Raw genomic sequence first — 144,179 nt, 5'->3', positions numbered from 1 at the left:
TGGGGATGTAAAGTACAGTATAGGAAAGAGAGTAGCCAAAGAACTTGCACGCATGGCCCGTGAACCTAAACAAGGATGAGGAGATTGCCTGAGGGAGTGGCAGGGGGAGCGCTGGGTGGAGAGGAGTAAAGGGGGAGGAAAAATCAGGTCTACTGTAATAGCATAATTAATAAAATATAATTTTTTTAAAAAGAAGTAAGCAATCATTTTTTAGTTCTGAGGTTAAGTCATAAAAGACAGTGTAGCTTCTATGTACCCCCCCTTACATAATTTATCTAAAGGAAAGATAATTTCTCTGTTACATAATTTACTCCCAGGTAAATGAGCTGCCATGTCACTAGCAACCCCATGGAGAGGCCTATCTAGTAAGTAAACGAGGCCTCCTGATAATAGTTGCATGTGTCAGCTGAGAAGCTGCGCTCCTGTTAAATTAAGCCTTCAGATGGCTGCAGCCTAGCTGACAACTTACCTCCCTGAGACCCTGAGTCAGAACCACCCAGCTAAGCTCCTCCTGGATTCCTCTGTGTGATGATAAACATTTGGTGTTTTAAGCTACTAAACTTTGGAGTAATTTACCTCTGTTATGGAGCAACAGATAACATACAGTAGAGGATAAGAGAACTGGGAGAAAAAAAAGTAAAGATCCCAGACTTATGCAAGCAACATTGTAAGCTTTACTAGAAAACATAGACCTGATGAAATTCTCTAATTCCTAGTTTGCCTTGGGCTTTCCATCCTATTAATTTCTTCCTCTCCATAAGTTTTCAACACATTTGACTAGCAGATTTCATTCTCCTGTGGAAACATATTTCTAATTGCATAATGGAAGCCCATAGAAAATTGAGGTTTACTTTAAGTTGGTCATGATTTTACCCTATAAATATTAATGTTCTATTTTAAATATTAGATACATTTTTCTTGTAACTACCATGAAATTCCTTATATGAGAAACAAGGTTTTACATCTAGAAGATGTAAAAATTTAATCTCATTATCAATAAGGTACTTGCAGTTTTTGTGCTTTAAGAACAAAAAGTTTCACACCAAAAGTAAATTCAAAAGTTAAATCTAGAAGAGAACAGTTGACAAATTGTAAGACTATTTTCCATCATTGCATTTTCTTACTTATAATTTTGACAATAGACAATTTTCCAGTTGAGACACCAAAGCAAGTGCTTGTAAAGGATGGTTTCACCTTTGTAGATAGAGACTCAAAAACCTATGAAGATGTTGCAACCTGCTGTCAGATAAAATTAACTCACTCTTAAAGCTATTCTTATTAAAAGAAAAAAAAGAACTTTCTTTCTTTTACTGGTTTAACAGTGACAGTTTCTTACAGTAAATATCTCCAAATAAAAATGAGTGTGATGAGAATGTGATGGTATTTATAGGTTGTCTCCCCGTCCCTCTTTTCCGCCCCATCACTTACAAGGCTATAGGGCGACTCCCACCAAACATGTGCATCAAACATCACCCCTTAACTTTACTTGATTGAAGGTGAACATCTACTAATCTTGGAAATCTGAAATGGTGAATGAGGTAGACAGATGAGGAAGGAATAGAATTGGTTTAGTTTTTCTCAGGATGGCTGGACCTGTGACATATCAACTTGGGTTGCTGTCTGTAGCCATGATTTTTTGTTTGTTTAATTGAATCTATTGGGGTGACATTGGTTAATCAAATTATATAGGTTTCAGGGGTACAACTCTATAATATATCATCTGTTTATTGTATTACGTGTTTACCACCCTACTGTGGCCATGCTTTTATTTAGGTAGTGTGAAGCACAAGAAGATTGTTAGGTGAGAGGGAGGTAATGAATCAGAAATGCAGAGACTGGTATACAAAGGAGTCAAGAGAATGTTTCCAGCCCTGGCCAGGTGGCTCAGTTGGTTGAAGCCTCATCCTGTATGCCGAAACTGTGGTTAGGGCACATATCCAGGCTGTGGCTTCAGTCCCCAGTTGGGGTGCATACAGGCGGCAACCGATCAATGTTTGTCTCTCACATCAATGTTTCTCTCTCCCTCCCTCCCTCCCTCCCTTCCTCTTGCTCTAATATCAACAAACATATCTTCAGGTGAGGATTTTTTAAAAACTTAGTCTAAAAGAAATAGAATGATTCCAGCCATATCCTTGTCTTTGGAGTCCTCAAGATACTCCTGTGTTCCTATAACATATTCCTCTTTTTGTTAAACTCAGATGGGTTTCTGTTACTGGAAAATAAGGGTTCTAATACAAACATATATAGTGATATAGTTTAATTAAGGAAATTGGGAAAGATTTAACTAAACAGTTATTAATCATAGCATGGAAAACACTAAAATTTAATATATAACATCTATACTGTACTCACTATAAGTCATGTTGTAGGGTAATATTTGGGTAGGATTATATGTTTATGGTACATGTTAATAAAAACAAGCAAGTTTTGGATATGGCCTATGTGATCACATTGTTGTTTTTAATTATCCATATATAGGCATACAAAAAATTATGGCATCATATAAATGAAAATGTCAATAGTGTTTCTCTCTGGATGATGATATTGTTAAAAAAAAAATTTAATCTCATTATCAATAAGGAACTTGCAGTTCTTGTGCTTTAAGAACAAAAAGTTTCACACCAAAAGTAAATCTAAAATATTATGTGGAATGTTTGTCAGTCCACAAGTTGAGTAAGTAAAACTCAAATCTGCAAAACTTTAAAAAAAAGACAACTCAGCAGTAGCTAACATCAATTGAAACGAGATAATATGATAGTCACAAGAATCAAAGTAGGAAACAGAACCTTCTGCAAATGAATTACATTTTGATAGTCACTGTTATATTTTGGAGATAAACAACAGGTTTATAATAACTAAGTGAATAAATAGTATGTGATTTACAAGGCTCACTCATTCTCTGTGGGCAACTAGCCACTGTTTCAGATTTCACTCACACAGTTAACTATTTGATCCAAAAGTGTAAGTCCGACAGATAACATTCCCTAGAGGGATATTGTATGCTAAAATCTAAGCATGCTGTGATAAATTGTCATTTAGGTTTAAAGCAGATGGTTTAAAAGGACCAAAAACAATATTCAGTGGAAAAGTAGAGAATGATCAGATTGCATATTGAAAACATTTTTTACAGAAACAAATTGTCTAAGCCATGACTTATTCCAATATAAAACATCAAAATAAAACTCTCTAAATACCTGCTTGGCATCTTACCTCTTCTAACCTGTTTTATACCAAAGAACTCCAATCACATGATAGGGTTGGCAGTATTTCAGAAAGATTTTCAACTGTACAGAAACCTTTTTTTAGAAACTAGGATTAGCGTAACACTAATATGGGTATGTAAAAGTAGGCACTGAGTTATGCAATATTTATTCAAGCGGAATACTTCCAATATTTTCTGAAAGAAAGGTCTTTTCAATAATGCCGTTCTGTAGACCAACATGTTAGGTATAGTGCTTATGAGTATTCATGCTTTTTTTTAAAATGAGTGTTCTTAAGAATAAAAAGGCATTAAATGTGAGAGTGAGATAAATCTCAGCTTTTTTATGTGATTAATGACTGATTTCAATAAAGATTATTTAAAAATAAAATAATCTCAGGATTTTTTTTTATACAGAGGTTGTCTCCACTACTTTTTTCCAATGTTTTCAATCCTAGGGAAAATTTATGCTACTTGGATCTACAAGCTTCTAACTCCTCTCCTTCTGTTCATTCATAGCAAGCTTGTTGTGTGTCAGGAGTGAACTATCCCCATACGCTATCTGTACAGTAAGCCACCTACATTATCTTTTCACTGCACATTATCTATTTTAACCTTAAGCCTCCATCTTTTCACTGCACATTATCTATTTTAACCTTAAGCCTTTACAGCCTGGCCTCAGACGTTCTGGTAGAATTGCACGGTATTGTCTTTCCACTCATCCACCATTACACAAAGCCCTAAACTCTTCTCTTTTCCTGAGTGCCCAATAGCTTTCTTTCCTTTTTCTTCTTGACCCCTGAAATCTCATAATTAGCTGAAATTCAGTCTGTAGCCCATTGGACATCTTTTCATAAAGTCTTCTTTTAAAGAACTCATTTACTCTCAAGATTTCAACTTGCACTTGATTCCTAAAGCTTAGTCCCAACTGCTGTTGGGCATTAACATTAAGTTAGGAACTCATGTAAAACAAAACCCATCATCTTGCCCTCCAAGATGACTGTTCCCATTCTTCTGTGTTTTTTTTACGAAGTTTTACCAAGTCTTTTATAAAATCTGTGAAATCCATCTCTTGGTTTCTTTGCAACTCCCTTTCTTTGGGTATGGCCTGATTGTTACATTGATTTCTCCCTGCCTCATGTCTAATATTGGTTGTCTCAAAGGAAGAGCTAAGACATAGGCTTGCATACTGATGGGAAGTGATCCCAAGAAGCACAATTGAGAGCCCAGGGGAGTGGGACAGAGAAAGAGGGAGAGCTGGTTCAAAGATAACATTGAACTGGCTAACACTATGAGTAGTGTAGTCAACTCATTACATTGAGTGTAAGGTGCCAGGTCCCACCTGGATCTTTTAATTGGCCTTATAAAATTCACCTCTGAAAATCCACGTTGAAATAAAAGGAGAAACTATTTACTTATAAGTTTCTGCCCCCACCGATTAAAGATGGCTCTCCTGGTAATAACTCCCTTGCACTTCTTGATCGCACATGTATGAAACTGCTGGCCTCCACTATGGCATGAGAGAAGCCCTGGGCAAGAAGTAGTAGGAGACATTGTTTTTTAAAAAGAAAAAGAAAAAAAGAAAGAAAAGAAAAAGAAGAAAATAGTAGGTAAATGTTTTGAGCTTCAGTAAATTTTGTTCAGTTGTATCTATAAGACATGGCACAAGGAAGAGTGGGTGGCTAACAAAAGGCATGATATATCTTAATTCACTCACTATGTGTGTCTCTTGTCTCTTAATGAGACTTTAAATGTGTCAGTGGTATATATCCATTTAGTTGAAAGTTTTACCATCAACGACTACCACTCCTCCCTGGTTCTGCCCTCAATATTGTTGTCAAAGCACTCCCCACCCACCATTTTTTAAAGCTTGTATTTCGAATTCTTTTCTCGTGATGATACTGTATTTCTGTTATCAGGTTTCCTTAACACCAAGGCACCGCTATGTAGGAAGGTTGATAAGTTTAGCAACATAGCTACTGGCTAAAGAAAGTGAGTAGATCATCTAAAGTTGAAACATTGCACTCATTAGCTCTCACCTTCCAGCCAACTAACCTAAAGGTACAGGCTGTGTTTTGAAATTTTTTATCCCTGGATGAAGATCAAGATTTTCTAGTAACTTAAGGTTGGTTTTCATTACCCTTACTTATCTTTACATCCTACAGTTTAGACAAATAATTTTTGCATTCTCTTCTCTAACCTATTCCACTTGGTTGAAGACTTTAGCACTTGTGAATTAAATCCAAGTTATGATTACACTACGTTTATGTCCTACACACTAGTAGTGTTCATTTACAGAATTTTCTAAAAGTGAGAAGGAAAACAAATTTACCTTTTTTATCCTTTGGGTACAATACAACATCCATAGAATTTATCAAGCACTTTATATATTTGTCAGTGGTTTCCAAATGCTGAAGAAAAAGTTAGAAGGATACCCCCATATAGGAAATTATAGGGGTTCTTTTGAGCTGAAATAAATATCCTTAATGCTTTTAAAGAAGAATTTGAGAATTTGAAAAGTGTACTCATTCACTTAAGAAATATTCATCGAGCATGCTATTGTGAAAAAGCCCTGTAAAATCTTGTTCATCACTTTAAAAAACTAGTGCTTGTTTTTCCCCTTACAAAACTTTAAGTGTACTCTATGCAAAAACAAACAAACAAACAAAAAAAACCCAACAACAACAAAGTAAAAATGTAAAAGCATAAAACTACCTGTAATCACATCACAAAATCACACATCACATTAGCCTCTGATAGATGTCTCTATAGCTTCTTTGGTGGACTCCTTTCAAAAATGCTTTCTTTGGAACAAATTGGAGGTTAAAAATATTCAGGAGTTTCTATTCAGGTATATTCCACAATTTTCAGGTCCTGGGATTATGTCTTACTCTTTGAGGTATCTACCCCAAGGGTGGACACATATTGTGTGCTAATAAAAACTTTAGTGGGCAGTTTCTGCGTCTCATTAAAAATCAAACCAAACAAAATATATTAATTTGCTCAATTTCCCACTGTAGCCTGTTACTAAGTGAGACTCTTAGAATGCCTAGTCACATTAGCTTTTTCTGATCATAAAGGGATGTTCACCAACCTTGACTAGAGTTTTTCTGTGTTCATCGCAAGATGATAACCTCTGGTGTTTAATTAGGAATGGAATTTGGTGGCACAAGCAGGGGAAAAAGTCTATACTTACATGATTATTGAAAATCAGGAAGTAGGCTGCGACACAATGAGGAGCCACAATCCACTTGGAAGCGCACAAGGGGGGAGTTTCCCAGTGCTGTGTGAGGACTAACAATGCCGCCAAGCAGCAGCCAATGACATATGTCTGTGAAGAATGTCACTGAGAAAATGAAATAAAATCCAGGGATCCCATCAGATGCAGAGAATGTGAATAAAGAATAATGTACAAGAAAAGGTTTTTGATGTTGGATGAAACATGGAATATAGAGGAATACCTTTGTTTGTATTTGGATTTGCTGTTATGATGTATAGCTTTTGATTAGTGTATTTATCATTATGAATACAACTATATACACACAATTGCATTTTAAAAACCATATGGCATTTAGGTATCTATTAATAGTTTATATAAAGAAATTATTTTTTTGTTCAAAAAAGAAGAAAATGAGGAATGTGGTATCATTTGGAGAACATAGGATGATGGCATCAAATTCTCCATACTCCCCCATCTTGCCTCAACCTGAGGTAAGGTGAAGACTAATTGATCATGTCAGTGACTAGTTTTTCACATTTGATGAAGGTAATACTGGTAAAATGATATTTTAGTCTTTCTGCCAGAAGACTCAAGTGATTAGAAAAACTAACCAGAAAAAAAAGTGAGAAAAAAGCCCATTAATTTTGTTGTTGTTTTTTAGGAATTATGTAGTACTGTCTTTCAGTCAGAAAAAAGATATGTTTTCCAGCAGTTATTTGTATGCTGGATATGAACAATTAGCCTTTTTTTAATATAGGATATTTTCCCTCTCATTCTTAGATTAAAAAGGAGATTCTAATAAATCTGTGGGGAAGAAGAATTTTCCTCCTCCCCATCTTTGCACTCTCAGAAAATAAAACAAATATTTCCAATCTCCTCAAGTGTAGAGATGGGTTCATGTTTATAAAATTAATTCCTTAACAAACTTTTATGTTGCCAGTGATTTCTGCTATAGTTTTAATATGTAATAAATCCATATTATGAGAGAAGAGAGCAGATCTTTTGGGCTGAGAAATAAAGAAGTAATAGGTCTGCCATGGAGGCCTAGGGAGGGGGTGTGGATAGTGGAACCATTTAATGAAATGGGGAAGGCAGAGAAGCAAGCTTGAGGGAGCTGGAGAATCAACAATTGTGTTGTTACTTTATGCCTGTGATGACAGACATCAACGCTGGTCCTGAGTTCCCAGCACTGGTTTGTGTCGCTGAATTTCTGCCTCAGTCCTACGCCAGTACTCCATGAGAAATAAAAACCCTGCTAGCCTGTGCCATGTTCCCTGACTGGGACTGGGCATCATCCCTCCCCTTGAAAGGCAGGTCGGTAGGGTGAACTTTGTTTAGGGACCGGCTGTCCAGGTGTTACTTTTAGTCTGCCTTCCAAGGCCAGGGAGCTGCTTTACCTAGAATCCATGTTGAGTAGCTTTTATATGAAACCCTCTGTACTAAAATGATGGCTCATTGGTCCTTTAGAAGTCAGGTCTTTTCCTGACTTCCCTGTCTTGTAAACAGTTGGCTTTGTCCCAGTGAGTTCTGAAAGGCTCAGTTGTTCAGGTAAGAGGACAGGTTTTCAGACTATTCATCTGTTAGCTGGAGAAAATGAGCTGCTATGGGATAAATGGACAATAGTATAATATGAGGAATTAAGACTCATCATCAGGATCTTTAAGATCTCATCAGGCAGGAAAATATATGCTAAGTAGCTCAAACACTAATTAGTAGTTTTCAGTAAGAGGCAGCTCTGTATCTCAAACCTGGACAAAGGCCACTTTTTCAAAATAAGCCTTAAAATTATGAAGAGTGGAGTTAGAGTTATCGTTATTTGAATTACACAGTTAACCAATGGGATAATTCAGCCTAACTGACTCCATAACCCCTCAATTATCTTGGTAATTTAGAAAAATCAGTGCTTCCTATCCTGAATTATCCAAGTAATTACGGTTGTAGACCTGACTTATTGTCTTTTTATTGTAAATGATGCTCTGATTTGGGTGGCGATCTTTTAAGTGACATATTAGGGTTCAAATTCCTTCTTAGGAAACAGAGAAAATGTAAAAAAGAGGCCTTCTAGAACGCCTGTATTATAACAGATGCCAATAAACCAGGAACAAATTCAACATTCACAAAGCCCAAGTCTAAAGTTGATGTTTATTCCGACACATCATAGTCACAATTCTAGTTTTCTAGTATGAAAAGACATAGTCAGATGACAATATAACTGGTTTCAAGAAAAGTTAATGGTTGGCTTAATTGAAAATGTTGAAATTATTTGATAATAATCATTATTAATAAGGCTGCCAACCTAGTTCTTTCTTATGTATTTTGGCAGGGCTGTTTGGTCAACTAAATGAACGTTGACTTTATTTTATTCGAGCCTATTATAGAATCAGTGAGATAGTCTTAGCTCTAAAATTCACTCCCCCTGGTGGTCCAACAAATTGTAAACTTACTGGCCTTCAGGCAACAGCATTAAATTTATTTACCTCTTGGCAACTTGCATATAAAATGGAATAATACTTCCATGTCAAATGACCAACTCAAAGTGTCTTTAAAGTGAGTTTTTATAAGATATAGTATATATTTTTAGAATCTAGTAGATAATTCTATTAAAATATATAACAATTATTTGATACCATAATAAATAAAACATTTATTAACAAATAAAATAGCAATTACCAATTTAAAGTAGTGAATTAATAAGCCTGTTTATACTCTATCATATTTGTAAAAGAACACCTAAGATAATTTTTATATGAGTAATGCTTTCCCTAGCAAGGTAAACCAAATATCTATCTGGCAAATTTAGGCAGCAGGAGATAACTACAATTCATCTTGTTTCAAGCAAATCTGAAGTGAAATTATATATCTCCTGCAAGCAATATAGCCTAATTTCTAAGTCCTCTGACCTAGCCTAAATGTGTTAGGATTTTGCTCACTCCAGCCAAGGGGACCTTGTTTCCATGACATTATCAAATGGCAAAAAAAGATAATATCCATTGATAAGATTCATGTTTCCCACTAACCTATAGTGATCCAGTAAACTTTAAGCATTTATAAACAACTGATAGCATGAGAGGATTACATAAACAAAAGTATCACTTTTCTGTTTCTCCTCTGAGGGGAAAGAAGTGAAATGAGATGAAGAGGATATAGATTTAAACGAATAAAACCAAAAAACAAAACACCCAAATATCCCAAGTGACATTCCAAAGCATCTATGGAAAGCCAGGAAGAAGTTAGGAAAGAGAAACAGGTCTTAGCAGATGTTAGTTTTCTTCACTCACCCAAACTGTTTTGGAAAATTGCAATGAATTCTAAGGCAAATTTAACAATCAGGAAAAAAACCTGGTTTTGAAAAGTTTGGTTTAGAGTTTAATTAAATATAAGCAAGAAGTAATGAATTAGCAACTATATAAGAAATGCTGGAGATTCAAGATGGTGGGAGAGTAGGTAGAAGCTACACACATCTCCTCCCAGGACCAAACTGGAATTACAGCTAAATTATAGAACAGTCATCCTGAATAACCAACGGAAGCCTAGCTAAAAAGAAGTCATAACCAACGATTTATAAAAGAAGCCACACCAAGAGTGGTTGAAAAGGGCTGGCCCCACTCCCATGTGCAGCAGCTGAGGTTTCTGAGGAATATCTCAGTTGCGGGAGTGCGTTCCCCTTGAGAAGTGCGGGGTCTAAACCCCAAGCTGGGTTCCCCAGCCCAGAGCACCAGAACAGGGAAGAGGCACATCTGAAACATCTGGTTTGTGAAAAGCAGCGAGGTTTCTGTTGTCCAGCGAGAGACGGAGACCACCAGAGACACAGATGGCCTCTTAAAAGGCCAACACACAAAATTTCATGCATGGCCACTCAAACTGGGCTCTGGCAGAGGGATGGCAAAGCAGAGTCGAGTCATGTGAGGAGAGTCTGGGGTTTGCGGCTCTGGAGAGAGAGCTTAAGGGACAACTTCCAGGATCCTGGTGCTGGGTCATTCTTCCACACTGCAAATGCTATCTTTCTTGGGTGGAGCACTCCCCTCCTGCCTGGGGGAAAGCAATAGTCCCACCCTCTGGACTCTCTCACACCCCAGCCTGTGGAGCTTCCGCTCTACTGAGGAGTCACTTGCCTTGGTCAGGGTGTGGAGGGCTGGGCAGACTTGGAGAGTGTCAGTGACTGAGGTGTGTGGCTTTGGGGCGGGTGCCATTCCCCCCATTTTCCCATAAACCTGACTTGCAATTCCCCATCAAAGGAGATCAGCTCAAATCACACTCCAGGCTTCTGGCAAACGCACCCTCCAGGCTCCAACTCCAGAGGCCCCACGTACACAACTCCTAGGGGCTCTGCCATGCAGAGATTGGGGCTAAATCCAGGACAGACCCAGTAGTGTGGCTCTGGGGCAGGGGCCATACCCCCCACCTTTTCTGAAGCCAAATGGGCACCTCCCTCTCACCAGAGATCTACTAGCCCTATCCTTTCGACTCCTGGCAGACCCACCATGCTGAGCTCCATCTGCTTCCGGCAGAATCGGGGACAGACTGACCTATGTGGATCCAGAACATGGGTCATTTTTTCCTCACATACCCAAGCAGAACAGAGCCCTCCGTTCACACAACCAAGTCTTGGTATGTTTGGGCCTAATAAACTCTGCTGGCCTCACCATGATGAGTCCCTGTGACCCTGCCCCAACACAAAGGTGTGCAATCACCCACAGGTGGCAGCTAGACTTGGTTTACCCAGGGACATTTGCTTAGTAGCCTTGGACCCAGCATTGATGACAAGTTTGAACCTGTATGAATCTGGTGAACACCATTAGCCCCTACCTGGTGACTCACTGTGAGCCTACTTCATGTAACTGAGCCTAACAGGCAGCCAGCAGGCAGGAGCAGATCTCAAAGGGCCTTAAGACTTTTGCTGACCTGCCCCTAGGCCTGGTGCTGGTAAAAGCCGGCTTTGGTGCACAGCTTGGTCCTTCCCATGCACACCCAGGCCCAGCAGAGATAGCCACAAACTGTAAATTGCTTGCGGCTCCAATGAGGTTGTCAAAGGCCAGGGCCAGACAGCATCTGACTTTGTCCAGCACCAGAGTCCTTCCTTCCTAAGAGGCACAGAACCAAAGTACCTAAGAGATAACATAGACAACTTCAGGGCAGGATCCAATAGGCCTCACAAGCAGCATATCTAAAGAGTGGTCTTGGCAGGCACCAAACCCTGCTGAGGCAAATTCCTCTTTCTGTAATCAACACCTGCATAGCAGCTTATATGGCATGGTCAGGGTTGAGTCTCAGTCAGCCACCCTGAGGGTTGATCCCACACATGAATGGGCCAATAATAATCAAGACTCAATTAAAACAGGAAGGTCCACATAACCCACACAGGAACATTCCTGGAGCACCAGCTCAGGTGATCAAGGAGACTGCACCATTGGGCCCCACAGGACACCCACTACATAAGGGCACCCCACAAAGACCGGGGGTCATAGCAGATCTAATACATAGAAACAAACACAAAAATACAGCCAAAATGGGGAGACAAATACACACCCTAAATGAAAGACTAGAAATCTTCAGAAAAAGAGCTAAATGAAATGAAGGGGAACAATTTATCAGATACAGAGTTCAAAGTAATGACTATAAGGAAGTTCAACAGCATGAAAAAGGACATAGAAACCATAAAAAAGGACCAGTAGGAAGTAAAGAATACACTGGAAGGAATAAATGGTAGGTTGGATAAAGCAGATCGAATCAGCAATTTAAAAGACAAAGTAGAAACAAACAATCAGAGCAGCAAAAAGAAAAAAGAATTTTGTAAATTGAGCAGTTTAAGACACCTTTGGGACAACATGAAGCATGACAAGATCTACAACATAGGCATGCTAAGAGTATAAGAGAAAGAACAAGGAATCAAAAAACTATTTGAACAAATAATGACTGAAAATTCCCTGACTTAGTAAAAAGAAAAAAGAAAAGAAACACAAGTCCAGGAAGCACAGAAAGTCCCAAACAAGATGGATGCAAAGAGGCCCACTCCAAGACACATCATAGTTAAAATGGCAAAGGTTAAAAACAAAAAGTAAGATCTTAAAAGCAGCAAGAGAAAGACAGTTAATTACAAAGGAGTTCCCATAAGATTGCCAGCTGATTTTCCAACAGAAACCTTTTTGGGCCAGAAGGAATTGGTATGAAATATTCAAAGTGATGAAAAGAAAGGACATACAAACAAGGTTACTTTACCCAGCAAAGCTATCATTTAAAATTGAAGGAGAAATAAAGAGCTTTCCAGACAAGAAAAAGGTAAAGGGTCTTAGAAGAAGAAGGAGGAGGTGGAGGAGAATCAGAAAACAGAGGAACATAGTTATAAAGAATAAAATGGCAATCAATACATACATATCAATAATAACTTTAAATGTAAATGGTTATAATTCTCCAATCAAGAGACATAGGGTAGGTGAATGGATAAGAAAACAAGCCCCATGTATATGCTGTCTATAAGATATCCACTTCAGAATGAGTGATACACAGACTAAAAGTAAAGGAATGGAAGGAGATATTTCATGCAAGTGGAAAGGGAAAAAGCCTGGGGTAACAACACTTACATCTGACAAAACAGACATTAAAACAAAGGCCATAACAAGAGACAAAGAAGGACACTACATAATGATAAAGGGAGCAATCCAACAAAAAGATATGACCATTGAAAAGATTTATGAATCGAACAACATAAAAGCACCTAAATACATACAGCAAATCTTGACAGATGCAAAGTGAGAGATTGACAGAAATCCTATCATATTACAGGATTTTAATACCCCATTGACATCAATGGATAGACCTTACAGACAAAAAAACCAACAAGGAAATGACACACTAGATCAGAGGGATTTAATTGATATCTTCAGAGCATTTCTCCCCCAAGCAGCAGAATATACATACTTTTCAAGTGCACATGGAATGTTTTCTAGGATAAACAACATGCTGGACACAAAACAAGTCTTAATAAATTTAAGAAGGTTGAAATCATATCAAGCATCTTCTCTGACCATAATGCTATGAAACTAGAAATCAACCACAAGAAAAAAACTGAAAAACACACAAAGACATAAAGGCCAAATAACATGTTACTAAACAATGAATGGGTTCACAATGAGATCAAGAAAGAAATAAAAAAGATACCTTGAAACAAATGAAAAGGAGAACCCAACAACCCAAAATCTATGGGACACAGTGAAAGTCATCCTAAGAAGGAAATCATAGCATTACCTGTTTATATCAAGAAATTAGAACAATATCAAACAAACAATCTGATTTTTCTCTTTAAGGAACTTGAGAAAGAATAGCAAATAAGGGAGGAAATAGTAAAGGTCAGAGAAGAAATAAATGAAATAGTGTCTAAAAAAATACAAAAGATCAATGAATCAACCAATGAATGCATAAATAAGTAGACCAAGAAATTGATGTTTCTGTCCCTCTCTCTCTCTCTGAAATTAATAAATAAAAATTTTTAAAGATCAATAAAAACCAAGAGCTGGTTCTTTGACAAGATACATAAGATTGACAAGCCTTTAATGAGACTCATCAAGAAAATGAGAGAGAATGACAACAAATTCACAACTACCAACAATTGAACCTAAAAAAAATAAATAAATAAATAAAAACCCAAAGAAAAACTAAGCAAACTAGAACAGGAACAGAATCATAGAAATGGATATCATCTGGGGAGGGGGAGGGGGCATAATGAAGGAAAAGGTACAGGGGATAAGAAGCATAATTGGTAGGTACAAAATAAACAGGGGGAGGTTTATAGGGGAATAGTATAGGAAATGGAGAAGCCAAAGAACTTCTATGTATGACCCATGGGCAGGAACTAAGGGGAAGAGGAGAATGCTGGTGGAAGAGAGGGTGCAGGGCAGAGGGGGATAAAGAGGAGAAAAATGGGACAATTGTAATAGCATAATCAATAAAATATATTTTTCAAAGAGAAAATAAATAAAATCAGAAATTAAAGAGAAGTAACAACTGACATCAAGGAAGTACAAAGGATTGTGAGAAAATATTATGAACAGCTATATGCCAACAAGTTTGACTATCTCAAAGAAATAGATAAATTCCTAGAAACATACAATCTTCCAAAAGTAAATCAAGGGGAAAAAAAGAGAATATGAATAGATAGATTGCAAGTGAAATTGAAGTGTTAATCAGAAAATTCCCGACAAACAAAAGTTCAGGACCAGTTCTCTTCACAGGTGAATATTACCAAACATTCAGAGAAGAACTAACACCTATCCTTCTCAAAATACTCCAAAAAACTCAAGAGGTGGTACGATTCTGAAGCTCATTTTACAAGGCCAGCATTATCCTAATTCCAAACCCAGATGAAGACACCACAGAGAAAATTATAGGCCATATCCCTGATGAACATAGATTCTATAATCCTCAACAAAATACTTGCAAACCAGATTCAACAATATGTTAAGAAGATCATACACCATGATCAAGTGGAATTTATTCCTGGGATGTAAGGTTGCTACAATATCTGCAAATCAATAAAGGTGATACCCCAACTGACCAAAATTAAAGATAAAAACCATACGACCATATCAATAGATGCAGAAAAAAGCATTTAATAAAATCCAACACCCATTTATGATAAAAACTCTCAGCAAAGTGGGAATAGAGGGATCAGACCTCAACATACATATTGAGGCCATATATGACAAACCCATAGCCAACATCATACTTAATGGGTAAAAACTACAAGTGTTTTCCTTAAAATTGGGAAAAAGACAGGAATGTTCACTTTCACTACTCTTATTCAACATAGTGATGGAAGTCCTAGCCATAGCAATCAAACAAGAATACAAATTCCAGAAATAAACCAATGTCTTTATGGTCAATATTTAACAAAGGAGGCAAAAACATACAATGGGGTTAAGATAGTATATTCAATAAATGGTGTTCAGAAAAGTGGACAGATAAATGCAAAAAAATGAAACTAGTCCACCTTCTTATACCATATACGAGAATAAACTCAAAATAAATTAAAGACTTAAATGTTAGACTTGAAACCATAAAAATCCTAGAGAAAACATAGGCAGTAAAATCTCAGACATATCTTGGACTACATCAAACTAAGAAGTTTTCGCACAGCAAAGGAAACCATCAACAAAAGGAAAAGACAACCCAATGAATGGGAGAACATATTCACCAATGATACATCTGATAAGGGATTAATATCCAAAACTATAAAATCTTATCAAATCTAACACCAAAAATAACAATCCAATTTAAAAATGGGCCATGGACCTAAATAGATACTTCTCCAAAGAGGACATACAGATAGCCAATAGGCATATGAAAAGATGCTTAATGTCACTAATCATTAGAGAAATGCTAATTAAAACCACAATGAGATATCACCTCACGACTATCAGAATGGCCATCTTCAGTAAAGCAACAAACAAGTGTTGGCGAGGTTTTGGAGAAAAGGTAACTCTCATGCACTGTTGGTGGGAATGAAGCTTAGTACCGTCAGTGTAGAAAGCTGTATGGAGATACTCAAAAAATTAAAAATGGAACTGCTTTATGACGTAATGATTTCACTTATCAGAATTTATCTGAAAAAATCCCAAACACTAATCTGAAATAATATATGCAATTCTATGTACATTGTCATGTTATTTATGATAACCAAGATTGGAAGAAGACTAAGTGTCCATCCGTAGATGAGTCGATAAGAAAGCTGTGGTACATTTACACAATGGAATACTAGTCAGCTGTAAAAAAAGAAAGAAATCTTACCCTTTGTGACAGCATGGATGAACCTGGAGCACATTATGCTAATTTAAATAAGCAGTCAGAGAAAGGCAAGTACCATATGATTTCCCTCATATGTGGAATCTAATGAGCAAAATGAACTAACAAGGAAAACAGAGGCAGACTCATAGAGGGAGAGCAGGCTGACAGCTATTGCAGAGATGGGGGATAGCTGGGGTGGTGGAGGGATTGAGCAAAAAACAAAAACTCATGACAGGGACAACAGTGTGGTGTTTTGGGGGGTGGGGGGAGGTAGAGGAAGGTATAGAAGAGGTAAATGGTGATGGAAGGAGATTTGACTGGGGTGGTGATCACAATGCAATGTACAGATGATGTTTTGTGGAATTGTGCACCTGAAACCTGTATAGTTTTGTTAACCAGTGTCAATTCCATATATAGATATAGAGGATATAGATTATAGATATAGATATAGATAGGTATATGTGCATATATATATATATATACATACACATACATACACACACACACACACACACACACACGCTAATCAAGAATTAAGTAGACTGGCTTAATTCCACAGTATCTATTCTATTACATGGGTCAATATTAGAATTATAAACTACCATAATTTTCCCATGTAGTACTAGTCAAGACAGAAGGGGTAATTTTCAATCAATAACAATAGCAAATATTTGGGGGATGCTATGCTAACAGCCTTACCAGATCCACCTCAATTACTCTCACAGCAGCCTGTGGGTACCCACTCAGACCCCCAGAGTTGGTATGAAGATTATTTTAAACTAAAAACAATTGAGATATAATAGGTACAGCAAGAACAGTTTTTGAAATTTCTCTTATATAACTAATGCAGAAACTTCTAGAAGTGAAACTGCCATAAATTGCCTCCCAGGTGAGTTTTATTGGCCAAAGATGGAGAAGACTACTTGCACCGCATAAACAAACATTATCACAAACTTTATCTTCCACTGTTTCCCAGAAACCCATCTGTTCTTCTCAGAAGCCTTTTCTCCCCACTCCTTACCTTTTTAAGTTAGGTATATACAGGCATACTTTGGAGATACTGTAGTTCAGTTCCAGACCTTCATATCGCCCTAAAGTGAGTAGTAATATTTTACCTGCTGAAGGGTCTTGTCTCAATTTGCAAAAAAACAACACTTGTGAAGTCCAATAACGCTAAGTGCAATAAAACCCCTGTCTTTAGCTGTTTTGAGTGTCACCTTTTTTTTTTTTGTATGCTCCCATTAACTACATTGGTGAATAAAACCTGTCATTTCTTTGGCTAATTTGTCCTCTGTGGGTTATTTTTGCATATCCCCAGGGCAGAGGAAAAACTTTTCCTCCTATAAACCCCATTATGGAGGTAAATCTCATCCTCACTGTAGACTAGAGAACACTTAAGTGTATGAAAATTAGGAAACTTGCCCAAATTCACTTAAACAAAGGAGTCAAGACCAATACCAATCCTATGTTGTTCCAGAATATGTATTCTAGTATCAAGTGATTACATTGTTTATATTGGGTCTAGAGGCTCTACCACCCCATGTGCAGTCAAATATTAAAAGCAATTCTTCCAAGATCCTACTACTGATGTCTTAATTCTGAATGTTTTGGTATTTACCAGGATGAATATTATTTGGGTGACTGCAAGGTTTACCTGAATTATTTGTTAAAAGCAAAAACAAATGAAGCATTTACTTTATTTTGTTTCTTTCAAACTTGTTTCTAAGGTTAGCATTGTAAACCAAAATTAAGTTTTACATTGTAATAAAAAATAGTAAGCACTTATTTGAGCAAGAGGAGCTGTAGCCTGGGAGACACAGATTCAGGTAGCAGTCTAAATTGTGTCCCTCCAAGACAAAGGGGAGACCATTTTTTTATAGGGTAAGTTCTGCCCAGGTTCTCAATCATGTTCATTTTATGTAAATGAGCCATTCAAAGTATGTACTTCGGATTGGACGGAGCAGATCTCTGTTGATAGAAAGGGGAAACCAGGGTTTCCCTGCAGTGGTTGACTCAGACAGTGCAAATAGGCCAGGCATCGTGCAGGAAGCTGAGGATTCACTCTGGTGTTCTTTCCAATACACAGAGTACTGAGGAGCCCCTGTCAGAAAATGGCTGCTAGACTCTTCTTATTCATAAAATGTGGGCCCTCTGTTGACTCTGGGGAGTCCACCTCAGCACATAAATTATTTCTTGGGGTATTATCAAATGAATCTTACTCCTTGGGGTCCACATTATGTTTAATTCATTGGAATAAATTTCTTACATATAATTGGAAAAGTGATTCAAGGTGAAAAATCCAGCATGAGTAAGATTTGCATTTTTCACATGTCATAATGAGGTAGGAGATAGAATGGGAATGAGGAAGTCCTGAAATACCACAGCTGTCGTCAGTCAGCATCTTGATTTCTGAGAATCACCTTGTGACACTTGGCAAGGAACCATGCTCGTGCACCAGAGCTTCAGTGCATCTTTGCCTCATTAATAAATTAGCATAGCGGCTTCCTCCCCAAGTGGGCAATTGAGGAGGATTGTAGGAAATCAAATGCACAGAAGCTTAAGTAATAACCCTATAACACCTGTAAATACTCAATAGAAGGGTGCCATTCTCTGGTCAGAGATAGCCTCTACCCACCCATGTGCACTGTCAAATCCTGTAGTTTGGGCTTAATAAACCTCACTTGCTTCACTTCACTTTTCTTCGTGTAGTCCATTAAATTCTTTGTTTGCGACCACCAAGAACCTGGACCCTGTCTCCACCTACAACAATATTGAGGAAATTGAGCAGATAATACAGAGGACCTAGACCAGTCAGAGACCAGTATCTCTAAACTCCTAGACATGCTCCAACTTTGTAGCTGAAGAACCAGCCCTAGAACAGCCATTAGTAGCAGCTGTGAAGGAAGGCAGCATCAATGTAAAAAATGTTGAAACCTGTAGATAATTTGTATGAGTTTATTTGAGCCAAACTGATGGCATATGCTGGGAGCAAGCTCTCAAATTCTCCACAGAACAACCATTTTTTCAGTTTTTTATGCATTTGAGTTATGTAAGGAACATTACATGGAGGTGGGAGACAGCAAGGCAAGGATTGGACTATAAGATAGTAATATGCTCTCTCGAGGGTGGTTATCATTTTTTCGTAGGCATGTTAACCTAGGTGCTCAGGTTAACAATGGACAGGGCTTATTTAAGGCAAAGATAAACATTTTACTAGAAAGTTACATATCTGGGGTATGACTATCTACTATGTCCTGCCCAGTTAGGCATTTATGATTAGATCACCATGAGAGGTTATGTTATAGGTACAAGATTCATGTGCCTGATGTTTCAAAAGTAAGGCCAGTATTCAAGACATCAGAGATTTGGAGTAAGGAAAGTTTTATTAATCAAGAAGGCTCATGAAGATGGAAGACACACCATATTTTGCCATGTACAATGCACGTTTTTTGCCCAAATTTTTGAGGGAAAAATAAGGATGTTAAGGATGTGCATTATACATGAGTAGTGCCTGAAATAACTTGTTTCTGTTCTTGTGTTTTGTAGTTATTTGTTACATAAAATTTCTTGTACCATATGTTCAAAAATAAATGCTGAAATTCCTTTATCATACAAAAACAAGTATCTAAATATAAATAAAAACTGAATTAAAAATGAAAACAAAAGATTTTTTCCCTGAAAATTTGAGCCAAAAATGTGGGTGTGCATTATACACAGCAAAAAAAAAAAAAAAAAAAAAAAAAAGCAAATACAGTAATTCTCAAATCCATTTTAAGAGAGCTCAAAGTTCAGGCTTCTTACATCTCAATGGAAGGGAAAATGTGTGAGGTGAAGAGGTGTATGTGTACTGTAAAAAAGCACCGAAAAGCAGTCATCCAAGGAAAAACATGAAATTTCTAAATCCCATTATAGTCCTGATCAATGCCCCCAGATCTGAGTCCATTTCTGGAGTCATTACTTTGTGCATATTTCCCCACACCCTTCTCTAACCAATGAGCTGCTCATGCAAAATTTGTCTAGCTAATTAGCATATCTATAGCGAGAACTATTAGCCCAAAGGCCAAAAAAGGAAGCATTTCACTCCTTCACTTAGTTACTTTCTATAGATCTCCCTTTTTTTATTTCCATCCACAGCAGCTAGCCAGAGTCATGGAGAATCCACTACAGCTCAGAGGATGAGAACTAAAGGAAGAGTGGTCTGGGGATAGGGGAGGAAAGGAAAGGGATGGAGGTGCAAAAGCAGAAAAAAATGTCCTGTGATCAACACAGGAAAGCAAGCAGCATGTAAAGAACTGGAGTGTTAGCACACAAAACCCATTGTATAATAAAAAGCCAGGATTAACATTACTACCTCCCTCTAGTGAAAACAATTGGGATGAACTAACATGGAAAAATTTCCAGGACATTTAAGATAAAAAAATCAAATTATATAAAAATATGTATAACACCATTTTTGCTTTTAAAAATCCATAAAGTGGTATGTTTTCCCAAGGATATAGATACATTTCCATCTATAAATGCATAGTAAAAATAACTGGAAGGATACTGTGGAAATCAACAAAGACTACCAAGTAAGCACACTCAAGTTACTTATTTAGGGATTGCTATAGCCAGGGAATGCAGGGGAGGAGATATTTTCCTCTACCCTAGAAGTTCTTTTTGTCTGGTCTAATAATGAAATAGACATAACACAGATTAGCAAGACAAAATAGCCAAATTTAATAATCATATATGGAAACCCCACATAGGTGAGTCAGAGATCCCACTTGCACGGGAGGTTCAGAGACAGAAAAGGAACTTGAGCATATAAAACATTCTGAGCTAGGGATGAGCAAAGGTTCCTTGGGGGCTTCAAAGTGTCCAAAAAAGTCCAAAAAAGGTTATCTTTGATAGTTTCACATTATGGGCAAGGCACCTAATTCAAGTTCTTGCAGGTAGTCAAAGAACAAGCAGAAGTTTCTCCTGAGCCCACATCTCAAGTTGCCCTTAGTTCAAAACAATCTGCATTCCACAGAAGCACATCTTCGAGGTTGAGACAGCTTAGGAAATGCCAAATGGCCAGAAGGGACACCAGATGTCAAAACCACTGTTCTGTAATCACAGTTGATCATGGTTTGATCTCTCTGACCTTCCTGGGGTGGTGGTAAGGAGCAGTCCCTCATCTTGGCCGTCACAGGGCAGGCAGGAAGGTTGTTACTAAGCAACCAGACAGGAGAAAATAGCTCCACACAAACTGGAAAATTCTGAAAGCCCGCCTTTTTCAAAAAGCCCTCCTTTTCTTGAAAGCCCACTTTGTTCCCAGCTTATAAAAGCAGACAAGCAGAGCCAGTCCCAAATCAGTTCTGAGAACCTTTCTTTCTTCTGTGCTGCCTCCCTTGTGCTTGAGCATAAGCTTAATAAAACCTGTCTGGAAATTTCTCCAGGGTTTTCTCTTGAGTTCTATCTTGGGGAACTCAAGAACCCCAATGCAAGTAACTGGGTGTCTAGCTGCGAACCCTCATAAGAGTCAGCCATCATCACCAATGTTTGGCAGAGACTCAAAGACAGGCAGAAGAGTGGTGAAAAGAAGTGTTATAATGAAAAAAATGGAAAGCTTTGGGTATGCTGTGATTAGAAACTGCATGGGAAACTAAAGACAGGTTAACTAGAAGTAAGACATTTTGTGTAATTGGTTTGGGAAGCATGTTTGACTTTTTGTTTGCTACTGAGATGAAAGCTGACAGTCATTGATTAAGCTGTGCACTTCTGGACCATTGCAGCAGAGCTTGTGTGTCAGAGTTCTATCGACATGTATAGTCTGGCCCTTGTTCACTTTCTCAATATGCACCAAACTGATATTAGTGGTTACCATAGCAAAGTAGGAAGGGGTATGGTCATCAAAGGCTAACTACCTTATCTAATTTTTTATTATTTTATAAGGAGAATACATTTACTCATTTTTCACTCGTATAATTTCTTAAATTCTGAAGCAAAATGACAGAAGGATGTTAGTTGTCATTCCTAATCCTTATGACACTACAAGATGAGTCTCATTTTAGAGTTGAGGATACTAAGGCACTGTACTAAGAAGTTAACCTGACCGAGGCCACAGAGTTGATAAATAGCAGACAATTTAATTCCAGGTTTAGCCAATTCTAAAAGTTACTTTTCATTTTGCCATACTGTTGCTTACAAAAAAATAGCTATTCTAACATTAAAAGAGAGAATGGTCATTGTACCACTTACAAAGGGTAAGCACAGGCATGCTGGATTAGAATAATACTAATATCTATTGATACCATATTAGAACCTACCTACAAATGAGATATTAGAACTCAGAAATGGTGGCTGCCCTTTTCAACTGAGTTTATAAAACTATGATATAACAGTCATAGATGAATTATTACAATTGTGATCCTTTATATTTCCGGAAGGATAGCTTTGGTTTTTGAAAAAGTGATATTAAAAATGCAGTTATAACTAATGAGAAATTAGGGTAGTTTGGAAACTTTTTGTTTCTTTCAGAGAATTCTTTGCAGAACAAAAGGTATCGTCTATGTTACTGATGGACTAGTGGGTGCCAATTTCTCTTTTAGGAGATGGTAATGAATCCATTTCCTGTGGTTTCAAAGCTGGATGTGAATAGTTTACTGTTTTTCATGTGCAAATGTAGCTAACTTAACTTTATCTTGTTGAGTCTATGGCCATACCACCACCTAATCTCATCTGATTATCTTGTTGAGCTTATAAAAGTGTCACATTTACCTCTGACTTATGGAGTGCAAATCAACACTTGAATACTTGAAGGCCTGAACACTTCTTTTTTTTAAATCTTTAACTGGAATCACAGGTTGTAATGACCTGTGAATTTTTGAAAAAATTAAATTTTATATTGGGTAAACAGCACTCACAAGAGACAACAGATTAATATCTATAAATATTTTTGCCATTTTTCTACCCTGAATATTACCTAAATGATTTACACAATAATCTGTTAGCAGACAAACAGCACCAGAATGTTACTGATGGAGTTAGACCTTGGTTCAGCAACTACAGTACTTGAGCTCTGGCTAAGAAAGAATTCAAAGTCAAGACTCAAATACAAGCAAAAATTTGTTTAGAAAGTCACAGAGGGTGCACTCTCCTTCCTGGGAGCATGCTCATGCCTTTCGGGTATTTCAAAGATGTGTTAACCTAGATGCACAAGAATGATGAACAGAGTTGGCTTAAAACTTCACTAAGAAAGTTATATGCCTGAGGCATGACTAACCACTGTGACCTGCCCAGTTAGGAATTTATAATCAGATGATTCCATGAGGTTACTTTCCATAGAACTCCCCTTTATTTTCATCCATAATGCATGCTAAGTCACCATTCATTCAGCGATGATCTTAAATTTACTCGGTAAATTTTTGCTCTTTAACATTCTATAGAATGAGCTTAAGCTACTTCATGGCAGTTTGAAAGAGGATTCTATTGCTTGCCACCAAAAGCCATGGAATAGCTTATTCCTCCTTCCTATTTCCCAATCATGGTTTTAAAATCACATTTTTTGTGTGTGACATATAACATACAGAAAAGTGCATAAAATAGTATGAGTAACTACCATTCAACTTAAGAAATATAATTTTATTAGCAACCCAGAGGCCCACTTGTGTTGCCTTCTAATCATTAATTTCTGTGTACCCACTGAAGGTAACCACTGTTTTGATTTTTATGGTAATCAGTTCCTTACATTTCCTTAGAGGTTTACCACTAAAGTATACATGCCTAAAACATAAAATTTTACTTTTTAAAAAATTTTATATGTTGCGAATTAAATAGTGCTGTGTTTGGCTTTTCTCAACATTATACTTGTGAGATCCATCTGTGTTCTTGAATGCAGCAAGAATGCAGCATGCAGCTGTAGCTCATTTTCATTGCGATGTAATATTTTATTGCATAAATATGTAGCAAGTTATTTATTCATTCTACTTTTAATAAACATATAAGTGGTTTCCACTTTTTGGCTATTATAAATAATACTGCTGTGGACTTGCTGGTACATCTCATTGTACACGCATGCAGTTGTGGTAGGTAGTGAGACAGACGTGAGCAGAGCAAAGACAATGAGCCAGGCAGAGAAGGCCACCAGGGCAGAAAGCCCCATGTGTCTAGCAATGGGCAAAACTGGGAAAACAAAGGCCTTGCTCATAGGGTGACATTTCCTTCCAAAGATCATTTTTGAATGTGCAGTTTGAACACTCCTCTGATCTTTCCTCTCCTGGCATGTTGCTAGTCACCCAGGTCAGACACCCCACCAATCCCTGCTAAAGGGGGAACAAACTAAGGTGTGGGAGAATAGCCCTCAAGCATTAAGACCCCACGACAATATGGCCAAGACCCTGAAAGGACATACCTGGAAAGCTCATGAATATTCTATTGAGATCCTCCCCGGGACCTCCTCTAAAATCCCCATCCTTAAAAGCCCTTAGGACAGAGAACTCAGCTCCCTCTCCCTCTCAGGAGCACACACATATCTTTCCCATCCCTCTCCTCTTCCCTCCCCATGTTCATTACCTTTACCCTTCTCTCTCCTAAGCTCCAAGGGCCCTTTATCGTGCCTCTGTAACTTGTTTCCTAAGCCCATTTCTTCTAGAGCTCACTTATTCTACTTCTGTGACTTTCTAAATGAACTTTCTCTTATAATTTGAGTCTTAGCTCTGAATTCTTTCTTAGCCAGGACTCAAGTACCAAGGTTGCTGAACTGAGCTCTGAGTCTAACACCTGGTGCCATTTTTCTTACTGCCAACACAAGCATTTGTGTTGGGTACATACCTAGCAGTAGAATCACAGATTACAGAATGTAAATATAGTCAATGTTAATAAATACTGTCAGAATGATCTCCAAAGTATGTATAACAATCTACATTCATTACAGCAGTGGAAAAGAGTTCCTTTGCTCTCCTTTCTCACCAAGACTTATAGGCTAAGAGTAATAGGCTATAGGTGTGTAGCAAGTTATACTATCTAGCTTTGTATAAGTGAATATATGATGTTTGCATAATGATAAAATTGCCTAATGATGCATTTCTCAGAACTTTTCTCTGTTAAACAGCATGACTGTCATGAGTGGACTATTCTTTTTCCACTATATGACATTATTTTGGAAATTAAGGTCACGTGTGTGTGGGTTTCTGGGATCTCTATTTCATAGGTCTATTATGTGTCAATACATCATGGTCTTCATTACAATGGCTTTCTAGTAAGTCAAAATATCTATTCAAATGACTCCTTCTACCTTGTTCTTCATGTGTATTTTGGCTATTCTTAACCTTTTGTGTTTCTGTGTATAATTTAGAATCAGTTTGCCATTTGTGTTGTTCCCCAGAGCCTCCCCTAAAACACAGCTGGTTAGGATTCTTATTAGAATTATATTGAATAAATAGACCAATTCAGGAAGAACTATCTTCTTTATAACAGTGCAGTCTTCTACTCTATGGACATAGTACATCCTTCTGTTTCTTCAGGTCTTTAATGTTCCTTATTAAAATGGTGGTTTTCTGCACGGGGAGCCTGCGTACCTTTGTTTAGGTCTAGTCCATGGTATTTTTAATGCTGTTTTAAATGGTATCATTAAAAAAAATTATTTTCCTGATTTTTGCCAGTATTTAAAAATGCAATTGATTTTTGCATTTGTGTATCTAGCAAACCTGCCTAATAATATATCTGTAGATCTTGCATTTCCTACCATCATATTCATATGGACTATGAACAATGGCAGTTTTAATTCTTTCTTTAAAATACTTATTCATTCAGTCAATTTATGGTTTTACATCATTGGCTAGGATTTCTGACAGAATGTTAAATAAAACCAGTAAAATTCTTATTTCCTATCTCAAAAGAAAAGCTTTCATTATTGAAGCATTAGCTATTTTAAGTATAATGTTTAATGTAGGCTTTCTACAATGTTTTATCATGTGGAAGAAGTTTCTTCTATTTTTAATTTATAAAGTTTTCTACTCACAGTTATTAAACTTCATCACTTTTCTGCATCTATTGAGATTATACAATTATTTTCCTTTATTCTGTTAATGTGTTGAGTTTTATAAATTGTTCCTAATATTAACTCAATGTCTAATTCATGAAATACACCCCATTTGGTCATCATGCATAATCTTTGGCATTAATATTGCTATATTATGCATGTGTGAGATGGGCTTTTAATTTCTTTTCTCATTATGTCCTTGTCAGGTATAAATATCAAGATTATTCTGGCCTCAGAAAGCAAGTTGATGTCTCTTTTCTCTTCTCTGAAAAGAGCTTATGTAAAATTGATATATTATATCCTGAAATGTTTGGTAAAAGTCTGGCCCTAAAGTTTTCCCATTGAAGGAGTTAGTGATCTATACGTGTCCATTAAGTCACTTGCTAATCTTGTTCACATTTCCTATACTCTTGCTGATTCTATAGACATACACATTTTTAAATTTGCTTGTTCTGTTATTAAGAGAGATGTTAAAATCTTGTACTATAATTTTGAATTAAATTCTTTAGTTACTTCATGTTTTATATATTTTGATGCTACATAGACATAAATAAAAATTTTATATCTTCATGGTGGATTAAAATTTTTACTACTATAAAGCATACATTTATTTCTAATGACTTTTACCTTAAAGTTTGCTTTCTCCGATATTAATGTCACTACCTTAACATCCCTTCAGTGTTTGCATTTGTTATATCTTTTTACTTATCCTCACAATGTAAATTTAATGCTTGTAAACAGCACAAGGTTGAGTTTGCCTGTTAATGAAGCCCTTAGTTCTTTTATATTTAACATAATTACTACTACATTTATGTTTAAATCAACCATTTTATGAAGAGCTACTTATTTATCTTATCTTTCAACTTTCTTTTCATTGCATCTTGTCCTCTGTATTAAGTTGGAAAATATATAGTATTTACTATCTTTTAATACTTTTCTAAAGATTAGAACACTTACCATTAACTTATCAAAGCCTAATATTAGTCATAGATTCACCCTCTTCCCAGACAAGACAAAGTCTTTAGAAAACCTTAACTCACTTAATACCTTTCTGATTTATATTACATTCTTGTCAGTTTATTTAATTCTTTATATATTTAAAGCTACAATATTATCATTATTGCTTTATACTGTCAATATTCTTTTATATTATCACCACCCCCATATTTACCACTTTCATTGTTTTTCTTTCCTTCCTACATCTTCAGCCTCCTGAGACAATTTTTTATTTGTCTAAACAGCACCCTTTAGTATTTTCTTTGGCTTAGGTTTAATAGTGATGAACTCTCTTTATTATTTGTCTGAAAATGTCAATTTGAAAGGATATTTTTACTGGAGATACAGTTTGACAGTTATTTTCCATTAGCATTTTGAAAATGGCATTATATTGTTTTCTGGCTATTTTTATTATAAAGTTAGGTCTTGGAAAACAGCTGAATATAGAATTACCTTATAATAAGCATAGAATTATCACATGATCCAGCATTTCCACTCCTAGCTATATACTCACAGTATTGAAAAGAGGTTCAAACAGATCTTGCACACCAATGTTCAGAGTAACATAATTCATAATAGTCAAAAGATGAAAACAAGCTAAGTATCCATCAAAAGATGAAGAAACAAAATGTGGTATATAGATACAATGAAATATTAGTCAGCCATAAAAGTAAATAAAGATCTGATACATACAATAACATGAGTGGACCTTGAAAATATTGAGTGAAATAAGCCAGTCACAAAAGGAAAAATATAGTATGAGTCCATTTAAAGGAAATATCTATAATAGGCAAATTCATAAGACAGAGAGTAGAATATACGTTACCAGAGGTAGGGGGAGGAGACAATGGAAAGTTATTGTTTAATGAGTCCAGTTTTGGTTTGGGATGATGAAAGGTCTAGAAACAGGGGTGATGGTTGCGTAACATTGTGAGTATAATTACTGCCACTGAATTGAACACTTAAAAATGGTTAAAATGGTAAATTGCATGTTAGGTATAATTTGCCACAATGAAAACAAAATCAGCTCTCAGATCAATTTTTGCACTTTTGTGCATTACTTTTGTTTTCTCCTGGCTGCTCTAAAATTTTCTTGTTTTGGGGTTTTCATCATTTATACTTTTTAAAAAATTTGATGCAGGTCTATTTGTTTATCTTTCTAATAGTTTCAAGGCACCTTGAAATTGGGGCTTTATGTTTTTATTGACTTTGGAAGGTTCTTGGTCATTATCTCTTCAAATACTTTTGTCCTACTCTTCCTTCTCCTTGATTTCTCAATCTCTCCAAGAACCTTAGATCGTCTCAGTAGATTTTGTAAGTCCATTACACTTTCTTACCTATTTCCTATCTTTTTATTTAAGCTTTACTTTGAATATTTTCTTCAATTCTACTATTTTTTTTATTCAACTGTTTTCCATGCTTCATTCTATTTTGTGACCTAAATCTCACTTTACAAATTCTCTCCATGATGAATCTTTCCATTCAGTTCTTAATTTCAGTTCTATTTTCAATTCTAGAATTTCTGCTTGCTTCTTATTCCATTTTAATTTACTGCCCTGGCTGGTGTGGATCAGTGGATTGAGTGTTGGCCTGCGAACAGAAGGGCTACCAGTTCAATTCCCAGTCAGGGCACATGCCTGGGTTGCAGGCCAGGTCCCCAGTTGGGGTGTGCGAGAGGCAATCGATTGATGTCTCTCTCACACATCAATGTTTCTCTCCCTCCCTCCCTTCCCTCTAAAAACAAATAAAATCTTTAAAAATAAATAAATTTTAATTTTCATCTTTTACTTCCCTGAAAAATAGTAAGTACAATCTGATAAATATATGCCTGATAGCTCCATTATGTAAAGCTCCAATGTGTCTCTTGCTACTGTTTCCATTCCTTTTTTGCAATTCATTATATATATGTGTGTGTGTATGTGCATATACATACATATATCTATATATATAGATATATATGTCCATGCTGTCTTGCCTCATCATGTTTGTAGAAATCATTTGAAGCTTAGGATGCTATCATCTTCCTGAAGAGAGGATTTAGAATTACTCCAGGTTCCTGGAAGTACTATACTAACAATTCAGGATCACCTCAAAGCAATCACAGACAAATGATTTAAAATTGGCAGTAGTCCCTAAAAATGTCTATCTCCACCTGGTTCTCTTTTTCTAACCCTTGGGGTCCCAGCTTTGTTAGACAGAGTGGGCCCTGGATTCTCTTTGCTATACCTCTAACTTATTCTAGGCCTGAAAACCATGGACCAGCCTCTTCATTTCTGTCCCCAGGAGAAAAGCAGCCCGTATACCTCTAGGTCTCTACCTTCCTCCTGACCCTCACCTGGAAATTCTTATTTTGTGAACTTTGAGATGCTCTCATCCTTGTTTTTTTTCTTTTTTGAAAGTGATTTTTGAGTTCTTCTAGACAACTTAATTAAATTGTCCAATATATCAATACTGGATGACCAACCTGGACCCAATGTTTAATGTTGTATGAGAATTTTGGTTCATGCAGAACTTAAAAAAGCTTACATGCAGTAAAAGTTTTTAGAGTTATCAAATGAATCAGAGCTATCTGGCCCACAGATCCACTGATTTCCAAGAGTGAGAGGATGAAAATTTTCTAGAAAATCCACTCAGGAAGATACAATTTTTTCTTTTTCTCTCATTCATTTTGCAGATAGTCACACTTTATGTCCAAGCAGACATGCAGCAGCTCATGCTTCATTCTATTATCAGCCATGAGACAAGCATGTGGGAAGAGCAAGACATAACAATTTTAAGGAAAGTTCTGAGGAACCTGCTGGTGAAGCAGAGTATCCACTTTATCCCATGCTCTGCATCAGGGCCTATCAGGGCTCTACATCAGCAGCCCATGGCCCGTGGGTCAGATCCAGCCCACGACTGTTCTGGTATAGCCTGCAAGGTAAGAATGATTTTTATATTTTTAAATGGTCACCTCCCTCCCTCCAAAAAAAAAAATCAATAAGGATATGTTACAGAGATCGTATATTGTCTATCTAGCTCTTCACTGATCCCTATTCTATATCATCTTGTCAAGCAAGACCTGTGAAGGGCCTAAGAATTTTACCCTACCTGCAAGCTAACCAGTTAGCCTGCTATATTTTCATAGATGCTGGCAGAAGACACGATACTCCAGGGTCAGAAACAAAGGACGTTTTTACTCACAGACATAGCAGTTAGCAGAATATCAGCATTAGCAGCAGTTTCCTAAACCCCAGTTCCCACAGGGCAATGTGAGGAGGGCCAGGTAACACCTCCACACACTGTGGCTGTTTACAAGAGTTTAGAAAATCTGAGTTTAGGGAACCTGAACCTTCTATAATGGGCAGTAAGCATAACTGCTCTTTGCTTCCAGGGAGACATCTCAATCTTCCAAGGCTGTTTGCCTTACAAACATTTAAGAAAGATAGTCTGGAACAAAGCTGATTTAAGCCAAGGAAGTGTTAAAATATTTTCGGTCTTCTTTAAAGAGTAAAGAATGAAGTTGCAGTACCTCATAAATATTTCTAAAGGCAATTTAAAATCCTAACTTTTAAAAAACTACTTTTCATCTATTTGAAATTTCTGCTACTCAGAAGGGGTTTTTTTAAGGGTCCAGGAAAACTGACAACTTATTCTTTATATATCTTCTAATCACATTTTCTTTAGTGAAGGTATAACATTATACCATGTTCAATACAACTCTTAATGCTATAGTTCAAATGTTTTTAAGTTATCCTAGAATTTAGCGAGAAATACACATTTTAGAGACAAATTTAAACATTTTAAGGACATCTTTTAATGTATGATCTAACTGGTATTATAGTTTTATTTAATTTCTAGAAGTAGAGCTAGCTAAGCTTTTTCACAAAATTATGAACTTGACAGTTTATGTAAAAATTAAAACAGTTGAGTTTTTTAAAAAGTCAGATAAGTTTACAAGGCTGTAAGCTAAATATCATTTAAAAACTTAAAAGCTGTGTTTTATTGAAAACAATAAGCTTTGTGAAATTGGGAATCTTTTAGAAAATCCAGATCATCTTTAAACATCAGGTATGAGATAATTAGTAGAATTTCCTCAGTCCAATATGAAATCATTTTAACCCTGAAAACCAAAAGCCTAAAGTTCAGTCTGAACTGGGCTCTTGCTATTAGATAGGCCTGAGGGGAAGAAACCTGGAGAAAGTAAGAGTAGTTGGGGGACAATGTGAAATTTCATGTTTCCAACGAGGCAATGTATGGTGGCTTTGAGTTCCTAGCCTACTAACAAAAGCTAAAGATTAGATTTAATGTTAGACTAGCTAATTTTAGTCAATAATATGTAAACAGCTTCAAAACACAGAAGAAACAGATATAAACTAAAAAAATCTTGCATGACTGGTTGCTCTCCACTATTTCTAAGTGTTACTATTTATACTTATCAAGGCTTTTAAAATTGGGGTTAAACAAGAAGTCACTTTAGCTGAGAAATAAGTATAAGCTATGTTCACATGGATTATTTTTATATGTTCAAATACTAACTCATTTTGATGTCCTCAAGGGTCTTGATAATCTTTGTATATCTATCATGTTTTAACTACTTTATTAAAATATCTATTGTAGGTTTTCTATGGCAAATATAGACTATAGAAGAAGTCCATATAAATTAATTTCATTTCATTTATGACGAGTCAAAATTTAACCAGAGATAAATTGTTATGAGAGATTCTGGAACTTCTGACAGCCTTGGATACAGTGTTTTGGGTGAAGTGAGGACCTGTAGTTTGAAGAAAGGTTAGAGAGATGATAGCTTCTACCTTCTTGGAGAACATACTTTGTTTGGTAAAATAATGTTTTTTACTAATAACACTTTCCCACCCATTGACTTTTAGGTTGACTGAAGGAAGAAGGAAGTAGTAGTCATTTAAATGTTAAATACACTTTAGTTTTGATAACAAAAACTCATTAGATTCATCATATTCATCTAACTACAGTCCTTCCTTCTAGGAATCTTCTCACAGGCTTCTTTGCCAAAAAAAGAGAAAAAAAAACGGCTGAGCTATATGTGAACTAAATTTAGCTGTCTTTATAGATTTAGAAAGCAAAAGGTAACACATGAAAGAGGCTTCTAAGCAATTTGAAAGTTATGTACAACCTGAAAATCATAAAAAATGATGAAAACTTATACACAAAAGTCAAGCAAAAATATTTGCAGCACATAATAGACAATAAGTTAATTTATAATGTTTTATAAATCACTAAGAAAAATAATTCAATTAGCCAATAAAAAATAGAAAAGACAGTTGGCAGAAAAAGAAATGGAAATCATGCTTAATTCAACTCATAATTAAATAAATGCAAACGAGAACACATTATATATTTCAACTATCAGAACAGCAAACATAAAATACTCTGATAATATGCAATATTAACAAATACTTGATGAAAATGTAAACTGACACAAGTTTTTGGAGGGCAATTTTGAATATCTACCAAAATTAAAATGTTTGTAAACTCTGAACTATAATTCTACTAATAGGAATTTATGAAATGAATAAAATCTCAAAGACTATGATACATGTTCCAATGTATTTACTGATCTGTCATTAGTAATAATAAAAACGTGGAGATGACCTAAATAAACATCAATTAGTATGATTGGTTAAATAATTATATACTGAATCAAGTCAGTATTAGTTAGCCTTGCAAAGAAAGACTTATACATGCTGTTAAAAGAATAGAATTATACTTGCTGTTAACTAAGTGAAAAAATATCACGCGCATTATGATCTTTTTATGTATATGGAGAAACATACTTTTATTTCAAGAAGCATACAAAAACTTTTACTTTGGCAGTCATTTAAGGCAGAAATTTATGGAGAGAAATGAACAGAGACTTTGTTTTTTGCTTTATACCTTTTTGCCTGATATAAAATTTTATTTAACATATACTTACCAATGTTATATATATTATAAATTTGTATATTACATAGTTGATATATCTATATTTGTTACACATACTTCTATTTATATAACATTTTATAAATATATCTTTAATAATGTTTACATAAACATTATACATATAACTATTATCTATAATTTATAATATATCATATATTACATAATTTAAAATAATTATTTTACTATATATGTAATATATTTTATATATTATGTTATCTACATTGAGATACATTTTTAAATCAATAACTGGAAAAGAACAGGTTTTTATCCTTTCTAGATGGTATTTTAAAATTTATTTTATAATAAAATACAATAAAATAATATGCCAAGTTTGTTTTCCTCTTTCAAGAGACCTTTAGCAAGTATTTGAAGATGTGGTAAAGAAAATTAAAAATGGTACCATTCCTCACAACCACTTGAAAAACAGATTGTCATCTATGGTTTGTCATCTTCTATAGATGGTTCTCTACCATCTATCCAAGGTAAAGAACATATCCTATGAACCAGCAATATGCTCCTAAATATAGACCCTTAGAGAAACTTACACATATTCCTATGAAGTGTGCTGAAATGTTCACAACAGCCATATTTACAATAGCAAAAATAAAAAAATAGCATGGGAACCAGAATACTCATTAACAGTAAAATGGCCCTATCAATGGTGATACTATGCTGTGAAAAGAACTGGACTACAATAGATGATCAAATGCACAAACATATGCTGAAAAGAGGCAAGACATAAAAGAAACTTGCAGTGTGAATCCATTTATATTATGTTTAGGGACACACACACACACACACACACACACACACACACACACAGAGTAAAACCAAGGAAGTGGTTTCAACTATCTGGGAGTGAGAGAAAAGGGTTGTGAGCTGGGAGGGGCATACTGGCCAGGGGCTACTAGGGCCCGGCTATGTTATGTTTCATGACCTAGATGCTGATTTATACAGATATTTACTTTGTAATTTTCATCAAAATGTACATGTTTTAAACATTTCACTGAGTGTATGTTATGCATCATCATAAAAACCACAAAAATAAAAGAAAGCTCCCATTACCATTGTGCATCAAAAACCTGGTTCACACAGACTAATTCTTTGATTCCAAAGGATATGTTAAGCAGGTTTCCAAGGGGTCATCCTTAGGCTTGCAGGATGAAGTGTAAGATTTGGCACTCATAGCCACAAAGTAATGTATAGAGAGACTGAATACGGAACTGTGTCTTAACCATCCCAATAAAACCACTATCAGTACTGAGAGTAGATTCTATAGTTAGAGGAGAAGATAGAACTTTGATACCTTCTTCATTATTTGATATTTAATATTCATTCCTGAATCAGATATAGGCCATTCCTTTTCAGGAATATTACATTTCTTGATTAATTTACTTCATAAACTGCAAATTGTCTTAAACAATTATATTACTGTATCTTCCCTATCATTATTACTTATATTCATGTAACCTGCACAGAAAGAGTCTGAGAGCTGAACAAAAGTATATGAAGCAAGCATGTCAAGAAGCTTAAAATCATCTAGTTAAAAGAAGAATCTCTTCTCACCTCATGCTTCACATCCAAATATATGGTGGTGGCAATGGTGGAGAGAACTCTGAATTGCTTTGGTACACACACACACACACACACACACACACGCACTTATACAGTGTAAGAGAAAAACACTTGAAATGCAAGCTATGTATTAATTTTCACATAATATTTATAGGTTCATTTTCAGTTTCATGTTTAACATAATTAACATTTTAATGCTAGTAAAAGAATGTTTTATAACCCTTTAAAATTCAGGTTTCTACCCGCTGGCAGGACTAATCATCAGAGGGAATTCTGGAACCCCATGGATTTGGGCTGTCCACATAACTGTCCAGTAAAAAATTTTATTTTCCAACCTGCTACACATCGCCAAGTGCCTAAGTTTTGGCCAGTAAGATGCAAGTGCTGTGTACCTATGGTTTTAAGTTGCCTTTTTCCACCCTGTATTTCCTCCTTCCCACCCTGTATTTCCTCCTTCCCACTGACGAGAACACAGCAGGACCTGAAGCAAATGCCTCTGGCCCAGAAATGAGAGCCTCCTGGTGAGAACAGCAGAGCTGCGGGCCGGCTTGAGTCATATCATTTCTCGATTGTTGTCTGAGTAAAAGATAAATGTCTATCTTATTTGAGCATTGAAATTGGAGTATACTGTTAAAGTAGATTTTAACAGAAATGCTTAAATACTCAGTTAAATTATTTGAAGAAAATTGTTAAATCATTGCCTTATACCAAAGCAAAAATAAATGGTATAACAGAGAATTCAAAATAAAACCTTATACTATTAGTTTCATGTACATGACCTTGCAATGGCAAAGGTCCCTAAGCATTATAAAAAAGATAAAAATCGAAAAGAAAAAGGTTGAAATGCTTGATGGCAATACAGTTTTTAAATAATTGAATGTGAATACTATGATGAAAAAACAATGGAATTGACAGACTGAAGAGAACCAATTTAGTTTACATTTTAAATCTGTGATACAGAAAAGCTCAAAAATGGTAAGTAACAGACATCAGAAAAATTGCAAAGAACATTGTATTAATATTAATCCCTGGTTGCAAGCCATAGGAACCAACTGACAACTTCAGAGTGAATTACTGGAGAACATGGGAAAGCTAAAAGGGAGATCTGGGTGCAGGAAGGCAACAGAAGCAGTTCCAGAAGGTGCTGGTAGCAGAAACTACTCATTGGGTTGGCCAAAAAGTTTGTTTAGTTTTTCCATACGATGGCTCTAGTAGTGCTTAAGTTGTCTTTAACATCATTCAAAACACTTTTGTTAGATTATTATTGTGACAGCTGTCATATAGCATGCATTAAAAAAAATCAGAATTGGTGAAGTTTTGTGCAACCATTTTAATACTGAAGATGGAAGAAGATATGCAACATTTTGGGCATTATTATCCTTTATTTTTTCAAAAAAGGTAAAAACTCAACTGAAACACAAAAAAAAGATTTGTGCACAGTATGGAGAAGGTGCTGTGACTAATTGAACATGTCAAAAGTGGTGTGAGAAGTTTCTTGGTACTATTGTCATTTTGGCCAAATGATTCTTTGTTGTGACCCTGTCTTATGCATTGGAAGACGTTTAGCAGCACCCCTGGCTTCTACCCACTAGAAGCCAATAGCAAGAGATAGCCAACATACTCAAAATATCCAAATCAATAAAGTTATTGGTGAAAATGAAAAATATGTCTTGTATTTTACAGAAAAAACCTAAATGGACTTTTTGGCCAACCCAATACTTTAGAGTTTTCCTTGGGTGCTGCCACTGGAATAAAAGTACAGTTCCTTAGAAACAGACTGAGGGGGAGGATGTCTTAAGTTTGCTGGGGAGTGCTCTCAGGAGATACACCTATAAGGAAATGAAGAAGGCAGGCTTGTGCAGAGGGAGAACGAGACCCACAACCCACAAGGAAGATGCAGCTGAAGCCTCTGCTAATCCTACAGGAGCTGTCCCAAATAGAGGCGAACACTTTGTATTGTCCCTTTAGCCAGTTGCCTTGGGTTGCCTCAGGCAAGGCAATTCTCTATTGAGGGAGGTGGCAAGGTATGAGAAGATAATGGTCTCAGCAACTGGACTTAATTTTCTTTCTTTGCATTGCACCACTCAAAATTCAAAACTCTTGAGAGCGCCAGAGTGGCACACTGGTCCTGTGTTCACAATTGGGCTCAGGCAGGCCAGGTCTTCTAATACTTCCAAAACTGCACAAAGAGATCAGTCATTTACCACCCCCACGACCAAAAAAAAAAATACACCACCACCAAGCCTAGTTGTATGCTATTACCAAAATGAAGTACAATGGAAACCAGACCTCCAGGATACAGCAAATATCTACCATAGTTATCAACAAGCAATTCAGAAACAACAATATATTGAAGATCAATAAACTTTAAAAAGTTCACTTTCAGTCAATGATCTGAAAATAAAACATAATTTGCTAATCAGATTGACAAAGATAAAAGGTCTTTCTCAGAATTTGTAAGGGTAGTGTAAGACAGGCATTCAAATACAATGCTGACAGAATAAAACACTGACATAATCTTTCTGAAAATTTTGCAATGTGTGTCAAAAGTTTTAAAAATATACATACCCTGCATTCTCACTTTTAGGACTTTATCCTAAGGAAATAATTAATCATGAAGAAAGATATATGCACAAAAATATTCAATGTAGCATTGCCTGCTTTAATTATAAAGGAAGGAAAAAAATATTCAAAGATAGGAGATAGGGGCTGGGTGAAAAAAGTGGAGGGATTAAACAGAAAAGAAGGAAGGAAGAAAGGGAGGGAGGGAGGGAAATAGGGAGGGAGGGAGAAAGAAGAGAACCTCATAGACGCAGACATGGGCATGGTGGTTACCAGAGGGAAAGAGGAGTGGGGGGAGGTAGAAGAGGGTAAAGGAGGATAAATGGTGATGGAAGGACATTGGACTTGGGGTGAACATACAATATATAGATGATATAATATAAAATTGTACACCTAATACATATAATTTTATTAACCAATGTCACCAGAATAAATTCAGTAAAAATTTTAAAAAGGTGATAGATTCAGTAAATTATGATAAATCCAAATGATGCAATATTATGAAGCCATTAGAAATCATGCAGTTTCAAGATATTTATACAAAAAGATGTTGGTTATTGGTAAGTTTTAAAAATTAAAAAAACATACAATAAATAATTTTGTATTATCATAAGCCAAAAAGTAAATGTTATTTTAGGGTGATGGCATTGTAAGTATCATTTTCCTTTCAGTTTTCCTATGATCTTTCTATTATAAATGTATTACATTTATAATGAGATTATAAATATCAAATTAATTCTATTCGTATAAATATGAAATCTTTGGTTTCTATTCTAGAATTTTATGTCTTTAGAAATTGGTTAAAATAGAGGTAGACTTTTAGTTCAAATTCCTTTAAAAAACAAAAAGGTTTTTTGTCTAAGTAGAAGAGATACCAAGGGCCATAGACTAAGTCAGATGTGGTACCTCAGTTTTAGGTTAAAACAATTACTTATACTGTAAAAAAGATAATGTATAAATGTCTTTACATTTATAATCATCAGTTGTTAGGGTTTTTTTGCTGGAATATTTATTGAACCTAATAGTTTTGGCCCACATTTAAAGGGAGAATAAATTACTTGGAAAGAGCCCAAAGGAAAGTAATAAAAATAATTATGTACTTAGAAAGTGGGTTGTATAATGACATGCAAGAGGAAATCATTTAAAAAAATAAAACCAAAAGTAACTTTACATTTTATGGGTTACCATAACCTCTCATGAATAGAACAAAAAGCAAAAAAAATTGAATTGTTAGAGGAATAATTTTGTTTAGCTATTAGAAAGACTATCTTGTTCTTTAAGTGTATTAATGTCCAATACTATGGCTGTACTGACTTGTAACCATTAGTGTATGTTAAAGAAAAAAATGCTTTGTTTTTCTTTAAGTGTCAAAGGTAGAAGAGTTACTCTATTCTTTAAAGTAGGGATTTACTACATAATCTTGTAGTATCACTTCCATGTTTATAGCTTTTTGAATTTCAGGCATCTTAAACAATTACAAGACGACTTCTCAACTATGCAATACTTACAGCTTTTTGAGGGTGAAAACATGGAGGAGAATAGTTTTCTGACAGCATAGGTAAACACAGCTTGCCTACTCACACAACCACATCAAAATTACAGCTAAGTTATAGAACAACAATCATTCAGAACTGTCAGAAATCAAGTCGAATGGAAGTCCAACAACTACAGAATTAAAGGAACCACATCCATCCAGACTGGTAGGAGGGGCAGAGATATAGAACAGGCTGGTCTCACATTCACGTGTGATAAAAGATAAAAACTTGGGAGGGACATCTCAGGAGTGAGGGTTCCGGCCCCACACCAAGACACCAGCCCAGGGTTCCAGTGCCAGGAAGTCCCCATAACTTCTAGCTGCAAAAAGCAACAGGTTGAGTCAGTGGAAGAAACTTCTGGAGTCCCAAGCAATTCCTTTTAAAGAACCCACACATGGACTTAGACTCACTCCCTCTGAGCTCCAGTACTGGGGTAGCAGCTGAAAGGCACCAGTGGTATACAGGAACTGAAGTGTCTGGCATCAAAGCGAGAGCTGGGGACAGCTTTCTCCCAGACGGAAAGGCGAGCAGAAGCCATTGGCCCATTTCTGAACCCTCCCTGAAAGAGCCACAGAGCAGGCAGAATGCCGTATCTGAGACTCCATCAATCTGGCTAACACTGCTTGCTCTACCCTGGAGATTCCCTGAGGCTCAGTCCCATCCAATTTACAGCTGTTAATAGAGGCTTTTCCATAAGAAAGGTTGGTCTTGGCTCATGCTTCACAACTTCCTAAATCTCTTCAAATAAACAAAAGCCAGCCTCAGTGAGCCCCCAACCCCCATTGCTCTTGCTAAGTGGCCCCTGACACAGCATTAGCAGCAGCCAGCCTAGATTCACAGCTTGACTTTGAGAATCTCCAGCCCAAGCAGCAGCTATCTCAGATTGCTTTATAGCTCAGGCAGGGTGGCCTCCCCTGCAAAACCCAGGTAGAGGCTGACCTTGGCCTGCACTACCTGGGAAACCCTAGGACCTGTGCACCCAGTGGACAGCTACAGACCATGTTGGAGCACCTCCATCCTGCCCCTGCACAGCTGATCCTCCACAGAGGGCAGAGTTTGGTGGTCAGTGGTCATAGCCAGGGCTTGTAGCTGACCGGCCTAGGTAAATCCCTCCCATTGATTTGCCAACAGCAACCAAGGCTCACCTACAAGAGGAGGGTATACCTAGCCCACATGAAGAATGCACCTCAAGTAACCCAGCTTGGGTCATAGGGGACGCTGTGTCGCTGGATCCGACAGGACACCTAGTACATTAGGACATGCTACCAAGACAGAGTCATAGCAGTTCTACCTAACACATAGAAACAAACATAGGGAGGCTGCCAAAATGAGGAGACAAAGGAACATGGTCCAAATGAAAGAACAGATCAAAACTCCACAAAGGGAACGAAACAAAATGGAAATAAGCAATCTGTTAGATACAGAGTTCAAAAGACTGGTTATAAGAATGCTCAATGAGCCCTGGCTGGTGTGGCTCAGTGGTTTGACCATCAGCTTGTGAACTGAAAGGTTGCAGATTCAATTCCCAGCCAGGGCACATGCCTGGGTTGTGGCCAGGTCCCTGGTTGAGGGCATGCGAGAGGCAACCAGTCAGCATTTCTCTCACACAGCAATGTTTCCCTTCCTCTCTTTCTCCCTTCCCTCTCTCTAAAAATAAATAAAAATTAACAAAAAAAAGTTTAAAAAAAAAGAATGCACAATGAACTTAGTGAGAACTTCAACAGCGTAAAAAAGATCCAGCCAGAAATGAAGGATACGCTAATTGAAACAAAGGACAATTGAAAGGGAAGTAACAGTAGAGTAAATGAAGCTGAGAATCAAATCAATGATTTGGAACATAAGGAAGCAAAAAAAAACAACCAATCAGAACAAGAATAAGAAAAAAGAATACAAAAAAAATGAGGATAATGTAAGCACTGGAACAACTTCAAGCATTCCAACATTTGCATCATAGGGGTGCCAGAAGAAGAGAAAGAGCAAGAAATTGGAAATCTATTTGAAAAAGTGAGAGAAAATTTCCCTAATTTGGTGAAGTAAAGACATGCAAGTCCAGACAAGATGGATGCAAAGCGGTCCACTTCAGGACACATCGTTATCAAAATGCCAAAGGTTAAACATAAAGAGGGAATCTTAAAACCAGTAAGAGAAAAGTAGCTAGTTACCTATAGGGGAGTTCCCATAAGACAGTCAACTGATTTCTCAAAAGAAATTTTGCAGGCTAGAAGGGATTGGCAAGTAATATTCCAAGTCATGGCCCTGGCTGGTGTGGCTCAGTGGACTAAATGGCAGACTGCGGACCAAAAGGTCATCAGTTTGACTCCCAATCAGGGCACATACCTGGGTTGCAGGCCAGGTCCCTGGTTGGGGGCTTGCACGAAGCAACCAATGGTATTTCTCGCACATCATTCTTTCTCTCCCTCTCTTTCTCCCTTCCTTCTCCTCTCTCAGTAAATAAATACAATAAAAAAAGAAATATTAAGTCACTAAAAGCAGGGCGCTACAGCCAAGATTGCTCAACCCAGCAGTTATTATTTAGAATTGAAGGGCAGGTAAAGAGCTTCCCAGACAAGAAAAAAACTAAAGGAGTTCACGATCATCAGATCATTATTATATGAAATGTTAAAGGGACTTAAGAAAAAGAAGAAAATCAAAACTATGAAAATAAAATGGCAATAAAACATACCTATCAACAACTGAATTCAAAAAACAAACTTAGCAAACAAGAATAGAGACAAGTGGAAGGGGCAGTGTAGGGGAAGGGGTGAAGTGGTGAGGGGAGGGGACTAAGGACAAACAAGTAGTGGCAGAACAGCCATGGGGTGTAAAGTACAGTATTGGAAATGGAGCAGCCAAAGAACCTACACACATGACCCATGGACATGAACAAAGGGGTGGGGACTGCCTGAGGGAGAGGGGGTGCTGGGTAGATTGGGACAAATGTCATGGCATAATCAATAAAATTAAAACAAAGAAAAAAAGTGTAAACATGGATTGTTAAGAAATGGAATAGAGGATAAAAAATTAGGTATTTTTCATTAACAGTCAGGTAAATATAAGTATATAATTCAGTTATGGGATACACTACAATATTTGACTCCATAAAGGTAGCAATGAAACTATTAAGGTATGTGTGTTTCATAAGTGTTGGTGTGTGTTTTAAACTTCTATTTTTTGGGAAGTAAAATGCAATACAGAGTATGCAGACAGAACATTCCTACAGCATACTTTAGTATGTAACATACATTTAGTATGTAATTGTTTTAGCAAAAAAATCATTAGTTTAGAAGAAAACAATGAATTTAAGGTGAATATGAAAGAAGTCCTCAGTCTAGGCTGTTGTTCTATCTATCAAATAGGCGGCAGCAAAACGATATTAACAACTAATTTAAAAATCCAAAATCTCTGCCCTGGCTATGTAGCTCAGTTGGATAGAGCATTGTTGTGATGTGCCAAGGTTCTGGGTTTGATCTCTGGTCACAGCACATACAAGAAGCAAATGATGAATGCATATGTAACAAACCTGCGTTTTTCCTCTAAAAGAAATAAGAAATTTTAAAAAATCCAAAATCTGTAACTGAAAAAAATAGCTTAGCTAGTATTCAAAAATTCACTTAAATGCCTTTCAAAAACAAAGCAAAAAGCAAAATTTAAAATCTAAACAGGAGTCACAAAAAAGGTAACAGTTTTAAAGGTTTGTCTTAGAACTATTTCTTATTTTGAATAAAATATTAAAAGTTTTAAACACTTAATGTTTATATACATTAGGCCTTACCCGTTTTTCAGGCACTGTCCTAAGCACCTTACAGGTAGTAATTCACGTACTCCTCTAGAACTCTATGAGGTAGTACCATTATTATCACTATTTTTCAGATGAGGAAACTGAGGCATAGAGGTCACATTAGCTTAAGTTCACATGACCACTAACTAGTGGAACTGAGGTTCAAATCCAGGCAGTCTGGCTATGGATACCATGACTGTAACTACTCAGCTATTTTGTAAAAGTGTTTACTCCATATATTAATATTTGATAACAATTTTGAAGTTTGCAAATGTTCACAGCCTGCAAAGTTATAAGTAGAAAAGTAAATCAGTGGAGATGGAAGATAACTTTTCCAATATAAATCTGAGTGGAAGAGATTCCTTTGAGCACACTGAAACATATGTTGCCAGAGGCTTACTTTTTGGCAAAAGAAAGGAAGATGACGAAATGACCTAGGTACTTCATCATGGCACTGACAGTGAGTCTGTTCTCCTCAAGGTTAGTCTCTAAATTGATATATGGTGAAACTAGAAGCCACACGTTTGCTGACAGTGAACTAAAAGACCTCTTCTGAGTGTTTCTATGAGTTTCACACGCGTATTTTGATTTTATCTCCTGGAACACTTACTCTCCCTCCCAGGACCCTCTTATCATATTGGCTAATACATGTTACTAAATTCAATGATATATTCACCTCTTATCTTTTTCCACTTCTTCGTCCAATTTAACACAGCTAATCCTACTTCGAAAATGCCTTCATCTGGATGTCTTCTCATCCCTCAGGCCATTTCTCCTTTTATCTAGTTATTAAGTGCTGGACTTATACCACACTGGGCCCTAGGCCTTCTATTGAACTCTATACCTATGCTGCTCAATTTGATAGTCACTAGCCTATGGGGCAATTTAATAAACTTAAAATAATAACATTAATTAAACTAAACATTCATTTTCTTGATTGCACTAAGCATTTCAGGTGGCTTGTGGCTATCATATAGGGCAGGACCATGATAGAACATTTCCACCATCGCATCAAGTTCTATTGTGTGGTGCTGCTCTGTACCATCCCCAAGTGGTTGTCCGGATGCGAAGAGGAGTTCGATGGAAAGTAACCTCACAGGGTGATCTGATCATGAATTCCTAACTGGGCAGGTCACAGTGGGTAGTCACTACCTCAGGCATGTTAACTTTTTAGTAAAAGGTTTGTCTTTGCCTTAAGCAAACCCTGTCCCTGGTTTCTGTGCATCTAGGTTACCATATCTTTGAAATACACCACCCTCAAGAGAGCATGTGTTAACTTATCTTAACTATCCTGTAATCCAATCCCTCCTTTCTCCCACCTGTATGTCCTGTTTCTTACACATCTCTAATTCAACGGCATAAAAGAAGCTGCAAGCTTTTATTCTGTGGAGTATTTGAGATCTTGTTCCCTGGCATATGTCATCAGTTTGGCTCTTAAACAAATTTATAAAAAAAATTCCCCACAGGTTTGGACTTTTCTTACATTGACACGTCCATGGTGTCAGTCACCACCTGACTGACTTTATTATCCAAACTTCTACTTTGAGCACAAAACCCAGGTAGCCAAGTACTTTCTTTACTTTTCCACTTGGCTGTCTCAAGGTTCCCTCAAGCCTAATATGCCCAAGAACAAAATTCACATATTTGTCTCCAAACCTACTGTTAGAATGTTTTCTTTCTCACTCATGTCGCCACCATCTAACCCCAGGTAATTAAATTACAAAACTCATTTACACCTTATTCTCTCTCATTCCTTCAATCCATTCCTAAGTTCTTTGAGTTCTCTCTCAAATTTTTCTCCTTCGTCTCCCCTGCAGCCTCTATAATCCAAATTCTTATAGCTTGATAAGTGGAGAGGTCACCCTGGATTCGAATCTTGGTTGTTTCATTTTTTTTTTTACTGGAGAGGAAGATATATTTGTCATTAGTTAGGTCACATTCTCCCAGGCGGGAAGATAGGGAAGGGAATCACTCAGGTGGCCCAGAGCAGTGTCATAGGGACAGCTCCGACCTCTGTATGGAAGGAGCTGGAGTCACTGCCTTCTTCTCAGTGGCCACCACAGCTGAGCTCTCTGCTGGCTTTGCCTGACACCATTGCCTTCTGGGAGGACATGATGCCCAAGGACAGCATGGCTTCCAGGCGGCTGTCACACGTGCAGTAGTAATTGTTAGAGACCTTGTGGCCGGGGCCCACAGGGATTTTGGAAGGAGGAGGAATTTGCCTGGCGATCTCCTGGGAATGCAGCTGCAGCTTCATCTGCAAGTCTCACCCAGAGGCCCAGTTCTATGGCCTCTGTATGAACTGGGTAGTGGATGCTATCTTCCTCAAACAAGTCACTCAACCTTTTTTTCTTAACCAAGTTTTTCATCTGTAAATTGGAAGAAATAACATGACTTTCTCCACAGTGTCCTAAGAATAAAAGAAGACGATGAATGTAGAGTGTTGCACAGTATCCAGGACATTAAGTACCCTATAAATGTTAGTTTATACTATCATCTCATGCCTAGATTACTGAAATTGTATCCTGTCTTTCCATGCTTATTCTTGCTCCTCTCCAATCTTCTCCCCACAAAATAACTAGAGACTTTTAATAAATATAAATCTGATCACATGCCTCTCCATCTCCCTGGAAGCCCATTAATGGTTTTATAGGGCTTTTAGAATAGACAGACTCACCCTGTTGTGGCTCAATGGATTGAGTGCTAGCCTGTGAATTGAAAGGTTGCTAGTTTGAGTCCTGGTCGGGGTACGTGCCTGGGTTGTGGGCTATGTCCCGTTGAGGGCGTGTAAGAGGCAACAGATTGATGTTTCTCTCTCACATCGATGTCTCTCTCCTTCTCTTTCTCTCTCCCTTCACCTCCCTCTAAGAATAAATAAAATCTTAAAAAAAACAACTCATTCATTTCTTATCTAATCACTATGCTTTAACCAAACTGCCTTCAAGCTCCTTAGACAGGTTATGTTTACTCCAAGAGGGCTTATGCCCATAATGTTTCCCTTTTTTTGAAAATCACCTGCAAGTTAATAGTTTAATCCTAATCAACCTACAAACTTAAGCTGAAAAGTCACTTCTTCCCGAAGTCTGGTCCCTTTATTCTACACTCTCATTGTACCATGTTTCCCTCTGTCCTACAACTTCTCAGTTTGCACTTACACATTTTTATGAATGACTACTATTTATTATTACTATACATTTTTTTTATTTTCCCCAACTGACATCTGATATTCCTGCCACCCAAGGTTGTTCCATTCACCATCTCCTTATCTAAGAAAACTGCAATACCATTCTTCTAGTTGTTCAGGCCAAAACCCTTGGATTCTCATTCATACTCCATACCCATCAGAAAATTCTATTGCCTCCTCAGAATTCAATCATTTTCCAAACATTTCAACTGCTACCCATCATGGTCGAAGCCACATCATTACTTCCTGAATTTTTGTATTACCTCTTAACCTCCTTGCTTCCTCCTTTGTCCCCATCACCTATCCCTTTGTATATTTACAAGATATCTAGACTAATCATTTAAATATATGTCAAATCATGTCATACCTCTACTCAGAACCCTCCATAATTTGTCATCTGCTAGGGACAGAATGGTGTCCCTCCACAAATCGATATATCAAAGCCCTAAACTATGTGACTACATTGAAGATAGTGTTTTTAAGGAGGCCCTGTATTTTGCCATGTATAATGCACATCCATGCTTTTGGCCCAAACTTTCAGGAAAAAAAAAATCACTCGTTTTAATTTTTTAATTCAATTTTTTTACTTATTTACATTTAGATATTTGTTTTTTGTATTATAAAGGAATTTTAGCATTTATTTTTTTACATGTTAGGGTACAAAAAAATTTATGTAACAAGTAATTATCAAACACAAGAACAAACACAAGGTATTTCAGGCACTACCCATTATAATGTGCATCCTTATTTTTCCAAAAACTTGGGCAAAAGTGTGCACTGTATACGGAAAATATGGTAATCGATTTAATGAGGTCACAAGCGTGAAGCCCTGATCTGACAGAACAGGTGCCCTTATAAGAAGAGACACCGGAGTTCTGTCTTCAACATGTGACTACATAATGAGGAGGTGGCATTCTGCAACCTGTCACCAAAACTGGGCCATACTGGAGCCCTGATCTCACTTTCCAGCCTCTAGAACTGTAAGAAAATAAATTTTTTTTTCAGTCACCCAGTCTATGGTATTTTGTTAGAGCAGCCCAAGTTGACTAATATATTATCCCATTCCAATAGAAGTCAAAGTCCTTCCAATAGCCTAAGAAGTCCTGCACGATTTGGTTTTTCATATCCCCAATCCATAAGCTCTCTGACCTGTCTTTGATTTTCCCCATCCCTTAAGCAGCTTCAGCCACACTGGCCTACATGAAATTCCATGAACATGTCATACGTGCTCTCACCTTTGTACTTTTGTTTTTCCTCTGCTTGGATTATTCTTTTCCCAAGTATTTCTATCACCCACTTCCTCACTGAAAAGTCACCTTCCCAGTGGGGCCATCCCATGAAAAATTTTACCACCTCTGTCTCACATACATATCCTATTTCCTTTTCCTTAGCACTCCAAGCATGCTCTATATTTCTAGGTATTTCTATCTTCCTACAGCATGCTAAATATTTTATCTATTTATCGTTTATTGCCCGCCCCCCTCTCCCTAGACAATATGCTCCAAGAGAGAAGACACTGTCTGTTTTGCTCACTGGTTTATCCCCAGAACACAGCGCACCTCATAGTAGGTGCTTACCATTTGTGCAGTCCAATGGATGTTGAATTCCAACAGCTATCTAATTAGCTTTGGAGCTAAGAGGCACCACACAGATCAGCTACCAAGGCACAAATTCCCTAGTGGAAACAACATTGCCTCAAGGACCACCTTATTTTTCTGGCCTCTTCTGGTTTTCTGCTAATATTACTAACGCTCAAAAAGGGATTTAAAAACTGGCTAATTATCCAAGGGCGGTTCCTTCCTCTCTCCATCTTTACTATAGAGATAATAAAATGAAATGAAAAGTTGTGCAAGTCAAATAAAACCATGGTTATGACAATTTTTTGAAAACTACCTGGTTGCCATTTTCTTAACAGCATTGTATTTGCAAAAAGTTCTGCAAACTCTGATCACACTTCAAAGGTTCAGCAAAGGACGGTGTTTATCCCCACAAATAAAACATAAAAATACATAGAAATACAGGCAAGTGATCAAAGAAGCCATTCATTGTTATGTTTTCACGTAGGGCTGTGGGTAGAATTTAGGTTAAAAATGGATTCTGCTAAGGACGTTGCAAAATAATTATTATCCCCTATATTTTACATTAGAGAAAACAGACCTGCAGAGGAGTACCTTTCTGTTTTAATTAAAACAGAGGAATTCTTCACAACCTACACCATTATGAAAGTTCCCGGTTAATTACTGCTCTCATATTCATTTCTGAGGTTCCTACCATTTTTGGAAATGCCTCAAGTTAAAAATCGTCATGAAACAATAAGGTATCACAACTAAACTCCCTGCTCACCTCCAAACATCACAGCTTTTAAAATAAAGGTGTCCTCGGAAGTGTGGACACACCCACTGCATCAAGACTGGGATTAGTCTCTCGTTATGCAAATCTAACGCTGCCAGGCGGGCGAGTTCACAGCCTCAAAGGCGGCACAGAGGAAATCCTGCCTTCCCCGAGGCTGAGGCCTGGAGTGTGTGCGAGAGCCACGGCGGCAGGAGCCCCCAGCAGGCCTCGAAAGGGGCGCACCTCGCTCGCAACTCCGGAAGCACCTGCGGGCGGGACAGGAAAGCCTCCAGCATCACCCGGAGGAGCCCGAGGCAGCCGGCGACTCCAGAACCACCGCGGGTACCACGCGCCTGAGGGGGAAGCGGCCCTGTAGCCCTGTAGCATCTCGCGAGATCTCGCCGGCTCAGCTTAAGTGCTGCGAGCTCAGAACTTGGAGGAGGAAAAAAAAAAAAAAAAAAAGCCAGCGGTCTAGATCCTCTAGAGCTGCCGCTGTGGTTGCAGCTGCCGCGGGAGCATCAGCAATCCGCGTGCGCCAAAGCAGAGCCCGCGCCGCCTACTCCAACCGTGCCGGGCGCCGTCCGCAGCCAGGTCTGCCGTGGCTCGGGCTACCGTCCAGTAGACGCGCGGCCCTAGGGGCGGGGAAAGAAGGAGGTAGCCGGGGGGCCTGCTCCTTGTCTCCGCAGAGCCGGGCGGGGGAAGGAGGTGGAGGGGTGGGAGGAGGGCGACGGAAGAGGAGGTAGCGGCGCGGAGATCTTCCCGGCGACAGCAGCCAGACGGTGCGCTGCTGCTTCCCGGTCGCGCGGCTCGTACTCCCAGAAGACCGGCGCAGACTGGCTGGACACGGTCCCTACGTGGGCCACTCTCGCGCGGGGTCGCGCAGTACCCCAGGAGGGCCGAGGCGCCGAGGAGAGTCCGCCGAGCGTCACTGCGGGACCGCGGGTGGGCGGGCTAAGGGGTGGAGGAGCCACGGGCCCCGCCCTCCGCGTGCTGCAGCTAGAGCCGCCACTGCCGTGGCCCCGCCGAGGCTTTAAACAGCGGGGCCCGCCCCGCGCCGGCTGCACTCTCGCGCTGACTCGGCTGCCGGCGGCGGAGAGCCGGCGACTAGGAGAGCGACTCCCTCATCTGGCGTTGCGACCGTGGAGGGCGTGCAGCCCGCGACGTCTGCCAGGCTTTCCGAGTCCACTGAGGGTCGGGCGGCGATGGAGCCGAGGCCTACGGCGCCCTCCTCCGGCGCCTCTAGGCTGGCCGGGGTCGGAGAAACGCCGCCAGCCGCCGCGCTACCAACCCCCGCGATGGACCTGCCCGGCGCGGCCGTGCCCTCGGTGTCGGAGGATGCTGCGGCCGCTAGCCGGGGCGGTGGCGGGGTCCGCGGCGAGGGCTCCGCGGCGGCCGGGGACGGACTGGGCAGACCCCTGGGGCCCACCCCGAGCCAGAGCCGCTTTCAGGTGGACTTAGTTTCCGAGAACGCGGGGCGAGCCGCGGCGGCGGCGGCGGCGGCTGGTGTTGGGGCGGGGAGCAAGGAGACCACCGTGGACGGGAAAGCAGTCGGTGAAAGCGGGCCGGCGAAAGGCAGTGAGGAAGCCAAGGGCCGGTTCCGTGTGAACTTCGTGGACCCAGCTGCCTCTTCTTCAGCAGAGGAGAGTCTGTCGGATGCGGCTGGGGTCGGAGGCGACGGGCCGAACGTGAGCTTCCAGAACGGTGGGGACACAGTGCTGAGCGAGGGCAGCAGCCTGCACTCGGGCGGCGGTGGCGGCAGTGGGCACCACCAGCATTACTACTATGACACCCACACCAACACCTACTACCTGCGCACCTTCGGCCACAACACCATGGACGCCGTGCCCAGGATCGACCACTACCGGCACACAGTAGCGCAGCTGGGCGAGAAGTTGCTCCGGCCCAGTCTAGCGGAGCTTCACGATGAGCTGGAAAAGGTGAGCTCTCCTGGCCCTTCCTCCCTCCCCAACCACTGGTCCGCGCCGACCGCGGGATGTGGCCGCTGGCTCTCCACCCGTGAGGTGGAGGGAATGGATGTGCACGACTTGCTGGCATCTCTATATTCAGCTGTCAAGGGTGGAATTGCAGAGGAATGTAACTCAATCTCCTAAAAGTTTGCAGCGGGTTTAGGCTAGTTACATGATACAGGAGAGCCTTCATTAAACAACCTTCCCCATCCAGTTACATTGCTCGTCTACGCCGCTTTCACATCCGAGCTTAGCAATTACCATCCCTCTGAATGAGTTCGCTTGTGGACCCCGGAAAGGGAATGTGCAGGAAGTATAGGTGAGGACGCCTGTCGGTAGAGAGTGAGGAGCACACCTCCATTTGTGTCCTTTTTAAAGGTTGTATTGTAGGGCTTCTGTACACCCATTAAGGCTCCCAAGAGTGGGAACTTTAGTGTTTGAAGGAAAAATCTTAACAGAGTGTGTTTGTGGTCCATGAATTATTAAAACTCAATTCCTGCAGTCTTGAATATGCAAAGATCATAAATCTTGGGACATGCTGTTCCTGATAATGGCATAAATCCATTTTTAATGTAAACCTTTTGGGAGAGGACTATTAAAAAAGGCGGAGGAGGGGGCACAGAGGGGAGAGAGAGGTTGAGAGAGAATGAGGGAGTGTTTTTTTTCTGTGGAGGAAGTCCAGAAAGACTTTCTGGGGTCTTGCATAAGTAAACACTTTGTGAACAGAAAATCATCCCTATACTGTTTCTGTAATTCTATTTTATGTCCATATAGGACTTTTATTTCTTTATGGTACAAATTGTTATTTCGAGACAACATTGATGCCTTTGAAATTCCGTTAATATTTAACTCTTTTATGAGTTGGGATTACTTGAAGTTTGCTTTTACAATGTGTAATGACCGCATTGATGGAATTTGGTGAATGTAGAGTTGGTACTGTGCAGGTTGAGAAGATCACAGTGTGGACAAGTTTAAATACAGAAGTATGAAATTTCTTCTTGATATGATTATTTGCTCTCATACAGGCATTTCATACAAGAATGTATTTGTACCAATGTTTGATAATGTAACATTTATACAGTTTGAAATAATTACAGAGATCTAACCCTTACAGCTTATTGATTAGAAGTCTGACATCATTTAGCTTTGGATAATACTACTCTTGTTATTCTATTGTATTTTGCCATATTAGAAGAAAAACATTTTTCATAAGACTTATACTCGGGTAGTTCCTCTCAAATCTATTATTTTTTCTTTTTAAAACTCAAAATCTTTATACAGTTAACATGTACCTGGTAATTTTCTTTCTTTTTTTTTTGAGAGAACTTTTATTATTGAAAATATCAGGTTTATTTCACCAAAGCTGAGTAGCTTAGTGGTAAAGCACTTTATATTCACCCATAAGTTTACATTAAAGGATGTTCTATTTCTTGAACTTGTATGCTTCCTACGAAAGTTTTGTTATTTTAAATTAAATTCTCTCAGTAACAAAGCATTTAAAGTTATCCAAAACTTCAGAGTTGTTTGTTTGTTTGTTTGTTTGTTTTGGCATTATTGGGTCAGTTTATAGTGTCTAAGAAAGAACACCTGTATTGTAAGTTGTATAGAAGTTGAAGTCACCCAGCTTTTCAGCCTCAGCTTTTTCAGCTTTCAGGGTTATGTAAAGATTGGGGGAAAAAATGCACATAAAGGCTCATGTTCAGTGCTTGAAAAATAATGGCTAGTGTAGTTATAATTTTGATCTTATACTGGCCCTTCAGAGAGTATCTAAACTCCATGATTCCAATTTTAAATCCTCTTAATTCCTACGTTATTAGATGAATGTAGTCTGTAAAATGTTCTGTTCAGAGTTTCATTGATGCAACAAATGGTATAATGAATTTTTTGTAGTATTTTGTATTCTACCACTCGGGTCCTTTCTGGCCAAAAAACCCTGCAAAAATGTTTATTAGGTTAACTAAGCATGGAATATAATGTTGAAGATAATTTTTCTTAGAATTTAGCCAACAGGTTAAAGAAATGTTTTGTGCTAAGGAGTACAAATCTGGCTACACAGCTGCTGAAGGAGGGCAGGAGAGGGGTGATAGCACAGGTTGGGCAGATCCTAAAAGTTGTTTCTTCCCCTGTTTAGATTTAAACAGATACTCAATTTAAAAACTCTTCTAGTGCGTCTAGCCCTCAGTGAACCATGATATTTAGAATTTTATAACATTTAATTCTAACAGTTTATTGATTATCATGTAGTATAATACTTTGGTTACTAAATACTTAAGCATCTACCATGGATCTGACTCTGCTAGGAACTATAGAAAAACAGAAGAAGTGAAAAGACAAGCACATCAAACTTAGGGATCTTGTCCTCCTTCTACTTGAATCCCTTTCATTGCCTAGCACTGTGATTTTTTAAAGTATTTTGCCTAAAATTGCAACTGAAGGGGAATAGTTAAATATCCATGGTGTATCTTGCTGTGTTAGGGAGCCATTCTAGGACCAGGACTCATGAGTTCTCTGTTTATCAGATATTTATTGATGAGATGAGTTTCTGAGGTGTTGGACACATGGATGTGACAGTGTGGAATTATGCAGTGCTTAGGGAAACAGATACTCTGTTTAGACATACATTAACCAAATAGTGGTACACGTAACATCGTTACAAACTTTTTATTTTCAATGCTAGGGAAGAAAAGTATAAGCTGTTAGTGAGGATATAATAGCATCTAATTTCAGTTGTGGTTGGGGAGGCCTTTTTCAAGATGTGTGACAGTAAAGCTGAAACCTGAAGGGGTAAGTTGCTCATAGGGTAGGAAAAGGAGCAGTATATATAAAGGTAATAAGGCGAGAGAGTGATAAATCCAAAGAAGTATAAGGAGGCCAGTGTTAAGATTTTACTATAAATGTAGTTAGAAGTGATTGAAGTAGTTTATGTGAGATAGCAACATGATCAGTTTTGTTTTAACACCTCTGGCTGCTGGGTGGAGAATGAATTGGCAGGGGCAAGAATGGAAGCAGGGAGACCCAAGCTATTACTGTGGTCTGGGTTACAGATAATAAGGCTTGGTGGTAGATTGAATTGGCTATAGGTAGATTGGATATGGGAATGAAAAAGAAGTCGATTCCCAGGTTTTGGACTTGAGCAACTGAATAGATGACAATACGGTTGCCTGAGGTGGGAAAGACTAGAGAAGGAGTAGATTTGAGGGATGGGGAGAAAGAATACTGTTTGAGTAGTCTGTAAGACATCTTGATCCAAGAGTCATGAGGGAGGGGGGCAGAAATGTGTGTGTATAGTGTGTATGTGTTTGTGTATATGTGTATAGAGTGTCTAAGGTTGTGGATGAAAGTGCTTAAGGAGAATGAGTAAATAAGAGAACAGGTAGGTATAGGTGTGGGAATGAGCCCAGAGAATGTCTAAAGGTCTGTTAAGATTGAGGAGACAGTAGGAAAGGGAATTAAGGAGGAGCTGGTGGGCTGGTCCAAAAGAGCTAGCCAGGAGAGCAGTGTCAGGGAAAATGAAGAAAAGTTTTAAAGAAAGCAGAAACTCTTCAAAGCTGATGCCAGGAAGTTTTTTTTTAAATACTTAAAAAAAAAAAAATACCCAAAGTACTGATTCCTGCCCCTACAAGAAAAAACAATGTGGAGGAAGAGTAAACAAAGATGTATTTGATAGACAACTTCATGTACGATGGAATGCATGATTATCAAATGTGGAAAAGTATGGTGTGTAGACAGTCAATCCATAATAGCTCCTACTGGGTTTAAAGCATCATTAAAACAGTTTTAAAAGTAGCATTACCGCCCTAGCTGGTGCGGCTCAGAGAATTGAGTGCCTGCTTGTGAGCCAAGGGTCTTCCATTCAATTCCCAGGGTAGGGCACATGCCTGGGTTGCATACCAAGTCCCCAGTAGGGGGCGCATGAGATGCAACCTCACATTGATGTTTCTCTTCCTTTCTTTCTCCCTCCCTTTCTCTAAAAATAAATAAAATAAAATAAAATCTTAAAAAACAAAAACAAAAACAGTAGCATTACCTTAGCACAATTGTCTTTGGCCAAAGCTTGGGAGGATTTTGCTGGTGGTACGTCGTTTTTTTATGTGGCCTATTTTTAGCCTTTTTCATTAATAAAAAGGGAGTTAAAGAGAGCAACTACATCAAGTGTCTTTTATGTCTTATGAGCTTGTTGAATTTTTAAATTTATTTCCTAAGATATAGGTCCTATACACATTTTACTCATGATAAAGTGGGTACATAGAAGCTGAAGAAATCGCTAATTGTCACTCTCACACAAATTGCTGCAGGCAGGCTCCCAGTGGAGCATGTCCACACCTTTCTTCCCCCTTTCTATCTCAGAGCCTGTACCTCTGCTCTCTTTCTCCTAAGTTCTAACAGTCCCTGCGAGACTTGCAACCAGAGGGGACAGTGGGCAGCAGCAGCTTGTCTTGGGCCAGGCCCTGAACATGCTTCCAAGGCCCCTTTTGCTCACTTTTCCCTGCCTTGGCTCCCTTCTGTCACTGTGACTTTGACTTCTCAGTGAGTCCATGCGGCCCAGGATGGCTCACTTTTTTCCTAATGTTTCTTCTATCCTAAGCCCTTCCTTTGTTTCACTGTCCCCAGCTTTAATAAACATACTCTCAAAATAAAAAATAAAAAGAAGGCAAGAAAGTTGTACAGAGGAAATTCATGCCCAGGTTTTTCTGATTCTAAGGACATAGTAATTACTCTTTCTTACTACCTTTTCTTCCTGCCTACCCCCCACACTTTACCTGTGATTGCAGGGATGGTGAGGGGGGCACGTTGGGAATTACCACCGTCGCCTCTCTACCATGACCTCCCGAGAGTGTAATGATTACAGAAGAGAGAAAGGAGGAGGAATTCTTGAGATGATGTATGGCATGACTGTCTCTTTCACTAGGATCTGAACCTGTGTCTCATTCATCTCCATACAGAGAATAGATACTTAATAAAGATTTATTCATTGTGAATGTATCAAGGTGGACAATTCCTTCCACTTAACAAGGACTTTCTGTAAAACGTAAACAAGTATTTTTATCTCCTCTGACTCCTGTAGCTGCTTCTGACTGGGCTGTGTTGATTCTTGGGCAAGAAATTCCACACATGACTAATTAGTTCAGTATTTAGTTCCTGAAGGTCTTGAGTTCTTGAAGGTCACCCTGGAGGAACAAGAATGGGCCACATCCCTGGGATTAGGAAGTAGCTGTAGTACCAGGATTGAGTAAAGGTGGGACCCTGATAAGAAATGCTTGCAAGTCACACTTTCTCAGTTTTGCCAGAGGCTTCACCCTGTGAAACCCCTGCCGCCAGAGGTTAAGTCTGTTTTATCCATAATACTGTATGCATTCCCTAAATGTGGAAAATAACCTGTACACTGCTGTCATAATTGATGTCTTCTCTATGTGTATTTATGTTCATACCCATATCTTCAATCCTGTGCAATTGGTGTCTAAAGGGCCAAAATAATGTTTCTTGGCTATGTATTGAGTGTGTTTGTTTTCATTAATTTTTAATTACACATTTCACATGTGTGTTTGGAAAGTCTGTAGTTCTAGTCAAATTGGTTCCATTTAATTGTTTTAATTGAAATGAAATGAATATGACTTTGGTTATTCAACAAATCCTTATTGAGTACAAACAGCACTATTCTAAGTGCTGGGGATAGAACAGCGAACACAACAGAATTATGGGGCTTTCATTTAATGGTAGTAGGCAATAAACAAAAAGGTCACATGTAATTGGGAAGAAAATTGAAGGTGGATAGTTGGTGATGGCTGGGGTGGGGCTGTTTTAGAGTAGTCAGAGGGAGCCTCTCTGATAGGTGAGCAGCCACTAGAAGGGAATAAGGGATCACCCCATGCAAAATATCTAGGGGGCAGAACACTCTAGGCAGAGGAACCACAAACACCAAGACCCTGAGATGGGAGTGTGCTTGGTGTAATCAAGAAACAAGGAGCCCAGCAGGGCTGGAGTGACAAGCGGGAGAGTGACAGGAGAGGAGGTGAAAGCAGTAATGAGAAACAGATATTGTAGAACCATGTAGATCATGATAAAAACTTTGGATTTTACTCCGAGTGATGTAGGGAGTCATTGAGTGTTTTGAGCATAGCCTTGACATCACTCTGCTAGCTCTGTGGAGAATGTACTATAAGGAAGGGGGTAATGGTAGAAGTCTATTGCAGTATTTCAGTCAAGGTGATAGGACTTTTACTGAGGTAATAGTGTGTGATACAGTGAGAGGTGTTCACATACTGGATATGTTTAATAGGTAGAATTGTTGGGATTTGCCGATGGTTTGGATGAGAGGGTGTATAGAAAGATTAATGCCAGGTTTTTCTGCTTTTTAGAGTGGAGTCTATAGACATGGAGATAGGGAAGACTGCGGGGAGAGCAAGTTTGGGAGGGGGACTCAAGAGTTAGATTTCATTTTACAAATTAGTTCTACAGTGGGGTAAAAACTTATAAAATTGCAGCGACTGGTTAGTGAAATAAAAGAACTTAAGAAAATGGGATTTAAATAATTGTATAAAAATGTGCTTTTATGCTTCAAATTTAGGTAAAGCCTTGAAAATCAGTTTTCAAAGGGATGGGGAACTAATGGATCGATTCCACAAAATGAAAGTGTTGAGGGATGGACAACGAGGAAAACTATTTAAAATACTGAAGATAAAAACATATCAATGGCTTTCTATTTAAAATATGAAAGCTGTCATCTGACAATGGCTTTATTATTCTAACGTTTTTCACTAGAACCAGTACCAGTGCTGTCTTAAAGCCATTGTGTAAACTATGAACCTGGTAAAAGAACTTGGGGATTTCTAATTAGAAGAAGGGGAAAATCTGAAAAGCAAAAATAGTTTAGCAGAGTGTAGTGTATCTGCATAAGCTAATTTAGGGGTTAGTGTGTTTGTATTACCCTTGGACTCAGAAATTTCCCTGTTTTAAATGTTCACTCTGCTGTTCCTGAACATCCACAAATTAGGTATTCATTTAGGTTAAAAAACACTGGCATGATTCTTGGGTTGGTGTGAATAAGTTCCTTTATCAGTGTAGCTTTGAGTTTAGTATGCAAATCATTTTGGAGGGTAGGTGGCTTGGTAGGGCAGGCTTGATTACTCCATTGGAGGAAGACTTAAGGAGGATCCACGACCCTCTGCTGTAATATGACTTCTACCCCATCATTTTACCTAAATAATTCTTGTTAAAGCCACCAGTCACCTCCATCCTTACCACCAATACAAGGACACTTTTTTCCCCCAGCAACATTCAACCTTCCAGCAGCATTTGGTGTTCTTTTCAAGTCTTCTTATGATCCTTGGCTTCCATAATACCACTTTGTCTTTTCATTTTTCTTCTTCCTGTCTGGTTCTTTCAACCTAGGGTCTTTTGCAGTTTTCTTTATCTTTAAATTTAGCCAGCCTCAAAGTTTCATTCTGGGTTTTCTTCTTCCTCTGGCTTCTTCCTTCTCCTCCTCTGTATTATCTGTCTGTAGGCTGATGACTCCCAACATTCTGTGTCCCATACATGCACACCCCTCTTCTGAATTCCAAGCATCCAATGCCTGCTGAACATTTTTGCTTTGTATCTCAAAGGCACCCCAGACTCACAAATTTATGATTTCTTCCCTCCCCCTTCAGAAACAAAACAACCCAGGCCTTTCAGTGGGTTCTGTCCGTGAACGGTACCACTGTTCATCATATTGCACAAGTGAGAAACCTATGAGTCATTCTTCACACTTCCTTTCATTCCTCCATATCCAATTCATCACCAAGTTCTATCACCTTTATTTCCAAAATATTCCTTTAATCTTCAGTTGTGGCCTGTCCCTCCTACAGTAATCTTTTAACTGGGTTCCCTGCATTCATTGTGCCCTCCTATCACTATTGTACCCAGAATGATCTTTTCAAAACAGAATTGGTTATGGCATCCTTTGGCTTAAAATTAGTCCTTCATTGTCTAGCTCTGGCCTACTTATTCTTCAGTGTTAAAATTACTCAGTGGCACAATACCTTTGGCCATAGGCACTATTTGTGATGCTATCCACAAACTCTTCCTCCCTGCCACCTCATACACACCATTAACTTCCCAGTTTATGTATTTCACTTTAATCCTTATTTCCTGAGAGAGGAAGCCTTACTGTTCTCCAGTCTAGAACAAACCCCTTTTTCCTTAAAACTCTTATTTCATGTAGTGGCAGTATATTAGTGTGGTTATTTGAGTCAACTGGAGTTGACATCAAGCCCCATGAAAAGCAGACTGTGTATGTGGCTGTTTATCATTATGTTTGTCGTATCCTGTATATAGACCTGACATAGTTGACTCTCAAGCAATGTATGTTGAATAATAGAACTAGTTTTTTTTTTAAATAAATAAATTAATGTAGTCTTAAACAAAAGAATCTTAAACTCTTTTATATGTCTTATATTTGTTATCTTTAATCTATGTAGTTTGTTCAACAGGCAGATTGCCCCAATATGCACAGTTGGAGTTTAAGGCACAAAAGAGCTAAGTAACCAGTACAGAATTAAAAGGCCTGTACCTTTTAATTAAAAGGCAGAACCAGGGTTGTAACTTCTAGCAAACATTCTTACTTCCAGTTGGTGTTACTTCCAAAAATCTGGACTCCTCAGTTTCACTGTATAAATATATCTTTTCCTAGTAGAAAAGTCTTCAAAAGAAATATAAGAAAGTTTCTTAAAAATGGAGTCTTGCTAAATTTTTTCTTCCATTTCCTCTGCCTTTCCCTATCTATGTCTCCCAAAAGTGTGACCTAAATTTTCAAATGTTCTAGGGTTGTGTTTTTTAATACTGTAACCAATAGTCACATGTGGCTCTTGAACTCAGTTTAAATTAAAAGTAAAGATTCAGTTTAGTTAGTTGAGTCACATTGTAAGCGCTCAATACCATACATGGCTGACAGGTGTTGTATTGAACAGTGGAAATATAGAAATTTCCGTCATCACAGAGGTTACTATTACACAGTACTATCGAATTTGCCTTTCCTCATTCCTCCTTTTTCTTCTTTTCATCCACATTAGATACTACCAGTTTAAAATTATTAACATTCAAATTTTCTTCTAATTTTGCATGAGATTCTTCCTTAAATGTTTCTAGAACATATTAGGCCCTCAATGAAGTGTTTGTTTATTCAGTGGAATTGTCTTTTTCTATCTGATAATTGAGATCTGGTCTTTAATTGGAAAGGCTGTGTTGAATTTCTTAATATGGTATAAATTGTTAGGGCTTCCAAAGCACTCTTAAGCTACATATCTGTATTTGGTCTTCAAATCTATCTTTGGAGGAGGTGGATTTTCAGAAGGTCTTGGAGTAGCAGTCTGGTTTTTCAAGGTTGTGATTTGCCTAAGGCCACGTAACTAATAGTAAAGCTGAAAAAATTTTTTTTAAATGTTTATTTATTTTTAGAGAGAGGGAGAAGGGAGGGAGGAAGAGAGGGAGAGAAACATCTATGTGCAAGAGAAACACTGATCAGTTGCCTCTCACCCTCCCCCAGCCTGGGACCTAGCAACCCAGGCATGTACCCTGACTGGGAGTTGAACTGGCAGCCTTTCCGTTTGTGGGATGATGCCCAAACCACTGAGCCATATCAGTCAGGGCTATGAAGCTGAACTTTTTGAAATTAGGTCTTTGCCTCCCTATCCCTTTCTTCTGGGCCAGTGATTCCCAAATTTGTAAAAGAATCTCTTGGAGAAAAATTAGACTTCTCTCTTCCAAAGAATATATAGGTAGCTTTTAAAAAGCTTTCTGGTGATTCCCAGAAAGTCACACTTGAGAACCAGTATCACAGACCATGTTGAGTGTCTTACACTTTGGTTGTCGCTATGACAGTTGTACATAGTTATTTTCTTTACTTAACTTTGAAATACCCCTGTATAGACAAGTGCTAACAATCAAAGATCTGGTTTTAACTATTAGACAACTGTGTACTGAATAGTATTAAGTTGGTCCATTATTGAGCATCTGCCATGTTTCAGGTGCTCTCTGTTGTCTGGGCACAATAACCTTCCAAACCAGGTAGTTTATAGACAGACAAGCTAAGACGCTAATGGCAACTTGCCCACGTCTCACAGCCAGTAAGTGTTAGGTGCTGGAGTTAAACCTAGGCATGTTAATGAAAGCTTGCATGTGAGGCATTAGGACAAACATATATGTTGCTTATTAAGTGGCCTGTTAAGATCCTATAGGGAATTTAGACATAGAAGTACTGTTAAGTTTGAATCCTGATTAGTTCATGTGGAATAATTGGGCCTAGCTATTATCTCTTTTTATAGAACCTAATGGTTTCAAACATAAACAATCAAGCTTTACTAATTTTGAAATTTAGCTTTATGGTTATTCTCAGTACTGGCCTACCTACACATTTCTAGAAATAATAGATTTGGATTGGAGAAATTACTATACTGTCCTACTTATTTCAATCTCAGTCATTTGCCAGATTTGCTAATCAGAAACAAAGCTGACCCAGTAATTAAATTAAGCAAAACAACAACAATGACAACAAAAAGGATTTTATGTAAAAGGGATTCACCACACCTGCTCTTGGGGACTGTATAGTTGCACTTTATACACAGTTATAAAAAATACAGCTCTCTGGTTTCCAGAGCCAAGGCAGGTTAGAATGGAAAATGAACACTGGGAAAGGTGGATCCAGAGATAGCCAGCATATTGTAGAGACAGAAGATAAGAAAAGCAGAAACAGAATTCTCAGAAAATAGCAGCCTAGAAGAGCCCTCTAGTGTAGATCCAAAGATAGAACCTGAGTTTTGATTATTGCAGCATCTCCATCTAACATCCTTCTGGCACAAAGTAACAACAGTGTTTATAACCTGTTTTGGTGTGTGTGTGTGTGTGTGTTTTAAGATTTTTAGAGAGTGGAGAAGGAAGGGAGAGAGGGAGAGAAGCATCGATTGGTTGCCTCTCATATGTGCCCTGACCCAGGACTGAACCCACAACCCAGACATATGCCCTGACCAGAATTGAACCAGCAACCTTTTGCTTGCGGGACAGTGCCCAACCAACTGAGTCATACTGGTTAGGAACAGTGTTTATAATCTTGATATAAAATAGAGTCAACAAACTACATATATTTGGAAAATTTCAGTTTCGAATCATCCTGCAGTATCAAATTGTAAAAGGCTGAGGATTAATCTTTTTCAAAACCAACACTTTTAAGAATTTACTCCAAGGGATTTACTGTGCTTTGTTTATTTAAAATGTTTTATTGTTTTATTATGAAAAGAAAATAATATAGAAGGGTTGGAAAATAAAGTAAAATCCTCTAACTTTTTAACATTTTTGCATTTTTATGTATATCTTAAACTATAATTTTATATCCTACTCATCTCATCTGGCATCAGATAACTTATTAGTAAATAAGTAATCAAAAGTAATCTCCTATGTCATCCATAGTACTCTTCTATTTAAGTGAATGTTTGTATATACAAACCATGTAATATGTGTACCATAACTTCCATTTTCTGTTTGTAGACTGTTTAGTTCACTTACATTTGGTTGTAAGTAGGCCTGGTATTTTGCTATGTGTTTTGTATTGTTTTTCGTTCCTCTAAATTTTATTAGTATTCCATTTTAATGTTTGTATATACAAACCATGTAATATGTGTACCATAACTTCCATTTTCTCTTTGTAGACTGTTTAGTCCACTTACATTTGGTTGTAAGTAGGCCTGGTATTTTGCTATGTGTTTTGTTTTCTGTTTTTCGTTCCTCTAAATTTTATTAGTATTCCATTTTAATTCTTCTGTTGACTCTCTAGTTACATGTCTTTTTGCATTGTATTTTTAGTGCTTACTTGACTTAAAATTTTGAATTTCTTCAGCTAATATATGGGAACTTTAGAACAGATTCTTTTTCTTTCCTTAGTGCTCTACTTGTCATATAAATTATAAACCCAACGATCCAAAGTCGTATTTTGCTTTCGACAGTCATATGGCTTTAAAAGAGAAAATAAAAAGAAAAATACATACTATATGGGATTTATTTTTATTTTTCCTTTCCTCTTGTAGACCTGTGCTGCCATCTGATACTGTTCCTTCCATGAGTACTTCTTCCATGATTACTTCTTGTAGTGGAGGTCAACTGGCAACAAAATTCTTTCAGTTTTTGGTTATCTGAAGATGTCTTTATTTCACTTCACTTTCAAAAGATAATTTTGCTGGATGTACACTTCTTAGTTGACAGGGTTTTCTTCTTTCAGCTCTGATAAGCACTCCCAGTATCTTCTGGCCACCATTATTTCTAATAAGGAGAAAGTTCATCTCTGTATACATTGCTTTTCTCTGGTTGTTTTTAAGATTTTTCTTTACCTTGGCTTTCAGCAGTTTGACTTGCAAAAGGATGTTTCTCTTAGTGTGTGTTCTTTTCCAGTCTGTTAAGTTTCTTGAGTTTGCAAGTTACTGCTTTTCACTGCTTCCTCCTTCTGTCATCTCCATTCTGCTGTTGAGTCCATCTGGTGAATTTTTCATTTTAATTATCGTAATTTTCAGGTCTAGAATTTCTGATTTTTAAGTAGAGCTTCCATTTCTCTGTTGAGATTACCTCTCTGTTATTCCCTGGTAGCATATTTACCTTTACATTTTGAACATGTTTATTGTACTTAAGTCTGAAGTCATCGTCTCCTAAATCTAACATCTGGGCCTCCTTGGAGTTAATTTCTAATATTTTTCCTTCTGAGTATGGGTTATATTCTCCTGTTCAGTAATATTTTGGGATGAAAACTGGAAATGTAGATAATACATTGTAATGGCTTTAGGTTGTGATTGTTGTTTATATTCTTCTCAGGATTATTGCTTTCTGTTGTAAAAAGTACTTAACTTCCCTAAGTTCAAACTTCAGACTGGCTCCTCCTCAACTTATTCAGTAGCTGATGCCTCTGTTCCACTTTATGGTTTCCAGCTATCTTTTTTTTTTAGCCTGGCTCCTTGGGGAAGGAAGTTGGTTTTATTTATACCAGATCTCAGTTGTCAGCTGAGATTTGGGGCCTACTCTTGCTATCATTCCATTTCTTCCTAGAGATTCTCACTTAATTTCCAATACTTGTGCTGGCTTTTGGACTATCTTCTCTGGTGGTTCAAGCTAAGAAGGCTTCACTTACAGCCATCCAAATTATACACATTTGGGGAATGCTATCAGTTTAAAACGGCAGCGAACTCAGGAACCTTACCCAAAGCAGCTCTGTCTATCAAGAGTACATGTATTTCATTTCTGGTCTCTGCTTTTTGTCAATTTGCCCTAGGTTCATCCCCATACATATGTAGTTAAGCTGTTAGTCATGGGTTTGAACCTTGGTCTTTTCACTTAATACTTGTGTTACCTTCAGAAAAAGGACTTGCCATCTCTGATGTTCAGTTTCCTTCTATAGAAAGTGATACTTCATAGTGACAAATAATTATATGTTCATGTGAGATATACATGAAATACCAAGTGCCTGTCATGCACTAAATATAATTTTTGTTATTACATGTTTCTCCATGTATATTTGTTTTTTTTCTTTAAAGATTTTATTCATTTTTTGAGAGAAGGGAAGGGAAGGAGAAAGAGTGAGAGAAACATGGATGTGCAAGAGATACATAGATTTGTTGCCTCCCCCATACCCTGAACTGGGGACCTGGCCCACAACCTAGGCATATGCCGTGACTGGGAATCAAACCAGTGACCTGTCAGTTCGCAGGCTGTCGCTTGATCCACTGAGCCACACCAGCCAGGGCAAGAAGACAGACAGGGAGAAAAACATCAGTGTGTGGTTGTCTCTCCTGCCCCCGTAACTGGGGATGTGGCCTGCAACCCAGGCATGTGCCCTGACTGGGAATTGAACCAGCGACCCTTGGGTTTGCAGGCCAGCACTCAGTCCACTGAGCCACAGCAGCCAGGACTTGTTTTTATAATATTTTGCCTGTGTATGATGCCACTAGTCGTGTATTTATATTCTTGACAACTTTTGTTTCTTATTTAAAAAAATAAAATAATTTTCAGTGTAACTCACATCGTTACACTATTAATACTGGAAGGTACAAATTTTCTGGTAATTTGAATTCAAATGTTTTCAAGTTACTAGTTGACATTAGTAAACCGTATGGGATTTGAAATGATACATAATTATGCTATTATTAATGCATTCTGTTGTAACTCAGTCTTGAATGATCAGTAAAGAACATGATGGGGTACGGAGAGGACTGAATTCTTCGACTGCAGTCAGCAGTTCTGACGTCGTTCATTGTAAAGTCACATGGGCTCACCGTCCACTTTTATCTGAGGCACTTGAGTTTGAGCTTTGCATTAATGCCACTGGAAATTAATAGACCATTGTTAACCCGAGCAGATTGGATTCCTGTAAAACAATACTTTGTTTTGAGAGAGTAGTCTTTATGGGGAGCATTACACTGAATACACCAATCACCGACAGCACGGATAGGAAATGTTGATAATTTGGGGGTGAAATAATGGCTAGTACTTGATGAAAAAATTGTTACAATAAACCCAGTCACTTTGGCATCTAAATTTGCATATATATGCATCATTTTTAGTTACTCATTTGACTGTGTTTCATGATACTAATTTAACACTTTGGCTTACCTTAGTATTAAGCAGATGCTATTAAGCTATATTAGAAATTTTTACCTTTAGAGTATCTTTATTAAACTTTAGTTCAGAGGTTTGTTTATAGGATTTAAATAGCATTTTTTGGTGAACTTTAACATTTTTGAAGTGCAATTTTGGGTTTAAATCAATAATAAGATGTTTGTAAACAAAACAATAAATTTTTGTATATTAACAGTGCCCTGAAATAAAGATCCCCACTCCTTTGGCTGTCATTAACAGATTTAATTTGCTTAATTAAAGCTGGGCCCAGAAGTTTAGCTTCTATTCTCAGACTATGCAATTCACCATGAACCTAGGCTAGCCTAGCTGTAAAGTGTTTCTCATGTGCCACTAAAGGAAATAGGGAAGGGAGGAAGCTTTCATTTACTAAGCATGTTTTTAGTTATAGAGAAGTTGCAGAACATTTCTAGTAGTGTGATCTGTGATCATCAAAGCCACATTCTTTACACTATACTCAGTTGACTTGCCAGTGGTATAGGTGATAACTCCTTTCTCACCAGGCAGAATGGTGAGGCCATGTTTGTATGTAAAGGTCATTGTTTTTTTATTCTTCCAGAGGTACTCTTAAGCTTTGCCAATATCGAATTATTAGAAGCTATGTAGTAGAGTCTAAATGAGTGATGTTTTGCCATATATATTTTTATGTATTTGTTCAACATCCAGTTATGTAAACTCATGACATGGGCAGTTACAATAATAGATCACTTATTTTTTGTTTATAGTAATAGCCAACATTTATTTAGCACTTAGTCTGTTAATGTCAGGCAGTATACCAAGCACCTAACACATTTTTTTGTTACTCAAGTCTTTTCATTGTGGAATATAGCAGAGGGAAAAAAAACATAAATGTATAACCTAATTAAATGATCGCCATCCAGAGCAAGAACTGGAGCACTGCTGGCACGCCCAGCTATCCTCAGTGCACTCTGTTGTGATCCCTCTACCAAAGTAGCTGCTGCATGACCTAGGGTGGTAATTTCCTTGGGCCTTTGTCTTGATTCCCAACCCTCCCAAAATGGCTTTTACTACCTTTATGTATTCCTGAATAACATTACAGTTGATCCTTGAACAAGATGTTTTGAACCGTGCTGGTCTACTTATATGTGGATTTTTTTCAATAAATGCTGTACCTGTATTTTCTCTTCTTATGATTTTCTTAATATTCTATTCTCTTGCTTCCTTTATTGTAAGAACATAGTATATCATGCATATAACATACAAAATATCTTTTAATCGACTTAGTTTGTGTTGTTCTTAAGGTTCCTGGTCAATAGTAGGCCATTAGTAGTTAAGTTTTGGGGGAGTCAGAAGTTTTATGTGTATTTTCAACTGCTTAGTTATATGTGTAATCTCTGAATTGTTCAAGGGCCAACTGTAGTGTAGTTTTGTCTGCTTTAAAATTTTATATAAATGAAATTATACAGGACATTTTTATCTGCCATCTTTTGCTCACTGCGTGTATTTATAATTCATTCATTTTCATTGCTATTTCATTTTTATTCCATTGTTTGAGATGCTACAATTTATTTATTCTTCATGGGAGGAAACTATATGTTGGGTGGATTGGGAAAGAGGAGGCTACTTTTAACCTAAGACCTAAAGGATAAAAAGGAGCCCAGCCACATTCATAGTGTGTTATAGGCGGAGGGAACAGCAAGCGACAAGTCTCCTGGGAGAAAATACTTAAAAACCAGTATTTCAACAATAAAGCAATATTATTATCTAATTAAATACTTTAGTTGGAGCTCTTTTAGTAATTTTCTAATTTAAAGAATAGGAGTTTGAGGGTGTATAAAAAACTTAAATGAAAATTAATAGAAACAGGAAAGTGGTCTATGGAAAAATATAGAAAATTCACTCCAAAAACAGACTAATATTTTCCTTTATTTTAATCATGTGAAATCTTACTGTGTGGTAACAAAACATTGAGGACAAATCTCAAGAATTCTTTGTGGATAATTTTATTTTTCAAGCCTTCCTGAAAGGGTGTGGATGTATATGTGGGCCCAGAGGTTAAGAGGTTGCATTGTAAAGCATATAAGGGAAGAGAAGAACCTAGTATGACCCAGAACATTTGACTAAAAGAATTGCTAGCTTGAGCAGCTAGTATGGGTTTTTTAATAGGAGGAAAAAAAATCCTAGGTAACAGAAACTGTGAATGATTGGCCTGTTTACCTACCCTCTCTATCACAGTACCCTCTAAATAAACTTCCATATTTACATAACACACATAATTCTATCTAGTACATGATTTTACATTTAAACATTTGACATGCCTTCTAGGTGGATTCTGCATGGACACTAGTCTCCATAGATGATCCGATGTGGCTGGCTGTGACAATCCTGTAGGGCAGAGTGTCATAGACACTGTAGACCCTGGAGAAATTTCTGCAAAGCACAGAGATTTTTAAAAAGTTCTCTCTGGTGCCATCCAGTGCAGAACTTATGTCTTTTTTATGAGGACCATGTCAGAAACCCATAGGTTTGGAAGCAGAGGAAGAAGGGAAAGATGAAGCAAAGTGAAGAGTGAAAATAGCTGAGGAATTGGCAGTGTTGAGCAGGACCATTTCCTGAGTTGGGCAATTTGACTATCTTTTGTCGCCTTGCCCAAAAGAGATCCCTACAGTAATTTTCCTTGGCTCACTGTGACATGTGTAATTCTACCATTTGGAAGATTCTCTGCACTACTACATTGATACATGATTTGCAGTAAGTTAACCTCTCAAAAGACTGTTTCCTCATTTGTTAAGGGAGGATGACAGTACTTACCTCTCAAAGATGTGCCAATTCAGGAAAATAGGACACCAAGCATCAGGGAAATGTCTGACACACAGTAGGCTTTTTCAGTAAATAGTAGTTCTTATTAAAGTAAGCCAGACAGATTATGGGGGTATCCCATACAAAGAACTCTGTTTAGTGCTTGGGAATGAGTAACCAAACCTAGATGATATACAGCCAGATTTTAAAAGAAACTCTTGTTTCTTGATGACAGAAAAACTACTATTTTGTTGTATCTTGCAATATTACTTAGGGAAAAAAAAAATCTGGTGTATATCACAGTAAACTTGAATTGGGTTGGATTCTAGGCTAGGTTTCACTTACTCCTAAATACACAAAACCAAATTATTTCCTAATCTACAAACCAGTTCTTACTCAGAATTGAACTAGGATGTTCAGTTGACATAAGAAAAAAAATCATCCCTTTTCCCTGTTGTATTTTCCAAGCGTTTGTGTCGTTACAAGAAGTTGTGAGGGGGTTGCTCAGAAATACATAGAAGTAAAGTGTATTTAAATACTAAATATGCATTTCCATATTGGTTTTCATTTAGTGCATCCTAAATGAAAAGTGCAAGTGTTAATTTGGAGTCGAATTTAAAGCCTAATTTCTGGAAGGAATTTTTATATTGGTTTTATTTTGTGATCTTCCTTAATGTTGGACTTGTGACTTTTTGGTGGTTGTAGTTACCAGAATATTTTAATATTTAAATGATGTGATCTACCAAAGTAATTTGAAGTTGGATAGCTTGAATTAGGGTAAACATTTTTATATGTTTTTAAATTTCTAAATGCTCTACCATAGCGTCTACCTTGTACACAGTACTTTTTCTTAATAAGCAGTTGTTAAATGCATTAAAACTATAGCTATATGTCTTCACATTTTTTCCTATTAATGTTGTTTTTTTCCCCTATCACTTTATATTACTTAGTAAGGTTGCTTTACTGTGTAAAAAGGTACATGAATTGTGATTGGGATCTAAATTTTATTTCCCAGATCAGGATGCTACGCACAGTATAGTTTTCTAGTCTTCATTTGACAGGGTTAGTCATTGTTTGACCCATAATTTGTACAGCATGAAAATGATTAGTCAATATATATAACTTTGTCTTAAAAACTAAAATAGTCTCATATTTTTTCTTTCTTCGTGGTTTTCATCTTCAGTAAGTGTAATCATCCTTGTTTTTTATTTTTTGTAAACAAACACCTTATCTTACACAATTTTTATATCAACTATGTAAGTTATTGTTATCATTTTAAGAACCACTTCCTACTTGCAGGGGTACTAAAAAAATTTTGTTCCTCAACCCATGGACATGGACAGCAGAGTGGGAATTGACTGCGGGAGCGGGGGGCGGGGTGGGATGGGTGAAGGAGGGGGCAAAGGGGAAAAAATGGAGAGAACTGTAATAGAATAAACATGATTTAAAAATAAAAAATCTTTAAAAAATAAAAAATTTTGTTCCTGTAAACAAATGGACGTTTACACAGAAGCGCAGACTCAACAATGGGTCCATAAAACGTGATCAAGAGTTAATGCAATACGTATTTCAGAGACGCAGTGAAAGGACAGGAGGAAGATCCCTAGTTGCAAGAGTTGGTAAGGGCTTTAATCCTCCCGTAATGTGATAGGTCTGAGCTTCTCAGCAGATGCCACCAGAGCAGCATCTGCGGAGACTAGGCACTGAGAATACAGAGTCCCAGGGAAACTGCTCTCCTTGCTCTGATAGGGTCAACTGAGTGTATAATGTTGTTCTGGTTGAAAATAAACAGGCATTTAGTAGTTCCTAATAATTCTTTTGAAATACCTAAGTCACCCACATTCTCACATTTCTAATGTGGCACTGGCAACTAAGTTTAAATTGCTATATTATAATCAAATTGCATCATGCTAGGAGCCTCAGCTGCTTTTTGGGGCTGTCGTATCACAAATTGATGTTTGTTTAGAGAGCCTCAAGACTCCAAAGGATGGTTCTAGAGGCCAGGATTATCATCTCCACTTTAGAGATTAGGAGACTGATTTTCACAGAGAGGCTGACTTGAAAAGAGTGTCACTGAAAAGACACCTAACCTTCTTTTGACTGGTTAAGCATTCAATTTAATAGATGCTAATTGGTATAATGGAAAATGCCCTGGATTAAAGTTAGAAGATCTATCTTTCATCTCTAGTCTCTACTGTAAAAATAACAACTCTGGAAGGGCTGGGAAGTACTTAGTATGGTGCTTGATAAAATAGATTAATAAGTATTTAATGAATTAGTGGAAGGACGTAATTGTGGTTTATGCCCAGAAACATTTTTTATTTTTTTAAAATTCCAAATCTGCGAATAATATCACATTGGTAGTTACTTTGGACTTTTTAATACATTAAATACAGTTAAGGCAATGGAACATATTCCTCTTTAAAGAATGTTCATATTTCAACATCCTGAAATCTACCTGGAAACAATATTGCAGCAGCCTGAAGACCTAAGAGACACTTTGGTACAGCTTTGCTTAATTGTTCTTTAAAACAATAGTAAAACAAAACAGACTCAAACATTTCTGCCCTTTCCAAATTAAAAAAAAAAGTAGGTTATTGTCTTTTGCCAACTATGGCATGAAATTGCTGAGCAAAAAAGACCATTTTGCCCAGCCTTTGCTAGTTAAACTGTAAAAATAGAATAAATTCAGATGAAAAATTAATAGATTGTTAATAAACATTGCCAGAAATGTATGTTATTAGTATTTTAACTGTTATTTAGAAGTTGCATTGTTTAAATGATTATGATTTTTCTTTGCACAGTGATAAACAGCTTCACTGACTTTCTTTGGGGAAAAAAATATGATCATACATCACTTGACTACTGCACAGTCATCTTTCATGGGTTTATTAGGTCCTTGGCCAGTGAGATTGCAGAGATCACCTATGCTATGCTACACTGTATACTTGGGATAAAATTTTTGTGAACTTAGAAACTAGGATGTTCAAAGAAAGATAAAAAACTGGTATTTTAATGTAATGTAATGTGTGCTTAAAGCATTTAACAATGAGATTGGTGTGCATGTTTGAAACTGTTAAGGATGTAACAGTATACACAGAACACAATCCTGCAATGTAGGTTGCGGAGCTAGTTAAAGCAGTGTTAAGGTTTTTGATTTTAAGTTTTTTAAAAACTTGGATAGGTATTGATGTTTGTTATTTTTAAAAGAAATCTGATTTCATCAGAGGTTGTCACCCGAATAGTGAAGAAAATTCTGATGTTAGGGAAGAAACAATAACTTGATTTTATAAGAATTTTTTTACTGAAAAATCATCATTAAATGAAAGCAGTGTGTTATGAGCAGTAGTCTTCTCTTAAGTCAAGCAGAACTGAAATATGACCTTTCCTATGTAAAAGATCATTTAAATTGGTGAGTTAAATGACAAGTTAATTTTTGGATATTGGAAACTGAGAAAATTTTGTAAATACTTAAGACATGCAATAGGAATAAATCTAAAATACATTTTACATTATACAGGATTTTAATTATTAAGAACTTACTATTCCTGTCAAATTCTTTTTTGATAGTTAAGTATCAGGAAATAAAAACTAATCAAAAAAGAGAAAATGTTTTATTTAGAGAAAAGCTGTTCATTGCACATTGACAACTTCTTATTCCCACTTGCTAAGAATTAGAATAGTAAACATAATGTAACATCTAAGTGGCAATATCAATATTTACACACAAGTCTGAAATTCAGAGGAGAGGTCTGATCTGGACATGAACGGGGCTGTCATTTATTGTTTCTCACATTTAGTTGGAGATGGGTCTGGGACTAAGTGTTGAAGGGACTCTTCCTATTTAATTTCTGGGTAGAAGAGGCTGGGAGAAGGTATGGTATTTCAAGAAATGTTTCAAGAAAGAGGGAGTGGTTAATAGTATCATACATTGTTTCAGAAGTCCAGTGAGACAGGGACTGAAAATGTACATTAGATTTGGCAGCAGAGAGGTCATTGGACATCTTACAAAACTAGTTCAGTGTTGTGGTGGGGTAAAGCTAGGTTGGTGTGCATTGACGAATGTACAGTAGTATTTCAGCAAGTTTGGCTGGGCATTTGGTGACAGGTAGAGGAGTGGTGTTAACGATCAAGTTGAGGTGGAAAGTTGAATGCACAAAGGAGAAGACAATATCTATCTACAGTGTAAAAATTCTCCTTTTCTCTACTCCATAAAAAGAAATAATGACCATGGGGACCAGAGTTCCCTTTCATTTTTGTATTTTCTGTATCCCAACTGAAATGTTCACTTCCTCATGATTTCTCTCTGTAAGTTTCTCTTTTCAGTCTGTTTCCACAGCTTCACCCACTGGCTCTTTATCCTGGCCCCTCTCCTAAGTTCCAGTCATGAATTTTTTAACTGCCTGGTAGAACTCTTTAATTGTCTCATGGCTCCTCAAATTCAGCAGGTCCAACTGAATTAATCATTCCCTTTTCATAATTTACTATTTCTCTATTTCTTTCATTAAGAAATTTTAGGCCCCAGCTGGTGTGGCTCAGTGGATTGAATGCCAGCCTACAAACCAAAAGGTCCCCAGTTCAAATCCCAGTCACTGCACATGCCTGGGTTGTGGTCCAGATCCTCAGTTGGGGGCGGCAGAGAGGCAGTGGATTGATGTTTCTCTCCCTCTCTTTCTCCGTCTCTTCCCCTGTCTAAAAATAAACAAAAATGTTAAAAAAAGAAAAATTCTAGTTACTGAGGGTCTTCCTATCTAGATCTTCCGTTATCTACTGTCTTTTCCTTGTTTCCCTGTTCTGCTCTCACCTCACTTGCCCTCAATCCCTGATTGGTTGATTAAGAATCACAGTGCTCCTTTTTGAAGGGTTATTTTCCTAAATAAGTCCAAATTAATTTGTCCCACCTCATTTAATATTATGTTATCCATAAAATCATTTATGTTGCTATTTTTGACATTTTACCTATTATGTGAAAAACAGTAGGTTGAAGATTTTATTGATATACCTTTATATCAGCATAATTTATAGTTCATAATTGTAAATATGAAACTTTCCTGCTTGCAAGGTTTTTTTGCAGTTTTTAGTGTATAGTCCAAATGCCCTACACAATAATTTACTTATTTCTCTAAAACGTGGTGTATCTCTCTGAAACAGGTATCCCCCACTTTTTGAAACTTTGCTTTATGCCACTTTTCTTTTACAAAAGACCTGCATTCGTACCTGGTTTTGCTAACTGAAAAAAACCCAAAGAGGATTCTTGCATTTATGGAAAAAAAGGCAAAAAATGAAAACAGCATTTGGCATTTGTTTTGCAGGGCGCCATTGTAGAGGCAGGGCACACAGTGAGAGTGGCTCCACCAACCTGCTTCTCTGGGAGCTACACTCAGCATCTTGGCATCAAGCCACCCTAAGTTTTGAACTATGAGCATCTGTGCTTTGTCTCAGTTTATTTTGTATGTTTGCTAATAAGATGTTTCTTAAAGTAATTGCTTCTTCACTTTATGCCATTTCAGCTTAGGAAAGTTTTCACAGTCATTCTCTACTTTTGGATAGTGAGTAAAACCTGTATATGTATTCTACTTTGGTTTCCTGGTACTTCAGGAAATGAATACAATCATAAACCCAATTTCATTATATTTAAATATATTGATTGAACTATAAATAATAATGTTTTTAGAATTTTTTAATTGTATATTAGAGATTATTAAATACTTTTTGAAATAAAGCTATTGGAACGTGATGAAGAAGATAAATTTTCATTTTATGTGGATCCATTTTTATTTTAAAATACTATTTCATACAGTATAGAGAATCTTACTTTGTTTTTTAATATAGTTGTTCTTAGTATAGTGGAAACTAGCATAATTACTACTAAATCTTGGACTTTGAAGTGGAATTCTGATAAACACCCACAACAAAAATTTTAAGATGCCTGCATACTTTTTGCATTGTTAAAAAGACACCCACATCAATACTCAGTCTTAGAAAAAGTATGCTTATTATGTATATGTACGCACATCTTTTCTTTAAACGGACATGGGAAGAGATTTCTTTTTGTGTATATAATACATTATATTTTTTGGTAATATTTGGAGGTTTTGCAATATTTTAAAGTCTTTCATAAGTTAACAGTATTAAATATCCTAGAATGAAAACTAAGGAGTTGCTGTCTACTTTAAAGTTAATTGAATTAAGAAGAGAACATTTTTGCTCTGGCTTTTATTTGAATAATTGAACAGTTAAGTCATCAGTCCTCATGAGGAATGTTTTTAATTTGGGATCCTCATTGATGCTTGACCATCTAAAATACATCTACAGTGGAAGTAATCAAAAGTGGGTTGCTCTTGTGATGGAGCTACACAGACTCCTAGTCATAGTTTCATAGTTCTCTTTTCTATTTATACGTATTTCAAACAATGTTCAATGGTTACTGGATTCCATGTGTATACCAGAGTCTAAGTGAAGGAGAGGGAGAACAATAGGCAGCACGTTGACTGAAACGAGGAGTGACAGTCCGCTGTCTGATATAAGAGATGAGAAAAATGACCAGAAGTAGTCGTTCCAAAAAGCACTCATGACCCAGAAATTCCATTCGTATGTATATACCCAAGGTAAATAAAAGCGGATGTCCACACAAAAACTCTTAGACAGATGTTCACAGCGGCATTATTCATAATAGCCAAATGTGGGATTAGCCCAAATGATGATCAGTTGATGGAGAGAAAAACAAAATAGGGTAAATCTCATAAATGGAATATTATTTGGCAATAAAAAGGAGTGAAATACTGATGCATACTATAACATAGAAAAACCTTGAAAACATTATGCTAACTGAAAGAAGCCACCCACAAAGGCTGCCTATTGTCTGATTTCATTATTCTGTTTGTATGAAATTTCAGAATAGCAAATCCATAGAGACAGAGATGGTAAGTGATTGCTAGGAGCTGGAGGAAAGGGGACATGGGGAGTGACCGCTAACGGTATGGAGCTTTCTGGGGGGATCATGAAAATGTTGACCATGGTGATAATTCTACAACTCTGTGACTATTCTAAAAATCATTGATTTGTGTATTGGAAGTGGGCGAGTTGTATGGTTTGTAAATTGTATCTTAAAATTTCTTTTTTAAAAAGTAGAGCAGATTGGGGTAATTAATAATAAATTTGTGGGAGTGAGTAGTTTTATGTGTCATAAACCTGAGGCATCCTTTATAGTATAGTACAGTAATATTGATACAGTAGATAATTTTGAAAAGGAGTTATTAATTCCTCTTAGTATCTGTTTTAAAATTTGTGAACTATCAGAAGTGGTTAACATTAAAATTCACTTTTAGGTTCTTAGTGATCTTCGAATGACTTATTTTCTATATATTTCACATAGCTAAAGTTACAGCTCTGTCTATTAATGCAAACGTGGGGATTAGTTGAAAATTTGATTACTTTTCTCTTAACATCATTAAAAAGCCTAGGTAAAATTACTCAAAAGATACATTTAACATAGTTGCATGAAACTTACTATAATGTTTCTTCTGTTGCTTAAAAATCTAAATATTAGCAGTAGTTAAGAGATACAAGTTGAAATCTAAGAGCTAATTTAGGTTGGTAGTACTTTGAAAAGTATATAATACGTTAAACAGAATTAAAGACGCTACGTGCTAACAGATACTGGTCAGGGAAAATAAGGAAGTTTGGATTATGACATAGATTTTGCTCTGTGGTAATAGAATCTGCTACAGCTCATTTCTGTGAAAAATATTTCTATTCTGTATTCACTAGAGGTTATCAACCACTGAAAACTTTTTAAATGTGCTATAGGAAATGTAGATCATGGTTCTCTGGATTAAATGATAATTTAGTTGGCTCTTTTGCATTTAAAGAATGATGTTTGTAACACAGCTGTTTTGTTCCCTGCTGTTGAGAATATGGGTAGAGGAACAACTATAGGGATAGTGTTAGGGACGTGATTCTAGATCTAGACCATTTTCTATCCCCCAACACCTCCCTCTACCCTTTATGACCTGTTTAGGCACTGTTACTGGTTCAGAAATTTGTCATGACTTGGGTGTATTGAGACTGAATAAATGCTGAGAACCCTGGAGAGAGAGAAAATAGAAAACGAACCCTGACTGGTGTGAGTCAGTGGATTGAATGCCAACCTGTGTTTGATTCCCAGTCAGGACCCATGCCTGGGTTGCGGGCCAGGTCTCCAGGAGAGGGCATGTGAGAGGCAACCACACATTGATATTTCTCTCTCTCTCTCGCTCTCCCCCTCCCCCTTCCCCCCTCTCTAGAAATAAATAAAACCTTTAAAACAAAAAGAAAATAGAGAACAAAAACTAAGAATTATAGAAGCAGACATGAAATATAAAAATCTAAGAAGGAAACGCTACATTATGGAAATGCATTGTGTCAACCAATTCATGTCTGAATCTGAGACAAATTACAAAGGAAAAAATGAACAGCACTGAGTGACTGAATGCAGATACGGAGTAAAGGGAGGAGTTGTGAGTGAATGTTGGGGTACTTGGGAAAACTGCTGTCACAGGTTATAAAGAGAAAACTGTGTTCATTGGTGATGAAAAGGAGTTCTTGATTGTTAATGTTGAAATTTCAGATGTGGGAGAGATGCCAACTAGGTGATGTGAAGTTGTGGCTGGAGAGACAAGGTCTGAACTGAATGACTTAGCTGGCCTATACTAAGTACATAGAATTTACTGTGTTCAGACACTGCCAAAGTGTAATTAAAATTCAAAATTATTAAAATGGGTTTGCTGTCATATGATTTAAATTTTTAAAACTCAAAAATTGTTTTCTTTCAATTCATTGCTTTATATTTTCCTCAGGTAAAATATTCAGAAACACTTCATTCTTGGAAATCAGTACTGTGTCTTTCTAAACATGGTTAAGTGTATTTAATGATGTTTGTTTTTAATCAGATGGTTTTCTATTTTAAATAATTCTTAAGCATTAATTCACATTTTTCCTTTTATAACCAGGAACCATTTGAGGATGGCTTTGCAAATGGGGAAGAAAGTACTCCAACCAGAGATGCTGTGGTCACATATACTGCGGAGAGTAAAGGAGTTGTGAAGTTTGGTTGGATCAAGGGTGTATTAGTATGTACATATAGACTTAATTTTAAAGTTAAAACATTTCTATTTATTATAAAACCTTACTAATATTCTCATCAGTTCTCAAGAGAACTCCTTTTTCTCTTTAAACTTTCTGATCTATCGCTTCTTGGCCTTTTGGCTAAGATCAAGTGTAAACTTTTTGGTCTGAGTGTTATAAAAGACAATTAATAACTTAAACCTCCTTTTCTTGTGCCTATTAAATTCAGTAAAGGACTATATTTTTAATTTAATAAAATTGTACTTGATTACCTCTACATTTTTGTATTTTATTGCCTCTTGTAAATTTTACATAGGATCCAGTAGTTAAGTATGAAGCTGTTAAATTGATAGGAGCAGCAGACCCAAGAAAGCCGAACAGGCAATAGAGCTGAAATATGCATGTTTCCTTTTCTGCTACCCCATTATCTTTTTATGAGAAATGTATAGAGGTAACTGGGAACAGAAAGGGAAAATCCTTTTCTTATGTGTTGCAGTCACTTCAATAGACAGTTTTAGGTGATTAGGGTTCAGATTCACCTCTGTTTTTCTCTGTTTGAATAGGCATTGAGGATCCATCTGACTAGAATGGACAGGTTAAGATGACCTCTCATAGGGACTTTGAAAGCACTTAATTGGAGTTGTATTAACGTTTAGGGGAGAAGTAGAGGGAAAACCTGTTCTAGTAGTGATTTTATTGCCTAGTCAATAGAGTAAGTGTGAAGCTCTAGATAGTTTAGTTTGCCTGTTCTTGGGTTTTAGTATTTTAGAAGACTCTGTTCTGTATATGAGCATAATAAACAAAAGTAAATTAGGGAAACTGTCTCAAAAATAGTTAGTATTTTTGAAAGATATGTAAACATTTGGTATTTTGTGTTGACAAATACTATGTAATAGAAATCATGAAAAGAGTATGTTATAAAAAAAGCAAAAATTAAGCTTATGTGCATTGATAAAGGAAGCATGAACTCCTATTTTTAAGGATTGAAGTCTAGCTTTCTTGTTCAGTTGCTTCTGATGCTTCACATAGTTGTGATGGATATGTGTATAGATATATACACTGTCACATTTTACATTATACTTTTATTTACATTAGCTCACATTTAAGCTCTCATTAACCTCTTTTAAAAACCTGTTAAAGAAAAGGGTGGGAGAAGAGTTACATTTAAAATGACTTCCTATAGTTAAAGTGTAGTTATCCTACTTTTGGCTAGTTTAGCATTTATTGCTGTATTGCACTTGATCACTTTTTCCATCTGTGACTTGGCCTCTCTTCCTTTTCCAGGTACGCTGTATGTTAAACATTTGGGGTGTGATGCTCTTTATTAGATTATCATGGATTGTAGGTCAAGCTGGAATAGGTAAGTGAAGTTAAGTTACCTAATGCTTGATTCATGTAAGAATGAACAAACGAGTTGCCGCATGTGTGTCTAGACTCTGAACCTCATAAAATTCTAAGCTTTGTTCTCCTTTGTACAAGATTGTTGTCTTAATGTTATTCTTTTCATAATTCTGATTTGATTTTTCTAAAATGGGATAAAAATAAAGTAATTATTTTGAAATGTAGTGTACTTGGACTAATCAGTTCTAAATATGGCAGGTTTAAATAAGAGTGAAAGTATTCTCAGTCTCTTCTCTTCTTCTCTAAAGGTCTGTCGGTCCTTGTAATAATGATGGCCACTGTTGTGACAACTATCACAGGATTGTCTACTTCAGCAATAGCTACTAATGGATTTGTACGAGGAGGTAAATTCAGTCTTTTCACATCATTGTTATTAGATTAATGTTACTAAAAAAAAAAAAGATTTAAATCCTATTTTTTCTACCTTTAAAAGGCAATGTATTAGTCTATATAGACAAGAAAGTTGCTACTAAGCACTTTCATGCTAGTAAATTTGAATATAAAAATTTATACTGACCTGTTCATACACAACATGTGTGCTTTAAGTTATTGAAGGTGTTCAGTGTATTTGGCAGCAAGAACGAAGCTTTTAACAAGGTTTCTTCTCCACCCGGGTGCCCCTTGGTCTCCTCCCAGGCTCAACCCTTGGATCCACAGGGCTAAAGGATCATCCTGCATTTGGTCTGTATTGTACAGCTGTAACCTCATTCCTTCCCATTGAGGGAAACTTAGGCACAGTTCTTTCCCCATTATCTAACAACTTGTGAGATATATCTGGGACCCCCAACTCTATTCATACCCTCAACTCCAGCTGTCTTCTGTGGGTGCCTGTGGCCTCTTTCATTGGAGTTCACAAGATCTGCCTTAAGAGTTTACCCTCGTAAGGAAGAGCACCCGGGAGACCAGGACAGTGGCCCTGGGACCCTTGAGAACAGGAAGAAAAGATTTCCATTTTCCAAACAAAAAGTCATCATTCAGCTAGAGATAGGAGAAGAAATGTGTGCCAGCTTCTGTGAAGTCATCATAGCAGAGCACCTGAGAAAAATATCAACCTGTTCCATCTGCCTCACCTCTTTTTCAGGCCTGTATTAGACATTATATGCATATAATTTCTGATTTATAGTTTTTTGGGGAGAGACCAAGATTGAGCATTTTGTTTTTCCCCATTATCTTCATATTTCTTAAACATAAGGGGAATCAGGTCACTGTGGTCCTGGGGGAAGCTGGTGGCTTATGTGGTTATGACAGTGCTGGACATGCATCACTATTTGCTGAAGTTTCATGCATACATGAGTCTGGATCAAACATGATTGGGGTGGATGTGTCCAAAGAGTTGTCAGATGACACTGGAAGTTGCTTTTTGGATTCTTGTGTACTAGGTGCCCCATGCTTCATTTCTTTCTGCTACTATTGGGGAATGGAAGTGGAAGGAGAAAGGGAATGGGAGTTGGGTATTTGAAGGAATCAGGAAATCATCAGAGAATCTTTCCTTATCTTCAGCTCCTTGAATCTATGTTGTGAGCATCAAGGGGATGGGGCATGAAGCCACCGGCAGCATGAACTCCAGGCTATTCTCCATGTGAATCCAAACTTATGAGAAGTATAGATTTTCCTACACTGTGGTTAAAAACCCTTTTCATCTTTTAGTACTACCAGTAGTTTTCATATATATTCACAAATATATCCATCTCAGAGACTGTGTCCCGCCTTCTGTCCTGGGACACTAAGAAGGTATGAGACTGTGGGGTGCATAATGATGTTTCCCACTGTATGTTGCAGTTTTGCCCGAGTTCCCTCAAAATGATAGAATCAGCTCACAAAGGAGGAAACCATAGGGAAAATTTCATTGCATCATACAATTCTGAATTCTTGTTATCAGGTATTCATACAAATGAGAAAGAAAATTTGTTGAAATAGTGAAACCTAAAGAGGAAAAAAGAGAAAGGCTTTAATTTGAAGAGAATAACCAAATACTTTGAAGCTTTGTTAGAAGGTATTCATTATCACTTGTCAGCCAGGGACATTGGATACCTGGCTGATCCTTTACAGAATATAAATGAGCTGCATCATCTGCACTGAACATTTCCTAGAGATAGTTTCAATGAATGTAAGCCCCTTCTGCTTCTCTGTTAGGTGCTTTATGGACTTGAAGACCCCTAACAGGATTTATTGGTTACATGAGTAAACAGTATTTTCCACATGGGAGATAGTAAATGCAGACATAAAACTAATGGGATTACATTGCATCCTATATTCATGATTGTAAATTAAAAGTATCAGATCAGTATGACTCATAGATTTTATCCCAAAAGTACACATTTCATTCTGTCCACAAACATCACCTGTAACAATGATCAACCCAGTAGTAACGAGCACCCGTAGTGCCCACATTATATATTTCTATTCAAAAGAACCAGGAAACCTTGGAGAAAAGGTTGATTCCAGATCGGGGCAAGAAATGTATTAGAGGAATCAAAACATCCTTTCACATTGGAAAGTAAAGAAGGTAACAAAGGCTAATAATTTTATGTCCAAAGGATCCAGGAGCCAACTTGAAGAAGCTAATATGGACTGAAGTGTAAACAGTTTGAACAGCACTACTACTACTACTCCTACTACTATTAACTGATTTGGATAAAAACATAAAATCCATAAGTTCACTGAGAAAAAAAGAAATCTCAGTTTTTACCTTTGAGGAATGCTAGGGAATGCTATGACATTGATAAAGATGAAGGATCTAATGTCAAATAAAGTTTTTATGAATGAAAGTGTCCTTACTTGGATTCAGTGTAACCAAGAAATTAACAAAAGAGATTTTTTCTTCTGATAATACACTTAATAAGTGAAGAAGGAAAGAGAATTAGAATATTCCAACTTTGTAAACCCTTTATCCAGTAAGAGCACCCATGAAGTATTGTTTCCCCACAAATGAATTTGAATTGCATCATACTTGCAGCTCCAGGACTCGTTTTATATAATAATGCATGCAGGGAGAGAGGAACTTATCAAATGACACTATAGGATGACAATAGTAAATTCCAAACTGGGAATCTCGAAACAAGAAATTTTTATTCTACAAAATTTTCCAAGGAGCAAAAGATATATGGAGTTATGTATGAAAACAAACTTTAAGAGACGTAGCATATAGGGGTGACTTTGCTGTTCTTAACAATAAACTGCCTGATATTTTAGGGTGGGGCCAAGAATTGTATCTCCTCTAGCTCAGCCACTGAGGACTCGATTGGACTGCTTCCCTTGAAAAGGCTACACAGAGAGGAGAGTAACAGAACCAGAACTATGCTGAGGACCAGGGTGCCAAAGGCTTACATTGGACAAGTGGAGGGATACTGTGGGAATAGCGATGTCTGGAGACTCATAAAAGGATTTATTTTGTTTTCCTGAGACCCATCTTAATTTTCTATGAACTGAAAGTTGTTAATAAGGGAGCTAATAGAGAGAGAAATATTTTACCTAAAATTCTGCTTACGGGGTGGAGTTGCTCAGGTTAGTAATTTCAATTTGAAGAGCCCCTTTTAAACTTGTGTAGTTATTGATAGAACTATTTTGAGGTTGGGCTTGATAGTTTAATTTTACATATCTTGATTCTTAACTGAATTATAACATTTATCTATATTTTATTAATATTCAATAGTATTTTATTCTTGTTTTGTAAGGTGTGTGTTCCCAGCCCTGTGGAAGTATGTGACATGTGTACTTGTCCTAGTGTCCTGTGCTTTTTGGCCTAGGAGAGATTTAATCTAAAAAGTACCTTTTAGATTAAACAGATCCCAGTCTGGAAAAGTGTAGGTTGATCCAGTCCCTGTCACTCCCTGACTCCCCCATTCAGCCTTAGCTGCCGCACTCGGTCAGAGAGCACAGGGACCCCTCTTTCCACTTGCATCTGCAGTGGAATTAGTTTTTAAAAGTATGAACTGTTTGTAAACATGTCATAATGCCCAGTTATAAATGTTCAGTGTTTCTGAAAAAAAGTCAAAGCTTAGAGAATAAAAGGGGCTTAGTTTCAGGCTTGATTAGATTTCAGTAATAATTTTGGGGGGTACTGTTGAAAGTTACTAGCAGCAGGTTAGTGAATCATCCCCTCAGTTCTCTGTCTCCACAGAGTAAGAATAGCAGCGACAAGTAACTGGCGCCACACCTTACTTTCATCTCTGGCATAGTCCCTGCCCTAACAGACACAGTTGTGCTCTATAGTTATTGCCCAGAGTGCTCTCCTGTTCTGCAAGTCCTATCAATCTGCTTGAGAATTTGGATTTTACAGAATTTACTTGGGCTACATGCAACAGGTTCTGCAACTTAGATGGTCTTGGCCAGCAGCCACCACTTAGATCTCCATTTCCTAGGCTCACATACCAGCATTCTCCCATCCTCAATTATTACCTGTGATATGACTCACTGAAGAAATAGAGGTCAACCACAGGCAGCTTTTTATAAAATGAAAGTGTAAATTCTAGTTTTTGAATCTCTGTATTATATGAACTGAGTGATAGAAGGGAAAAAGTCTCAACTGCTTTTTGTTTTGGAGCATTATGTTAAAAGCAGAAAGGTCAGTACACTTTCAAATAAAAACCCATGTTATATAAAATTTTAGACAGGTAGTTCTGAGAATATAACTATAAACCTGCCTATTCTGTGACTAAGTCAAAGTGTTAAATTACTTGAATTTCAGTCAGTCAATAACTGAACACTGAGTGATAGGGTTTGTAACAATGAAAATCAGTCAAGATCCTATTTTCTTGGAGTTTATGTTAAGATAATAGTGGCAATTATTTTTGGAGACCTCCCTCATTGCTAGGCATGATACCCTGGTCTGGATATATATTACTTTATTTAATACAACAGTGTTGTTGGTCTCATAATTTGTGTGAGTGATATCAGAAAAATGTAATAATTTATACTCATTTTTAAACAAAATTAAATTTTATGCAGATTGTACTGGTTAATCTATTTTAAATATCTGAAATATTTCAGAATTGTCTCTATATACTTACATCTTTTTCTTTTCTCTGAAATAATTGAAGACCTCCTCACTATTGTAAGGTAAAGCCAAACATTGGAAGTGAAAAACTTAACATTTTTCACACATTGTGACAGAAAAATGCTTTCTATATTAGTATATTCAGATTATCATTGACTGTCAAATTTTTCTTTTTAGTCTGTATGTTATCTGCACCAATAGAAATGCCCACCTTCTAATGCTGTAATTGTTCCCCTTCACACAAATACCAATTGCCTTCGTCTCCTGATTAAAACACTAATTAGGAATTCTGCCTGAATTGGTGCTTCCTGATAGCTATTCTTTTTCATCTCAGTAAATGTTCAGTTACCTCTCACTTTGAAAGTGAGCATTTTATTTTTAGGTTAACAAGTCCATTATATAACTTTATTCATTCCTATCATCACCAAGCAAGGAGTTGTAGGTTAGAATTCAGGTCCAAACTTCTTTTCTCTTATTGCTAATTTCTTTCATATTGTAACTTTTTTCAGATCAGTGAAACGTTTGAAGCAGCTGTAAAAAGCAGTTCTGCATCAGTTGTATTATGAGATTTTATTAAACTTAAATATAACATTTTTTTCAGTGCAGTAAAATACTACTTATGTAACTTAAGAAGCTCAGATGTGAATCTGGCAAGTTATTTGAAATAATTTTTGAAACATTTTGATTTTGCCAATGTTTAATAGTTAAAATTACTTTAACTTAGTTACCCAAATTGTCTGTTTCAGAATTAGAGTTATATGTTTGCTTTTATTTATTTTAAAGATTTTACTTATTTATTTTTGGAGAGGGGAAGCGAGGGAGAAAGAGAGAGAGCCCCCTACTGGGGACCTGGCCTGCAACCCAGGCATGCCTCTTGACTGGGAATCAAACCAGTGACCCTTTGGTTCACAGGCCAGCACTCAATTCACTGAGCCAAACCAGCTAGGGCTATTTTTTAAATTTATTTTATTGAGTTTATTGGTGTGACATTGGTTAATAAATTTACAGGTTTCAAGGGTAAACAATTCTATAATACATTAGATGTATACTGTATTGTGTGCTTACCACCCCAAGTTATGTGTCTCTGCTGTTGAACTTTAATTTATTCAGGTGATCAGTCACAATGATAATATAGTACTTAATCCTGATTTGAAGATTCCATGTTTGTTACTTTGTCTTTAACCTATTTGGTTTACTAATGACAACAGAATAGAGGAAATTTGCCAAACTCTAACAGGCAAACAGACTTCTTACTGTGTAAAGCAGGGTGTTAGAATGTATTTCCTGGAACAATAACCAAGATGTATAAGGCCTGTTTTTTCATTCCCTTAATGATGTCATTTGAAAAATAGTACTTAGTTTTGATTACATCTAATTTATCACTTTTTTGGGGTTATGCTTTTGGTGTTGTATTTAATAATACTGCTTAACCAAAGGTCCCCAAAATTTTCTTCTAGAAGTTTTATAACTATACGTTTTCAGTTATATCTATCATGACTTTTAGTTAATGTTTCTATATGATAAAAAATAAATCAAGATTCATATGGATATCCAGTTACTCCAGCACAGTTTGTTAAAAACATTATCCCTTTTCTATTTAATTGCTCTTGCACTTTTGTAAAAGAATTAACTGACCCTAACTACCCAAAGCCATCTATAGATTCAGTGCAATTCAAGCCAGTCAGAGAAAGACAAATACTATATGATCTCACTTATACATGGAATCTAATGAACAAAACAACTGACAAACAAAATATTTGAAACAGAAGCATGGACACAGGGAACAGACAACTGTCAGAGGAGAGAGGGGTGGAGGGACTAGATGAAAGAAGTTGAAGGGATTAAGCAAGAAAAACATATACAGGGTCCAGTAGAAGTAACTGCTTGAGTGTGGTGGGTAGGGTAATAATATGGGTACAATAATTTATAGTTTTGATTTGAACATTTCATCTAAAATGTTGTATGGTGTGCTTGAATGTGATATTGTTATGTTACAGAATTGCCTGCTTATGATTTTGTAATGAAAAAAAGACGTTATTTGTGCTGGACTATCTATATCCCTATAGATATCTATCTACCTATATATAGACACATACATAAAGATAAATGTCTATCATGAACATGCAGACAACAGTGGTATAGTCAGAAGGAAAGGGGGTTGTGGGGTAGGAAGAGGTGGGCAAAGTGGGGGAAATGGGGACAGCAAGAGACTTCGCTTGGGGCTATGGATGCATGATACAGTATGCAGATGTTTTATTGAGGTGTACACTTGAAGCATGTATGATTTGAAAATCAGTGTCACCCCAGTAAATTCAATAAAAAAATAAAACATCTCTTGTTAGATGATACAAATAAAAAGAATTCCAAAGGCATTTTTCACAAAACTAGAAAATATTATCCTGAAATTGATATGGAACCACACAACACTCTCAAACAATCAAAGCAGTCTTGAGAAAGGACAAAACTGGAGGCATCGTACTTCCTGATTTCAGACTACATAGACATCTAACATGTGACCAGGGAACCAAGAATACTCAATGGGAAAGGGAGAGTCTGTTTAGCAAAGTGTGTTAGGAAAACTGAATATTCACTTGTAAAGGAATGAAATTGGATCCCTTTCTTACACCACTCATCAAAATGAACTCAAACAGCATTATGGACTTAAATGTAAGACCTGAAACTGTAAAATGTCTAGAAGAAAAACTCAAGGACAAAGCTCCTTGCCATTGGTGTTGGCAGTGATTTTTATTTGGATATGATACCAAAAGCAAAACAAAAAAGCAAAAATTGACAAATAGGACCACATCAAACTAAAAAGCTGCAATGTAGTGATTGCTGGGGGGAGGGGCGTAAAAGGGTACTAAATGGTAATGGGAAAATATACAATAAAGATTAAATAAAAAAAATAAAAAAGACATGGTTTGGACTGTCTGAGAGTAAGAACTTCCTAACTTAGTGAATAAACTGATTTGTGTAATTGTGCTACTGGGAATTACAAAAATAAGTAAATTAATTAACTCCATAAAGGTAAAACAAAAATAAAACATTAAAAGCTTCTGCACAGCAAAGGACGCAAAATGAAAAGACAACCTAAAGAATGACGGAAGATCTGAATAGACATTTTCCCAAAGAAGACGGCAAGTTAATGAAAAGGTGTTTAACATGACTAATCATCAGGAAGATGCAAATCAATACCACAGTGAGTTATCACCTCATACCTGTTAGAATGGCTGTTATCAAAAAGACTAGATAATAAAAGCTGGTGAGGATGTGGAGGAAATGGAACCCTTGTGCATTGTTGGAAATGTAAATTGGTACAGCTACTCTGGAAAACAGTATGGAGGTACTTCAAAAAATACAACTACCACATGATCCAGCATTCCCACCTCTGGGTATGCAAAGGAAACGAAATATCTGGTAGAGGGGTTTGCACCCCTGTGTTCATTATGTTTATTGCAGCATTATTCATAATAGTCAAGGTATGGAAATGACCTAAGTTCACTGATGGATGAGTGGATGAAGAAAATGTGATATATATGTATACACACACACACAGGACTATTATTCAGCCATCAGAAAGAAGATTTTGCCATTTGCAACAACATGGATGAAGCTTGAGGGTATTATGCAAAGTGAAATAAGTTAGAGAAAGAAAAACTTTATAATCTCATTTACATGTGTAATCTAAAAAAGTTTAACTCATAGAAACAGAGTAGGAAAATGGTTGCCAGGGGTTGTGGGGTGAGAGAAGTGATGAGATGTTGGTCAAAGTGTACAGAATTTCATTTATAAAAAGAACGAATTCTTGGAATCTAATATGTAGCATAAAGACTATAGTAAAAAATACTGTTGTATACTTGAAAGTCGTTAAGAGGATAGGTCTTAAGTGTTCTTACCATAACAACAACAACAAAAAGGAATAATTGTGTGAGGTGAAGGGTGTGTTAACTAACCTTATGTTGACAAATATTTTGAATGTATGGATGTATCAAATCATCACATTGTACACAATGTTATATGTCAATTATATGTTAATAAAACTGGGGGAAATACTAATTGACCCTGAGTGTGTGATTGTTTCTGAAATCTGTTCTGTTCCATTATCTATAGATTTATCCTTAATCCAGTACCTTGTTATCTTGGTACTATAGCTTTACAGTAATTCTTGAAACTGGGTAGTATGAGTCTTTCAACTTTATTTTTCAAAATTGTTTTGGCTATTCTAGTACTTCTTCATATAAATTCTAGTATCTTTTTATATAAATTTTAGAATCACCTTGTTGATTTCTGTAAAATATCATCGTGGGATTTTTATTGGAATTGTGTTGAATCTAGAGATCAGTTTGGAGAAAATAAGTATTTTAACTATATCTTCCATTCCATAGACATGGTATATCTATTTAGTTCTTTTGGGGGTTTAAGGTGTCAGTACAAAGATCTTGCAAATATTTTTTAGATTTAGACGTAAGTTTCCTGTCTTTGAGTATATTATAGGTTACTTTTTAAAATTTCAGTTTCTAATTGTTCACTGCTACTATGTGGATTTTTGTATATTTACCTTGTAATATGTTTGTATTAGCATTTTCCAGAGAAACAGAACCAATAGGGTGCACGCGTGTGTGTGTGTATGTGTGTGTGTGTGTGTTTATTTAAAGGAATTGATTCCCATGATTATAGAGGCTGGGAAGTCCAAAACCCGCAGAGCGGTTTTGCAGTCTGTAGACCCATAGAAGAGCTAATGGTGTAGTTCAAGTCGGATTTCTGCAGAATTTCCTCTTCCTTGAGGGAGGTCTGTCTTTGTTCTGTTCAGGCTTTCCACTGATTATGGAGGAAGACATTTAAAATACTAACTTGAGTACTGTCATTTTTTTTTTCCCTTTTCTTTAGGAGGAGCATATTATTTAATATCTAGAAGTCTAGGGCCAGAATTTGGTGGTGCAATTGGCCTAATCTTCGCTTTTGCCAATGCTGTTGCAGTTGCTATGTATGTGGTTGGATTTGCAGAAACTGTGGTGGAGTTGCTTAAGGTAATTCACCTTTCCTCTAGTCATTTGTTTTCCAAATCTTTACTGAGGGCTATGTGCCACTCAACAGATAATGTGTCAGGAAAGCAGTGATGAACACAAAACTCATCCTTCAAGAAGTTCAATGTGTGAGGTAGACAAAGGGGAAAATCACAGAATGTCAGAAGTGGGCAACTGTAGGAGACCTTGGCAACACAGAGAGGGATCAGATCACTTACCTTACCATCCATAAGTGGGAGTGACAGAGGAGTGTAGAGAAAGGGAGTCTAGACTTCAGCAGGCAGATAGGCGAGGTGGTGTATTGTGTGAGGGGAACAGGGAAGAAAAGGAAACAGGCCTGGAAGGGATGGAGTATGATATGTTAAACTGTAAATATTTCTGTATGACTGGAGTACAAAGTGGCAAGCGATTTAAGACGAGAGAGGGGAAAAAGGATCAAGTCGGGAAGATTCTTGTCGATACTAAATTAGGTCCTATCTTGATTAGAGTTGGGGACTATGACATGATGAGACACATGAAATGACCTAATGAAATACCTGACCACAGTGTAGAGAATGGATTGAGGGAACACAGCTGGAGATGGATACCATTGAAAGGGTGTTGCAGCTACCCTGGGAGAGGAGATGTCGCTTATATTAAAACAATGATGAGGGGCTGGAGAGGTGTGGGTGAATTTGACAGATTTTTAAAATGTTTAATAAGGGGATTGATGATTAATGGGATGGGGGAAATGTAAGACGGAGAAGGATTTCAAATTTATACGCTGATTTCTGAGTTGGGGATTTAGATGGAAGGCAATACCGTTTACTTGAAAGAGAGAAAACAGGACAGTTTAGTTTTAGATGTCTAATTTGAGGAATGAGTGGTGTATGTCAGCAGAACTGGGCAGAAAGTAGTTGATAATACTGTTCTGAAGTTTATAAGAGCACTTGTTGTTTGAAAAGAAGTATTATTAAATGAGAGGAACCTCAGCTGACACAATTGTCCGTCTTAGCTTGTTGAAACGCTTCTTCTGCAATAGTATGTGGTACATTTAGGAAGTGTAATATCTGAAAACAACTGACACTTAGATTGGCATTGCCCTCATCAGTGTAGGCCAAAAGGATGAAGGAAAGAAGGGCTGTAATTAAGCAAGCAGTAGATCAGTAAGAGTTCTTATTCTTTTATTGTTTAATTTATGGGGTTTTTTTCAGATGTTTGTAGTATATATTTTTAATTTCATTGATATTGAACAACAAATACTTTTTTGCTCATAGAATGGGAACACTGTATTTGGACAACTGCATGAAAGTATTCATCTCTTACCTTCATGCAAACTAAAAGACCATTTCAAGCAGGAGTTCACTAATCACAATGAATGCAAAATATTTCTGCTATGTAACTTAAGAAAATCCTAACTACTGTACAATTTAGTCATATTATGATTTTTATTTACTTGTTAACAGTATCCTTTTTGATTTACTCCATCTGATTAAATGTAGCATTAATTTGATCATAGTTTTGATGTCATCAGATACTGTTACATAGCTATGCCTATTCATTTATTAAATAGGCATTTATTCAACTTCTACATGGAAGGCACTATGATAGCTCTGAAATGTTTCAAAAGAATTAAAGAGTTTTTCTAAAATAACTAATATTGCTTCTTACATTTATAATTTTTCTAGGAACATTCCATATTTATGATTGATGATATCAATGATATCCGAATTATTGGAGCCATCACAGTGGTGATCCTTTTAGGCATCTCAGTAGCTGGAATGGAGTGGGAAGCAAAAGTAAGTCATGATGTCACTGGAATATCTGTAAATATTTAATGTGTGAACTTTTACAGCTTCTTTCTTAGGAATGCTATAAAGTGTGCTAATAACATTATTAGATTTTGAAAGTTCCTAAGTGGTCATTTTTAGAGAAATTTATGGATAAGGTTATTTTCTAATTGACAAGACAGGGAATATTTGGAGATAGCCATCAGTCTGGGATCCAGTTAAATAAGTACTTTAAAAATTTTTGACTTCCTTCCTTCCCTCTACCCCTTTCTATGATTTACATTATATAGAAATGCTCCGGTCAATATATTAAGTAGCCCAAATGAAACTGTTGGCTTTGTAATTTATGTATAAGTTCAATTTAAAAAATAAACATGGGGGCAGTAAAATTCAATTTAGTGCCATTAGGGATTAGAGAAGCTAATCTTTCCTCCATGCTATTGAAATCTCAGAAATCATGACTGACTAAGCCAGTACCATTGTTTCTGGAAAAAATTGCTGAATTCATATATCAATATCTCGGCAGAGCACCCAAATACAGGGGTGAGCAAAAGTAGGTTTGCACGAAACACAGGATTTACTCTTGTATTATCATTAATGAAGGCCGGCTTTTTGAGCACTTATGTGACTGTACCTAACTGCATTGTGCCATTATTGTAATAATCATAACCTGCATATCTTTTCCATATGAACAACTGTAAATCTCCTTTTGCCCACTGCTGTATATTTCTGTATCTTTGAGAGACTATGCCACACAGTGCAGCTCCTGTTTTCTGAGTAATGCATATTCACAAAGATGCTGCTGAGCACCGTGGTCGCTTCAGATTTTTTTTGTGTTTACTTTATAGAGTTTATAAAAATCAAGTATTTGTGTTATAGATGAGCTGCGATAATATTTACCAGATAAAAAATTAGGACAATCCACAAGAATAATTTTTTAATGTTAGGTAAATCATTAGTATAAAATGAAATCATTTACTTAGATGTTTACTAAAAAGAATTTCAGTACTATGTGGGGCATTACTATATGTGTATTTATTCCCACAGATGACACAGTTTTTCATGAGTATCTGCTCAATTTTATTGGGAGGTTGAGTAGAGGAGGAAAGGCAGGGGTGGCAAAATGGGTGAAGAGGGGGGTCAAAAGGTCCAGACGTTCAGTTATAAAGTCAGTCATGGGATGTAATGTTGAGTCATGGTGACAGTAGTTAGCAATACTGCATTGTATATTTGAACGTTGTCCAAAGAATATATTTTACAAATTTTCATCACAGAAAATAAATCGTAACTATAGTAATGGATGTTAAAACTAGACTTCTTGCGATCATTTTACAATATATATGAATATCAAATTATTATGTCGTACACCTTAAACTAATACCATATTAGACCATGTATACACTCCGTGTATAATGTGCATCCACATTTTCAGCCCAAACTTTCTTACCAAACTTTCAGGAAAAAAAATCTTTCATTTTAATTTTTAATTCAGTTTATTTATTTATATTTAGAAACAAAGCTGATTATCATATTCCAGGGCATTACTTTGCATACAGATATTGTCATTGCTTTCTAGAGTTACACTTTTAACGCATAAGCATAAATAAAAGAATTAAAAACATTTATATAGATATGGAATTAGTACTACCCATGAATAATGTGCATCCTTATTTTTCCCTCAAAAATTTGGACAAAAAAGTGCACATTATTCACAGCAAAATATGGTATATTGTTATATCTCAGTTATGTCTCGATAAAATAAACAAAACAGAAAAAAGTGAAAGAGAAGAGATGGTAGTTCTCATAGAGTGTTCCTTTCTTCCAGTCCCGTTGCTACTTGAATTCCCCCACTGGGTGTTCTTTTTATACTTTTCCTTCTTCTCACATAGCCGTCACACAATCAAGATAATGTTTGGACTTGGTATAAAACTTGGGTTGGTAGCAAATATGTTGACCATATCTCAAGATTGTACTGTATGGTGGAAGGGACAGGAGAGAATGATACATAGAATGAAAGCCTAAAGTGTTATGGAACTTATGTATAGTGCTTTATGATTTGGGGGAAGGCATGCACATCATTAATTCATTTTAAATATATATGGTGTCATCCTACTTTTGCTACTCATTTTTCCCTCACTGTACTGAACATTCTAAAGATTGTTCATTTAATAAAAGCTTATGGAGCACCTACTCTGTGCATGGCATTGTTAGAGTCACTGAGGAAACAAGACAGAAGTCCTTTCCCCCATGGACGTTATATTCTAATGGAACAGAATCAATGTACAACGTAAGAGATTTGATTTCAATTTTTAATGTTTAAAATTCCAGGCTCAGATTGTTCTTTTGGTGATTCTGCTACTTGCTATTGCCGATTTCATCATAGGAACTTTTATTCCACTGGAGGGCAAGAAGCCCAAAGGTTTCTTTGGTTATAAATGTAAGTAAAACAAGATAGAATATTTTTAAAGGTACAAATTATACCATTCTATTAGTACATTTTAGATATTTTATAAAGTGAGTTTGATGTAGTGACTAACTGATCATTCAATGTGTCCTTTATGTATGTTAGAATTGCAGTAAAAAAATCACTTATTTATCTTACCATTTCATTAGCAACAAAAGATAATAGAATGTAAAAAAAAAATCAGTGCTACTGAAAAAAGGTGCTCTAGTTCTCTAATTTTGGGAATTTGTAAGTGAAGGGCAACTTTTGTTCTGATATGGCTTTTTCATTTTTTCATTTGTATTTCAGCAAAACAAACTAAAAGTTTCTGAGACAGAAAGTAACTAGAAATATTAGTTTCTTTGTAATTGCAGTTTAAGTTTCTCTAGTTTGCATTTTTAATTGTGTGAGAATTTTTGACAGTTTGCATCTTCCGTAACCCTTTTCATCTTCATCTAATTTGTCACTACTGGTGAAATTTACTTGCTATTATTTCCTAAAGGATCTATCAGTATCTTACCTCTTCCTCTTCTGACGTCTACTCCCCACCTACAAACCCCACCCTCTCCCCATTTAATTGAGCAACTCTGAACCTGTCTCCACAAAATAAAATGAAACTGGGAAAGAATAGTGGCAGTACCATCAGGGAGGCTTATCACCTAGGGTAATAGGTCTGTCTGTCTTCAGCTGACAACTCCTTGATAAGGAAGCCCTAGAGGAAAAGGTTTAGTTCTCTTGCATGTTGTTGCTGACTGGTAACAACATACAGTCTTGTATCCTGTGTGAATTGAACTGGTGTGGCTTAGAGTAAACAGTTCTATTTGGCTTAATTGGCTAATTTCCTGATATGAATTGTTTGTAACCAAGAACACCTGCCTGTTATTTGAGCCTACTGGTTTTGCGTTGAAAGTGTGATTTTTGTTCTAATAGTGCTCATGCCTCCTTCTAAACTGGGCTTTAAGTTGATGACTTCCTGGTTTGGGGGAAGGGGTGACTACTAGGCATGCCATAAGTGAAAGATTGTAACCTCAGTTAGTTAGATAATTGTATTTTGTATTCTGGTAAATTATATTTGTGACACTTCTAATTATAAATGACTGTCACTTCAGTTTGTAAACATTATATGTGTTCTTGAACTTTTGTCACTTTTATTTATAAAATATAAAAGTAGATGATTATTGCTAAAAATATTTCTAAGTTATTTTCTGTTTAAGATTTTAATTGATTTGAAAATATCGGCAAATGTCTGCTAGGCCATATTTTTCATTTCCTTTTTTTCAGATCCTTGGCAGCTTATAAAAGTATGACATAATTAGCTAGAATAATAATTTATATTGCATTTAACTAGCACATCTGGGCCTATTTCAGTCAGAGATAAATAAATCTAAATATACTTTGGAATGTGACTTTTCTTTTTTGGTGTTTGATACTGTTTGGTTCTCCTCTCATTATATTAAGACGGTGTCAGCAGTAAACAGATTATGTTGTTAAACTTGTCAGTTCAAATGACTGCCTAATAGGGGGATTCTTTTTTTTCTTCTGATGTAAGAAGTATTTCTCTTTTACCCAAGACCACTCCCTCTACTGTGTTCTGGATCCTATTTTTTACTCTCTCAAAGGCATTTATCCTTTCATAATTGATTTGCTTCCGTGTATCAAAACTCTTATCTCTCTATATAAGCTTATGAACTTGATCTAGTAATTCCCATCCTTGAAAATGCTATCCCCTGTCTTTTATTCTCATCCAGTTACCACCTCATTTTTCAGTTCCCTTTCATAGACACATTTCTCAAATCCATACGTCTCACTTATTTCTTATTTCAGAATAATTTCAAACTTACAGAGACCATGAAAAATTGATACAAAAAAATCCCTTATACCCTTCACCTAGATTCACCAATGGAGAATGCTTTTATATTCTATCTTTTTGCCACATTTGCTTTATCACTTCATATATACCTAATTATTATTACTATGATTGTTCAACTTTTTGAGAGAAGTTGCAGAAATCATGGCTTTACCTCTAAACATTGTATTTAAGCACACATTTACTAAGGAAAAGGACAATTCAGGAAGTTTAACTTTGGCACAAAACTAATATCTAATAAACGGTTTATATATAAATTTTTCCAATCATTTCTATAAAAATCTTTGTAGCAACTTTTTTTTTCCTGTTCCAGGATCCAATTCATGATCATGTATTGCATTCATGAGTTGTCATGTCTCTTCATTCTTTTTTTAAATAGTTCTTTACATAATCTTCAGTCTCCTTGAATATAAAACAGCTGCTTAGCCTTTTTTTGTTTTTTCATGATACTGACATTTGTCAAGAGTACAGGCCATTTGTTTTGGAGAACTCCATCCATTTGTATTCATCTGATTTATTTATATAGATTCAGGTAATTTGTGTTTTTCAGGAACACTACATGAACAATATTTTTTCTTAGGTTAGTACATTAGGACACTCACATGATGTCATTTTTCCCATCAGTGATGGTTTTTAACATTGATGACTCAGTTAAAGTGGTACCCGAGAGGTTTCTTTATTGTGAGGTTGCCATTTTCTTCTTTGTAATTAAGTAATCTATAATCTGTTGTGGGATACTTGGAGACTGCTTAGCCTATTTCCTATCTACTTTTACCAAATGATTTTATTGCCTTCATTGTAAACCCTTCTCTGTCTTCTGTCTGTCAAGGTGACTACCACATGGAGCTAGATCCAGTGCATATAGTATTTTAGTCCTCTGCTTCTCAGCAACATTATACTTAGTTGTTCCGTTCTCCTTGAAACACTTCACACTTGTTTTGTTTTATGTCACAGTGGTCGCTGTCTGTTACTCCTGTTACCCCTTCTCTTCTTCCTATCCTCTAAATGTCAGAGTTGCACAAGTCTGGTCCTGGGCCTTCTAACTAGATTCTGTCCTTTGATGATGTGTTTCTCAGTGGCTCCAAGTGCTATAAGAGACTGACATGTTTCTATTCCTGGATTTCTTTTTTAAACTCCAGACTTACATAACTGCTTATTTGATGTCTCTCCTACCTAATCCTCCTCAGAATTTCCATTTGAGTACATGGAAGAAGCCAGGGTCTCAATGCTTCCTACTTGCCCCTTTAATTTCTAATCTTTCTCTAATCAGTATATTATTCTCCCCTCATAGACTGAACCCCAGAGCAACCACCTAATTGATCTTCTTGCTTCAGATGTTGATGCCTTCAGTCCACTGTCCACACAGCATCTGCACAAGCCTTAATCACATCATGTTGTTTGCATATTTCTAAACCCACATTAGCTTTTCATTATATTTAGGATAAAATCTAAACTCCTTTAAAATTTTGCATTGTTTCATCTTCACTGATCTCACCAACCTGATTTTATTCTCCTCCTTACTATGTAAGAGCTTTACATTCTTTTAATTCCTCAAAAGAGCTAAGCTGTTTTCCTACCTCTGGGCCTTTATAAATGTCATTCTTAGTCCTGGTGTAATCTTTCTTCTAATCATCAACTGGCTGATTCTTGCTCAGTAAAGTCTCATTTTAAGTATTGTCTCCTTAATTATAGCTCTTGTGCCTTTTGTAACCACACAGAATTAGTCTCTCATTTTTTATCACAATATCCTGTTTACATCAGTACATTTACTGCTATTTGTAATGACTTGTGTTTTTACTTATTGTGCAGCTTCCCATTGATATTCCTAGGTTCCATAAAGGTAGGAACATTGTCTGGCTTTTTGCTTTTGTATCTCTTGACATACTAGGTGGCTTCAGTACAGGACCTGGCACATTCTAGATACTTAAATATTGAATGGATGGGTGGATGGATGAATAAATAACAGTTAATTGGTTGTTTTAAGTGTCAGGACCTATCAGAATAGATGGAAACAGTAGGACTAGTTGAAGCTTTCATTATTGTTGAATTGGAAAGGTCCTTTACCTGATTTGTTTTAGCTAAAATTATCTGAAGTTCCCTGAAATAGCCTCAAAAATCAAACAAGTCACCACTAGGAAATAGAAAGCTACACAAATAGCGTTTAAGTTGGATGGAAGAAAAAAAAAGGTTCCAGATTAGTATCATGTTCCTTCTGTTTTCCTACCTCCTTTCTTATTTCTTTGACATTTAAGATCAAGGGGTTTATCTACTTTTTGATTTACATTTGGATGTGTAGCAACAATCAAGTTAGAGGTGAATGAAACTTCATTATTAAAGTAAACAAACTAGTAGGGAATGTCCCAGGTCAAATCATTATTTTGATTGTATTGATAGTTTACAATCAATATAAGAAAAGAGGAATACCAGTATGTGAATTAGTAAATACTAAAGAGTTTATCAGTTATTAGAACTGCAGGAGTGTCAGGAATCATACATACCGCTTACTCTTGACCTAAATTATTATGGTCTAATCTGCTATCTGTTAATTACAAAAATATTTTGTTTTCTACAGCTGAAATATTTACTGAGAACTTTGGGCCAGATTTTCGAGAGGAAGAGACTTTTTTTTCTGTCTTTGCCATCTTTTTTCCTGCTGCAACTGGTATTCTGGCTGGAGCAAATATCTCAGGTGATCTTGCAGTAAGTACTGTATAGATTATATATTAAAAAGCATTGTATTGATCATATATTAAAAATGGTATACATATATTTTTAAACGTATACTTAAAAAAAATCTTCTTGTGTTCTAGGATCCTCAGTCAGCCATACCCAAAGGAACACTCTTAGCCATTTTAATCACTACGTTGGTTTACGTAGGAATTGCAGTATCTGTAGGTAAATAACCTTATATTTCTTTATATGTTTCAGAAGTTTCACAATGTACATACTATAAATAGTTATTTCATGACATTTTTAAATTTAGAAATATTTCAGTAAAAAAGACACGGTGTGGCATATTTTAATTAAAAAATAGTTTTAAGTAGTGATTTTATATAATCACCAAATTATCTATTGCTACTCCTCCAGGATTTTTGTTAATTATGATAAATTAGAAAATTATATAAGATCTTATCTGCAAACTATTAAATTTCAGAGATATATTTATAGAAAATATTATTTATAAGTAAAATATATTTAACTCTCTTTAAAAATTCTTGAATATTTTTATATATGGTGATGATTTAATATTTTCTTGTAATCTTATTATACGAAGATTGTTTCAAGACAATTAAGCAGTACCTAGCTTTTTTTTTTTTTTTTTTTTTTTACCGTAAATAAAAACTGATTTTGATAAACAGGACATACTAAGTTGAATGAAAAAACTTACTAAAGTCTTAATAAATGGAATGAAAATGGTGTTTATCATTTTATTACATTTATAGACAAATAGCATTTTAGAGTTTGAAAGGACTTAGTGATCATCCAATCTCTAAACTCAATGTTTTATAGATGACAGAATTGAAGTTTAGAGATTTCATTACCAAGGATAACTGGTGCTTGCTTGAAAGAATTGTTTACATGGCAAAGTGGGTTTTAGTTTTTTGCTTTTCAAATACATTCTTTCTAGGCTATTTATTAGAGTAGTTTCTTTAATTGAAACGTAGCCCAGAAAAAAAATTAATAACTATTAATTTGCATATAATTTGCATACACTGATTAGATGAATTATCTCAAATTTATTAACTTTCATGAAACTATATACTTTACCCAGGAAACATATTCCTGAAATATAAGCATTGTTTTTAATACACAAACCTTAAAGTTCAATAATTTATAAATATTTTAAACATACTGTAAGAGTCAATCTTATTTTGAGTCACTTTAAAGAATCACAAACTCCAAATTCATACACTATAGAATATAAGGTTTCCATAATATTTCAGTAAGAAATTTCATTTTTGACATATATGGAGTCATTTGGGGGAAGTAATGGGAACTTTTTTTTTAACAAACTACTGCTAATTTGTGTAAATTTAATATTGAAAAATCACTAAGCAAGAATTAGAAATGCTAATATTCAGGATTAGTGTGTTGGGCTAAATTAAAATTTTAAAAAGGAATTAGATTTTATTTAGCCTTAAAATTCATACATAAATCTCATTTTTTTAAAAACAAATATACTATATGCTACTTATAATCTTACCAATATATAAAATATTTTTTTGTTCCCTTAAAAGTTTCTTACCTAGTATTCTTGTGTATTTCATACATAGGATAAAGAAAATTTAGTTTCATAGCTAAAGAAAATTTAGTTATAATTTAAAGAATGATGTAACAATATATTTCAAATTGAAAAGTACTTTGTTATAACAAATAAATGTTTGTTTTTTTATCTGACCCTCTAACACTACTGGCCTTCATACCCGTTTTTTTCTATCTACATTAGCCCTTAAAGCAATAGGAGTAGCCCTTTCTCCCTGATAATTCAGTGGCCTAACCAGTAAAGACTGGCTTTACACCACTATAACTAGTTCAAAGCAGCGGGGCTTTTTTCCCACAAAACATATTTTGGAATATGAAACACATAAAAGCATAACTGCTTTAGAACTAGACAGGGCTTGGTTCTCCCTCCTCCCCACCTAATGGTTTCAGAAATACCTTTAAGGAAACATGGTTTTTTAAGGAAACATTGTTCTGAAAATTAGATGAAGAAATCTAAGAATAAAGAACGATATGTAGTCTGTCAAGTCATTAAAATATTCTCCCCTTCAAACTTAATTTTCCCTTTATTGGGCATTTTTTTCTGTAATGCTTATATTACCTCATATATGATAAGATAGTAGTATTAAAATACTTCAGAAGTAAAACTGTTTTCTTCAAGAAACCTTTTTAAATGTTTATTGTGGAAGTTTTCAATTTTGCACAAAAATAGAGAGCATTTTCTAATGAGCATACACTAACAGCTGCCACCCAGCTTCAAAAAAGTTTTCAAGAATTATCAGTACATGGCTAATCTTGGTTCATCTATACCCATTCACTTTGCCCCGTATGTTATTTTAAAGCAAATCTCAGATACTATATTTTTTTTAATATCAGGGTAGACTGACTTGAGACACAGGTTTAAATAGAGTTATAATTCATCAGTGTTCAAATTGTTTTCCAGTCAAGAAAATATTACTTGAAGTCTGATCTTTTGCAGGTTTCAAATATAGATATTTGGAGTACAGGAAAATATTTCTGCCATTTGAAATTCTTCGAACACAAGGATTTTATATTTGCTTAAGGATGTCTTAACCAAATAGGCCAGGAAATAGTTTTCCTAATATACCATTTATAAACAACCATTCCCAAGGTTGTTAAGTATGTATGTTTAGATACTACTCTTCATAAGGTTTCATTTCACAACTTAAACATTGGGGAAAACAGTGCTTTCCCAATTCTGTTTCATGTAAAGCTATCTTAACTGTAAATGCAGTGTGTGCTATTATAAGCAGGTATATATGTAGTCAATATCATAATTTCTTTATGGGTATATATGATTTTGAAATGGATATAAAAGCTAGCTATATTATTTGTTCTCATTGTCACTTGTGCTTCAGGTTCTTGTGTTGTGCGGGATGCCACCGGAAACGTTAATGACACTATTGTAACAGAGCTAACAAACTGTACTTCTGCAGCCTGCAAATTAAACTTTGACTTTTCTTATTGTGAAAGCAATCCTTGTTCCTATGGCCTAATGAACAACTTCCAGGTGAGCATCATATTTATGTTAATACACTCATTCTGTATTTATCTAGAGGTCATACTACTATCAAATCTGATCATTCAGAGTATGGCAGTAACTTAGAAAGGAGGGCTGTTCTTACAGTATACCTAAATATATTTTTAAAAAGACTTTATGTAACTAATTGGACAAACAGAAAAATATGGAAGAGTAAAACCTGAAGCCATTCAAGAGCAAAGAGACCCCCAAGGGTAACACTTAGAGTGTAATATATGTAGTACACTGTTTCAGAAAGGAAGGATGCAGCAGAGCATCTCACACATGGTCCTATTTGTTGGGTCTATTTCTGGATTCTGTATTCCATTGATCTGTGTGTCTGTTCCTCTATGAACACCATACATCTTGATTACTGTAGTTATATAATAAGTCTTAAAGTCAGGTTGGTCATTTTTTTTTCCATTTTATCCTTTTTCAAAATTGTTTTAGTTATTTTAGTTTCTTTGCTTTTCCATATAAATTTTAGAGTAATCTTATGTTTTTATTCTATCTACAACAAATCTTGTATGTCAGTTTGAGGAGAATTTACATGTTTACTTTGTTGAGTGTTCCAATCCGTGAACACAGTATGCTTTTCCATTTACTTAGATCTTTGATTTCTTTTATTAGCATTATATAGTTTTCAGAATATGAGTCACACAAATAACGTATTTTGTTAGATATACACCTAAGTTTATCATTTTTATTGTGAGCAATTTAAATCCATTCTAGTTGAAATGAGTTCAGTTTTCTAATTAGAGGTGCCTCAATTGTTTTAAATAAAAATACCTCTTTAAAAGTAGTGGTCAGTATCAATAGTGTTATTTAATTAGATATGGCCCATATAGTCATGCTGTGACAAACCACTACCTAACAACAGAATTAAATTCTTAATTAATGTTTGAAAGTTTCTGAACTTTTAAAACATATGAACTATGTAAAGATTATTAATTGCAAGTATTTGGAGAGTATCAGTCTTGTTTAAGTTCTGAAAGTAAAATGAAATTTTTATAAAATATATAGGTTTTTAGAAACCAATAAATTTTATATAAAGGGAGAAGGGATTACTAAAATTCAGAGGATAATTTTGAGAGTTGCTTGGTAAGTCTTAGAATGCTAGAAAAATATGCACACAAAGATGTAATAGATTCAGGAGACTACAACAAAATATTCTGTGGTAAATTTTTACGATAGATGGTTCTACTAGTTCTAAGTAAAAAAAATAATTTTGCTTTTTAGTATTTTTCCAGTATTATGTAAACACAATAAGCAGTATAGTTGAGGATTTAATGTATTTTAGAACAGTATATATCTTATGTAGAATATTAAATTTTATAACAAAATTTTGGAACAAAATTTTGGAAATTAAATTTTCGATGACATTATTTTTATTTTCTATTGTATAGCTTCATGCAATTGACTGCACTTGCACTGGTTTAAAATATTGAACCCAATTATGTAACAGAAGTTTGTTTTTGCTAGTCACAAGACTAGGCAAAATCATAGGAATGAAAGAAAGTATTCATGTCCAGCTAACGATTCAGGCCAGTTGTGACACTGATATTGTGTATGAAAGGCACAAATGTTGTTCTCTGCCCAGTGACTGAAATGCCAATCAAATTTCTGTGCTGCTGCCTTAAAATAAAAAAGCGTATTGTCTTTATCAAGTCTAGTATGGACTCATTCACGCAAAGAAGAGTTTGTATACATAAAGCTGCATTTCTAATTTAAGCAAATTTTTAAAAAATGCTTCGTAAAGTGATACAACATGTGAAAAAAAGACCTATGAAAATATAAATTGCTAGTCATTGGAAAATGAAGAGTGGAGTATAGCACATAACTGAGGGGCATATAAATTGAAGTCTCCATCATGAAATATATACAAAGCCATACTTTGTAATGCTGCTTTACATATATTTGACTTTTCATACTTTAGGAGAAAAAGTGATTTGGTCTACCTTATTTGTCTTAAATTTTAAGTTTTTATACATATATTCTTATGTTTCTTATTCTACTTCTACATTTTAATGTCCCCTGAAACCTTCACTCACTGTTGTGTAATAAAAAGTGAGCTTCTTTGCTCAGTCCAAGCACTTCACTTCATACTCAAACTTATATCCCACTGCCTTCTGCTGGGACTGGATTGCAGTCATGGTGTGTTTGTATATGTCTACATGCGTACATGCTGACTCTGCTTCCTTCTTTACTTGGTGCCTCACTGTGCTTGGAATGCAACTGCTGCTTCTTTATATGTCCAAATCTGTGTGCCCTTAAGATTTTCTTGAACTCTAAACCATCAACACACACAAACCCAGCACACAAATTCAACATTCATTTTATTTGCCATGTTTTTAACTTTTATTAGACTTGTCTTTTTTTTTCTTTTTAGAGACAAAGCCATCGTTTCTTTTTCTGCTTTGTTTCCACTATGTATTGTGAACAACACTGATGTTACCAGTATTATCATTATTGTTGCTACTCAAATTTTATCATAAAATGGTGGGAAATGCAGAAGTTATTGAGTAAATGTGTAACTAGAAAACAGGAAAGCTGGCAAATAGTGTTTTCAGATGCTAAACAGGGAGCATTATTTACCTCATTTTGAGGTTATGGAAGAAGAGAAAATGTAATTTTTTTCTTCAAAACATAAAAGGTGAAAGATTATGGTTGTAAGTAATGCCACTGGTGTCAATTTTGCCTTAATCCATCAGTGTATCACATTTTCTGTTCTTCACTAGTTTTTTTTTATTTCCTATCTTTGCCCTTACTTAACTTTGAGATCATTGAGGATAGACGCAGAATTCTCTTTCTACCTAATAAGTATGGATAACAAAAAGGAAGTCTGCCCATTTTTATCTTGCTCCACCTTATATGAGGGGGGACCCAAAAAGGCCGGCAATTTATTTATTAAAAATTGTGTATTTATTCTTAAATGTTTAAACTTCAGTGACCTTCAAAGTACTCTTTATTTAATGCAATACACCTATCAAGACTTTTTTCCACTGCTCAACAATTTTTGAACGCATTGATTTTGATGCCTTTTAGTGATTCTCCCATTTTTTGTTTCATCTCTTCCACATTGGCAAAACATTTCCCTTTGAAGACTTTTTTCATCCAGGAAAGCAACAACAAAAAGTTACTCAGGGTGAGATTGGGTAAATAGGGAGGGTGGAGCATAGGGGTCATGCCGTTTTGGGTCAAAAACTGCTGAACACTCAGCACAGTGTGGGCAGGTGTGCTCATAAATCACCCATCATGAAACGGGCAAATGCATTGAAAGAGTCTTGAAAACAGTTCACTGAAGCTGAACTCAGCGTCTCACGACAATGCAGCTGATACACTGCTGCAGGTGGGTTCCTAGAACACTCACCTAGCAGGAGAAGCCTGTACTACAAGGGGGGCCCACACTCCAGGAGATAATTATGGGTTTTTTGGGAGGTTCCCCCTCCTATGTCCTTTATAGTGTCATTTTCTAAAGACAGGGTTGGCAATGCTAAATAGCACTAATAACTAAAAAATATGCTTATGAAAAATTAATGGCATATATGTAACTGCTAAATTATTAAAGGGAGGAATAGAAAAAGCATCTTTTCAAGTTCTTTTCTTCCCAGATGAGATTTTTCAGAAAAGCCAATGCTAATGCATCTTTTTTAAAGTGTATTTTATTGACTATGCTATTACAGTTGTCCCATCTTTTTTTCTCCCTTTATTCCCTGCCACCCTGCACCCCTCTTCCCACCAGCATTCCCCCTGCCCCGGGTTCATGTCCATGGGTCATATATAAGTTCTTTGGTTTCTCCAGTTCATATACTATTCTTAACTTCCACCTGTCTATTATGTACCTACCATTTATGCTTATTCCCTGTACCTTTTCCCCCATCCTCCTCCTCTCCCTCCCACTGATAACCTCCCATGGGATCTCCATTTCTGTGATTCTGTTCCTGTTCTACTTGTTGGCTTAGTTTGGTTTATTTTTTTTAGGTTCAGTTGTTGATAGTTGTGAGTTTGTTGTCATTTTACTGTTCAGAGTCTTGATCTTCTTTTTCTTAGATGATTCCCTTTAACATTTCATACAAAAAGGGTTTGGTGATGATGAACTCCTTTAACTTGATCTTATCTGGGAAGTACTTTATCTGCCTTTCCATTCTAAGTGATAGCTTTGCTGGATAGAATAATCTTGGATGTAGGTCCTTGCCTTTCATGACTTTGAATATTTCTTTCCAGCCCTTTCTTGCCTGTAAGGTTTCTTTGGAGAAATCAGCTGATAGTCTAATGGGAATTCCTTTGTAGGTAGCTGTCTCCTTTACTCTTGCTGCTTTTAAGAGTCTCTCCTTATCTTTAATTTTGGGTAATGTACTCATGATGTGCCTTGGTATGTTCTTCCTTGGGTCCAACCTCTTTGGGACTCTCTGAGCTTCCTGGACTTCATGGACTTACTGGAAGTCTATTTCCTTGGCCAGATTGGGGAAGTTCTCCTTCATTATTTCTTCAAGTAAGTTTTCCATTTTGTCTTCTTCCTGCTCTCCTTTTGGCACCCCTGTGATTTGGATGTTGGAATGTCTAGAGTTGTCCCAGAAGTTCCTAAGTCTCTTCTCCTTTTTTTGAATTTTTGTTTTCTTCATTCTGTTGCAGTTGAATGTTTATCTCTTTCTTCTGCTCCAAATTAGTGATTTGAGTCCCAGTTTCCTTCCCTTTACTGTTGATTCCCTGTATATTTTTCTTTATTTCACTTTGCATAGCCTTCACTTTTTCCTCTATTTTTATGACCATAGTCAACCATTTCTGTGAGCATCCCGGTTACCAGTGTTTTGAACTCTGCATCTGATAGGTTGGCTGTCTCTTTATCACTTAGTTTTATTTTTTCTTGAGTTTTGATCTGTTCTTTCATTTCGGTCATATTTCTTTGTCTCGGTGCTCCTGTTATGTTGTAAGGAGTGGAGCCTTAGGTCAGGGCAACCCACAGTGGCTGTGTTGTGGCGCTGTATGTGGGGCAGGGGCCAGAGAGGGAACAATGCCGCTTGCTTGGCTCTCCGCTGGCATTCAGTCACTTCCTCCACTACTCACAAGCAAACAGGGTCCTTTTGGTGCTGATTCCCAGGTGGGTGGGTTTAATGTATGTTCTGGGACCCGGTGGACCTCTCCAGCAAACTCTCCTGTGAGTCTGGGCGTTTCTCCTGCCACCACAACCCCCACAAGTTTTTATCTCCAGAGGTTTTAGTTTTCCGCACTGGAACCCTGGGTTGCACGGTCTGTCTCGGTCCCCAGTGGTTTCTCCGTTTACCCGCATGCAAATATGGGACCTCCTGGCCCTCCAGCTGCTGTCTTTCTGTTGAGTCCTCTCTGCCACAGTCGCCCAGCTCCACGCCTCCTAACGGTCTGGATGAATGTTTCTTTTTTAGCTCTTTTATTGTCAGACTTTGATACAGTTTGATTTTCTGGCAGTTGTGGTGGTTTTTTATTTTTAAATTTGCTGTTGTCCTTCTTTTAGCTGTGCGAGGAGGCAACGTGTATCTACCTACACTTCCATCTTGGCTGGAAGTCAATGCTAATGTGTCTTGAAACAAATGTATTCTTCACTTGTTTTAATATTAAGTCTTCAGAAATATACACTTAAGTGAAATAAAGTGGTTTATGTACACATGAAACCAGACTTAGGTGTCATGGTCAGGTAATTTTACATGTGATTTAAAGTATTAAATTACAGTCAAATGTTTATAGCCGCCAACTATTATAATACTCACAAACAGCTTAAAGCCCGATTTTAGTCCTTGGTATCAGTTGGCGTGCTTCTTGGTGAATATAAATGAAAGGTAAATCTCCACTATTGAATGACTCTAGTAATGATCATCATTATTCACTGCTGGTGAAATTTATAACGGATGGATCTAGTTGGACAGTACCTGAATTTGTCAACAGTTATTCCACCTCAATTTGGTATTTTGACAAATTTCAAAGATGCATCAGTGCAATAAATAACTGTGTGCCTACCCTTCATTTATATTTACAAGTTGTTTATATTTTGCCCCATTTGTTTATCTTTTTATGTATGTATGTATATTTTTCTCCTCAAATATACAAGAAAAAATTTTAGACATTGCCACATGATAGTCAGTTTGAAATATTTAAAACATCCTGTACAAGCACTGTACAGTTATCTCACTCAGGCAATTTGTTGATGAAACAATGTATTCTAAATATATATTCCATATTCATAGTTCCTTATTTGTCCCATGAAGTCCTATATAGTTATTTTTCCCACATCTAGTAATATCCAACCTGGAATCATGCACAGCAGTTAGTTACCTTGTTATTTTAAAATCCTTTAATCTAGAGAAGTTCCCAGCTTGCCTATTTTAATTTTTCAGGGTGCTGACATTTTGAAAAATTAAGGGAAGTTACTTTGCATTGAAATCCTCGGTTTGGATTTACTTGTCTTTTCATGATCTAAATAATCTATCCATTAAAAAAAAAAAGAATGCTTCACGATTGGAAATGTTTGAACATATACAAAGATAGGGAAAACAATATAATGTATCTAGCATACATGTTTTCCAGGTTCACCAATTATAAGTAAGACAAAATTTGCCATGCACCGATAATTCAGAGTTCTAGAAGTAAATCCTAGACTTTGATTATTTCACCTGGAAATATTTTCATATTCATCTCTAAAAAGCACTGTTTAAAAAACAACCCCCCCCCCCCCCCCCCCCAAAAAAATAACCACAATGCCAAACAACTATCTTAACCTCCAAAAAGGAAACAGTATTCCCAATGGAATTATATCACATCACCTTCAAATATTCCTGCCCAAAAATCTGTACTTTAGTCTGATTAACTGTCGATCCGCTTAGCAGTTGACTAGAAATAGAGGTGAGAGGAACAGATTAAACACAGTGGAGATGCAGTCGGGAAAATCAAGAGTGGGGGGTTTCTATAGAAGAAATGACATAAAAATAATAACATAAAGGAAAGGGTAAATCTAGGTTTAAGAAGACTTATATAAGACACACGTCAAATATAAAGTATAATCCTTTGGCAGATACTGATTTGCACAAACCATTTTGAAAAGAAGCAGGACAGTTTGGGAAATTTGAATGCTGATTGGTTATTTGGTGCTATAAAAGGAATTATGTAGTTTTTAATCTGTGACAGTGGCTTTGCAGTTACAGTTGTTAAAAGTTCTTATGCATTAGAGGTAAATACTGAAACATTTATGCATGAAATGATATCTGTGGTTTGATTCACAATGTGGAGATTGGCCCCGAGTTGGTCATTGTTGAAACTGGGTGATGGATGCTTGGTGGTTCAGTATGCTCTTCTCTCTGCCATTATACATTTTAGAAATTTTACAAAATGGAAAGATTTTTTTTTGATGGTCAAGGTTAGTGGTAGGTCTGTTTTTGAATTTGTAATGTATGTAAGAAATAATGTTTATTATTACAATCAGGTTTTCCCTAATATTAGTCTCCTTTATTAGAATAACAATGATGTATAGTATTGTGGGTTTTTTTTAAAGACTTACTTTTTCATTTTTATCACTTTTTTTTTTAAGGTAATGAGCATGGTGTCAGGATTTGCCCCATTAATTTCTGCAGGTATCTTTTCAGCCACTCTTTCCTCTGCATTAGCATCCCTTGTGAGTGCTCCCAAAATATTTCAGGTAAGCATTTTAACATTACATGCTTTATTAAAGGGGAGTTTAAAGCAATGTCTTTACTCTGGGATTATAAATATTTTTAAATTATTTGCTTTTGTCAATCCCATGTGTATATATTATATACACACACACACATCAAGACTGGAGTATATAATTTTATACACATGAATATGAATACATATATTTATGTAAACATTTATGTATTTACATAATGTCAGAGTATAGTCCTTGAATTGTTTTTCTGGAAGTACTGATGAATTTTTGCTTTATTTATACATACTCTGTTAGTATAAATTTTCAGTGTCTCACAAGGAATAAAGAGTGTGGTCCAAGACCATAAATCAGAATTAAAGTATCTTACTTCCACAGCATGATGCCGACCTAAATGTTTTATTTTTACAAATATTTGAATGCCTATTATGTGCTACACAGTGTGTTAGGTACTCAGAGTATAACGATGAATAAGATATTATCTCCTTTTAATGAGCATTAAATGAACAGTTGATACTGAATAGAAAATATTTTTATTACTAAATCAAATCAATGAAATGTTGATTTTGCAGCTTTGTTCTTAATGTAGTTGTAGATGATTAGTACAGTAAAGATGTAGGATATATTTCTTAAAACAGTTTCAGTATTTTAACAAAAATGATTAAGTTCTGTAATTAGGATTTTTATCTGCTTTAAGTGTAGCATTTGGACTTATTTTTAAAAGTAGGTCACACCTCCATCATACTTCCCAAGCTTCCAAATGTCTTCTATTTCTGTGCCTGCTTTTCTGATTCTTTCTTCATAAAAGAATTTCAGCCTGGGGGCGGGGTAAGGTGGACAAAAACTTCTGGTATTCTAAACCCTTTCTGATTCTTGTGATGTTTGAATCTTCTTTACAGTTTGTAGATGAAGCAGTGTGAAACAGGGGAAAGAGGCAAAAGATTTAGAAACAGGGGTTTCATTCCTGATTAACCTGTTGTAACTATAAGCAAAGTTGTATGCCTGGTTTTGAAATGTTTCATTTATTTTATTGTTCCCATTTCTTCATTAGGCTCTATGTAAAGACAACATCTACCCAGCTTTCCAGATGTTTGCTAAAGGTTATGGGAAAAATAATGAACCGCTTCGTGGTTACATCTTAACATTCTTAATTGCACTTGGATTCATCTTAATTGGTTAGTCAAATAAATGGTGTGCTATTGGAGATTTTGATGCATTTATATTAGCTCTAAACATTGAATTATTAAAGAATAAACAATGTTACTTTGCATACTATACTAAGCTTCTTTCCAATCAAATGAATGTTTAAGGAATATTGCAAATAATAGCACACAATACATATTTTCTAAAATTATTACCATCATTAAGTCCCAACTAGGGTTAGAAAGAACTCTTATGTTCTTGTCCCTAAAACAAATATAGTAATAGCATAAAGAAGGGGATTTCAGAGTCTTTCCCCTGAAAGTAGGGCCTCTACTGATCTGCTTTTTGGCACTTTATCTCTGACTACTGTGAGCTAATGGGTATTACACTTTTATTAAAAGTCTGATTCATTAAAAGTGTGGAAACTAACTCTCATGTAATGTTAGGTGTATGTATTAGGTATAGTTGCTTTTTGAGAACAAGTTGGCAATATTTAGTAAAGTTTCCCATAATCCAGCAATTCTCTTTAGGGGTATGTACCCTGTAGAAACTTGCATATGTGCCCATATACAGTAATATTTTTAGTATTACTAATTATAATAGTCAAAAATGGAAGCAACCTGAATACCTAAACCTATCAAAGGAAGAATGAAACTGCATAATAATATTCAGCAATAAAAAAAGAATGAACTCGGTTTTCATGTATCAGTAAGGATGAACTTCAAATATAATCAATGTAAAATCACATTGCAGAATGATACATATGATATTATTTATGTAACTTCTAAAAAAAAAAAACCCCAAAATGATACTACCTAATGCCGACTGACTATATATATGCATGTATTAAAACTATATGGCATTAGAAAAATAATACACCAACTTTGAAAAGTGATGTATACAAGGGGTTTTAACTACTCATAACGTTTGATTTCTGAAAAGTACATGAAGTATATATGGCAAAATATATTTATTAAATCTGGATGGTTGATATAGGAGTAGCATTACACTATTACCTAAAGGTTTGAATAATTCATAATTTTGAAAAGTTAAAAATGTGTTTATATGTCAGTAAATATACCTTGTTTCTTTTGCAGCTGAACTGAATGTTATTGCTCCAATTATCTCTAACTTCTTCCTTGCATCCTATGCATTGATCAATTTTTCGGTATTTCATGCATCGCTTGCAAAATCTCCAGGTGATTTTTCATTTTAAAAAAGTTTTTAAAATGTAGTAGTGTCTTTGATTTTAGAGGAAATAAAATTTGAGTGCATTTTTTAAAATGGTGTGCATGGGATTTGCTCATAAAAATCTCAGTCTTTCTTTATAGTTGAGTCAGATTAAGTGAGTCTTCAAAGATCTCTTTATCATGAAGTTTACTGGTAATACTTAGTTTTTTTGTTTTGTTTTGTTTTCATCATTTAAGATAGCATTACTCCCAAATTCTGACCAGAACTGTGAAGTAATTATTTTACTTTTTTGTGTGTTTTTATTGCTTATTTAGCTGCTTTCTCTTTCAGTTGCAAGAACATTATGATACAGTTAACCTGTCCATAAATATATTTTTAAAGATTTTATTTATTTTTAGACAGGGGAAGGGAGGGGGAGAGGGAGAGAAACATCAGGGTGTGGTTGCCTCTTGTGCACCCCTACTGGAGGAGACCTGGCCCGCAACCCAGGCATGTACCCTGATTGGGAATCCAACCTGGCAACCTTTTGGTTCACAGGCCGGCACTCAGTCTACTGAGCCACACCGGCCAGGACAGGAAATATTTTTAACACAATGAGTTCTGTGGAGTTCTAATATAAAGGGAGGTCATTATCAACTGAGAATACTTTTGTTATGGGATTTTTGTTATAAACCATGACACCAGTTGGGCATCAGGGAAAGAAATGAAGGAACAAAAGCACTGTTCCTTTTAGGGATCTAAAAATCTCTCAGAATAGGAAAGAATAATGTATGGAAACCTAGAAAACAAATATCTTAGTTTCAGATTTTCTTAATTTTTTTCAAATTTAAGAATAAATTTTAGAGGTGGGTGTGGCTCTACAAGGGCAATAGCACAAGGGATCTTTGTGTTGGACTGTTCTTTAATCTGAATGTATTAGTACCAATATCTTAGTTGTGATATTATAGTATCATTTTAGAAGACATTATAATTGGGGGAAACAAGGTAAAAAGTACCTGAAATCTACTATTTCTTATATACAACTCTGTGTGAATTTGTAATTATCTCAAAATTAAAAGTTTAATTTTTAAAATACTATAAATTTTATTGAAATGATTTAAAAATAATAGGTTTGCCTAGGGAACTACCTATGAATGGACATTTTAAAACACTGTCTTCAACATTTTTTAGAGTGAAGCTTAATTCATAAATATTTCACCAAACGGGAAGATATATTTCTATAGTTAATTTTTTTTAGTAAATACGTCACTTTTTAACAATTCTTAAGAACGTTTTGTTGAAACTTTTATATTGATTAGAATATGGATATTTCTCATACTAAAAATCAGGAAAGAAAGCCATCACACTACTAAGGACTCAATTTAAACTTCTTTTTATAAAAACCTTATCTAGATTTTAGAGTTAACTAGGGTAGGATGACTTACCGTTTTTTTGGTAAAGAGTTTATTGGATACGGAGCTAGTAAGATAGAATAATATGGAAGTAAATAAATGTACCCTTTTTATGGCCATCAAGAACCATGAAATTTAATTGTGATTAGTAATGGTCTATGACATTACTGTTTTATATTAGCCTTATACTTACTATTTAAAGCCCTCTCTGTGTAGCAGCCACAAAAAAATTTATTTTATGCATACATATGTACTATTGCCTACAGCAGATGAGGGATATGACTTTGATTTATCTATGTTACTTGTTATTGTTAGGATGGCGTCCCGCATTCAAATACTACAATATGTGGATATCACTTATTGGAGCAATTCTGTGTTGCATAGTGATGTTTGTCATTAATTGGTGGGCTGCGCTGCTGACATATGTGATAGTCCTTGGGCTGTATATTTACGTTACCTACAAGAAACCAGGTCAGTAGCCTTTTCTATTTAGTATTTCAAGCTAGAAACATCTAGAAATGTTTTGCTACTTTTCATATCTAAGCATCATCTTTTATATATTTAAAAGGTACTCTGTGTAAAACTTCAAATATTTTATTTCCAAATATATGTAGTTTCAATAAAACAATCATGATGTTTTATTCTGTGGAATTCCATTTTTACCCATAAATTAAATTTAATCCTATGTGTAGCCTATTTGTAGAAAGATAACAAATTTGTGTATTTAACATTCTGTTGCACTCAATAGGCTTTAAAATTATTCTCTGAAAGGATTAGATTTGTAGTACCGTAGTAACTGTTAGCTTAGTAAGCGTATGTATGTGTATTACCGTAGTCTTAGTGCCTATTGTAATATGTACAATGGAATTCACAAAATACTAGAAGACACAGTATCCCCCCACTAGCCTACTGTGTGGCAGGGAAGACTGGACAAGCATGTTTTAACTGGGAAAGAGTCAGAGATTACCTAGAATGTGTCTTATTGATAACTCTTGGTATACCATCACATAAGATGATGATACTAAAATATATTAGGATTGGTCCACTCTTCACTATGGTAACCTGTGACACAGAAGAAAGATCCAGTGGTACAGGTTTGAAAAGTTTTGGCCCAATAGAACAGATCAGGGAGAGATTGCAAGAGTAGTTGCAGTGTAGGCATTTAAAACAGTGAGGAAACATTTTGTAGTTCTAATACTACATGTTGAAGTTTTGGATTAGAGTGACGGCTTTAGAAATGAAATGGACAAAGAAGATATTATTTTAACCATCTTAGAAGTCATCATTTCTGTAATATGCCTATTGAGTCTCCAAAGTAACAAGTGCCTAAAGTGATCATTTCTATCCAGGCTGTTTGTTCAATAAGGCAAAAAAAAAAAAAAAAAAAAAAAAATTGACTATTCAAATAACTTAAAACTGTTGAGTACTATATATAGGATTTCTCAACATTTGGAGAGCTGTCTCTTTCCCTTTTAACCTTTGGCTATATAAACAATGATTTAAAAATGTTTCCTTTCTTTATGAAAGACTCTTGAATTGCACACATGGCATGTCTGCAGCCCTGTCATCTCAGTTTTTTCTAAATTGTACTTTTTCTTTAAGTGCAGTTAAAGTTCATATTAGCATTGTCTTAATGTTGCGCTATGTACCTGAACTATTGAAAGTTCCCACTATAATAGTTTATCTTAGCAACTGACTTTGTAAATGTGTGAGCATTGTTACCTTCTCTTTGTGTCTCAAACTGGTTATTGATTGGTTGTTAACATTGGTGTTCTGTGTAACACTCTCTGCCCACAGATGTGAACTGGGGATCCTCCACGCAAGCCCTGACTTACCTGACTGCACTGCAGCATTCCATTCGTCTTTCTGGAGTGGAAGACCATGTGAAAAACTTTAGGTAAGTGATAAGGTAACACAGAAACATTTTGTCTTAAGTGGCAATCAGTTATTTACTTGTTCACATGCTGACATTTCATAAAAAGTTCTCTAAAAGCATAGAATATTATTTTTTGTTTTCATTGAACTTGGGCAGTTTATTCAAGGACAAGGTTGAGGTTCTTAGTTATCAAATTTTACTAAGAGATAAATTATGATCTACCTTACAAAAATGTGAATGTTTCAGGGGTCTCATCTGAAGACTTTTAAATGGTAAGAACCATCACGTAAACAGTGCTTTCTCTCCGTGGCCATTGAAGTCATATAACACTCTATAAGTATGAAACCTGTAAGATTTTGACATACCATATTTTGTCATTTTTTTAAGGCACTGACCATTTTCATGTTAGTCACTTCTTTCTCACCATTGACGAACTGGAAACCAATTTCAAGAATAGAGTCAATGCCTTAGAATATAAAGTATTTATTATTATTTTTCTCAATAAATAACTATATTTTTATCTTAATAGTTTATTGATCAGTCATCAAATTTAAAAACTATTCCTTAATTTAACATGCTTCTAATAATTGATAAGAATCAATTTCTAAAGGCCCTATTGATATATACCTCTCTAAATCCAGAAATATTATTCCCTTACATATATTCTTAGAAGTTACAGATTATACTTAGTTAAAAGTAGGCTTGTCATTTTTTTAAAAAAGATCATTAGACGGTCATTCTCATATTGTTCACTTAAAGCCTGGCTGTGAACAGGTAATCTTCTGTAGTCATGAGTAATCACCTCTCATTCGCTTCTGCACAGTAAACACAGAAATATATTCCATGTATCTCAGTAAACCAAAAGGGAAAATGTTTTTTAAAGATACCCTGAAGAGGGGATAAGCACCAGAAAAGACTTGTTCTACCAAATTTTTCCCAGTAAGAAAAGTGTTTGTGTATTCTTTTTGTTACCTGTTTTGATCCACACATCCTCTTTTTCTTCAAATGAAAAGTCCCCAGAGACCACAGATCTGCAACTTTAGTGTCGAGAGAAATTGGGGGGAAAATTAAAAAAGGAATGAGAGCCCTGGGAGGAAGACTTTAATTTCAGTGCATTGTGGATAGTTGATGCTGAGTATGGTAGAAAATGGAAATCATTTCCTTTATGTAAAAAGTTGTATCCCAGAACTGAGAGCATATGTATCCAAGAGTCAGGGTTAATTTTCTATCAAACCTGTTGCTTTGGTTTATTATAATGATGGAAACATTTTTTAAAAATTATTTTGTCCCTATAAGGCTTTTAACATTTTCATCAGAATTACATATTAACATAGAAAGGAAAACAGGTTTGTCACTAAAATCAGTATTTTCCCAACTTCTCATACTCATATTTCTTTCATACTACAGGCAACCACTTTCAACACTTATTTCATATTCCTAAACAACATCCTTGTCTTGCTATACTTTTGGTTTTTAATTTTAGGCTTTATCTGTTGATATCTTTCATCCACATGCACTTACCACACATACTCACCCCTCCCTTTACCTCATCCTCCCAAAATATTTTAATGCCATTATTTTGATTAGATCATACTTGGTATTTTTTTTATAACTAAACATGATTCAGAACTAAGTCATGTGGTAAATTATGACTGCTTTTTCTTTCAGGTGTGGCTTTTATTGTTTTCTCTGGAGTCAATTTTTTTTTCTTGTTCAACTTTTTATCACTATCACCGCCTTCACTAAACTTGCTGAAAGATTTTGTTTCCTTCACTTTGTAGTTGCTATTTCCTTGAAGTGTCTTTCTCACTGTTTCCCGTTTCTTTAATTTGTGTTCTTAGATTTAGCCTTGTCTTAAGTATCTGTGATCCTTGGCCAGGGACATTCTACATCGGTAGGTAGGGCTTGTCAGTGAGGTCCTTAATGTAGACTAATGTGGCCTTGGTGGTTCTTTGAGAAATTTACCATATTTTGCCGTGTATAATGTGCTCCTGTGTATAGTGTGCACCCACGTTTTTGGCCCAAACTTTGAGGGAAAAAAATCTCTCATTTTAATTTCTCAATTCATATTTTATTTACATTTAGAAACAAAACTGATTATTGTATTCCAGGGTATTATTTTGCATACGTATATCATTATTGCTTTCTGGAGCTACACTTTTAATGCATAAGCATAAATAAAAAAATTTAAAACATTCATATAGATACAAAATTAGTACTACCCATTGTATAATGTGCATCCTTATTTTTCTCTCAAAAATTTGGACAAAAAAGGTGCACATTATACACTGCAAAATACGGTAAGTTATTTTAAAGGCTTTCTTTTTTGGTCTGATTAGATTTCTCAGAAAAGAATCTTTTAATCTTCTGCTTGTCGCTAAACTCCTGGCTACCAGAGTTCTGAGAGCAAAGTGGGAAAGGAGCTCGGAGATCTCTGCATACAGCTTATGAATGTCCTCCTCACTTCCCAATTTACAATATTGTGTCTGCCCTCAGCTGTTGCTGGTGGCTCCCAGACCAGTGGCCGTCTCTAACAAATAAGTCCTGGCCTAATAGCGTTGGAAAAGGACAGGGACAGTTGCCCATCAGAGTGATGGTAATAATTTGGGTTTGTGTAGTTGCTTCTTATGAAAACTGTAAACCAGTTCTTATTCTAGTTTCTTCAACACATTGCCCTGAACACTTCTAATTGCATATACTGCCTTTAACTCCTAGGCATTTTGGGTTATTTTTTAGGTGTAAAATCAGGTAGCTTCACAGATTTCTCTTATGCTCATTTAGGATTTAACCTTTTTCTGGTTTATAAAATCTTGTATTGCTCGTCCACCTCTTTTCTAGCTTTTAATATTTCAGTGCTATTGTATCCTGTTGTAAATATTCTTTATATTTCTGTGGTTTTCCATCATATGGAAATTTTTGCAGAAGGAGTAAAAATGAAGGCAGCTGGTCATACTTTGTCATTGTTAACTCAAAGTCATCCCTAGTATATTTTGCACCATACTTTTTTTGGTATGATAAAACTATACCAAATTATGTATGCCTTTGTGCTATGTTTACTATTTAGTAAAGACGGGGACTACAAATTAATTTCCCATAGTAATAGGCTATGTTGAGTATTGGTTAAAGTACCATAACAAAAAACTGAAAAAATACAGTGGCTGAATAAGAGACATCGGTGTTATGTGGTATTCAAGAGATGGATGGGTGGTTCTTGGCATATTTGCTGCACCTGGTCACTCAGGTTCCACATTCCTTGTATCTTCTTAGTCTGCAATCATTCCCTGGGAGGTGTTTTTATCCATGTGGTCAATGTCATGACCACATCCATGGGAAAGGAAAGGAAGATTTGGAGGATGGCCAGCTTCCTTATTAAAGGACATGACCTGGAAATAGGAATATCATGTGGGCTGTAAATCAGTTCTAGAGCTATTTTTAGCTGCTGGGAAGGCTAGTAAATGTAATCTGTAGCTGAGGAGCCAGTGTAACCTGCTAAAGCTCAGATAGGGATAGTGGACTTGCATTAGCAGCCTGGGCCATAGAGGAGCATTTCACATTTGATTGCCCCAAAGCGTTTCAGACAGAATTGGTCGTTCAGATAGCTTGCTAAAATTATGAATGCTAGTATATTTTCCAGTCTTTATTCAGGTTTTCATGCTTATTTTATAAGAAACTACCCTAACAATTAATTTAGTGATTAAGGCAGAATTTTTCGTCTATTTGCTCTTTGTTATTTTGCTTTAGTTATATAAATTCTTATTTTAAAGAAGTTTTGCTTATCTGTTTGAACTTGTACAATGAATACCTGAATATTTTTTCATCAAAGACTGATTTCCTTTTGTAGTCAGGGAAAATAAATGTGAAAGTCATGACCTTGTCTTGTGTTTGCAAAGACATTTTAATTCAATTTTGTCTCTCATCAGAATTAATTAGATTTAAAACTTTTAGTTCAAATAGAAGCCTTAGATGGCTTTTCTTAACCATAGGTAGTTTTTACTCATAAGACAACAGTCATAAAAATTAAGCTAGATTAGAGCAGGCTAATATTACAAAGTATAAGTAGTTAGGATGTGATTAAACTAAGGAGGACAGTAACCTGTTTTAGTAAGGCCATGCTGCCAGGAAGTTTTGTGAACCTTGTGAAAGAACTGGAATATTTATTACTTTTAGAAGAAGAAAAGTTGTTACATATTTTTAAATCAACATGTTCATTTCTTTCTGTAATACCGACCAGAATCTTGATGTATAATATTTCTTATTACTTTTGAAGAATATTTGGCATAACGTTTGTTCCAAGAAGTTTCCGTTTTTGCATTTCTCATGTATCAAGAGACCCAGGTTAAAAGTCATCTTTTATGAGACTCCTGTGGCCTGTGTTTTGAGGACAATTCCACAAATGAGATTCTAGCATAATAATATATTCTTAGAGAAACTACTTCAAATCATGTCCATGCTACCAAAAACCTGCACTCTAATGTTATTTTTCTGTTTAATCTTAAATTAGGCCACAGTGTCTTGTTATGACAGGTGCTCCAAACTCACGCCCAGCTTTACTTCATCTTGTTCATGATTTCACAAAAAATGTTGGCTTGATGATCTGTGGTCATGTACACATGGTAAGTGTTTGTTTTGTTTTCTATATTAAACATTCTTCACTCTGTGTATATAATTTATATTATGTGGGGCTTTCTAGATCTGAAATAATTTGGAAAGGTAAGCAAATCTGTTGAGTTTTTTTAAAGGTAGCTTATTTTCGTCAAATTACTTTTGCCAATAAACTGTCTTATTATCTTATTTCTAAAAGGATACTGGAATTTGAAGCCTTGTTTATTTATTTTTAGTAGATTTTAGCAAACTGTATCACTCATATAGAATGGTTTGGCTAAGGAAAGTAGCTTCTTGGATAACTAAGGAGCCTAAATGAAATTCCATATGTGTTTTTTCTTACTGATATTTCTTAAAAAGTCCTGTGAACACTACGAATGTTTACTTACCAGAAAAAAAAGTTTGGAGGAGGTAGACAAATCATGGTAAATACCTAGTATTCAGTATGTAAAAAGAGTGGAACAAATGTTGAATTTCCAAGTTCAAACACTTCTGGTTATCCATGAATTTTTGTTTTAACCACGAGTAAAAGGAAATATTAAAAATAGTGGTAACTTTTATCCAAAAGTAGTTTTCTGTTTTTTTTGGCATCTTGGCTATTGAAAACAGTCACTAGATGATAGATCACCTGTTCTGCACAAGAAATTGGGGTATTTGTCAGCTTAGTTTTTTTCCCCAAGCTCTATTGTTCATCTTGTTTTGGTGCTAAAGATGTGTATTGTATGCCCATGATTCACCCCTGCTACAGCTGCTCTCTACTTAAATAGTAGCAAAGTCAGTGCCATGTTTTATGTGTCTGTGTGCGGTGGTGGAAGGTCACATGGAAGCACTGATCCTATTTGCAACCTGTGGAGTTTTCTTGTTCGTCTCCAAGTTCATTAATTCATGTTGGAATCTTGAGCACAAGAAATTCCAAATGGGGCATTTTTTCTACTAGGGAAGATAAATTGTATTTTTTCTTATTCATGTGTAATTAGAGTATACTCTTAAACTTATTTTTAGATTTTTCTGCTTTATACATTTGTGTATAATACATTTTATATGTTGCTTACAAGGATCGAATAGAATTGCAAGTTGAAACTCATTTCCTTTATTCTGTTCTTTCATTGTATAACAGAAGTATGAAGAAAAAATGCATTTATACTATATAGCTCATTTTAATTTTCAGTGATATTTCAAGGTTACCGAAAATTAGTAAGGCAGACATTTGAAACAAACAAATCTGAGGAACTTTTTGTGGAAAAACAGAAGGCTCTTTTTCTCTACATGATCTCTTCTCCAGATTTAATAATTTCTAATTGCATTCATTTAATACTGAAAACTTCTTGTTTTTCAGTCTGTGTTTCTTTGTTTTATCCCTTCTATGGGCACCCCCTATGTGCCTTAACTATCCCATCAACTCTATCTTTTCATAATTTTAAGTAATAGAAAGAATTCACTGACATGAAAATGAAATGCTGTTAGTATACTTCTCTTCTGACCCCTAATATTTAGGCTCCCTGTTTAAGCCAATATAATACCAAGATATTTATAATTGTGGAAGAGATTACCTTTGAATTAAAGATATTATTATTTTTACCTTTAAGGGGCCTCGAAGACAAGCCATGAAAGAGATGTCCATCGATCAAGCTAAATATCAGCGATGGCTTATTAAAAACAAAATGAAAGCTTTTTATGCTCCAGTACATGCAGATGACTTGAGAGAAGGGGCACAGTATTTGATGCAGGTGATTCCTAATGCCTTTCAAATGACAACATTTTAGTTTTTTTGTAAACTTTTAAAAACTTTTATTTAGGTTTCATTCTTCATATTAATACAAATGGTAAATCTTTTTAAATTAAAGTAAACTACTAAGATGTGTATAATTTGAGAGTTAAAGGGACTATAGAAACAGTGTGCTTTTGGCTAACTGACAAACCTATTAGCCTATTTCTCTAACCTCATTGGTTTTTTTTTGTTTGTTTTTGGTAGGAGTGTTAAGTAATGGTAGCCCCTATTTAGTTTTTTTTTTTTTTTTCCAAAATTCTAGTTCTTTATTGTATTACTCACTATTTATTAACTAGTGCTAAATATAGACTTCTATTTCAGTTTTGTATAGTAGCCAGCTTGCAGGATTTGGATTCAGCTGTAGGTTTAAATGCTAGCACTGCCACTTTCTTAGTTACAGATTTTGGATAGAGCAAGTTAGGAAACTTCTCTGAAACTCCGTTTACTCAGTCCTAAAGGTTGTGGGAAGAAAATAAAGAAATGGGTTGATACGGTGTTTGCCAACAGATTTTTATAGGAACCCCTTTTTTCAAAAGAACCTCTCTCACTGTGTTGATTGTGGCTCTGCTTTGTTAAAGCAGAGGAGTGGGGCTCAGAGGACTGTCATCTGAGCCCTTTCTCTTTTGTGTTTCTTAACACATGACAAACACAGGTTTAAGAACAGCCTGGGCAATCCTCAGAAATAACAAGGGGTGAGAGTGGCGTTGCTTTTGCAGATAAAAGGCTTTATTATAAGGCTGTAGTGATTAAGACGTGGTATTGAAGTAGCAGTGTAGCAAACAGAAGATAGAGCCACCCATTTAGGAAATTTAGTATTTGACAGAGATGCATTGAAAGAATGAGCTGGGACAATTGATTATCCATATGAAAAAATAATATAACTGATCCTCACAAAGACCTGTATGGAAGGCAATTTTTTTAAACTTTTAGAAGAAAATATAAGGGAGAATTTTTTTTTTTTTTTTAATGAGACACAAAAAGTTAAATTATGAAAAAGAGATCACTTATTTTTTAGGTAAAATTCAGTGCTTTTGTGCTTGTAAAGAAAACATGAAAACGAAAAAGGAAGCCACACACCTAAAGAAGATAACATGTTACCAGCAAAAACCATGGTTCCAATACATAAAGAAATACTACAATATAAATTAATAAGAGAAAAAGGGAGCAAGAGATGTAAAGAGGAAGCCTAAATAATAGAAGTAAAAATTAAAACTGCAATATAGTTTTATTCCATACCCATCCGATTGACCAAAATTAAGCAAGCCAATACTAACTGTTGAAAATTGTGTAGAGCAATTGGAAGTCTTTGAACTGCATAGTAATGTAGACTGGACAGTCATTTCAGACAGCAACTTGGCAATATCCTGCAAATTTGAAAGAGTAGATATCCCAGGACATTCCTTTCATAAGTGTGTACTGTAGAGAAAACTTGACATGTGAAAAACTCTATCTGAAACTTCATACCAATATTATCTGTGATAGTGAAAAAAAATGGAAGAAACTTCAACAACCATCAATTGCAAAGTTGAAAATTGTGGTATAATAATGCAGTGGAATTCTACATAATGGTGAAAGGATACACACACACATATCAACAGGAATAAACTTTGAAAACTGTTAATTAAAAATCACAAGTTAAAAGAATATGAACAATTTCAAGATACAAATTTTTTAATATGTTAATTTAAAATGTATGTGTATGCGTATCTATCAGGGGCGTCCAACCTTTTCGCATCTCTGAGCCACACTGGAAGAAGATGTGTCTTGGGCCACACATTAAATACATTCCAACATGTAATCACAAAAAAAATCTCATAATGTTTTAAGTAAATTTACGATTTTGTGTTGGATTGCATTCATAGCCATCCTGAGCCACAATAATAGAGTCCTTGATGTGTGTTTGTAATGTTTATCTTCTTAAAGTAGGCGGTCAGTACATCATTATTTATTTACTTCTGTTTGTGAAATACTTAAATATTTCAAGTAGACTGTGACTGCTAATAATAAAGTTGGTTCTAGTGGGTAAATACTGCTTTCATACAATTCATAGGAACATTTTAATAACTACTTGATATAATAAATTTTATGAAGGAAAATATTTCCTTAGAGCAATGATTCTTAAACTCCATTACGCATGAGAATCATCTTGTAGACGTGTTAAAATACAGACTGCTAGGCCCAGCCTTTGAGATGATTTCAGGAGGTATGGGGTAAGGCCCGAGAATTAGCATTTCTAATAAATTGCCATGTGATGCTCTTGCTGCTGGTCCAGTCCAGGCACAAAACACTGATATTTCATTTCCACTTAGAGGAAATATCTAGGATAAGCAAGTTTTTAGAGACCAAAGGAGATTCAGTGTTATCAGGATCTGGAGGGACATGAGAATGAGTAATTATCACTTAATGGTTACAGAATTGCTGATGAGAGTTTTTGAAAGAGGTAGTGGGATGGGTTGTACAACACTGTGGATGTAATTAATGCCAGAAATGAGTTGTACATTTAAAAATGCTAAGTGGCAAAACATTTTATTTTTTTACTGCAATAATTAAAAAAGTGCACACAGCGTTGGGAATAGAATTTTAAAATCATACAAAAGAAATGGTTCATTGGCTTTTGGACATTTTTCTTAGCATATTGAATTGCAACTCTTGATGTGGCTGCCACTCTTGATTGATGGAACAGTTGAGGAAGGAAATTAGCTGAATTTCAGCAGAAACTTTTTCATGATCGGTAAAAAGAATTTAAAATAGTGTTGATGTGATTCAGAACTGCATTTGGACTTTCTTTCTTTTTAAAGGAAGGGGGAGAGAGAAAGAGTTACTGTCTTTGCTGTTCCACGTATTTATGCATTCATTGGTGGTTTCTTATGTGTTCCCTGACTAGGGATCAAACCTACAACCTTGGCGTATTGGGGTGACACTGTAACCAACTAAGCTACCTGGCCAGGGCCTGCATTTGGACCTTTGCTTCTAGGTTCTAATGGCTGTTATCAAAATACATAACTCAGAATACTACTGCATTATTATGATTTTTATCAAAGATTAAGTGTATCTTTACAGTTGTATTTTTTTTCCTGTATTTTTAGGCTGCTGGTCTTGGGCGTATGAAACCAAACACACTTGTTCTTGGATTTAAGAAAGATTGGTTGCAAGCAGATATGAGGGAAGTGGATATGTATATAAACCTATTTCAGTAAGTATACTTTTTTTAATTCAATAACTTGGTTCAGAAAATGTTAATTTTGGAAGGTTGCACTGATTTTTGAAGCCTGTTTTCTATATAGTCTCTTCCGCCGAAAGCATAGCAATGAATAGAATCATACATGGTTATCTGGGTTTGAATTGATGATCTATTAACAAAAAGTTTTGACGGATCATTTTGTCTCTTTATACACACGAGCATTCGCATACATATGCACATATACACACCCATTTACTCTGTACTCTGGCTTCCCATCTAAGCTAGTAAGCTCTTCACATCCCTGCAGCCCCTGCTAAGCACAGTCCCTGAATGTTGTCAGGCCCATCACCACCTTCTAAGCTATGCTGCTGTGATAATATCTGGTGCCGAGGAATGCATTTCATCACTGCTGCCAACCTCAGAGTTTAGGTTTGTTCACCTCTCAAACTAATTTTGCAGTTAATCATGTGGCTCATCTATTAAGTTACTCACATTTCTTTTTTTAAATGTACTTGTATGTTTTGCTTGTCTGCCCCTTGAAGTGTAAGTCCTGAGTTTATTACTTATTTTCAGTGCTGTTTCCAATGATCTTGAGCAGAAGGCTGTTTTCATTTATATCATTTTAACTTCCCTCTTAATGCATTTTCTAGTGGATTTTTTTTCTACTTTTGTTACTTTGTCTTTCTGATTTTACTCAGTTCATGTTATTTATTTTTCTTACTGGAACTCCTCTTGTATCTATAAAGCACATAATTATTTGCCTATGTCACCTGTAATAGTTTTGTCTTCATAGCTGCCTTAAAACAACTTGAAGAAGTAGCCAGAGCTCATACTTTTACTTTTTAAAAAATCTCTATTGATTAGTAAAGTATATGAGAAGTAAGATTTCCCAAGTACTTGTTAAATGCTTTTAGTGAAATTAAAGCATTGCTGGTTTGTCATATGTTGTGACTACTCTTTGGGTTTGGGTTTGGGTTTATTACTTTTTTGTAAACAAGGATTACCCTACATTAAGCTTGTTGTCAGTGGAAAAACCTGAAGTTTTGCAATTTGAAAATCTTTTAGTAGATTTGAGGAGAAGTTGGGTTTACATGATTTATAGTATTTTTTAAAATTTTTAAATCATGTTTATTCTATTAAAGTTGTCTCAATTTTCCCCCTTTAACCCCCTCCACCTATCCCACGATTTATAGTCTTAACAAAGGTTCTAGAATTGAAGTCTGATTTTAGAGCTGTGTACTATGATTTAATGTATATTATCATTAATCATATAATTAATCATATTACATTATATTGTGTAATCAATTACACAATATGTATAATGTATATTATAATGTCTGTGGGGATACTCCCATTTGCGATTTAAAAAAATTAAAAGGGCATATGAATACATGTTTGCAAATGCATATAAATCTTAGGACTACTTCTTAAACTAGTTTTATAAAAATTTTTTAGTTACTTAAAATACTTTTCTGCCCCAGACTGGATTGAGCACCAGCCTGCAAACTGAAAGGTCGCTGGTTTGATACCTTGTCAGGGCACATGCCTAGGTGGCAGGCCAGGTCCCCTGCTGGGGGTGTGAGACACGCAACCTGTCAATGTGTCTCTCATACATAGATGTTCTCTCCTGCTCTCCCCCCCTCTCTAAAAATAAACAAATAAAATCTTTTTTTTTTTTTTTAATACCCTTTCTCCTTTCGGAAACGATCCCTTCATACTGTACAATTTGCTCTCATTCTCAGTAAAATCAGTCTTCTTTGTTTTTATGTATTTCTCTTGGCTTTAGGAGTACAAGTTTAAATATGGTAGAATTCCTAAAAGTCGTTTTTCCATGGTTTTAGCTTGTTTCTGATAGGATAAAAATAGTTATTGTTTTAAACAGCTTCTGTAGATAGTCTATCAGTACTATATATACGTAAATAGTTTTTAACGGTATTAAAGAAAGGAGAAAAGAAATGGTATAGGATTTGAAACTAAAATGGCTCTCACCATAATTTTTAAAGCATACTACAGAATCAGACATTTAAAGCTGGAAGTAATTTTAGAGATCATCAATTATTACCTTCAATTTATAGAGGAGGGGACAAATTTTTGTGAATTTTTTTTTTCTTTTTCTTTTTTCTATTTTAGTGATGCCTTTGACATACAATATGGAGTAGTGGTTATCCGCCTAAAAGAAGGTCTGGATATATCTCATCTTCAAGGACAAGGTAAATCTTTTTTGAAATAAGTTTTTCATTGTCAAAATATAAATTACTTTGTTAGAAAATTATATAGATTGGGTTGGCCAAAAAAAGTCCATATGGTTTTTTCCATAAAAAAAGACACACTTTAATTTTCACCAATAACTTGATTCATTTCAATATTCGAGTACGTTGGTTATCTCCCACGTGGTATAATGTTGATTATTCTTAGTTAATGTCTTGATTTGATTGCTGTCAGCCTCAACTGGTCTGCCAAACCATGAAGCCTCATCTAGCAAAAAGTCTCCAGCAAGAAACTTTGCAAACCACTTTTGACACATTCAGTCAGTCACAGCACCTTCTCAACACACTGCACAAACTTTCTGCATTTCAGTTTTTACCTTTCTTGAAATAATAAAGGATAAGATGCTGAAAATAATTGTGTATTTTCTACCATCTTCAATATTAAAATGGCTACACAAAAATTCACCAATTTTGATACGTATTTTTTTTAATGCATGCTGATATGAGAGCTGTCACAATATAATCTAACAAAGTTGTTTTGAGTGACTTTAAAGACATCTAAGCACTCTAGTAAGCGCTCCATCTTAATGGAAAAAAAGAAATGAACTTTCTGGCCAACCCAGTAATTCCTACAAGTCCTTCAATAATTTTAATAGTTACCATCTATTGTGTTATGTAACTTGTTCTACGGCATTTTAAGATCAGATATGTTTGGCTCTGCCAAAGTTTGTGTTTTCTCTTTGTACTAACTTGAATGATGGCTAGTGATTAGAGAATAAAATTCAGTATACATCATAAGTTTAAGAGAAATAAACATTAGTAATGATTATAAATTGGCCAAATTTGTAAAAATACATAAATAAAACAGAGGAAAAATTTTTAATGAACGCTCATTAGACATTTTTATGTTTATGAAAGTCATGCTTTTTAGATAGGGGCATATTAACAGTGAAAAATTGAACTTCATGATATCATGTACTCTGTCACCAGAAAAGACCCTAGAAATCATTTTAAAAACATTTTAAAATAATAAAGATTTACAAGAAGTTGTAAAAATAGTACAGAGAGGTCCTGTGTACCCTTCTTTCAGTATCCCCCAGTGGTAATATCAAACATATCTGTAGTTTTATATGTGCACATGTGTGTGCTTCTGTGCTGTTTACCACGCATGTTGATTCATATAACCAGCACTGCAATCAAGATACCGAACTGTTCCATCACCACGGAGATCCCTCTTGTTCTACCCCTATGTAGCTTTCACCATACTCTCCTCCTATGCCCCGTCATTAATCTCTGACACCCACCTATCTCTTCTCCAAGAAAACAATTTTTAACGTATTTAAAAAACAAATTTTTTTCAAGTGAAGATTACAACCAATTACAGTGTACTTAGAGCTTTTGCAAACTTTTTTAAAACTATGGAAAATTCCGTAGTCTATAATGATTTCCTGGTAGTTTAAAAAAATATTAGCTTAAGAAAGTTTGCATACCTAATATTTTACCCATATCAATTAATTAACCAAATCATCAAAACTAGCTAAAGCCTAAATAATTGCGAGGCATATAATGAACGTTTGTCATCTCTTTATGCATTTAAACTGTTTTACTCTTCCCCCCACCCGCCGCCCGTCCACTATTTTAAGGATGTTGTACACTTCAGAAAGGCGTGCTTTGAGGTCTTCATCCATAATAGCACAGATGTATGGCTTGCTGAAAATGCACTTTGCTACTCCAGAGTAGTCCTTGCAAAGCACTATTTTAATTCTCACTTGCTCTAACAGTAATTTAGGTTTATGGTGCCTGTTAACTCTCCGTAATTATATGTGGTGTTCCCTTTCAGTCAGAAAGATCACGGTTTGGCTAATAAATCACATAGTTCTATGATTTGCCGAGATTTTGAATGTGATTGGAACTTGAAAATATTTTTGTGTGCTTATAATTATTATGAAAATTATTTTGAAATAATTCCTTATTATTTATCATTAGGATTTGAAGACAGGGATTTGGTTTGGCACAGAGATTAAGAGCACAGGCTTTGGAGTCAGATCTGCTTTGAAAATTCCAGCTCTTGCTCTGAGTAGTTTTGCAGTCTGAGCAAATGTACTGACATCCACACCTCAGTGTCCTTATCTGTTAAAACTATTTCATAAGGTTGTTGTCTGGAGACTGAAAAAGAGATACAGCCTGTGAAGCTTTTCGCACGGAGCTGGCACTGAAGCTCACACAGTTTCTATTGTTATTAGCACATAAATCACTGATAAGGATTGTGGATAGATGGTCAGTTTCCTAGTCTCTTTATCTTCATGATAAATGTTTTTATGGTGGAAGTTAAAAGTTTACTAACTCTCAAAAGAAAATAAAACAAGCACTTCAGAATGAAGAAATGGTACTTTCACCATGAGTTTAGGAAAGGACACTGTCCCCTAGTTTTGGCTCTATAGTGATGGGTATTTTTCAGTGTTGTCTGCCATCTTACATGTATATGAATATTTGTCACATTTGTCATATGTCATTCTTTTGTCTACCAGATTCCTGTGTTCCATGAATCTCACTCAGAAATGTCTGACATTTAATTTTGGCTCAAGAAATTAAAGTGAACAGTCATTTCAAAACAGATTATCACGTTTGTTTACACCAGAAATTATTTACTATAAACTTACTTCATAATGAACGTTGTTTGAAATTGCCATTTAATTTATATTATAATATGATGTTTTAACAGTTAAAATAAGATTTAGGTAAATATTTTAAATATTTTCATTATCTACAGAAGAATTACTGTCATCACAAGAGAAATCTCCTGGTGTCAAGGATGTGGTACTAAGTATGGAGTATACTAAGAAATCAGATTTAGATACTTCCAAACCATCTGTTGAAAAAACCGTTACACATAAAGGTAATTTTTATTCAAACAAGAAGTTTTATTAATGGTAATGTTTTAGTTTGGGGAGAAATGGTTTTTATTATGTAACATAGCTAATAAAGTAACCTGTTCTCAAATTTATACTTTTCATTTCTAATTGCTTGGGTAAAATTTATGGCTTTCAAAAATGTCTACAGAATAATTAATTTTTAGGTATGCCCATAAACTATGCCCATCAATTACCTACTAACATGCTCTTGTATGTTTTTATTTATACTTGCTTTAGAGAAAACACCTTAATTTGAAGCATAAGTTAAAACTGAATTTGAAAAGAAACATGGTAATTTTAGAGCAATGTGTGTACAGCACATAACATTGAAAGGAATGAAGTTTATATAATTAACTTACTTTTTTTTTTTTTTTTTGGTAAATCAAGTTATTTAAATACCAGGGGTTTTGTTTATATGCCAAGATACTTAGAATATTTTTACATCTACTGCATCTGAAGTTGTTTAGGGAAAACAGTGTAATAATAAATCAAGTGCAATGTTATTTCTCAATTTTGTCTCTCTGAAGAAACAAGCTATGTGTATTTGGTTGCTGAACTATTCAGCCATAATTATAGATGTAATACCCCTGGGAGCTCATGTGCTTTAAGCCACAAAAAGATTTCCATATTTCACGAGACTTTAAGATAATTTCATCCACAAATCTGTATGTCATGTTCATAAGAAGAAAAGAGGGATGACTTCCAAATCTTACTCTCCTACCCTCGCTCTCCTACCTCTCTTCAGTCTAGTATCTCCATCTGTTCTATTCCCAATTGACATGCAACAAGCAAAAATCTGCACTGTAAATCATCAAACCATATCATATTTTTGATTGATGTAAACTAATTACCATTCTTTTTCTGAAATTGATAACATTGGACAGTGCCTGTCTCTGAAAATTGATCTCTTCTAGATTATAAGTGTTGATACTGTTTTTCTTTCCTCATTTATCTGTTTGCTTAGAGTAATGGTAGTTGAGAGCTTAGTTGAGATCCATTTTCCTTTTCAGTTCTTTGCTGGCTTGATTATTATATTTTTGTTTTATTTCAAAATTCTATAAACTGATTATTACAACACTGTTCTTATGTTCCTGCATCTATGTTTAATTTATGGTATACATTCTTTCATTTCCTCCTACTTTTCTTTTGTCTTTTTCTCTTGCCTAAAACAAGTCCTTTACTTTAAAGAATTTGTTAGGAATTAATATAAAAAACTTTGACAGGAGGCGAAGAAGTAATATTTATTGGGCATCTACTGTGTGCCTCTCATGGTTTAGTAGATGTTATTCATTCACTAGCTCATTAATGTGTATCACGATCTTATGAAGTAATTATTTTTATGAAGTAGGAAACTGGTTCAGTACATTTCTATTTATCTTTTTATTATAAAAATGTAAATACTTTGAACTTAGTTTAAATCAGTGTCAATTTCTTTTTTGACATTTCTGAGCTCTTTGAAATGAATACAGAATGTCCATAGTATAAATGTTTTTTTTTATCTTTGAGGACAGATAATATCAAATATCTATAGGAACAATAACATTTAATACTAAAAAATTAAATGTAATTGAAATGTTTCTTATTCCTTAACAGGCATAAGAAATCAGCATTCCAAAATAGCATTAATATTTTTTGTGTTTATTTTTCTATTTTGACAGCTTTCAGAATTAGCATAGAAACCATAGAAAAGTTTATACAATTTTAAAAGTCTTCAGAATTATAAACATTCTGGTATAGATATTATATAGTCAGAGATATTTGACATGTCTTTCTGGAGTACTGAGGCATATAGTATACAAGGGAAAAAAGAGCACCTTTTGAATACTTTTGTGTTAAGCACTGAGCTGAGTGCATTGATGTTTGCAACATATCAACCTTAAGAGGTAGGTATTTTTTTTTTTTTACAACTGAGGAAAGTGAGGAGTTAAGTCACACAGCAAGAAAAGGGGTTAGTTATCATACTGGAATGCTGGTAGTCTGGCTCAGGAGCCCACTGGAGTGTCCTCTTCCTTATCCAAGGTGGAAGTTTTATATGCTTTAAACAAATAACGTAAGCTTATATTAAGAAAACAAATGAGATTAGGAAAACTGTTAACTCCAGGAAAACATTTATAGATATTTAAAATTTGAATATACATGAACCAATGTATGCATATATACTTGCATATGTATATATACAACTTCATGCATTTGAAAAATATCACTCCTGTATAACCTGGCATTTTAAAGATGTTATGTATTTACTTTTAAAGAAGGGGAAGGGACAGAAAAAGAGAGGGAGAGAAGCATTGATGTGAGAGAGAAACATCAATCAGTTGCTTCTCATATGCACCCTGTGGGGGAACAAACCCACAACCCAGTCGTGTGCCCTGACTGGGAATTGAATCGGATGACGCCAAACCGATCCAAAACTGGTCAGGGCTAACCTGGCACTTTGTTTAAATTAAGAGACTCTGATAAAATTTCTTAATATTTCAAGTGGTGATTGCTTTTTACAAATAACAAATGTCCATTAAGTGTTTCCAAAATTTTTGGTCATTTGCATAGTGATGCAGAGCACGTTTAGAGTTTATGTAATATCTGCAAGGTCCATTTTTTTAATGTCAGATTTCTAGTCAGTTAGTTCATCGTCTTGTCAACCGATTTCAAATATAAAAGTTCAAAAATTCTGCTAAAATTTAGGGCAGGTGTATAGGAGTATAATTCAAGGGAGAGTGTTAATCAGTAGCCCTGTTGGAGATGTCTAAAATATGTTTGCTTTTTAAAATCCTGAACACTCAGTGTAGAAAAGATCATCAGTCCTGATTATTTTTCAGACTCTCTCTTCATATTGTTTTGTTTATAAATGTGCTCTATTTGCATTTCTATTATTTTATTAATATAAAGGCAATTAACTTATATATTTTGTGTTTTTTAAACATAATCTAGATGAGGAAGAGGATGGCAAGACTCCAACTCAACCACTGTTGAAAAAAGGCAGGCATTTTTCATCATTTTATTTTAATCCCTTTTTCATACTGTTAACTGTTTAACTCCAACTTTATTATTTTCTTTTTTTACCTCAGTTTTTATTTTCATGGTGAGGTGATGTTACAGTTATTTATTAAATGCAGATTATAAAAATTGTTATTAGTCCAATTAAAGAGTTAAGTCATCCCAGGAAAAGGTGACATATCCAAGACAAATTCGTTTAAATCATCATAGCATTTCTGAACTATTCAAACCCAGGAAGTCAGTAATAATTTTTTAATTCAAACTGCATGGTTTAGATGATAAGTAGAGACACTGAAATAGGTTTATTTACAGTGTCACTGCATTCTTTACCATCAGTGATACCCAGCCAAGTCCTTACTTTTGATACTAATGTATTTTTCATTTCAAAAATTACAATATTTCTCACAGTCCTGCTGCGTTTGGGAGATACACAGTCATGTCAACGTACATGAATTTTGTGAGAAGGAGATAGAGGTGAGAGTTATGGAGCAGTGTGGTTTGGTAGCCATATTTCATCATGCAAAGTCATTCGTCATGTTTGCGTACATTGTGGCAGCATGAAAAGTGAATGATGGACGTTCTGCAGAAGTGATCAGATTTCCTCCTATGGATGTCTGCTTTTACACATTTGGTCTAGGAGTTTCCTAGTAGTCATTTGCTTGCTCACAGAGCCAGTGTTGATTTTTTTTTTTTTTTTTTTTTTTTAAATTTCTGAGGAGTATAAATGGGAACTCCCTTGGTATATTGTTCTTTCAACGGGTAGCATATGGGTGCCCTTCCAGGGAGTTCCCACCATCTTTCTATGGTTCAAAGAAAGATGTGGTTATATGTGCTTTAGAATTGGGTGTCACATATGAAGGGGACAAATGTTAGGTAAGAATGGGAGTTTTTCTGTAGACTAAGAGGTTTCACCGTGATAATTGTCAGCTTGTATTGGTATGTCTTCCACTTCCTTCTGTGTTTCATATTACAGATAACAACATTTTATTTAAAAAATTATTTTTGAGCTTTAAATTATTGAGAACCCACATTACAAAAGAAATATATTCATGAAACAGGCATAAGCTTAATTTGCTCAGTTAGCCTAAAACAGCTTTTCGAAAATCAAAATCTAGCAGTTACAATTTTCTTGATTGGTATTTATGATTCTCTTTAATTCAGAATGCTTCAAAATACTTGAAATTAGGCAATGTAATTTGGATGAGTTTAGCTATTGTAAAGATGTATTTATCTGTAACCATCTTAAAAGTATATTTAAATCATAAACAACTGAAAGCTTATGATGGATGCCATATACACCTGTCTGCATTATAAACATTTAAATGTGTAAAAGTTAGGAAACTATAGGAATTCAGCAAAAGGGACTTTAATATTAGCTCCTTTACATCTTATTTTTCTGCTTAATCCTTTAGAATCCAAAGGCCCTGCTGTACCTTTAAACATAGCTGACCAAAAGCTTCTTGAAGCTAGTACACAGTTTCAGAAAAAACAAGGAAAGAATACTATTGATGTCTGGTGGCTTTTTGATGATGGAGGTAAGGTTGTTAATATATCTCTAACAGTTTTAAATTTACTGAAGTTGTGGGAATAGTGCTGAGAATTGGCATGTACTCCTTACCTATAGACCCCATTCCAGTTTTGCCAACATTCCTAGTAGGCAGTAGGATTAATTTTAGAATCAGGCGTTGCACTTACTTGTCATATCCCTTCATTGTCCTTCAATTTGAAAGTTGCCAAGTCCTTCCTTGAGCTTCGTTAAGTTTCATGACCATAATATTTAAAAAATATTACAGACCAATTATTTTGTGCAGGGTCACTTAATTTGGAGTGCTTTTTGATGTTTCATCATTAGTTTCAAGTTATGTATTTTTGGTAGAAATATCACAAGTGATGCTGTGCTCTTCTGTCTGTATCTCATCAGGTGGCACATGATTGTTGCTTTGTCCCATCACTGGTGAAGTTAGCTTTGCCTGTTGAGTAAGGTGGTTTTCACCATGTTTATACATTGAAGAGTTACTATTTTCCCCTTTTATAATTACAGGTATTTAGGGGATGAGGAGTCACTTTATGACTATGTAACTATACATTGTTACTGCAACTTTTACCACTCTCTTTAGCATCCATTGATACTTCTGCTTGAATCTATTGTTGTCATGGTGTGTTTGTGGTTGCCAGATGATGATTTACCAATCCTATTATTTCTTCCTTATTTATCACTTGGCATTTTATTGTTAGGAAGCACCTTCTCTTTATTTCTATCTGTGTGGACTCATGGATTCCTATTTTATTCAGTAGGATATGATTTATCATTCTCATTATTTATTTTGATATTCAAATTGTCCCTGATTTCTTGTTTAGTCTGACTTCTGCATCCCAAACACTCTATTTTCTAATACAATAAGGTGTTCCAGACTCAGTTTTGTAGTTTGCTTACACCAATGATTGAATCACCCTTTATCCAAGGAGCCCCGATTCTTTTTAGTGGAGACTGGTATTGAGAAGCAAAGAATGGGGCCTTGGGTATGCTCATTGGTACTAGTGTGTCACGGCCCCCAGGCCCTCTCAGTGGACAGATATAAGAAATATACATATATGTGTCTGTATGTGTGCCTATAGATTGAAAACCAATTCCAGTTCAACACTGCAGGGTTCAGTACAGATTCTCTCCTTTTGTTTCTCATTTCAGTGAGAAATGTCACTCCCATTAGCCTCAATGCATATTCTCATTTCCCCAATCTTTCCGTATGGGACTAATCTCCCAGCTCTGCCAGGCCCCCGTTCCGTGGCACTGAGTTCCTCTCGTGGACCCTCACTTCACTGGGCCTCCTTCCTAGGTCATCCTGCCTATGGCTCTGTGACTGAATCAAGGAAGGGCAGAAAGAAAAATTTTGTTTTATATTGAGTTGTTGTAAACACGTTTTGAGAGACCTAATTGAATTAAAAGTTTTTAATTAAGAAGTTAGCATTTAGTATGACTTGTTGTATTTTTATGATTCAGGTTTGACCTTATTGATACCTTACCTCCTGACTACCAAGAAAAAGTGGAAAGACTGTAAGATCAGAGTATTCATTGGTGGAAAAATAAACAGAATAGACCATGACCGAAGAGCGTAAGTCTACTTTAAATTGAAGGGCATTTAACTAGTAGTACTGTATTATTACTATGTAGATTTCATAGGCTAAACATTAGGCAATCCATAAAATGTCAGTTGTGTTGCTTTGTTCTATACCGAAGCTGAAAATTCTCAAATAAAACCTTATTCTTTTTAATTCAATCTTTGTTTAAACTGTAGGTACTTAGTTTTACTGATATGTAATATTTTTAGTATATTGATATTTTAGAAAGTCTTTATTAATATTTGTTATTAAAGTATTAAGCAGCTTTTTTTAAATTGGAGAGATGGCACAAAAATTACACATTCATACGTAGGATACATTTTGTAGACTCTAGACATCCAAAACGCAGGTGCTACGGTCATCAGTCTCTGGTTGGTCTGTATTGCCACCGTTCTAGTGCTGGCTTGAGTGCTTCTCCAAGTGTCTGTGTGGTGACTCTGACCTTTCTAGCATATATTTTGCACATTGCTCCCAATTTCATGTTTGGAAAGCAGAACTTTGATCACACGATTCTTCTGCCCAAAATACTTGATAACTTTTGCTCTGTTACATACCAGAGATAGTCTATGCCAAATGTGACAATTAAGGTCTTTTACAGCCTATCCTCCTGTTGTCTATTTTTATCTTCTGTTCCCCCAAGACATGCCTTATACTTCAGTTTACATTTGTGCACCTGCCCTAAACATGCATATGATTTCAGAAGACTTTTACTCCTTTGCCTACTCTCATCTCTCTACTATACGTAGTGCTTTACCTATTAAAATATTCCATTCTTAACGCTCAGGACAGTTGTTACCCTCTTCCTAAAGCCTTCCCTAATTTTTTTCCCTTGCCCCTCCCCTAGTTGTTACATTCCCTTCCTGGATCATGATACACTTGATACCACTCATCACATTCCAGGCTTGTGTTATGTTTATTTACTGTCTTAGATTTGACTTTTGTGGGTCTTGTAACATACACATAGTAGGCACTTAGTAGATTTATACCAGAATTCAACTAGGTGTTTATTCATTTCAAATAGTGAATTATGCAAGAAATAGTAGAAATAGTTTAAAATTAAACCTGTTGCTCATCTCTTTCCTAATATCCTAATTTAGAAAATTTGTTTCATTAAAAATAAAATCCAGTTTTGTTACTTGCTTTTCCTGTTTGTGTGTTTCAACTTTCCTGTTGTTGCCACCAAGGTTTCATTGCCAACTATGCCTCCAAAAAGGTATTTACTGAAAAGTCGGAGGCTTGTTGAAGCTCCTGTCCAAGTTCATTCTCACCTTCCACCCCACACCCCCCAAAATGCTACGAATTTAAGCTGCCATCATTTATTGCTTCAGTTTGGTCCAAAATGTCGTATTTGGGCCTTTTGAGGTATGCATTTGGCGTGTATGGAAGAATAATCCAAAAATAATTAAACAAACAACTGTTCACTAGTTTTCACTGAAATCCATACACTTAACATAGTTTGACTAAAGTTAATTTTTCAAGAACTATCTGCATTCAGATTTCATTATTAATGTCTTTCTCTGCCCATTATTGGATACTAGGAAAGATTCAGAGAAAGTAAAAGAATGTAACAGAAGTCTCAGGGAATTTTAGACATCTACTTTCTGAATGTATATTGTGAATTAATTCAGATGGGCTTGTTTAGGTTGTGATAGATATATTTCCTATAAATCATGCTTTTCAGATATACAGATTCAGCCCTGAATAGATTAAAACTACTTATATACAGCCTTCATGTATCTCAGCGCTTTTTATTTTTGTTTTAGGATGGCTACACTGCTTAGCAAGTTCCGGATTGACTTCTCAGATATAATGGTCCTAGGAGACATTAATACTAAACCAAAGAAAGAAAAGTAAGTTATTGAATAAACTACTTTATACACATCTCTGATACTTTTTGGATAACCTACTCAGACACTTTAGTAACAGATCATTCAATTTAAACTAATATGTGGCCTTTTTGCCTGCTGTTACATTTGAAGTCAACCTGTTATATTTAGCATTGATAGTTGGCATGCTTTTATAGTAGATATCAAAGTAAGTCTAAAGGGCCTTAAATTTTCAGAGAATTCAATTACTGCTTTATAAGTAATTTCTGAAAATTATTAATGCTACAGAAATTCTACATGGTTCTTTAAATTTCCATTGTTTATGTACACATTCATTATGACCACTCAGTCCCTACTCCATATATAAATTATTTCACACTGTTTTGTTACAAAAATAGAAAAACCTAAGAGTTTGCCTATAATATTTACATTCATAATTCTCAAGATTCAAAAGTGGATTCATGGAATAGTCTATCTGAAAATGGTATATAGTGATTGTTATATATTACGAGACAGAATTTTAATTATTCTCAGGTAAATGTTGAATAAGCGATGAAGTTGGTGTAAAGAACTTCATTTCATTTAGATAAAATCCATTTTAAAAAACAGTAAGGTTATACCTTGTTAGCTTGTAACCAAGGAGAGATTTATTTCCTATTATAAAACAATAAAAACTAGGAGTTTTGTATGAGATATGATACTTGAAAAGGGGTGTTCAGGACTCAGTCCCAGTATGTGTGGGAGGCTTCCCCACACCAAGCAATTTTCAGACACCAGCAGGGTATCAGAGAATTCAACTCAGTTAGGACACTGCCTACGCAGAAATAGAATCACATTGCACAGGTAAAGGGCTCAGCCCCATAAGAACTGCCCTCCACTTTAGATCCTGGTCACAAGCCCAGGCTGTTACCTGTACTTCTGGCCAGCTTGCTATAAATCAGAGGCTCACATGACTCCCTCTTCACTTTCAGTTTGCTAGAATGTCTCATAGAACTCAAGACAACCCATTTACTCACTGGATTACTGATTTATTACTAAGCATATTAGAGGATACAAATTAATAATCAGATGAAGGGATACACAGAGCAGCGTCCCCAACAAAGGAGCTTCTGGCCTTGTGGAATTTAGGGCCTGGCAAGGTGGTACTTGGAAGCATTCTGGTCTCCAAAAAGAGGGAAAGGGACCAATGAGCTGTTTTCCCCAGTATTTATGGAGGCTTCGCTACATACTCATGACTAAGCTGTTGGTCATTAGCAAATGAACTGAATCTGCAGCACCTTCTTTCGGGAGGTTGGGGGTGGATCCAGGGAGATGACTGAGATTTTCAAACCTCTAATCACACGGTGGGTTCTCCTGGCAGCCAGCCCCCACCATTAGGTGGGGTCCAAAAGTCATCTCATTAACTTTAAAAAAACCTTTATCACTTTCAACACCTAGGAAATTCCAAGGGAGTTGGAGCTGTGAGCCAGGAACTATAGATGAAGGCCAAATATCTTACAAACCACAATATTGCAATACTGAAAAAATGTTTTTCACATTTGTAGAGGATTAGAATGCTGTTCTGTTCTTTTACGATCTTTTGTCCTATTAAGTATATTCGGATCAGGAGATTAATTCTGCATCTTCTTAAATATTTAGTATCTCCCCTTTCCTCCCTTCAAAATGTTCTGGTGCCTTTTCTTACACTACTTTCATTTAATGGTACTTGAACTGGGAAAGCCTTTGAACGTTTTGAGTAAAGGAGTAACACAATTTGACTTACTGCTCCAAGAGGTCATTCTGGCTCCTGGGGTGAAAACGGACGTGGGTTTGGGTGGGGCGGGCCTGGGGCTGCGGGCTGACACGGAGAGTTCAGGAGAGGGGGGGGGCACAACGGATGGAAAACACCGACGTTTTAAGTTACAATTTTGTGTTTAAGATCTTCTTAAGTAATTCAAAATAACGTTAATTGTTAGTATTCTTTCTATTTTTTTGAAGTATTGTAGCTTTTGATGAAATGATTGAGCCATACAGACTTCATGAAGATGATAAAGAACAAGATATTGCAGATAAAATGAAAGAAGATGAACCATGGCGAATAACAGATAATGAGCTTGAACTTTATAAGACCAAGGTATTCTTTCTCTCCTTACTTTTCATTAACCTTCCATGTGATTTTTTAAAAATACTTAAGACATAAAAGTCAGTGTTAAGAACTACAATTTGTCATGGGTGGAACCAGTTGTGTCAGTTAAGTCTCCTATAAGTTGGATTTATATGTGGATGTTGTAAATAATTAGTTAAAATTATGGAACCAATTTTTATTATACCAAAATTGATTTTGGTTTCTTTTTGTCTACTTACAGTTCTATGAACCACGATAGATTCCAATTTTGAAATGGTCTAGGAATGATTTTGTCTTATTTCATTTCAGACATACCGGCAGATTAGGTTAAATGAATTATTAAAGGAACATTCAAGTACAGCTAATATCATTGTCATGTAAGTAATAATCTGTACTAAGATTTTCTTAGGTATTTATTTTATGATAATGCAATTAGGATTAATTTCTATACCAAGTACATATCTGTTTAACTCCCATAATGATACACTTTGCTTAAAGCTTATGGAGAAATCATTTAAGGTAGTAGTAAAGAAAAATCTTCAACTTATGTGAGTCTAAGTAATTCTACATCATAGTTTATTTTGGAATATTTTTTTTGTCCTTTTCCCCAATTTTTAATTTTGTTTAGCTTTGGAAACACTAGCATAGCCATCAAGCCATGGGGTATAATGGTCTGAAGTTAAAAATTTGGACCCCAAGCATCTTCTTCATAGAAATAATAAAGTTACTTGGAGAATTAAATTTAAAAAGATGTTTCTGCCTGAATCCCACCCCAAGTTCCCACAAACTTACATACAGATACATTGTCCTTGCAGTGAATATAGATGCTAATTCTCACTCTGGCTTTCCTTCCACTACACCAGGTTAGCTAGGTATTACTTAAATCCAAATTTCCTCAGTCCTGGAGCCTGGGTCCTTAAATAGGTAAGGAAAGCCCAGGCCTTCAAAAACATGCCAAATAACTGAATAAAGTAACACCGAAGGACTGTGCTTTTGATTTAACAACAAACATCTAATGCACCAGAAAATTTTAAGTTTTGCTGATAATGATCAAATACCTGTAACTGAAGATGCTAAAACAAAACATATTGCTAGAAATCTAGAAATACTCTACAGAGCAATTGGTCACTACTAAATAGAAGTGAAAGCTCAGAGAAGATAAAAATTAGTATGTAGAAATAATTATGTTTGAATTTTACTTATCCATGTATAGTTTCCACTTTCTAAATTCAGATAGAAACACCCTTCTAAAAGAACTATATACTTATTGAAGAAGGGGAAATTAGGGGGTTAATGTTAGATACTAAATGTGTTATGTATTCTTAAAGAAAAAATGTTTAAATCTTTTGTTTAAACTTGAAAAAGTAGAAATAGTGTTACAGTACAGTTGTTGCTATACTATTCAGAATTTCCCTGCACTTAAAAATATTCTTTAACTACGGTAATTTTTAGTTACTGTATTGTGACATAATTTAATTTTTATTACATTTTATTCTTTTCAACTTAAATGCATTGCTGAATTTCCTTTCTCTTTTTGATACCAGGAGTCTCCCAGTTGCACGAAAAGGTGCTGTGTCTAGTGCTCTCTACATGGCATGGTTGGAAGCTCTATCTCAGGACCTACCACCAATTCTCCTAGTCCGTGGGAATCATCAGAGTGTCCTTACATTCTATTCTTAAATTTTCTACACAGTGGACAGCCCTACACATGGTACTTCATTGCCTAGTGAAGTAACTGAAATCTTCAATGACACGTTAACATCACAATGGTGAACTGTGACTTTTCTTTCACTATTTCATTAATTTGAAAGCACACGGGGAAGTTGTTCCATTGATACGTGTATGGAGACTTCGGTTTTAGTCAATAATGTATCTCAATTTTCATGATGATTCCTTGCTGTTGGACTAAAGCTCATGAGAGTAAAGTTTTCCTTTGCTACTTGAATAGCAATAAAAGTGTGTTATTTTTGATTGGTGAAAAGAATACAAAGAGCCTTTAGCCTTGAGGTGCCTTCTGAAAATAACCAAATTTCATCCATATAGTCTCTTTTATAAATTTATAGAATGTCAAACTTTGCCTTCAGCCATTATTTTTATTTTTAGTCTCTTTCACCTTAAAATAAAATGGACACTGCTTTCCTTCTTCCATTGACCAGTTAAGTGTTGAGTACTGTATGTTTTCTATTATTTTTGTAAAGGTATATGTTAGCTATTAAAGGTGAAAGTTAGGGCAAGTTAATGAAAAATCAAAAAAAAGATGGGAACCAAAAAGTGACCCCAAGTTTAGGTTTGTATAAATATATATAAATGTAGACCTAGCAGGGAAAGGCCCAATAAACCTTTTTTTTTTTTTTTAACTGCTAAGTGGCTCATATTTCTGTCTTTATTCGATTATTTTTAAAACCATAGGGAAAGTTGAAGATTTATCCAGTAGTTCTAGGTAATGGTGAAAAATTATATATTGTCATTCTTTAGACAAAAATCTTCAAAATCATTTGTATTTATTAGAAGAGTGATTTGTCCTAATATAGAGTTTTTTCCAAATCTGAGGAACTTTTAAGAAATGCTAAACAGTTTTTCTGGAGGAAAAATATTGCCATTTCATAGATTATCTCAATAAACACTACATGGAATTTCACTATACCATCCTTTATAAATCATTAAATGTTTCATCAAATGGTTAAATGGACCACTGGTTTCTTAGTGAAATGTTTTTAGGCTTACTTCATTCAGTTGTCAAGTACACATAGTCTTAATTAATATACTCAGGTTTGAACAGATTATTCTGAACATTTAAATTTAATCCATTCTTAATACTTTAAAATTTTTGTGTTAAGAAAACTGCCAGTTTGTGCTTTTGAAATGTCTGTTTTGACATCGTAGTCTACTATTACAAATACAACAGTGCATATGTACTGTTACTAAAAGCTTTATATACAATTATTAATGTGAAGTTTTTCATTTTTTATTCAAGGAAGGATTTCCTAAAAACATTTCAAGGGATATATATCTACATATCTGTGTGTGTGTGTATGTATATGTATACACAGATGCATATGTGTACATATAAAGACATTTATGTTGGGTTTTTTGCATTTTAAGTGATCAAGACTCATTAAAAATTTGTTTTAATAAACGAAAGTTCAAAATTAGATAGAAAGAGCCAGGTTTCCTGGAGAACAAAGATGATAATTTGAAGGGCACAATTATCATTTAGTTAGAAAATGGAGAACATTTCATCTAAAGAGTAGGTTAATTGGTATAAGTTTCAATGGTGAAGAATTTATGCTGGTTTTAATGAATCTTGATAGAAAGCTATAAAAATTACTACTGTTGTTAATAGTGCAGTATTTTAGCTGCATGATTATGAACTAAGTTAATATAAAAAATGGAGATCTGATAATTTTGAATTCAGAATGTTAAGCAAATGAAGTAATTGTTTTTCCAAAATATTTTTTCCTACATTATAACTAACAGCATTGTTGCATTTATTGCAGGTTTCGTAGTGTTTGGGGGTAAAGATGGTAGAAATGTCACATTACTCAGTAAACAATATTTATGTTTGAGTTTTTTAATGGATAATAGGGCATGAACTGAATGCTGCTATCTTGAAATGTGCACAGGTACACTTACTTTTTTTCCATATTTTCCCAGTTCAGGAAACATCATTGTGGTCTGTACTGCAGGAACCAAATGTCATGCATCATACATGTGTGTATAAAGTACATAACATATATCTAAATATGCATAATGGGGAGGGAAATAGTGTCTGTGAAATAATGTAAGAAGCTTTTCACTTTTTAAAAAATGCATTTCTTTTCCTTAATACTAGACACCAGGTCAAAATTCCAAGGTTATTGTAGTGCTCTAATAAAGTTCAATAATTAGTTCTTAGAGATCTAGATAGTATTGAAGCTATTCTACTCTATTTTATTTATACTGAATTTGATTATTTTAATGCCAATTTTCTTTTTAGTTTTAATCATTGGTGATAACTTGGAAACATAATTATGCAATGGCATTTGACAGTTCATTATTTCTATAGGTAACAATTCAATGGGATTAGCAAGAATGGCAGTGGTAAGCTAATTATTAATGGTTAATTAAATCAAATATTTATTTGTTACATTATTTCATTTGTATTTTAGGTTTCCTTTTACATTCTTTTTATATGCTTTCTGACATTACATATTTTTAAAGACTATGGAAATAATTTAAAGATTTGAGCTCTGGTGGATGTTTACTAAGTTTGAAAATGTAATATTTTGATAATACTGTACTATAACTGTCACACAAATGCTTTTCTAATGTTTTAACATTGAGTATTGCAGTTGCTGCTTTGTACAGAGGTTACTGCAATAAAGGAAGTGGATTCATTAAAACTATCTAATGACTACTCATATTTTATGTTTTATAAATCTATGTCAACTTTGTAACTTAACCTCATTTATGTAATTATTATTGATGTCTGAGTTTTTTCAATGGCTTTTACCTTAATATTTATGTCTTGGGATAATCACTATTGGTATTGATAGTGTGATTGAGTCATATCTGATGTAGCTCATTCTGATTTTTAGAAAAATTATTTATCTTTTTAAATTTTACTTTATCTATCTTTGGCCCAAATCATGCAATTTATGAATGAGGAAACTAGAAGATTAAATGGGTTCATAGTTCCCAAATATAATCTGATTCTTTCCTTTCTAAGATATTTGACTGAGCTGATTTACAATTTAACAGAGCATTTTCACTTTCTCATCTGAAGATTTTGCAGTAAGTGTGTTATATATGCAGAACAGCTAATTATCCCTTTTTTACTCTCAAGAAAGCAGCTTGGAGCAATACAGGGAGTTTCCCCAGGCCATGAGGTAAATCAAGGATGGAGGCTGGCCTAGAGCCCAGGTCTTTAATCTCCAAGGATATGTTCTGTATTTAGTGCTGTCTGATCCATAACTGAAAGGGCTGTGCTAGACTGGTAATTTCCAAACTTTCTATACAGGTAGGAAACAAACACAGACTGGCTAGAGGCAGCCTTAATAGATCTGAAACCAAATGGACGTTTCCATTGTATAATCTGCTTATTCTCTTTGGGGAGTTAAAAGGAAATTCAAAGGCAACTATGTAGCATTTCCTAATATCAGGAATGTAATTCATCTTTGATCTAGCAGGGTATTTTGTTCATTCACCAATAAGAAAGATAAAAGCACTTGATATGCATCTGTCTTTGTGTAGCAACAAGATGTTTGTAGGATTTGAGCAAATAATTGGTAGTTTTATGTTTAACTGTTTATGTAAATATGGCACAAATCCTAGGATATACTCATCAGAAAGGACTGTTTAGTTTAGCTAGTTCAGATAGTGGATACACAAAATATGTTGGCGGGTTAACCAATTTGACATACTTTTTTTTTTTTTTTTTTTGGTGGACTACTAAATACCTAAAGATCTAAGTCTTGATGCTCTTTATAGAATTTGGAGGCAGTGGTCATAGACCTGTTTGATATACATGATAGGCATTTCAGATAAACTGTTAAATGGCGGCATTAAGAACATCAGCTCATTTTTTCCCTTGAATGTACCATTGAATTTTGTGTTAGACAAGGTAAGAGAACTATTGTTTTAAGGAAAATGTGAAGGCCTCTAAATTTATCACCTGCTGTTTTGCAGCCTTATTTGTAGCTGCTGTCCTCACAGATCAGGAACTTATTCCCAAAAATAACGGTGTCTGGTCAACACAGATCCTTTGTTCCACTCTTCTAGGATATGAATACAAATTACCATAGAATATGATCAGTGACCTATGGATATGCAAAAACAGAGGAGCCTGACTCAGTACTTATCAAATTTCATTAGAATACTGCTGAAGCCTTTGGGATGGATAACTGTGGAGATTTTGTCGTAGGAGTTATTTTAGCCAGTATAAGAAGGGAAGTAGTTTGCAGGGCAACTTTATATCCAACTCTTGTATCTCTAATAACAGATATACCAAGAAAAAGTTATAAAATTAAGAAGGCAGAATTTTTTACTATGGTACACATAAAGGCATATAAAAACTGCAAGACACATGATTAGACTTGCTCTTTTACGTTCTAAATAAAATTAAGCCTCAATTTAAGTCATTTTTAAATGAGAGCCACAATTCAAAAAGCAATAAGCTTTAGGAGTTTATCTGAATGCCCAATAAGCCACAGGTTATTTTTATTTTAAGCCCACATTTTTGCTTGAGCCAAGAAAAACTCTCCTTTGAGTACCTAAGAAATGTTACTAGTTAAGAAATTTAAAAGTTGACAAAGACAATCAGAATGGGAGGGTTGGCAGTAGGATGGAAAGTTATGCTCCAAGAAAAGAGGTTCATAGATTGTGAAAGATTTGCCTCTTTATGACTA

General features: G+C 35.7%; 1 protein-coding gene and 1 pseudogene across 3 annotated transcripts; one reads left to right on the top strand and one right to left on the bottom strand.

The window, feature by feature from the left end:
- Positions 1-39,482: 39,482 nt before the first annotated feature.
- Positions 39,483-48,487, bottom strand: LOC129083518 (NADH dehydrogenase [ubiquinone] 1 alpha subcomplex subunit 7-like; annotated as a pseudogene).
- Positions 48,488-49,138: 651 nt separating this feature from the next.
- SLC12A2 (solute carrier family 12 member 2) lies at positions 49,139-142,157 on the top strand. 3 transcript variants are annotated; one of them, XM_054589867.1, is made up of 27 exons: positions 49,141-50,037; positions 76,458-76,577; positions 77,857-77,932; positions 78,222-78,317; positions 87,857-87,996; positions 89,661-89,771; positions 92,091-92,199; positions 96,645-96,772; positions 96,883-96,967; positions 99,673-99,824; positions 107,386-107,493; positions 108,533-108,656; positions 109,722-109,823; positions 111,522-111,677; positions 113,004-113,103; positions 117,584-117,695; positions 119,271-119,411; positions 122,539-122,645; positions 124,764-124,843; positions 127,611-127,736; positions 130,681-130,728; positions 132,159-132,281; positions 133,745-133,856; positions 135,627-135,713; positions 137,667-137,802; positions 138,103-138,170; positions 139,338-142,157. In XM_054589867.1, exons 1-27 carry the CDS (start codon positions 49,303-49,305, stop codon positions 139,471-139,473), a joined length of 3,618 nt encoding a protein of 1,205 aa, XP_054445842.1. In that variant the 5' UTR covers positions 49,141-49,302; the 3' UTR covers positions 139,474-142,157. The 3 variants fall into 3 exon arrangements, with proteins under 3 accessions (XP_054445844.1, XP_054445842.1, XP_054445843.1); XM_054589868.1 differs by lacking the exon at positions 130,681-130,728; XM_054589869.1 differs by lacking the exons at positions 133,745-133,856; positions 135,627-135,713; positions 137,667-137,802; positions 138,103-138,170; positions 139,338-142,157 and adding an exon at positions 131,155-131,220 and having other exon boundaries at positions 49,139-50,037.
- The last annotated feature ends 2,022 nt before the right edge of the window (positions 142,158-144,179 follow it).

Source organism: Pteronotus mesoamericanus, unplaced genomic scaffold (assembly GCF_021234165.1).
Source record: "Pteronotus mesoamericanus isolate MK-2021 breed Mesoamerican mustached bat unplaced genomic scaffold, CSHL_Meso_final scaffold_167, whole genome shotgun sequence".
In the NCBI taxonomy this organism is placed as follows: Eukaryota; Metazoa; Chordata; class Mammalia; order Chiroptera; family Mormoopidae; genus Pteronotus; species Pteronotus mesoamericanus.
This window is presented reverse-complemented; position numbering and strand designations above follow the sequence as displayed.

Bases quoted from the DNA above. Each gene is read 5' to 3' on its own strand.
- SLC12A2 (XM_054589867.1), top strand. From the start codon at position 49,303: ATGGAGCCGAGGCCTACGGCGCCCTCCTCCGGCGCCTCTAGGCTGGCC. The intron at 92,200-96,644 runs GTAAGTAAAACA...TGTTTTCTACAG, and splicing joins AGGTTTCTTTGGTTATAAAT to CTGAAATATTTACTGAGAAC. The intron at 113,104-117,583 runs GTAAGTGATAAG...ATCTTAAATTAG, and splicing joins GACCATGTGAAAAACTTTAG to GCCACAGTGTCTTGTTATGA.